The sequence below is a fragment of the Lithobates pipiens genome, unplaced genomic scaffold (assembly GCF_037356315.1).
Source record: "Lithobates pipiens isolate NorthernLeopardFrog02 unplaced genomic scaffold, aLitPip1_a1.2 Scaffold_19, whole genome shotgun sequence".
Lineage (NCBI taxonomy): Eukaryota > Metazoa > Chordata > Amphibia > Anura > Ranidae > Lithobates > Lithobates pipiens.
Genome location: NW_027507764.1, coordinates 479294872 through 479439050, shown reverse-complemented (window position 1 = coordinate 479439050; position 144179 = coordinate 479294872).

Below are 144179 nucleotides of genomic sequence, written 5' to 3'. Positions count from 1 at the left end.
ATAGATGTGAGGTTAATAATGTTGAGCGTAGCTATATCGGTAAGTGCTTCACTATTCTTTACGATGTGCTGGGCGCAGGGGTTTTTTGCATGTACGCATCTAGACTCCCTCTTCTGATGACTTCTGAGGTGGTCGAGGTTAAAAGATTCATGGGAAAAAGGGATTGGATTTGGGGCTGTAAAAGTTTAGGAATAGCATTATGAAGTGTAGAGGCCGAAGCCTCTGGTTTAGTGAGTTGTGTCCCTATATGTGTGGTTTGTTGTGTTTTTACAGTTTTACCCTGTTTCTGGCCTTTTTTCGGTTCCTTAGTAGGATGACGGTTACCAGTAAGGGATCTCTTTCGGGGAAGGCTCGAACCGCGGGAATTTACAGATTGGGACATAGCCTGTGAAGATAATGAAGATAATGACGAATCTGATTCAAACAGATCTATTCGCATCCTACCTGCTGACTTCCGATTATATGTTGGGTTTCTTCTGGATTGTGTTCTACCAGCCCATTTATAGGCATAACCTTCTGTAAAGGCAAGTTTGTCTTGTGCAAACTTCCCTTGTTTTTTAATAATTATTTCTCTATTCCCTAAGGGTTCCCTGACTTTCTTCCATTTCTCAGGAAAGGACGCCAAATCTGTAATGTCAGGATATTGTTGGTTGAGCCTGTCTATCTCTTCATCAAGTAGAGTCATATCTAACGTTGAGTCGTTAGTTGTTTCATAAGTTCTAAACTACAGGTGGTCAGGGTATCTTCCCAAGATTTTTTGAAATCAACACTTGGATCCTTAAGGCCGCGTACACACGCGGGGACTGTTCGCCCAACTTTGTCCGTCAAACAGTTTCGGCAAACAGTCCGCTCAAAATTAGCATGGACGGACATGGCCACACACGACGAACGAACAGTTTGCTGAAACCGTGCGCGATGACGTGAACGGCACGTACGACGGGACGAAAAATACGACGTCCTATACACTGCATTATAACTTTCGGCGTGTAAATCCTTTCTGAGCATGCGCGGAACTTAGTTTGACGAACAAGCCTACACACGAGCGGACTGTTCGCTGAAACAAGGTTTCAGCGGACAGTTTTTCGGAAATTCCGAAAAACCTTGTTCGTCAAACTGTCCGCTGAAACTGTCCGCTGAAAGCCCACACACGAGCGGACTGTCCGCCCAAACACTGTTCAGCGGACAAAGTTGGGCGAACAGTCCGCCCGTGTGTACGCGGCCTTAGTCACGGTAAGCCCAACACTTACCTAGGGACGACCACCTTAAGAAGGCACATGAGCTGCCATCACCGAGCCCAGTGGGAGCAACGGAACCCACAAAGACACACTCTAGACTCTCACCGTCCAGCCTCGTCTTCTACTTCTCCTTCTCCTCTCTCCTCACAATTGTCCTTCACTCCACCTTCCATCATGCCATCCTCACGTTTTTCTGCAAAAAGGCAGGCTTCCGTGGGTCAAATGTTCGAGTGTAAAAAAAAAATGATGACCACGGATAACCCTCTTGCCCAAAGGTTGATGGCTGGCTAGTCAGAACTGATAGCCCGCCAACTACTGCCATATAAACTGGTGGACTCAGAGGCCTTTCTAAAAATGTGTGGCCATTGGAACACCACAATGGAAGGTCCCAGGAAGGAAGTATTTCTCACAGAAGGGCATCCCAGAGCTATATGGCCATGTTCAGTGTCGGTGCCAAGATACATCTGACTACAGACACGTGGTCTAGCAAACACGGGCAGGGAAGGTATATAAAACTTTTACTGCCCACTGGGTGAACCTTCTGATGGCCGTCAAGCATGTAACCCGTGGCACCCATGTAGATTTGGTTTTACCGCCACGGATTGCATGCAGGCCTGCCTCTTCTTCTCCTCCTCCTACTCCATCCTCTTCCCTCTCCTCCTCGGCTGACTCCTCCTTTGCGCTGCTAGCGTCTCTTCCGCTGCGCCACCCAAGATCCCCAGAACCTATTCGACATGCCAGGTGAGACGTTGCCATGCTGTGCTGCATCTGTTGTGCCTGGAAGCCAAGAGCCACACTGGCCCTGCACTCCTTTCAGCTTTGCGTTCACAGGCAGATCAGTGGCTAACAACGCTCAATTTGACAGTTGGTAAAGTGGTGTGTGACAACGGTGCCAATCTGCTTAGCGCATTGAAACAGGGCAAAATGATACACGTGCCATGCATGGCACATGTCTTAAACTTGGTCGTGCAGCGATTCGTTGTCCAATACCCTGGGTGGTCAGACGTCTAATTTGCGATTGCCCGATGCGATGGAACTCAACCTTCTATATGCTTGATAGGCTGTTCCAGCAGAAACGTGCAGTTAACGACTACCTTTACGAACTCTGCGGCAGAACAGGTTCTGGGGAGCTTGTTTTTTTTTCACTGCGCCAGTGGCTGCTCATGCGCGACGCATGCAGACTTATGCGGCCATTTGATGAGATCACCAAACTGGTCAGTCGCAGCCATGGCGCCATCAGTGACAAGGTACCTTATGCCTTCTTTATGGAACGTGCATTGCATCATGTCATTGATCAAGCCATGGAGGAGCAGGAAGATGAGGAAGTCGCAATGCTGGATGAATTCCCGGGGGGGGGCTACTCTATCTGAGACAAGTCAACAACAGGAGTCTGAAGAGGAGTCAGAGGAGGATGGTGTTGGGGAGCAGATGAGGAGGAGCAAGAAGAGCATGCTTTAAACCTTTCTGGTTTCCCTGTTGTTGTGCGTGGATGGGGAGAGGAGAATGAAGAGGACAACATTATCCTGGATGATGAGCAGGAGCCAGGCCACCACACCGCTTCCAGTTTAGTGCAAATGGGGGCCTTCATGCTCCAGTGTTTTAATACGGACCCCCGTATAAAAAGCATAAGGGTCAAGGACCAGTACTGGGTGGCAACGTACTTAGACCCCTGGTACAAACACAAAATGGCAGAAATGTTACCACCGTCACAGAGGGCTGTCAGAATGGAGCACTTCCAGGCCTTGCTTCGAGAAATGTGCATTCTGCTTTTGCGTGTGCTGGCAGAGGAGGAATTCCCACTCCCAGAGAAAGAGTTGTGGGTACCAATCCAACAGCGCCTGCAAGAAGAGGGCAGTTTGAAGATGTGTTGGTGACTTCTGATATGAGGTCATTCTTTCAGCCGACCCATCGACAGGTCTCATCTGGATCCAGCATCAGGGAACGTCTAGACCGACAGGTGTCTGACTACATCGGGTTAACAGCCGATGTGGACGCTCTGAGGAGAGATGAACCCCTGGACTACTGGGTGGGCAGACTTGACCTCTGGCCAGAGCTTGCCCAATTTGCAATGGAACTGTTGTCTTGCCCCTCGTTCCAGTGTCCTGTCCGAAAGGACGTTCAGGGCAGAAGGGGGATTGTGACAGATGAGCGCACTCACCTAGCTCATGACAGTGTTGACTACCTCACATTTATAAAAATGAATGAGGCATGGATCTTGGAGCAATTCAACACATGTGACCAGTAGACCATGTATATGCATAACTCTATAAACAATTTATTTAATCAAGCATACAGACTTTTTTTCTACCTTTGGCTCACTTCCTTGTACAAAAAAAGCACACTTTACTATATGCCTGTACCCTCCTGTTTGAAGAGGTTGATCGGTGTCATATTTTTGGGTCCCGCAGCGAGTTGCTGATATCAGTGCTGCTGTCAGTGCTCTCTATCTCGGTGCTGGTGTCAATGCTCTCTCTCTATCTCGGTGCTGGTGTGGTGTCAGTGCTCTCTCTCTATCTCGGTGCTGATGTGGTGTCAGTGCTCTCTATCTCGGTGCTGGTGTCAGTGCTCTCTATCACGGTGCTGGTGTCAGTGCTCTCTATCACGGTGCTGGTGTCAGTGCTCTCTATCTCGGTGCTGGTGTCAGTGCTTTCTATCACGGTGCTGGTGTCAGTGCTCTCTATCACGGTGCTGGTGTCAGTGCTCTCTATCTTGGTGCTGGTGTCAGTGCTCTCTATCTCGGTGCTGGTGTCAGTGCTCTCTATCACGGTGCTGGTGTCAGTGCTCAGTCTCTATCGCAGTGCTGGTTTCAGACAGTGAGGGAGATAGCAGCGGAGAAGCCAATCAGCAGGCAGTTCCAGCACCATGGCTGAGGATCAGCACTGGACTGGCACCTCCGGACCACCGCAGTGGAGCCCTGCATAGGTGGGGGTAAGGGCCGGGCAGAGGGAGGGGCTCAAGCACAGGTTGGCACACTGGGACACTGGCACAGGACTGCGCTGCCCTGACTGTGGCACTGATCATCTCCTGCACCCTCTTCCTAGCCTGCCCTGGCCTTGCCTCTCCTCCATGGCCTTCATGCGCTCCTGAATTGTCAACATTTCACAGATAAAAAAAGAATGCTTGTCTTTGTCGATCCCAGATTCACTTAATACTTTTGTTATGTCAGTGTCCATGTGGTGGGACTATGTGTTCACAGCTAGGAAGTATTTTGTGGCTGAAAATATGACTGTGACAGAACCGATCCCACACTCCGATTGAGTGCTTCTGTCTATATAGCGCTTCCTAAGTCCTGGAACACAAGTCCAATGGATCTGGTTATAGGAACCCCCAAGAACTAGACGACACCAGTCTTAGGAGGACATCAGGAATTACCTTTATTTGAGATCTCACACAAAATATATATACAGCGGGGTGACTAAAACCTAACCTAATTAGCATGAGCTAATTATCTAATTAACACTCAGACTGTTTGACTGAAGGGATAAGACTCTTCGGGTCCTAGCTCACAATTCAATAAACATTACTATAAACATAAACAAAGGGTTAATTAGCAAAAACAACATTTGGAATGTCCTTACAAGCCAGACTAGGCTCATTTACACAACAGACAGGTGGCTAGAGTTCATGACATTAGCATCTGACAGTGTGTGTCCCAACAGCATGAGACAACACACATCATATATACATATATACAGCATTGAATCTGACTAGCACAGATTATAGTGGGGTTCTCATTCCCCCTGTGCCCCTTAAAATCCAGGGCCCATAATCGATCGGCAAGAGGCTCGCACTCAGTCCTCTCAAAAAGCCTGTGTCCCTTATAGGTCTGTCACAATGACCTGTAGGTTTTTAAGGTTCACCTGTCATTAAAGTCAATGGGGTCCGCTGCAAACTTTGCGGTTCGTGAACTTTTGGCCGCGTTCGCGGTCTGCGAAACGTCCCGTCTGAAGTTCGTCCATCACTACCCTCAACCCAATCCTAACTGACTAAAACAAGGAGCAATTAAAAACAAACTTGGGCATCTAAACTACATTGGAATATTGTATACCCTGAAACACACTATGGGCCCAGACCCACACTATGTTACGGTTATTACAGAAGTGACTGTATTTCATTTGCAAATATACCTTGTAGTTATAAAAAAATATTATTACTGTATAACTCATGCTCAAGCCTTCTGTATGTTATTCTTATACACAAACAAATAAAAATCTTTTGGGGAAAAAAAAGAAAAGGTTCACTTTAATAGCCACTCCAGTGGATGTTATGATTAACAGTATTTTTCTCATGTACTTTTGTGTTTATATTTCAACATTTTCTTATGAGCATAAAATATTAAAATAGCTTCCAATTCGTTTTATTTTAAAATAAACATTGCTTGGGAATTTATCTTTATAATGCAGCAAACGATTTTAGTAAATATGAAGAAGACTTCACGAAGCAAACATGAAAAATCTTTAAAGAAAAAAATGGATGTTATTTATTAAATATGTTGCCTTTTCTACCATTCTTTAAGCTTCCTTTTACAGTTTTAGTTAGCTTTCTCAGGGCACAGCCTTGAGCACTTTCTGCAGCTTCACAATAAAACCCTTCACATAAAGAAAACTTTTTATAATATATGGTACAATTCCCAGTCAAGTTACTTAGCGGTTTCCAAATGTCAGGATGGTATCCTAAGGCTCTTTTCTGCTCATGAATAATGTCTGATTTTACCTTTTAACCTGGCAGTATTGTTAGCGTTCTGTCTCCACAGTGCCCCCTATAGCTCCTGCTGCAGTCACATGTTCTGTTTATCTTCTGGATTTAAGGCCACATTCAAATTACTTGATTGGCATATTTATTTTTGTATTCTTTCATGAACAAAAAAAAATAAAAAAATACACAAGTATCTATCTTTACTGGAGGCGGTTTGTCTACAGTCATTTGCCAGGTGTGGAATAGTCAATAGACACCTATTTTTTTATTAATTATTAAACGTCACCAATAAAGTAACCTTAAAAAGTTGCTATATATATATATATATATATATATATATATATATATATATATATATATATATATATATATATATATATATATTTGCCACATGGACTCATAAGGAGTATCGATGAGAAATCATTTTTTTTTAGGCCACTGGTGTTTTGGTGGGACACAGCCTTTCTCAAACCACTGATACGTCTGCTGTCTGTTAAAAAGGTTTTTTTTCTCATCAATACTGCTTGTGCCAAATCCCATGAGTGCTTGCATTTCTTCTAATTTAGTCTTTTATATATACATATATATATATGAATAAAATTTCAAAAGTTGCTGCACTTAAAAAAAAATGTTGCTTTATTCCTTCGAATCTTTAGATAAAGATACAAAGCAAGTAGAGCCATTCAAGACAAAATAGTTACAATACAATAGTTACATATCTTATGTTCTGACTAATCTAAGGAAGGGCACGAACAAACAAGCCCGAAACTTAATCCTTTTCTGAACAGATGATTTTAACTATTTTGTCTTGAATGACTACTTGCTTTTTTAATCTTTATCTAAAGATTTGAAGAAATAAAGCAACAAATTTTTAAGTGCAGCAACTTTTGGAACTTTTCTACTATTCTTATATATGGAAGGTCGGTGGGAGGACCTTCCCGTGTATTGTACAGGACTCCAAGGTTGGGTCCTGGAGTCGTAATAGTGTTCAGGGCGTCACCCAGAATGGGTGAAGAATTCTCTGCAATAGAATTAATCCAGAGAGGACTGGCTCACAGTCCTCTCTGTCTTAATAGAGAGTTATTTGGGGCCCGGAATTTCAGAGGCTCTAAAGTGATATTCTGGTGGGAAAGAGCCTCCACCCCTGACCACAGGGATTCAGTACACAGGGGGTTAACGACTTCCAGGAAACAGCTCATAAAAGACAGGAAGTAGTGAAGAGGTGGTGGTGAGGAGTAGGTGATTGCAACTGTCGTGATGATGAGCTGTGTTTCTGTTTGGAGCTGCTAAAGATTCAACAAGGACTCTTAAAACTCAGGGGTGAAGACCCAGCCACAAACTGTATGTGACTTTTCTTTCATTTTCTTTGTGCTAAAGATAAGATGACTTTATTTTATGCTGAAGATAAGCGGACTTTGTTTTATATTTTTATGCTGTGTGCTGAATGAAGCGTTATTTTTGATTTGCTTACAAATAAAGCCTTTTTGTTTAAACAGCTTATGCACTTGGTCCCGTGGAGCTATTATCCCCAAAGTTTACTATATATATATATATATATATATATATATATATATATATATAGATATAGCTATAGATTTCTTGAAACAAGCAGAAGTCATGTTTTACTGATAACCTAAAGCCCTACTCCTAACACTTTTTTCTCTTATTTTTAAATAAAGGGGGGAACATTTAGCACCTCTGTTGGATATTACATGTTCTCTTCATTTCATGTTGATGCCTGTATGATATCTGCACCTGGCCAGGAAGTGAAAAGAAATCTCCTCATTGTGGACAGTGAAAGAAAAAAAAGAAAAAAAAAACACAAATTAGATTCTATTCCATCCCCAAAAATGTTTATATTGTTGTTTTTGTTACTGTCGGACAGATTTGCCCTGGTCACCAGTTCCACCTGGTACCCATCAAACAGACAAGAGGTGATAAATCTTTTTAAAATGGAAAAAAAAAATTAATATCTGTATACTGTAAAAATATGTGGCCATTACTAACTTGTGAAGATGTTAGTTACTAGTCTGATTCAGTGTCTACAGTTAAATCTATATCACTGTTCCTAAACAAGCATAGAGATCTTAAATTCTGACTTTAATTTGCTCACTGCATGCTTCTTCTGCGTAATAGACAAGAAAGCAGTTTCAGTGGCAGTTTCAGAAGGAGGCTACGAATTTCCGAAAATGCGTACATTCGGAAGCATCCGAAATACGAATTTCTATGCTTCCGAATTCTATATACGAAATACGAAATTTAGTTGATGAATTTCGGATCCAAATTCTGTTACAACGGAAACATGACTGGTGTTTGCTGACCGATCTGAGGTTTTCTTCTGCTGCTGAGTGAGGGTTGGGAAAATTGCCTTTTTTAATATGGGAGTGGGAGACTGGTACTGGTAGTCAATGTGCAAATCATAATCGGACAAAATAAGAATGTTTGTTAATATTATTGTCATAATAATTATGATTATTTGTTATGATGAAGTTAAAAACCCAGGAAGTCAGCACAGCAGAGGGATGGTGGAAGCCCCTCATAATGAGCACAGCACAGAGATGGTGGGAGCCCCTCATAATGAGCACAGCACAGGGATGGTGGGAGCCCCTCATAATGAGCACAGCAGGGGTACAGCCCCAGGAGTAAGTCAGCACAGCACAGGGAGGGTGGGAGTCCCTCATAATGAGCACAGCAGGGGTACAAACCCAGGAAGTCAGCACAGCACAGGGATGGTGGGAGCACCTCATAATGAGCATAATGAGTCGACAACTGCCATATTGAGAAAGGTATTTTTTGCCTTTTAAATTCATTATAATGAATGTTCGTAATTGTTATGAAACAAATCCAAATTGAATTTCGGACAAGAATGACGAAATATGAATTAACGGCTAATACGGAACAGAACGAAACAAAACAAATTTATTGATGGCATACATGTCTAACAGGCATATGCACCTTAAAACTTGTTAATGTTAGGATTATTTCACTAGTGGGTGATATTCGTTTTCTCAAAGAGTGAAGTGACAGCATTGTCTTCATCGGTGCAAACTGCTTGGAGTGATGTGCCGATGACTCTAGTATCTAGTAGTCTGTCCAGGCAAAAGTTGAGGCAAAAAATTGATCAGTGTCAGGCAGGGGTTAAGTAAGGAAGCAAGTAGGAGAATAATTGGGATCTAGGCAGGTGATGAAGAAAAGGATAAAGAGGATAAACAAGAATAAGCCAAATCATGAACAAGGGTTGAAGATGGGTGCAGACTCAGGTGATTTGGGTCAGCAATAATAAGGACTACAAAAATCTTGTGCACAGGGTAGTTGATAAGAATAAACAGTATGGCTAAGTTCACACTGGCACTGAAAGCAGAAGTTTGGGGGGCATTTTTAATGCCCCTCAAATGTCTATGCAAATAGGCAGCGCATAGTGCTGTTCACATGATGTAAATTGAAGCCTTATGTCAAGTCTGGAGGCATCTGAAGCCTTTGAACACCTCCCATTCAAGTCTATGGTAATGCTATGGAAAAAGAGAGTAAAAGGAGAGGGTATTTTTAATTTTAGTGGTCAACTATTGACACGAGAAGAAATGAGTTCTGGATCGGGTTGAAATATGCACCGATAAAGAATCTTGCCAAATTTCAAACCTACATAGGTATTCAAAAATATATCAGGAAATTGAATATCAAAAAATACATTGCCAGTAATCCATGTAAATTAAATAGGCCAATGCAAAGTGAGGAGATCATACACAGCACGTTAAGAAACAAATCCACTTTTAACCCCCCCCCCCCCCCCAAAGGACAACAAACATATTGACGTGTTTAAGAGATTGGTCCTACAAGACTTAAAAGGACCTCAAAGTGAATAAAAAGAAAGAACCCAAGTACATAAAAAGGGCATTCGCAAATTGACTAAAAGGAAAGATCTGGTCATCTGACCAGCGGACAAAGGTGGTGGTATTGTGGTTCTCGCTAAAGCACAATACCATGAGAGCATGAGTCTATTATTACAGGATGAAAGTACATATAGTCGATTACCAAGTAACCCCATGTTTAAATGTAGGAAGGCATTGGAACAAATAGTACATTTGGGCCTCAAATGGGATATAGTCTGTAAAAAGGAAGCAAAATTTCTAACACCAGAATCATGTCGCACACCAATTTTGTATTCTGTACCGAAGACGCATAAAGGTAAAACTAACCCACTCCCAAGACCAATAGTCAATGGGATTGATTCCCTTACAGCCAGAATGGATCAATACATTGACAATTTCTTACAACCAGCAGTACAAAAAACATGTGCATACTTGAACGATACCAAACACATGTCACAGATCATAGAAGAGATCCCAAAAATGGAAGGAAAACTGTATAAATGATGAATGGAGATACTCTGGACAGCCGCACTCCGGATTGAATAAAAAGTAAATCGTGCCTTTATTTTCTCAAATAAAAAACTTCACATCACACAAATCACAGCAGCAAAGGAGAAAAAATAGAACAAAATCTCTGACGCATTTCACGCTAAAGCTAGCGCTTACTCAGCCTGCACCTGGGACCCCTATTTGCCTGGAGAACAAGCAGTTTTTCTGTGGACTGGCCTGGAGCGGTGGATTCCCTTTTTTCCTTGTCTTTAATCACCGTATACTGTAATTTTTTACCACCAACAATGTGAAGCTGTAAAATGGGATTTAAGGAAATATATTATTTTGCCTTGTGTCCAAAGGAAATATTTGGTCAAAAGTTTTGATTTTTGTCATAAAAATAGTTACTTCTGGTGGAACCGAAATTATTATTAACAAAAAACAGTAGTTGCTCCCAGCATGACAGGTCTATTTATGGCACAGTGGGAAGAAGCAGTTTTTTTCAGATACACCAAAAGAATTGATTATTTTCAAAAGATATATTGATGATATCTTTATCCTGTGGAAGGGACAAGAGAAAAATCAAGTCCTATTCCTAAAGAATTAAAATAAAAACAATAGAAACATCAAATTGACTTGGAATATTTGTGAGAAAATTATTATGCTTCTGGATTTAGAAATTACATAAGAAAATCACATTCTCACTTCAAAAACACATTTTAAAAACGTTGATAGAAACAGCTATCTACCGTTAGGAAGCTGCCATCATAGGAACTGGCTCTATAATACTATAATATCCCAAAGGGACAATTGATGTGCCAAAGGCGGAACTGCACCCACAAGGATATCTTCATGGCACAAGCGGAGAACATGGGACAGAGATTCATTGAAAAAGGTTATGATAACAAATATATTAAAGACATTTTTTTAGAAGTATCAGAAATGATTCATAACGAATTGATCAAGGACAAGAAGAAACAGGAACTAGTCTTTGATAATAGGGTACTGATCATTTTAGGCAATAAAGCGCCCACATCATGGGATTGTGGTTGCCACAAAATAAAAAAAAAATGTCTTAAAGTTTTAACATTTAAAAAAAAATGTATTAAAAAATAAAATAAAAGAGAAAGAGGACTAGTCACGAGGCAAGGAGCGGGAAAAACGTTTTCCCTCAGAGTCAAGAGGCTATATACGCCTCCTGCGTGACAGACGCTTTCACATTTTGAACTGGAGCTCCGCTTCCCTCCCACCCTTGTCGCTGGCACCATTTTGTGGTTATGTCACCTTTGGATCAAGGGGGGACTTGGTTACATGAATTGATTTATTTATAGCTCGAGTTCTATAACTGAGCGAGTTTAGAATTTTTTTTTAAGTTTGAAATTAAATTAATTTATTCTTTCATTGATTATTTTGAATAAAGTTATTTAATTTATTGTAATACCAATAAAGGTACGGCGGCCATTTAAACACCAATCTACTTTACTGTGTTTATTTAATAAGTATATAGTGCGACCTACAATCCCATGCATGCTCAAGTTAAACAACCACAAAAACATTTACTGTATAATTTTGTTTTAAATGAACTACCTTTCCTTAGTTTATTGATAAATTGTTGCCGCATATGCAAACTTGCATCTGGGGTGGTGGGAGTGTCTTTTTTTCCTAATGATGCATGGAGGAAATAATTACTACATACTATCCTAATATTTTGTAAACATGATGCATTATTTGTATTCACTGGGTTTGAAAAAGAACTCAAAGATTGTATAAGATTTTATTCTCATTTATGAAAGAGATTATGTTTTATTGAATTTATGCCTACAGTCATGTCTGGGACAAAGTCACCTTTCTAGACATTTTGATAGATGTGAAGCACAGGTTAGTGACCATGTTTTAAGCTGACCTCGCTATAGAATTTTGACTAAAGGAGTTTTGCTTGCGTTTCAGGCACTGTTACATGTGGATCATGTCAAAAATGTCACTTTTCAAAGGGAGGTATTACAGTGCAATTAGTAATAGGATATGCAATATAAATGAGTGATTTACTTGCTACTATTCAAAATTATTTGATCAGCAGTTTATGTTGTCCAACAGAAGGCGAGTCTTTTCACAGTTATGATATAATTTATGTATGGTTTTGAGTTTTTCATAGACAAAGCCCTTGTACACAGGGTCGGAAATTCCAACGAAAAATGTCCGATCGGACCGCGTTGTCATATAATCCGACCGTGTGTGGGCTCCATCAGACATTTTCCGTCCGAATGTCCGACCAACAAAGTTTGAGAGCTGAATATTAAATTTTCCGACAACATGATCCGATCTGACTTTTTCCCATCGTTTGTAGAGGATTCCGATCGGACAAAGTGGCACGCATGCTCAGATCAAATTACGAGACCAAAGCTATTGGCTACTAGCCTGATCATAGCCCCGTCGTAACGAATGCACGTCATCACGTTTCCGAATGATCGGATTTTCCGACAACTTTGTCCGACCGAGTGTATGCAACTCCAGTTTCGAACAAAATCCTTCGGAAAAAATGCGGATTTTGTTGTCAGAATGTCCGACCGCGTGTATAAGGCCTTAAACATATCTTTATCCTTTTTTCCCGACTGTTTCATATATTATATTGTGTACTAATTTTTTTATAACCAAGATTAACTGCCATTTTGAACTTTGCTATAAAGGATGAGTAAGGTAATTGTATAAAGGATATTTTTTTTAAAAAAATCTAATACTGCCATTTGTATCTCTCTTTTAGTGGGATGTATCCTTTTTAGATGACTCATATAAGCAATCGTTTTTGAACTTGTATGTATCACACAAAAAATTGTAGGTTCTAACAGTAGACTAATAATTACCAGTCCCATTGTTAATAAATCAAATTTTCTCTTTCTTGAAAAGCTACACCCATTGCTAGGATCTTCAGCATCCAACACTTCCATGTGTATCAAACACCTTTGTTTTCCAGATGTAATATGTGCTACCAAAAGTATTGTGATGCCTGCCTTTACATGAACGTTAATGGCGTCCCTGTAATTCATCCCAAAGGTGTTCTATTTGTTTGAGTTTAGGACTCTAAACTCAAACAAATAGAACATTCAAGTTTCTCTACCTCAAATTCGCTCACCCGTGTCTTTATGGACCTTGTTTTGTGCACTGCTCCAAATCAATTGGTAGAGGGAGGATTATGGTGTGGGGTTGTTTTTCAGGAGTTTGGTTTGGCCCCTTAGTTCCAGTGAAGAGAACTTTTAAGGTGTCAGCATACCAAGACATTTTGGACAATTTCATGCTCCCAATTTTGTGGGAGCAGTTTTGTGTTGGCCCTTCCTGTTCCAACATGACTGTGCACCAGTGCACAAAGCAAGGTCCATTAAAACATGCGAGTCCTGACCCCAACCTGATAGAACACCTTTGGGATACAGTGCCTTGAAAAAGTATTCATAACCCTTGACATTTTTCACATTTTGTCATGTTACAACTAAAAACGTAAATGTATTTTATTGGGATTTTATGTGATAGTCACAAAATGGCACATGATTGTGAAGTGGAAGGAAAATGATAAATGGTTTTCAAAGTTTTTTTACAAATAAATATGTGAAAAGTGTGGCATGCATTTGTAATCAGCCCCCCTGAGCCTGAATACTTTGCTGCAATTACAGCTGAAAGTCTTCTTGGGTATGTCTCCACCAGCTTTGCACATCAAGAGAGTGAACTTTTTGCCCATTCTTGTTTGCAAATAGCTCAAGCTCTGTCAGATTGGATGGAGAGCATCTGTGAAAAACAATTTTCAAGTCTTGCCACAGATTCTCAAATGGAATTAGGTCTGGACTTTGACTGGGCCATTTTAACACATGAATAAGCTTTGATCCAAACCATTGCATTGTAGTTCTGGCTGTATGTTTAGGGCTGTTGTCCTGCTGGAAGGTGAACCTCTGCCCCAGTCTCAAGTATTTTGCAGATTCTAACAGGTCTTATTCTAAGATTGCCCTGTATTTAGATCCATCCATCTTCCCATCAACTCTGACCAGCTTCCCCGTCCCTTTGGAACAGAGTTGTAAGAAACGCAACAAAAATGAAAGTCAAGAACATGTGAGCAACATTAACCTCCTTGCGGTATTCCCGACTATGGCTCGGGGTGAGATTTCAGTACCATTAGCAGCAACCGCAAGCCACACTCGGGATTGCTTCACTGGATCCTGGAAGAGGTTATTTACCTTGTCCTGGGATCCTGCAATGTACTCCCGCTGTGTACAGAGGTTGGATCCTCTGCTCGATCCTCTGTGTTCTGGCTTCTCTTCACTGTGAGCGTCGCAACTCGGGGGGTGGAACCAGCAGCACATTTAAAAAGTATAAACCACAACACACTATACATTGTAATCTTATTGGATTACATTACTATATCTAATAAATTGACCTCATTTTGCCCCCCAGTGCTTTATCCAGTGCAGTACTGGAGCACCTGGTATCAAAGTGGATGTTGAAGATGACAATCCCTTGGCATACCTCCAACTGTTCAGGGAGTGGTGGGGAAACCCCTGCAGAAGTGGTATTGGACAACCAATAAATTACTAGCCACTCCATTCTTTGACACGGTCATGTCGGAGTACAGATTTTCCCTGATAATGAAATATTTGCACTTTGAAAATAATTGAAGCATTTGACGAAACTACTTACCCATCCCCCAAACTCAAGAAGATTTGGGAGGTATATCAGATTATTATGAAACATTTCCAACAGAGCTATGTGCCAGATAGAGACATCAGCATAGAAGAAAGTCTAATGGCCTACAAGGGAAGGCTCAGCTGTATACAATATATAGCATCAAAGAGGGCACGATTTGGAGTAAAATCTTAATGCTATGTGAATCTAGCACTGGTTATATTTGGAAATTCTGTCCTATACACCGGTAAAGGAACCATATTCAACCAAAAATACAGTCATTATGGAATGGCAACCTCTTCAGTTTTTTCACTGATTGAGCCATTGCTGAATCGGGACTATTGTGTAACTACAGACAATTTTTACACATCTCCTTAACTCTATGAGTTCCTTCTACAGAACAAAACGGATGCCTATGGAACCTTTAGGGCTAACTGGTGTGACATGCCGCCAACCTTTGGCAATAAGAAGCTCAAGATGGAAGAAATGGTTGTCTGTCAGAAAGGCAAAATTATAGTACTGCGATGGCGTGACAAAAAAGATGTGTGCCTAATGAGTACAATCCATAACACCTCCGCTGTCAAAGTACACACAAAAGGTGGGAAAGACATCCTAAAACCACAAGTGGTTATAGACTACAACAACACCATGGGAGGTGTTGACAGAACCGAACAAGCAATGACATTTTATCTAGCTATGAGAAAACAACAAAAAAAAATATCATAAGAAGATCTTCAGGCATCATCGTTAAACAACGCCTATGGAATGCCTTCATTCTACTAAAAAAAAAGAGTGACAAGCCTATGGTTCATGCTGACTTTGTTTGGAAAGTTGCAGTACGTATCTTTCTGGACTACCAAACACCAACGGCTGCAAACAGAGCTGGACGTCTTGCTGCTGGTGTTGCCAATCCGGAACGCCTGACTGGTTGTAACTTTATGGACCACATCCCACCAACTGAAATAAAGGCAACACCCACAAGGATGTGCGTAGTTTGTTGCTCAAAGCATGATGACACTGGAAGGAAAATCTGAAAAGAAACCAGGTTCTATTGTCCTGATTGTGATGTTGGACTTTGTGCAGTCCCATTACGTTGCACAGTCCACTGCAAACCACTCACATGGCTCACTGTCGCAGAAAAAGATTCGTCACCACTCTCTTTATGTTGTACCTATTCCTTACCATTTGGTGTCCCCAATGTCATTAATTAATAAATAAATATATATATATATAAAATATATATAAACCCCCCCTTGCCACCACACAGTCTCTGCCCAGCAATCTGACACTCGTACGAGACCCTTGCAAATGCAATACCATCTCAGCAGCCTGACACTCATAGAGACCCTTGCAACCACGCAATATTGTCTCAAAACAAACATTATACTCATTGAGACCCTTGCAATCGTGCAATATCATCCTAGCAGCAGGATACTCACCGGGACCAGCTCAAAAACTAACATCACACACATCGAGATCCTTGCAACCATGCAATATTGCCTCAGCAAACCAGACTGAGGCCCTTGCAACCATGCTATATCATCGCAGCACAATAGACTGAGACCCTTGCAATCACGCAATTTTGTCACAGCAGCCTAAAACACTCATAGTGACCTCATTGAGACCCTTGCAATCATGCTATATCATCCCAGCAGCAGGATACTCACCGGGACCCTTGCGACCACGCAATACCAGCTTAAAAACTAACATCACACACATCGAGATCCTTGCACCATGCAATATCGCCTCAGCAAACCACACTGAGGCCCTTGCGACCATGCAATATCATCGCAGCACACCAGACTGAGACCCTTGCAATCACGCAATTTTTTTGCAGCAGCCTAAAACACTCATAGTGACCTCTGCAACCATGCAAAAGTCAGCGAATCTACATGTTACTCTTATGTCACCCTCATCATGGGTTTCCGGTCACCCCAGTCTTGATCTGTGCCAGGACCTCGCTGCTAGGGCCTCACTCAGGTGTGTAGTTCACAGATCGTTCTCCAAAAACCCAGTCCCTTTGCCCCACTTGCATTCTGTCCAATATTACATCTCTTCATAACACTTGCATCCCCTTATTTTTACAGTCATGTCACAGACTGGCATTGATGACCTCACGCCCACCCCTCTGTCACCCTCTATGGGCTCAGAGAGTGGCAGCGTGCAGTCCCTTCGCACTTGGACCTTGGACACTTGGACCATTCCCAAGATCATAGCTGAGCTTAGACGCAATGCCATCCCCTACCCTGCTACAGCCAGGAAGGCAGAGCTATTCAGGCTATTCTTTCCACCGACAGCTACTGCAGGACCCTCAGGCATTCTTGCAGTCCATAGCCGGGGCCATCTCCCAGCTGCACTCCATGGTCTCCTCACTGTCCACAACAGATACTGACGTGCAGAGCAGAGTCACAGTCCTGGAGGCCTGCCCTTCCACAACGCCCCCTGACCTAGTCATGGTCACAGTGCTGGCATCCCCTCCTACAGGTACTCTAGAGTCCTCTTTTACTGTCCTCCCTGATCACCTTGTCCCTGCCAGCCTCAGGAAGGCCATCTTGTAGGGAAAGAATGTAAATTTAGCATCTCTGCTGATTTCGGTGCACAATGTGGCTGACAACAGAGCATATGTCTGGGGGGACATCATTAAGTCGAAAGACCCCAGGCTCACCTGCCAACTTACAGTCACCAAATTAGTTTTGGCTTTTGAGGTGTTCAGGGATGTCTGCTCAGCCACCCCCAACAGGACGGAAGAGCTGGACCTATATCTCTAGTCAGTCACAGACCTAGGGTACAAGTATGGAGGGCACATCTTTTATGACTACCACACTAATTTTTGGCCAAGGCAGCCGCCAAGCTCAGCCAGTTCCAGGTCAAGACAGACTGGAGCATTTCTGACATAGAGCTATTCTGCCGTCATTTTGCAGGCCTCCGCTCACCGCTGTGCACCATTTGCCAGTCCACTATCCACATGGTGAATTGGTGCTCTGAAGTGACTACAAGCCAGCCCTTCTACCCTCCTTTCTCCTCTGGCACCAGTCAGGGCCTCACGACCAGCGGATAAACTAGGACGGCCTATCTTTTCTCTAGGAGGAGCCCCCATATGCAACAATTTAATCACGAGGGATGCTGCTATAGCCAGTGCAGGCTACTCCATATTTGCACAGGATGCCATAAAGCTCATCCGAGCACCACCTGTCAAGTCAAACAGGAGGGTAAGTTCTAACTAGGCTGCATAGATGTCAGCTAGTTGGGTTTCTACCTCTCTACATATTCCACTCCCTCACTGGCCATATTCCTGGTGCACAGTTTCACAGAAGGGTTCCACACCGGCCTCATCACTTTACTCCTCACTACACACGAATGTGGGAACCTCCAGTCAGCAGTCATTGACACACATGCAATTGACTCCTTACTGCAGTCAGAAGTGGATAAAGGCTTTATTATCGGCCCCTTCCCACAGTCATCTTTCTTAGTCTGGAGAGTCAGCCCTATTGGGCTCTTCAAAGGCAAGTTCAGTAATACACTCTGCTTAGTGTATGACTTGTCTGCGCCTCATTCTTTTCACATCCCCAGCCTGAACTCCCTGATTCCCCCTGAGGAGTTTCCCTCAAGTATACTTCAGTTGACTTGGCCATCCAAGCCATCATTGGGATATGTCCTGGAGCCTGGCTATCCAAAGCAGATAGATCTGATGCGTTCAAGCTCCTCCCTATCAAACTTTCCCTCTGGCAGTGGCACGGTATTAAGTGGAGGGAGTCCTACTACTTCACCACCAAGTTGACCTTCGGGTCCAAGAGCAGGGTCCCGTGGCTGTTCAACATTTTCTCCCACATGGATTCTGTCTCACCAGGCCCGCTGTCACTCAGTTATCCACTACCTTGATGACTTCCTGCTTATCGAGCAACCAGGCATACCCCGGCAGATCTATTCAAGTTAAGAATAGTTTTCAACAACCTCAACATGCCCATAGCCGAGCACAAAAGTAGAAGGACCGCCACATTCCAAAACCTTTTTAGGTGTCACTCTCCTCACGCAAACTATGCAAGCTAGCCTGCCTTTTGAAAAACTAGCTCATTTTAGGGCAACTATCCACAACTTCACCCAGTCACAAAGGTGCACCAGGAGGCAGTTGCAGTCCTTGCAAGGGAGGATTAAATTTGCGAAGAGGATTATTCCCTAAGAGCAGTTCTTCATATCACGGCTTTTGGCCTTTCTCACACCAGTACAAGACCCAGACCGAATTCTCGAACTAGATCAAGCAGCAGTAGCAGACTTGGCTATGTGAGATGAATTCCTCACCAGCTGGAATGACATTTCAATGTTCATTCAGGCAGTGTCAGATGAATCAACACAGGTGGTCACCGATGCCACAGCCTCCACCGGCTTTGCGGCCATATTTGGCCACCACTGGTTCGCTGAATCTTGGCCCCTAGAAATTCTCCTAATCCCTGGTTTTATCCAGTCATCATCTCTCTTCGAACTATATGCCATTGTCGCAGCTGCCCAGGTCTGGGGCCACACTTGGACAAAACAGACAAACGGACAATCAGGCCATGACCGACATCATTAATAAAGCTAGATCCAAGTCCATCCCCATCATGTCCTTCCTGCGCAGGCTCGTGCAGCTGTCACTCCGTCACCACTTAATTTTTTTCTGTAGACATATTCCAGGCAAATACAATATTGCTGCTAATGCGCTGTCCCGTTTCAACCTTACCTCGTTTTTCCAGCAGGAGACTGGAGCTGACCCAATGTCTACTCCTGTCCAACCCTGGTCATTGCTGACGATGGATTAAAATTGCACCTCACCAACGCAACCCAGCTCATCGACCAATCCTTGGCACGCAACACACTGAAGGCCTATCGCACTGCTTTGAACATTTACCGCAAGTTTTTGGCCTCTTGCCCTGGAGCATCGATAGGCGTCGTTAGACACGTCCTAGCCTTTGTATCATATTGGCATACCCAGCTAGCCCTTGCTCACAACACCATCGGGCTATACCTAGCCAGCGTCCAGCACACTTTAGGTCTATTTATGTTGTAAGTCTTGTTGCGTGTTTATGTGATTCACATCTCTCTCAGTCATAGGGCCATGACTATATATATGTATTTATTACATATATATAGTCATGGCCCTATGACTGAGAGAGATGTGAATCACATAAACACGCAACATTAATATCATTGCAGTAAATAATATTTATAAATAAAGTATAAATCATGCATAATTATATAAATACAATTCTATTTGTTATGATTATTATTATTATTGTTGCAAAATAATTTGATATACAATGCTATAATGCTATAACGCTAGACATCATAGAGCAAACATTATGAAAAACATAAGTTTATGGTGGAAAATGATCAGATTTCAGATTTCATAGATGGAATCAGGTAATTCTCATCAAACTGACAGTTCCATATCAAGAAAAGAAAATGTGTCCCCCAAAGTTTATTGCTCTGTGTAATCTGTGTAGAGAGAGAGATTTAAGATGCTAAGCACTGAATTTTGTTGTTAGAGAGGAAAGAATGTGAAATATTGTGAAATGGCATTATAAAACCTTTCAAATTAGATTACCCAAAATAAGTAAATTTTTCTTTATCAAAGTCACTGACATACAGTGATTACAAAAATGCATACATTAAATTTAGAAAAATGAATATGCAACAACTGCAATATTATATCTGGTCTTCTATTTTTAATATTCTATTCAGTATGTATTTTTGTTATATGTCGTGTAGTCTTATTTATATATCATGCAACCACTAGATGTCTCCAAATCTCCTTACCATTTTGTTCTAATACATATATGTATTTCTTTTTAAAACATAATACATTATATATATATATACATATATATATATATATATATATATATATATATATATATATATATATATATATATAGATATACACACATATCTATCTATCTATCTATCTATCTATCTATCTATCTATCTATCTATCTATCTATCTATTTACACAGTCTGTTCGTGTGAGTGTGTGTGTGTGTGTGTGTGTGTGTGTATGTGTGTGTGTATATGTGTATATATATATATATATATATATATATATATACAATTTATTTTGTTGCCTTTTGAACAATGATCATTACTGCTTTTTTTTTTTTTTTATTAAACGAATGTGGCAAACAAATTAGGGTTTTAATGTCAAAGCGTAGTTGAACAAACTGAAGTCAGAAGGTGATTGTCTGCCAGGCACAGCTGCACCAGATTGTGCACTCTCCTCTATATAAACTAACCTACGAGGCTAGAGGATGTCCAAAATTTTTTTATAAAATTTGGGGTGTCTGGTTAGGGTTGTCGTCACCCAGTGTGGAAATACATGGTGTCACTGCCCCCTCCACCAATTCAGTGCAGACTTCCCTATTCAGTGCAGACTCTGCCTTCAGTGCAGATCCCCTATTCATTACAGACAATCCCCTTCATTACAGACACTCCCCTTCAGTAAAGATGCCTCTTCAGTACAGACTGCCCTTTCCTTACAGACCACCCCCCTTCAGTACAGACCCATAATACACATACCACAGATCAGCATGGGTCATGCACAGCAGTGCCCCTCCTCATATATAGATGTAAACCGAGAGGGGGGGGGGGGGGCGGATTTGCTCTGCTTGGCTGTGTGTGAGACAGCGGGGACAGCTCAGACAGCCCATGGCTGCGAGAGATGCAGATTTACAGGTAGGGAGCACACACCTTCCAACCCAGCTGTGCTGTGATTTGTCGCAGCACATGATGATCAGCGAATCCCAGCCAGTGATTGACTGCCGGCACCCAGTGATTGGCTCTGAGCTTTGCCAAACACAGCTCTGTGAATGTAAACAACACTTTCCTTCTAAGTAGGGAATGAAAACAAATAGATCCCCAGTAAAAGCATCACACAGTACACACATAAACACTTGTTAGGCACCCATTTATCACCTTGATCGCCCTAGATGTTAACCCCCTTCCTGCCCAGTGTCATTAGCACAGCAACAGTGTATATTATTAGCACTTATTACAGTAATAATGTCACCGGTGGTGTCAGTGGCAGTTAGTCTGCCCCAGCGTCAGTTAGTGTCAGATTTACTGCCACACTATTGCAGTCCTGTTATAAGTCACTGATCCCTGCCATTACTAGTATAAGAAAAAAATAATAATAACTCCAGTATATGTATACCATAGTTTTTAGGCTCTCTAACTTTCACACAAACCAATCAATATACACTTATTGAGATTTTTTTTTTTACCAAAGACATGTAGCAGAATACATTTTGGCCAAAATGTATAAAGAGATTTATTTTTTATTTTTTTTCAAAATTTTTGATCTTCTTTTCATTTATATAATAGAAAAAAAAAACTCAGAGGTGATCAAATACCACCAAAAGAAAGGTCAATTTGTGTGACAAAAGTGATCTAAATTTTGTTTGGCTACAGCATTGCATGACCATGCAGTTGTCAGTTAAAATATTCCAGTGCCGCATAGCAAAAAAAATGGCCTGGTCATGAAGGGGGTAAAACCTTCCGGAACTGATGTGGTTAAGTAAAGATAGCATTCAAACAAGATCAAACTTACAAGCTCAAAAGTAAGGAAGATCCAAACTCCCACTACAGAATTCCTGCTATGAAAACACTCTAATGACCAACCAGATGATAGAGTCTGACCCTTTAAGCCCTTGTACACACGGTCGGAGAATCTGTCGGAATGAGTCTTATCGGACCGTGTCGTCAGATAATCTGACTGTGTGTGGTATGCATCAGACTGATTCCGTCCGAATCTCCGTCCGACCCAATTTTCCAACATGTTGGAAATATTTCCCGACCAACTGGGCCGGACGGACCTAATCCGATCATGTGTAGAGCATTTTCATCGGACCAAGTGCCACGCATGCTCAGATCAAATTCCTACATCAAAGCTATTGGCTACTAGCCTGAATGTAGTCCCATCATAACGAAATTACGTCATCACCTTCTGAAAGATCGGATTTTTCGCCAACTTGGCCCGACCGTGTGTATGCAACAGTTTCGGACACAATCCGTCGGACTAAATCCGACGGGCAAAATCCGACGGATTTGGTTGGCAAAATCTCCGACTGTGTGTACGTGGGCTAAGGTAAATTCGCCAATCAGGTTACATACTTTAGCACATGACTTGCATGTGGGCAGATCCACTGGGATCTGGAAGTAGCGGTATCTAGGCGAGAGTACCATAACAAGGAAAGTGGAGCTGGAGAAGAAATCTCAGGAGACTCAAAGGAAAGCATACATTCCTAACAGTAATGTAATATTATTTATCCTGTTTATTTTTGTTTTGACTGAATATTAGGCAAGTTAAATGTACAGATGTCATCTGAAATCACTTCTTGGTCACTGATCTACCCCAATAGGTGACCAAAAATGAGAGTGTTAGATTGGAAAGAAAAGGCAGTAGATATAACACGTATCATACAAATGCACATGTAAGATATATCAAGGCTGCCCATATAGTTAGACGTAAATTGACAAACAGAATAAAAAAGCCCCAGATCAGCAAGCCAAGAAAAAGTACTTGAAACAACAATACACAGGGGACAAGAACATAAGGAATATGTACAAGTATGTCTGAGGTAGACAAAGTGCTTTGATCTTGGAGAATAAGGAAAATCAGCAACAATTTGGCTTCAATGGAAATCAATTATTTCACCATGTTGTGAATTTATTTAAAATGTATCTAAAGCCAAAACATTTTTTTTAGTGGTTAGAACCCCTAGGTTTTAATGGTTATCTGTGTCCTGACCATTAAGATTCACTATGCGGTGTTCTCGGCAAATTCAATAGCCGCAGAACACCGTTAAAGTCTATGGGACATTGACATAAAAAAAACAAAAATGCTCATTCTAAAGACATATGCAATTAATTACCATAAAAAGTGTTTGGGGACCTGGGTCCTGCCCCAGGGGACCTGTATCAATGCAAAAAAAAGTTTTAAAAACTGACTCTTTTTTTCGGCAGCAGTGATTTTAATAATGCTTAAAGTGAAACAATAAAAATTAAATATTCCTTTAAATATCGTGCCCTTGGGGTTGCCTGTAAAGTGGCCCAGTTTTTCCGTGTTTAGAACAGTACCACGGCAAAATTAAATTTCTAAAGGAAAAAAAGTAATTCAAAACTGATTGCGGCTGTGATGAATTGTCAGGTCTCGGCAATATATATGAAACTCATTAAAAAAAATGGCATGGATCCCCCCCCCCAGTCCATTACCAGGCCCCTTGGGTCTGGTATGAATATTAAGGGGAACTCTGAACCAAAAAAAACTGTGTGGGGGTCTCGCCAAAATCCATACCAGGCCCTTCAGGTCTTATACGGATATTAAGGGGGGCCCTGCGCCAATTTTTTTTAAAAAAATGGCGTAGGGTCCCCCCAAAATCCATACCAGACCCTTCAGGTCTGCTATTGATTTTAAGGGGTACCCTGCACCAAAATATAAAACAAAATGGAGTAGGGTTCCCCCTAAAATCCATACCAGACCCTTACCCAAACACACAACCTGGCAGGGCGCAGGAAAAGAGGAGATGAGAGAGCACCTGCCCCCTCCTGAACTGTACAGGGCCACATGCCGTCAACATGGAGAGGGTGCTTTGGAGTCACCCCCAAAGCACCTTGTTCTCATGTTGATGGGGATAAGGGCCTCATCTCTGCAACCCTTGCCTGGTGGTTGTGGGGGTCTGCAGACGGTGGGCTTATCGGAATCAGGAAGCCCCCTTTAACAAGGGGACTGCCAGATCCCACCCCCCCTATGTGAATTGGTAATGAGTAAATTGTACCCCTACCATTTCACTAAAAAGTGTCAAAAATAATAAAAAAGACAGGAGACACTTTGGGACAAGTCCTTTATTAAAAGATAAAAAAATAAAAATGTCCTGCGATGTAGATCCATCTCACACTGCCAACGAGCCGAAAAAACAAACAAAAAAAACCCAGCTCCGGCTTCATGGGAGGCACCCGCCAAGTGACGCTTCTTCTTGGTGACAGCTGTTATATAGCTGAGGGCGAGGCCACTAGGTGACATAAACGGGCGACTTTGCCTTTCTTTGATGTCACGTGACATCAGAGGGTGTGGGGTCACCTGTTTACGTCACTGGGTGGCCCCGCCCTCAGCTATATAACAGCTGTCACTGAGAAGAAGCTTCACTCGGCGAGAGCCTCCAATGGAAGAGGAGCTGTTGCAGCATTTTTTTTTTCGTTCCGCCGAGTGGCGTGAGATGGAGTTACATTGCAATACATTTTTATTTTTTATTTTTTAATAAAGGACTTGTTCCAAAGTGTCTCCTGTCTTTTTTACTATTTTTGACACTTTTTGGGGAAATGGTAGCGCTCTCATCCCCTCCCCTTTACTCCTTCAGCATTGGTTGAATGCTGGCATTTTCTTCAAAAGGTTTTTTAGTGCTGTCTGCGTTCTCACTGAGGAGATGCATTTTCTCTACTGGTCTTGATGATTACTGGAACAAATAGCAATGGAAAATGCATACTTTTACTAGCCATGGTCTGGTTACAGGTGTATAAGAGGTCCCTTCCCCTTACTTTGAAGAGACTACTAATCCCTTCCTATTGATTCTGTAAAACTGCAAGTAAGGGGAAATCTTTGTAATGGGTCACAGAGAACAAAAAAAAAAACAATGTCTGGGTTCACACTATCTTCGCATGCGGCTCACAGCAGGTGCATCCCGTTCACCATTTCACGTCTGGTTTCAGCCCAAATTTTTGGCTGAATTCGGACTTGAAACAGACCAAGAGACGCACAGTCTCCATTGACCCGAAGCCGCAGTGGAGATATGTGAACCATAGTGAGTCGGTCAAAATCTCCTGCTATTGTGAATTGGATGCAGGAAACCGTCCAATTTGCAATAGTGTGAACCCAGCCTTAGCCCTTGTACACACGGTCGGAGATTCCGTCGGAATGTGTCCTATCGGACCGTTTTGTCGGATATTCCGACTGTGTGTGGTATGCATCGGACTGTTTCCGTTGGAATATCAATCGGACCAAATTTTCCAACTTGCCGGAAATATTTTCCGACAAAATGCTCCGATAGGACATACTCCGATCATGTGTAGAGAATTCCAATCGGACAAAGTGCCACGCATGCTCAGATCAAATTCCTACATCAAAGCTATTGGCTACTAGCCTGAACGTAGTCCCATCGTAACTAAATTACGTCATCACATTCTGAAAGATCGGATTTTCCGACAACTTTGTCTGACCATGTGTATGCAACAGTTTCGGACAGGATCCGTCGGACAAAATCCGACGGATTTGGTTGTCGGAATCTCCGACCATGTGTACAAGGGCTAACTCTATCCAAAATGGGAAAAAAAAAGTATTTTGTCCATAGATACACTTTAATCAGCTGTTAATAAACAAACCATTGCAGTACACAGAAATAAAATGCCAAGAAGTGATTAAATCAAGGGTTAATCAAAACATAGATCCAAAAAAAAAACTATTAAATCATGAGATAATCGAAACATGGATCCACAAAAAACAATGTATAAAGTACATACTTTCTATAATATAGACTTTATTACATTTCAATAAAAAAAGAAATCTAGAAAAGAGACTAGTGCAGCCTCATTACAGTATGTAATATGTAGCACTGTGATACTTTAAAGTATGAAATAGTATTAAATATAACTGCTAAAGGGTTCCAATAATGATATACATATAAAGTTTTTGATCCTTAACCCCAGTCATCTCAGTCATTTATAATCCAATCTATGCATTTCTACAGCCAGTCGGAAAACCATTACAGTGATTCTAAAGGTTTCTTTTTTTCTATAATAACAAACATGTCATACCTACCTGCTCTGTGCCACGATCCTCCTCATCTGGGCTCCCCCGCTGGCACTTCTGGCTCCTTCTGACTTTGAGTACTCACCCGAGCAGGGGGGGTTTAGGGTTGCTACACCTAAAAAGTTTTTTACATTAATGCAGAGAATTTATAAAGTTAAAGAACTTTAATCTTTACAACTACTTTAACCACTTGCAGACCGGACCATTTTGCTGGTCAAAGACCAGACCACTTTTTGCGATTCGGCACTGCGTCGCTTTAACTGACAATTGCGCGGTCGTGCGACGTGGCTCTCAAACAAAATTGACGTCCTTTTTTTCCCACAAATAGAGCTTTCTTTTGGTGGTATTTGATCACCTCTGCAATTTTTATTTTTTGCGCTATAAACAAAAATAGAGCGACAATTTTGAAAAAAAACGCATTATTTTTTACTTTTTGTTATAATAAATATCCCCCAAAAATATATAAAAAAAACATTTTTTTCCCTCAGTTTAGGCCGATACGTATTCTTTTACATATTTTTGGTAAAAAAAATCGCAATAAGCGATTATTGATTGGTTTGCGCAAAAGTTATAGCGTTTACAAAATAGGGATAGTTTTATAGCATTTTTATTAATAATTTTTTATTATTTTTTTTTTTACTAGTAATGGTGGCGATCTGCGATTTTTATTGTGACTGCGACATTGTGGGGGACCCATCGGACATTTTTGACACATTTTTGGGACCATTGTCATTTATACAGTAATCACTGCTATATAAATGCAGTGATTCCTGTGTAAATGACACTGGCAGTGAAAGGGTTAACCAGTGGGTGGCAGTGTAGGGGTTAAGTGTTCCTAGGGGTGTGTTACTAACTGTGGGGGGGTTGGGCTTTCATTTAGTGTACACTGATCTCTGCTCCAATCACATGGAGCAGAGATCAGCGTCACTAGTTGCTAGGCAGAATGGAGAAATGTTGTTTATACAGCATTTCCTCCATTCGGCCGCTCCGTGAGACGATCGCGGGGATGCCCGCGGCGATCGAGTCCGCGGGTCCCGCGACCGGACTCACGGGGGTCCCGACCAGCGCGGGAGCGCGCCGCCGGCGGCGCGCACCCGATGGCAGGGCGGCATCGAATATTGGACGTACCTGTACGCCAATATGCCTGCCCGTGCCATTCTGTCGACGTACATCGTCGTGCGCTGGTTGGGAAGTGGTTAATATCAGCCAAAAGTAAATAACATAACATACTGTAGATGCAATTGTGGACTCTCCAGCCTATATGTATATGCATCAACAAGAATGATTTGTTGCAACAAAGTTTTTAATTTTTGAATCCCTCGGAATACTATTTCATATCATTAAACAGCTTTGTGGCCATGGTGCCTTGTCAAATATGTTTACTGTGTTAAGCAAAATACTGTGTGTTTATTTTATGTTCACTGAGGAGCCTTTACGCAGGAAGTTAAAGCAGCTTACTTTTGTTTCATGATCTGCATCAACTTTAAAAATAAATGTGTTCTTTGCACATATAAACTAGCACTGTTCATACTGTATGCGTGTGATCCTTTAACAGCTTCAGCTCCGGAAGATTTTACCCCCTTCCTGACCAGAGCACTGACAATTGCTGTCCTTTTTTCCCTACAAAATAGAGCTTTCTTCTGGTGGTATTTGATCACCTCTGCATTTTTTTATTTTTTGCGCTATAAACAAAAAAAAGCGACAATTTAAAAAAAAGTAATATTTTTTACTTTTTGCTATAATAAATATCCCCCAAAAATATATATAAAAAAAGATTTATTTCCTCAGTTTAGGCCGATACGTATTCTTCTACATATTTTTGGTAAAAAAATTGCAATAAGCGTATATTGATTGGTTTGCACAAAAGTTATAGCATCTACAAAACAGAGGATAGTTTTATGGCATTTTTATTATAATTTTTTTTTTTACTAGTAATGGCGGCGATCTGAGATTTTCATTGAAACTGCAACATTATGGCGGACACGTCGGACAATTTTGACACATTTTTGGGACCACTGGCATTTATACAGTGATCAGTGCTATAAAAATGCATTGATTACTGTAAAAATGTCACTGGCAGGGAAGAGGTTAACACTTGGGGGAGATCAAGGGGTTAATTGTGTTCCCTAGTGTGTGTTCTAACTGAAGGGGGAGAGGACTGTGTAGGGGAGATGACAGATCGCTGTTCATACTCTGTATGAACAGACGCTCTGTCTGTTCTCCCCTCAAATGTTTACACACACAGATCCCGATTCTTGGTGTGCCCCGATCGATCGCGGGAGCTCAGTGGTGATCGTGACCGCCGGGCACTCGCATCGGCTCCATGGGCGAGCAGGGGGCACGCTTGCACACTCCCTAGTGGCCGGATCTGAAAGTAACGTAACATGATGGCGATTCGCATAGCCGAGCCATTTTGCCACTGTATAACTTCGGCGGCTGGTAAGCAAGCGGGTATTTCATTATATTACTGAGAGAGTGTACCGTATATATTTATTCACTTGTTCAGTAGTTGTTGTATGAGGATATAAAATGAAAACATTCTACTTGAATACTACAGTAGATGCAGGAGAGTCCACATATGCATCTATGTTATTCACCTTCGGTCTTTACCCAATGTTAATACTTGTCTGATCATACACAGGAAAATCTTGATTCCTTTAGGAACCAAGATTTTCAAAATAGGTTTTTCCTCCGCCACACTTTTTCGGATCGGAGTGGGTCAGATATCAGTGAACATGTCACCGCTGACATCCATCGCGCCATAGAGGTCTATGGAGCGTCCGTTCAGGTCTGCCTAAAAAACTGACAGGCGGACCTGAACGGACAGTCGGTGTGAAAGAGGCCTTATACAGTGCTGAGTATCAGTCCTTATGAACAGAAATTTTTTCAAACACCTATATATACTTTTCCAGCACTTTGGCAATTATAATGTTGTTTAATGGTATTTATTACCTAATAGTATTACAATGTTACTAATTATGTGCTGTATTGGGGCCCCACCAGTCTTCTTGGTCTTACAAATGTGTGAATTATAATAAAACGCATGCTTTATAGAAGCTAGATACTTTTTTGCATCGTTTTGTAAATTCCTCTTCTGCTTATGTCCACATACCCTTAATCTTGTATCAAAGAAGATTCACTATTATCTACTATATATTCTTATATATAGTCCTCTAACTGCATATTAGATGGTAAAATCACTGCGTAACATTTACTTTACATGATTTATTTCAGGTACTTATATAGCAATGTCAATTTATGCAGCGCTTTACATGTACATTGTCAAGGAGCTTACAATCTAGGGACCTTAACTAACATTTCTACATACTATGGCCAGTTTAGACAGGATCCAATTAACCTACCAGCATGTCTTTGGCATGTGGGAGGAAACCGGAGTACCTGGAGGAAACCCACATAGGCAGAACATGCAAACTCCCGACGGGTTGTGGCTGGGATTCAAACCAGTGACCCTTTTGCTACTAGGTGAAAGTGCTAACCACTACTTCACTATGCTGCCCATGAAGTTAAAACTGTTCAGGTAGTTAATCCTTAAGTATACATCAGCTTACAGTATTTTTAAAGGTTCAGATATTCTTTTATTATTCTATTCCATTCTCACGTTTTAGTAACTGCTTTAAATTCTATTTCCATTGGCCTTCAAAAATACAACCAATTATTGTGCTTGCTTCAGCCTAGTATAATAAGACATTTTAAGTTAGTGACTATGCACAACCCTCCAGCTACTATGCTGTCAATTTAATGCAGGCACAATTCCTAATAGCTTATAAAATTCTAAGGTAATCAGTAATGATAAAAGACAGGGTCAATTCTGATCAACATGGATGTCACTAATAACAATTAAAGGGTTAGAAATGTATACCTTGCAAGGAGATAAAAATACATGATTCTCGTATTGTCCCTGTATACAGTAAATGGCCTGTAAGCACATATCTAGAATATGTGATTCTGTTTTGGGCTTAATTTTTTTTTATTTTTCAATAGTAGATTGGAAAGGAGCTTAAAGTGGAAAACTAAATTAATGAGGAGAAAAAAACTTAAAATGAAAAATTAGAAAAAATGTTTCGTCTGGGAAAAAAATTCTAAGCCTAATTCTAATTCTAATACACACGCTCGGACATTCCAACAACAAAATCCGTCGGATTTTGTCTGACGAATTTTGTCCAAAACTGGTGTTGCATACACACGGTCGGACAAAGTTGTCGGTAAATCCGATCGTTCAGAACGTGATGATGTTATTTCGTTACGACGGAACTACGTTCAGGCTAGTAGCCAATAGCTTTGGTCTAGGAGTTTGATCTGAGCATGCATGGCACTTTGTCCGATCGTAATTCTCTACAACAACGATCGGACTTTGTCATCATGTTGTCGGAAAATTTTATAGCCCAGCTCTAAAACTTTGTCGGTCGGATATTCCGACGGAAACAGTCCGATGAAGCCCACACACGGTCGGATTATCCGACAACACAGTCCGATCGGACATTTTCCGTCGGAATGTCAGACTGTGTGTACAAGGGCTAAGAAGTGGCTTTATTATTAAGTTGAAATATATCCAGGGGCAGTAGTAAGACTTAGCAAATGAACATTTTTATCCCAGGGACTATACAAAGATAAGTAATTATCAGTTTCATATGCTGGAGAGAAGATTTTAACATTCGTTTAGAAGGAGGTTTTTCAAAGTAGGACTTGAGGTGTTACCAATAAAAACTATGCAAAGCTTTGCCACACGAGGTAGTAAATCATGGATATTTTGATCCACAGAATTTGTCTGATTGCCTTTAACCACTTCAGCATTTTTTTTTACCTCCTTCCTGACCAGAGCATTTTTGCGATTCGGCACTGCGTCGCTTTAACTGACAATTGCACGGTCGTGCAACGTTGCACCCAATCAAAATTGACATCCTTTTTTTCCCACAAATAGTGCTTTCTTTTGGTGGTATTTGATCACCTCTGCAGGTTTTATTTTTTGCGCTATAAACAAAAAAAGAGAGACAATTTTGAAAAAAAACACAATATTTTTTACTTTTTGCTATAATAAATATCCCCCAAAAATATATAAATTATTATTTTTTCCTCAGTTTAGGCCGATATATATTTTGCTACATATTTTTGGGAAAAAATCGCAAAAATTGTATATTGATTTGTTTGCGCAAAAGTTATAGTGTCAACAAGTAGGGGATACATTTATGGCATTTTTATTATCATTTTTTTTCACTAGCAATGACGTTGATCTGCAATTTTTTTATCGGGACTACGCCATTATGGTGGACACGTCGGACAAGTTTGATACATTTTTGGGATCATAGGCATTTTTACAGTGATCAGTGCAATAAAAATGCATTGATTACTGTAAAAATGTCACTGGCCGTGAAGGGGTTAACCATTAGGGGCGATCAAGGGGTTAATGTGTTCCCTATTGTGTGTTCTAACTGAAGGGGGGGTGGGACAGTACAGGGGAGATGGCATATCACTGTTCATACTCTGTATGAACAGCTGTACTGTCTGTTCTTCCCTCAGAGAACCGGAAACTGTGTGTTTACACACACAGATCCTGGTTCTCGGGGTGCCCTGAGCAATTGCGGAAGCCTGGCGGTGGTCATGACCGCCGGGCACTAGCATCGGCTCCACGGGCAAGCAGGGGGCGTGCGTGTGCATGCCCCTAGTGGGCGAATATGTTACCGATGTAGCATGATGGCGATTCTCGCAGCCAAGCCACGTTGCCGCAGTATAACTGCGGTGGCTGGTCAGCAAGCAGTTAAAGGGCCATACCACATGTGTGAGACTTTTATTACAGCTTAGCTACATGGAGTGACCCAAAATCTAAGGTGCAACTTTGGGCTTTCCAAGGGCATAAATTATTAATCTCATTTCCTTACAATCTATCACAAATTTGGATGCCCTAGAGCACCAAATCAGTAAAAGATACCCCACAAAATTACCACATTTTAGAGAGTAAACACCCTAAGGTATTTTTAAGTGGCATGTTGAGTCTTTTGAAGACTTAATTTCTTGCCACAAGTTTTTGGATATTTTTCACACACAGCATCGGCATACTAAGAATTTTACCCCAAAACTCATTCCTCTCCTCCTCCTTTGTATGGGAATACCACATGTGTGAGACTTTTTCGATGTTTGTACTGATTACGTATTGGACATTGTATCCTGTGTATCATAAAAATCTACCAATTGTTTAAAAAAAATGTACTTTAATGGTTTTCTTTGTACGAGTGGTCAGGGAATATAGTTTTGTATCACCTGTAATACCTGTAATAGCCCCTCTTCCTATAAACCAAACATGCCTAGCTTACTAGTATGTGGCTGCCTCCAGGAATGCCTTGTTCACTAGCCTGAAGGTACAGGAGGCTGAACAAAGGGTTGTTACGAGTGCAGTTGTCCACAGGGAATGGCTGAAACTGCTGTCTTGCCGAAACATAGTCAGTTGACACACAGATAGGTCAGTTTAGGCAGCTGGCAGAGACATGGTCAATAAACAGGTAAATAATTGGACTAGATAGCCGGCATAAATGTGGTCAATAAACAGGTCAGGATTAGTACAGGAGGCAGGCAGAGGCCATACTGAGACTGGTGTGGTGGTGATTAGAAAAACTGTTGCTGGCTGTACTGGTCTTGTATGGCAGCAGTCAGGAACACTCTTTTCTAGCTACACTGGTCTGTTGACACTGTGACTGGCCACACAATTATGGCTAGTTCTCAGGTGGGATTGGAGGGCAGTAAAACCTTGCAGTTGAGCTGCTTCTTTACCTCCCCCATTCACTATCCTATTTAGCTGAAGAGGTGGCAGCTGGGCTGTACATATGCCACAGCTATAATGCTTTGCTTCACAGCCACGGCAGGAATTTTACCCCCATGCATCAACATGAACAATATGTATGCAGGGATCTTTTCCACTGTGCTATTGTATTCTGACAGCAGGGACTTCCCCTTGTCAGAATACACAGATCAGCCTGCAGCCATTGACTGCAAGCACTGGTCGAATGCTTTTCCAGCATAAACATTCAACAGAAGCTGGTTGTTGTTCTTGCTGAACAGGCTGACTTTCAGGTATGTGTATACCAAGTTTTAGACTTAGTATTATACAATCATTCAAAGATCGCAAACAGACATTAACATAGGAGGGAAAACCTGATATTCATTAAATGTACCATTAGGAGCATCCATATTTAAAAATGTTTAACATCAAAAAACAAGGAAACCATGCCTCTAACAAGAAACCTTTCAGTATCTGCTCTCCCCAAATGGGTGAGAGCTTCTGTTTGTGTCTGGGACATAGAAGGTCAAGGGTAATATGGGAAGCCAGACAGTGTAGATTTAAGAAAACTCAGACTACTACCAGTAGAAGAACTTGAGAAATACTAGGGGGAGAGATATTTAAAGTGGGGGTAGAAAGAAAAAGAAAAGAAGGTGTGTATGCATAAAGGAAGGGAAACCTGGGAAGAAAGAGGGCACTAGGAAATGTGTGTGTGTGTGTGTGTGTGTGTGTGTGTGTGTGTGTGTGTATTCTCGAAAGAGAAAGTGAGGTCCACCCAATAAAGCCATGTCTTCCTAAATTCCTTGTGTAGCGGATGACATTTGGGATCAAATGTCACACGCGTGTAAATTTAGTTTTTGGCCTTAGAACAGTAAAGGTTCTGAGGGTTAATTGTGTAGGTAGGCCTTAACACCAGTCTGGCCAGGCTATGTTTGGAAGTTCTGCCTGGTCATGTGAACGGTGAGGTGCACATGACAGGCTAGAACCAAGTCTGGTTGGATGTTTAGGTATTGGCCTTCTCTGAGCCAATCAGTGGGAGTGCCAGGGCCCGCTGAGGAGTCTGGAAAGGTGTACTTAAAGGGGTGCGGGTCACATGTTCGGGGTTTCAGAGTTGTTCGAGAGACCTGTGTGGTCTAGTCTGGTTCCAGGACAGGGGTAGCCCTGTGAGGGGTCCCGGTCACGGGGTGTTTGACACCCCGCAACATGTTCCTCTCAGTGGCCCCTGATAGACCTGCTTTTTCTGGGGTAGGGATCCGTCCATTCCCGAGTCTCGGAACTGGCTGGTCCGAGGCACAGTAACTGAGGGAGGATTCAAAGTGTATGGGTGTGCTCTTGGCTTGGAGGGACACCGCAGCTCACGGAAGTGACCGGGGGAGGACTCCTTGGAGGAGGGCTGGCAAGTGGCATCCTGAGAAGTGCCCGGTTACTGAGTTGAGGAGGACATTGACGAATTCACACTTTTCCAGTACAATTGAGGAGACGGGAAATGTTCCAGGTACGGAGTAAAAATTTTCCTGTTTACCCTTAGTTGATTGTTCAAGTTTGAGTCAACGTGCTGACTGCCATAATCTCTGGCTAGAGATCTGTTCAGCCTTGAAGTGCCCAGCTGTGAGTGGCTACTCTCTGGGTGTAAATAGAGACTTTGCTAGACCTGCAGTTCAAGGTGCCTGAGTTCTTCACCCGTGCCCTCTGTTCCCTAAGAGACTGTGTTAATTGAAAGTTCTACTGCAAAATAAAACCTTTTTAAAAGGACTTCATCTGTGTCAGTGTACAAGTCGTTGGGTATCAACCCTGGGAACCCCTAGAAGTGGAAGAGCAGGCCACGAGAAGGTAACCGGTAAGCCCATTAAGTCAAGGCCGCCCTGCAACGGGTTATAGGCGCTACACTTGTTTTTGTGGTTGTAGGTGACAAAGATTTTCCATGATGTACGGATCCTGGATTTTCCAGAACCACAAAGCCAACGAGGAGGACGCGGTTTGTTTCCATTTCAGCAGAATGCTTGCTCTAGCTACTTTGTTCAAGTTGATCTGCAGAGAGTGTTTATAATGTTTCCTGACCTTATGGTTTAGGTGTAAGAGAAATGCAGCAGAATTGTTCCCAAGATCAACATCTGTGGGCTTCTAAAAATGGACCTGTACTGCTTCCCAGCAGCCTCTAAAACATGTATAGACCCACAAAATATGTAGAAGCATGCCTTGGGAATCCAAATAATTATTGGATTCCCCAAAAAAATATAAATTAGTACTTGGTGGAGCAACCTTTTTTGACAAGCGTAGAGGTAGGACATTTCTTGTAGTTAGTGACTAGGTTTGCCCACATCTCTATATTGGTCCACTCTTCTTTACAGATCTCTAAATTCTTAAGGTTCCTTGGCTGTCTCTTGGCAACTCAAAGTTTCAACTCCCTTCATACATTTTCTATAGGACTAAGGTCTGGAGACTGGCTAGTCCACTCCATGCCCTTAATGTGCTTCTTCTTGAACCACTCCTTTGTAGCCTTTGTGGTATGTTTCGGGTCATTTTCATTCTGAAAGACCCATCTTTCACTTGGATGTTATAAGTTGCACTAGTAAATGCAGCTGGATAAAACAAAAACTGTGTCTGTCTTCATGTCAGGCTGCAAAGCAATAAAATGTGATTATTTTAAAGGAGGGGGCTTGATTTTTTTTTGTTAAGCACCAGGGCCAGATTCCCCACAAGGTCACCAAGGTCAGGCCTCGGGGCAGCAGTGGGGCAGGGACGGCGCCGCTTCTGCTTCTCAGCTTTCCTGGGAAACTCCCGACCGCTAGCCAGCCCGTTTCACCACTGCTTATTTCACGGGGACTGATCAGGCTTGTGTACTCCCACTTTCTGTTGACTGGAACGTACGATAGTGCGGACGTGATGTCACCAGCCGTAAATGATGGCCGTGTTTCCTCCTATGTCTTGCATCAATTCTGACTGATGACATCATGTCCGACCTATTGTGCATTACACCGCTACCAGGAAGTGGGAGTACACAAGCCCGATCGGTCCCCGTGAAATAAGCAGCGGTGCCGGTGAAACAGGCTTGCTAGCGGGCGGGAGTTTGCCACCGCCCTGAATGTGCCCCTGAATGTCCCCTGTCCACAGAGTCCCTTCTTGGTCCAGACATGACAGCCACTGAAGTGAGCATCAGGGCTGCTGTTAGAAATCATGGGGCCCTGTACATCCTACCTGACGGGCCCCCTTCAACCCGGTGGCAGGCGACGTGGCAAGTAACACCCTGCATCTGCTGACAAGTGACGTGGCAAGTGACACCCTGCATCTGCTGACAAGTGACGTGGCAAGTGACACCCTGCATCCGCTGACAAGTGACTTGGCAAGTGACACCCTGCATCTGCTGACAAGTGACGTGGCAAGTGACACCCTGCATCCGCTGACAAGTGACTTGGCAAGTGACACCCTGCATCTGCTGACAAGTGGCACCCTGCATCCGCTGACAAGTGGCCAGTAACACCCTGCATCTGCTGACAAGTGACGTGGCAAGTGACACCCTGCATCTGTTGACAAGTGGCACCCTGCATCCACTGACAAGTGACATGGCAAGTAACACCCTGCATCTGCTGACAAGTGACGTGGAAAATGACACCCTGCATCCGCTGACAAGTGACGTGGCAACTAACCCCCTGCATCTGCTGACAAGTGACATGGAAAGTGAAACCCTGCATCTGCTGACCAGTGACGTGGCAAGTAACACCCTGCATCCGCTGACAAGTGATGTGGCAAGTGACACCCTGCATCTGCTGACAAGTGACATGGAAAGTGACACTCTGCATCTGCTGACAAGTGGCACCCTGCATCCGCTGACAATTGACGTGGCAAGTAACACCCTGCATCTGCTGACAAGTGACATGGAAAGTGACACCCTGCATCCGCTGACAAGTGACGTAGCAAGTGACAATCTGCAATGTGTGGCAGGTGGCGTCGTGGCAAGTGACAATCCGGAACATGGGGCAAGTGACAATCCGAATCTGAATGTAGGTGATGTTGGCAAGTGACATGCTCAGGCTCTGATCCTGATTCTGCTTATGGTGAGTTGAACTATTGTATTTTATATAACAATGTAATAATAGAAATATTGCACTTCAATTGTTTTTTTGCGATACAGCACTGCATCAATTTAACTGACAATTGCGCAGTTGTGTGATGCTGTACCCAAACAAAATTTAGAATAAAGTTAGAACTAAAAAATTGTAGGGAGTTTCTTACTGCTATAATCTTTAAAAGGCATTTTCTGCATTACAGAGTATTTCAGTCTGTACAATTAAAGCCAGTTATTTTAAGTGTTCTCGTATGTGGAGATATGTTTTTAACTGATCTATTGTAGCAGTCATCAATAAAGGATGAGAATGGTGGTGTGTGTGTGTGTGTGTGTGGGGGGGGGGGCATTAAGGGCCCCGGCCTTGAGGAGGCAAAGGGGGTTCCCCTTAATAACCTTACCAGACCTGAAGGGCCTGGTATAGAATTTGGGGGACCCCCCACGCATTTTTTTAAAAATGTATCAATGATCTTTTATGTGTATTGCCGGACCGACAATTCATTATAGCCGCGAGTAGTTTTAAATTACTTTTTTTCCTTTTAGAAATGTCATTTTGCTGTCAGACTGTTCTAAATGCAGGAAATATGTGCCACTATAGGCATACTATAGACGCCCCCCAGGTACAAAATTTAAAGGAATATTACACTTTTATTGTTTCACTTTAAGCATTATTAAAATCACTACAGCTGAAAAAACGTCAGTTTTTAAAACTTGCATCATTTCCGACTGATGACATCACGTCCGACCTATTGTGCGTTCCACTGCTACCAGGAAGTGGGAGTACACAAGCCCGATCTGCCCCGTGAAATAAGCAGCGGTGCCGGTGGTTCCGGTCCAGAATGATGTACTGACTTCATGGTCTTGGTCCTCCTGACCAGCCCCAAGGAAGGCTATGGCCTGGGATGCGGATCCTCCCAATCTTGATGTCTCGGGCCTGGCTAGCCCGAGGCAAGGAAACTAAAGGAGGATTCTGAGGTGGTTAGGTGCTGTCTCCGGTTTGGGAGAGACCCAGTGACTTCAAGCATTCCAGGGGAGGACTCTTCAGAAGAAGACCACATACGGGTTAGTTTCTTAGTAAGAGCCTGGAATGGCTGAAGTGCCCAAGAGAATATGGTCTTGTGGATATCGCCAAGCTGGCTGAAAGATCCAGGTATCCCACGAGTGTTCTTCAAGTTTAGTTTCCCTACGTGTTCTACAACAACGTCTGTGGCAGAGACATTATCTTGTATGTTCTACAAGAACGTCTGTGGCAGAGATTTGACACCTTGTTGGCTGCTAGGCCTGGTGAGAGAAGGACTGTCCAACTTGAGTGAACATCCAGTTGCAAATGGCTATTCTCTGGATGCAGTCAAAGTAAGCTCTTCAACATTTTGACTTTGACATTAAGAGTACCTGAACTTCCTTTCCAACCCTCTGATCCCAATTTAAGAGACTGTTCTTTTTAGCAGGTAAAACAGCCCCATAAACATATTTCAACTGTGTATTTAGATTTTTTTGCCTGGAGTTCAGCTTACTTTTACCAAATAAATATACAGTATACAGTATATCTCCATTAAAAACATTCTATGCATTTACATATTTATTTTACAGTTATTTTATAGTTATTATGTCAGGTATCACACAATATTTCATTAGTGATATTTACCTTGTGTATGTGATGTAATTTGGGCTAATTTGAAAGGGGCCTTACTATATGTATTTGAAAGTACATTTTGCAAAAAAACAAACAAAACAAATAGGACATGTAAGCTTTTTCTTTTCAAGAAAATCTCAATATTCACATATTGTGCATTTTAAAAATATTTTATAGACTATAATTTGTTAGCATTATTTTAGAATCATGATGTGATTGACATTTTTTTTTACAGTACATTTGTTGATAGCATCTATCCTCTACCATTAACATAATTAGAGAATAAACTCCAGTGAATCATTCATTACCTATAATAATCTGTCTATATTCTAGATTTTTTTTTTATCAGCTGTTCATTAAATACACATGATGCCTTTGGGCAGCTTCATCACTGACAACTTGGGTTTATCACCTGCATCCATGGTTAAATGAAACTAGGGTACGCCTGAGGGGGAAAGACTATACATAGAATTAGAAGAGTGAAATTTTGATGTACCTGCACTATTACCCACAGTGTTATAACTATAGTTACACATTGATGAATTATGTTAAGACACAATCCAGATGTTCAGTGATCATGTTGATCAGTGACTTCCTAACAAGGCCTGTGATACCCGACAATGCAGATGTGTTTATATTAATGGAGAACAGTTCATTAAATGAAGCATGGACATACATACACAGTAACCAGCCATAGGACATTTGTTCCAACAATAGATTTTGAAGGATAGGATTTTAATGTAATGGAAAAATATGTTTGATAATAGACGGTGAAAGGTTTTATTTTTTACCTCCAGTAGGTGTGCAGCACAAAACTGCATTTCTGGTAATTTATGACTAATGTCCTTATTTAACCACTCAGCCCCCAAAGATTTTCCCCCTTAATGACCGGGCCATTTTTTTTTTTTGCGATACAGCACTGCGTCGTTTTAACTGACAATTGCATGGTCATTGTACCCAACACTTTTTGCTAAAACTAATTTCTTCATCAGTTTAGGCCAATATGTATTCTTCTACATATTCTACAAAAAATAAAATAAAATCACAATTAGGAGGTTACTTACTAAAGGAAAATCCACTTTAAAGTGCACTTGGAAGTTCCCTCGGATCAGTGTGAGGAGAAGAGCCAGGGAACCATGAGTTACCAGTCTAGAAAGCATTTACAGTGCACAACACCGCACTGCCCACAATAAAGTGTACCTGTCTGCCCATCAGCAGTATACTTGTCCCCCATCATGCCCTCAGCAGTGTACCTGTCGCCCATCAGCAATGTACCTGTTGCCCATCAGTGCACCTGTTGCTCCTTCAGCACTGTACCTGTCACACATCAATGCCCATCAGTGCACCTGTGGCCCATCAGCAGTGCACCTGTTGCCCATCAGCAGTGTATCTGTCGTCCATCAGTGTCCATCAACAGTGTACCTGTTGCTCATCACCAGTGCACCTCTCACCAATCAGAACCTCTCACACATTACCCATCAGTGCTGCCATCAGCAGTATACCCATCACAGAGTCGCCCATCACCAGAGTACCCATCACGAAGCCACCATCAGCAGAGTACCTGTCATACAGTCGCCCATCAGAAGAGTTTGCGTCACACAGATTCCCATCAGCAGAGTACCCCTCCTACAGCCGCCCATAAGCAGAGTACCCATACCACAGTCACCATCAGCAGTCTACCTGTCCCAGTGTCACCAGAGTCAGCCATGTCCAAAAAAGTTAACACTAGTGAGGATGCGTTTCAAATTCTCAGTGTGTCGGATGAGAGCAGCAGGGGAACTCAATGTTTGATTCCGATTCAGTATATGAAGACTTCGTAAGTAGTGGATCGGCAACCAAATCAGAAGAGGAAAGGGTCCCTCCTTAAAGGATAAGGTAGTTTGAAAACCAGGCAGCCAGCAGCAATAGTCAACAATGGGCAAAAGCCAATGGCTCTAGACCCCAGGATGAAAGACCCAATACCAGCACTGGAGTTTCACATTCCCCAAGAATAAGGGCCCATACATACTGTGGCAGACCTAGCCGAGACAGAGGCTTTTGGAGAGGACTGAATGCTAGCCTCTTCCGATTCCGATTCCGATTATGGGCCATGGATTTTAAGGCAACAATACTCTTTGCGAGGTGTATGCCTGGGGACCATGAAGTAATGTTACTTTGGATTCAAGTGCACGTGCCCCCAAAACACAGAGACTCTGGGAACCCTGTATATGCCATATTATAGTAATGGCTTCATAATGTTGAGGCTCATAGAAGGTGCTTATGTCATAAACTCCAGCCACCTGTCTGTCTGTTGTCTGCTAGAATATGTTTATTGTAAATAAGTCTAGTATGGGATCTAAGAGTCCTTGGGAATGGAATGTCCTAAATGACTTTAACCCCTTTCATACTCGGGGTGTCGTTGCACATACCTCCCAGATGCTCTTGCTAACCCATTATGGCAGACTCCCAACTCAGGATCAGCAAGTACTCCCTTCTTTTAAAGAAAGGATTCTGGCGCTCCAGTTTTTGTAATGTCTTATTAGAATGGTGCAATATTAGCTTAAATGACTACTACTGGAGTTGGCACCTCCAAAAAACCCCCTTCCTGTCTTTTTTGCAAGTACTCCCACTTTCACTGCACAGTCAGGTGTGCAGGCCAACACTGAAAAGTTTTCAGAAATGTCTTTATTTCTTTTTTCTTTTTTTTTATTAGCTCATATTTCTAACAGCCTGACATTTCCCCATTTTCCTTAACTGTGCTTATCATTTGCCTACTGCCTGCTGCTTGCTGCCTTGATTAATCACGCCATTGCCTTCCATGTGAACTGACCCTGCCCTGTTTATCGACTATGCCTATGCCTGCCTTCTGCATTGTTTAGCCACTATGTTTCTGCCTTTCACTCGAACTGACCCTGGCCTGTTTATTGACTAAGCCTCTGCTTGCTGTCTGGATTGTTTAACAACCACATTAATTTTGGCCTAAATGTATTAAGAAAAATGATTTATTTGCAAAATATTTATAGAAACGAATACTTATGTCACAAAAAAAAATATATAACTATTTGTGATTAAATGCCACCATAAGATAGCTCTATTTGTGTGAAAAAAAATGATAAAAATTGTGTGTGGGTACAGTGTAGCATGACTGAGTAACTGCCAAAGTGTGAGAGCAATGAATGCTAAAAATTGGTCTGGGCAAGAAGCGAGTAAAAGTGCCCCATAACCGCAACCGTATGTGGTTAAAGAGGTGCATGCATAATGGTGTTTCACAAGAACACAGGTTCTCAGTGGACAAGACAAGTTAGAGAAGATGCAGCACAAATGTCTAACATGTAGTGAAGTTATTCAGAGGAGGCTATATTGCCATTACTGCTGACTAAAGTACTAGTGCCGAGTGCATAAGCAACCAACTGGTTGGGAAGCGGTGTGACTTGGCATAGGTGATGGAAGGCCTTGGTAGTGAAGGAGCGTGTGTGCTTAGGCTCCTTCCCAAGACCCCCAAGACTGGGCCCAACTTGCGGCATCCTAGGGAGCCAGTCTGGAAGTCATGAAAATGGAGTGAGGCTTTGTCAGAGAATAAGTACGGGTTATGTACAAAGCAAGCTTCCTATTATGCAAGTCTTACATATAGATCAATGTCACTGGAAGGGGGGTGACAGGTTACCGGGCTGCTGGAACCTGGTACAGGCTCAGCAGTACCTGCTCAGAAGTGGTGCACCATACAGGGAGAAAATGTATTAAGTTTAATGAGGAACTATTATCCATAGTGTACAGCATGTAATGAACTAAAGAACTGTGTCATGGATTAACCTTAATTTTACCCTTTTGGAGGAGCATCGCTTTTAGGTTGGAGTGCTGTGGTAACGCCAGTCTTTCATTGAATAGCAGTCCCAGAATACCTTTGGGGACACTAGCTAGCCCCACATGGGGCATGTTTCTTGTTGCCGATAACGCTGGCGGGTATCAGCCATTTTAATAGTAGCTAAGGATCATTGTCAGATTGGGACTGAAATACATGTGTTAATGAGAGAAATAACAGGGTCACCAGGTACTTTCTGCACAATCACTTAAGATACGTATGGTGAGCATAACATTAATATGGATATTTTACTGGAAACTTTCTTAAGGATAATTTTCAATTTTGATTTGAAACAGACTTTAAAGTAAAACTGCTGTCAAAACCTTTGACTAGAGTTCGACTTTAACAGAATTCTATATCTTTTTTTGTTGTGACAGTTAACATTTTAATGGATCAGAACTCAGAAGTTTTTTTATCTTGCCCAGCAGCACTTTTTGTTGTGTTCATGTAATATTCTTTGTTAGATATAATTATGGTTCTTAGCATTTTTGTCACACATTCTATAAAGATGTAATCTGTTTTTCCCAACAAGCTTGACTGATCCTTTTATATCTTGTATGCATGAATTCCTACTACAATATACAGTAGACTTTAAAAGCATCTCACATTATAATAAGTAAGATGCCTTTTGTTCAAATGCATTTCAAAATATTCGGGAAATCTCTGTTATTTCTATAATAAATGTCTGTAATCATTACAGGGCGTGTGATTCAGTAGCACGGATATGATGGAACCGTAATGCCAAGAACATTGACATATCAGATGGATTTTATATTGTCACAATGAATGTCTTATGATTTTAAAAACAGGGGCACTGCAGTTTTTTAGTTTACATGGAAACATTCTACTCTGCTTTTGTTTTTTTTTCCATAGTCCCAATGACACTGAATATGATGAAAAAAACCACAATTAAATGAATAATGAGACCCTGAAACTGCATATTTGGCGATCCAGGGTTGTTGGTGGTCTACTTTTTTAGGATGGGTATTATAGAAATAACAGCAATAAAACAATGTCAATAAAACCTATTAATAACCCTGTTTAGTTTGTAGAAATAGAAGCTGAAATGACAATAGAATAATGAATATGTTATGTTGAAACTGTCTCTAATCTGTTTAAAATCCGTAACAGAACTATATTGTAGACACTACAAGGAACCTGCACATACCTGTAGATCACTTTCTGAAAGGCCCAGGAGCCCAAAAATCATGCTGTTCAGCTAAGAATTAAAAAGCTATGGCATACCTCTTTCCACTGCCTATTTATTAGTTTGTGAGCCCATTTAAGCACTTTGAAAAGCTACCTTTAAAGTGGTTGTAAACCTTCACACACCACTTTTACCTACAGGTAAGCCTACAATAAGGTTTGCCTGTAGGTACTGGAAATATTTCCTAAACCTGGACCGATTTAGGAGATATTTACCATATACGCTTGCGCCGATGTCATTGGCACAACCACGCTGTTTCTAAAGGGCCTATGCATGCATGGGAGTGACGTCATGTGACTCTGGCCAGTCACAGAGCTGAAGTCCTTGGCCCCAGAAGGAAGAGGGGTGAATCGGGGACACCAGCGGGGACACCAGCGGGGACACCAGCGGGCTTTGTTTACAGGTAAGTGGCGCATAAGGAGCTAGTATGCAATACATACTAGCCCATTATGCTTTTATTTAGCAGGTAACTAAATAGGAAGTAAAACCCATCAGGTGCTATATAAAATAAAGTTTATTATTAATATTATCACATTGCTGGATGGAGAGTAAAAGGCAGAGAGGGCATACTAAAGAGCCCCTTCATTCTATGCATTAAGATAAAAAAACTTTTGGGTGCTGCTCCCTCTTATACTTACCTGAGCCCCATCTTGATCCAGCGATGTGCATTAGAGCACTGGCTCTCCTAGGTCTCTCTCTCCTCATTGACTAATACAGCAGCAGGAGCTTTTAGCTCCTATTGTTGCCTGTAACAGCTAGGGAGTCAATAAAGAGAGAGCGGAGGGCGAGGTCAAGTTCTGCTCTGTGTGTAAATGGACAATGTTCATTCACACATTCACAGGAGCACGGCTCAGAAGCGAACCAACTCAAATGCCCCCATATCAAGGGGCATGCTATTAGGGCACTCGAGTGAGGAGGAGCCAGGGATGCCACAGGAGACCCAAAAAGAAGTGGATCTGGGCTTCTCTGTGCAAAACCATTGTATGAAGCAGGTAAGTATAACATGTTTTTATTTACAATTAAAATACTATTTAAATTAAATAAAACCTTTAGAACTTTTTTTTATATTAAAACTATTACGTTATGAGACATCTCTTTTAACTTTCCTAAATCTTGCACATCTATATGCTGGTAGAGCAACAAGGGGATTTGTAACTAGGATATTCATCTTTATGAAGAGTAAGACTATAGAGGGAAGCATTGATTCCAAAAAAGATTAAATTGATTTTCTTATAACCCTTTTGTTGCTAGAGATGTTTTTGTGTTTTTTTGCACATGATTTAAAATCACTTGAGGATTGATGAATAATTAAACCCCTCAACTAAAATATATTTTCTGAAAGCAGACACCCTAGAGAATAAAACAATGGTAGTTCCAATTTTTTATGTTACATTATTTTAGCCCAATAATTTAGTAACATTTTTTAGAGTTTTTGATTAGTTTTAGAGCACATAAACTCAATATATCAGTAATTTTTAATATAGTATAAAAGATGAGGTTGTGCTGAGTAAATAGTTACCCAATATGTCAAGGCCTAAAATGGTGTGTGTCTGTGAAACAGCAAAAAACTTTGATACTCTATATTTTCCTTAGGCAATATTTTAAAAGCCCATACAGGTTATCATCTTAGAAGAAACCATGAAAAATGGGCCTATAATTATTGTTCTCATGCCGGCGTGCATGCCATATGTAACATGTGTATCATGATTAGGGATGAGCCGAACACCCCCCGGTTCGGATCGCACCAGAACTTTCGAACGGACCCCAAATTCGTACGAACTTTAGAACCCCATTGAAGTCTATGGGACTCGAACGTTCGAAATTAAAAGTGCTAATTTTAACAGCTAATATGCAAGATACTGTCCTAAAAAGGGTTTGGGACCTGGCTCCTGCCCCAGGGGACATGGGTCAATGCCTAAAATGTTTTTAAAAATGGCCGTTTTGGTGGGAGCACTGATTTTAATGACGATTAAAGTGAAAAAAAAGTGAAATATTCCTTTAAATATGGTGCCTGGGGGGTGTCTGTAGAATGCCTGTTAAGTGCTACGTGTTTCCCGTGTTTAGAACAGTCCCTACACAAAATGACATTAAACGGAAATAACATCATTTAAAACTGCTTGCGGTTTTAATGTTATATCTGGTTCCTGCAATATGGTTGAAAATCATTGAGAAAAATGGCATGGGTAGCCCTCCCTGCCCATTACCAGCTCCTTTGGGTCTTGTACGCATATTAAGGGGAACCCAGTACCCATATTAAAAAAAAGAAATGCGTGTGGCCCCCAGGCCCTATATACTCAGAACAGCAGTATACAGGCGGTGCAAACAAGACAGGGACTGTGTAGGTTTGTTGTGTTAAGTTGAATCTGTTTGTAATTTTCAACTGGTACATTTTTAAAGTGTAGCTCCAGTCAAAAAAACTATTTTTAAGCTTTTTGGAAAACATAGGGAAGGGTTATCACCCCTGTATAATTTGTTTTGTCGTCCATCTTTTTTCATCTCACTTGCTGTTGTCTCCTTCCGTTTGCAAGTAGGAGATGTTTGTAAGTTGGATGTTTGAAAGTAGGGGCCTGCCCTATATGCTCTGCAGAAATGGCGGAACAAGGTGTTGGTTTTGCCACAACATTGTAAGCCCTCAAAGTGACTCTTGGTGGGCGCTGGAGCGCCCTGCTGTGAACGATTATATCAAGAATTGTAATTACATGCCATTGTTGAACAGTGGTAGAAAAATTGACCTTTGGTGGTTGTGGTGCTGGTGCCACAACACTATAAGTCCTCACAGTTACTCTGGGTGGGCACAGGAATGGGCCCTCCTGTGAAATATTATATCAAGAATTGTAATTACATGTCCCTGTTTAACAGGGGCAGAAAAATTGGGCCTTAGGCACTGGTGCTGGTGCCACCACACTGCAACCTCTCCCATATACTCTAGTTTTATTGCAGGAAATAGCCCTGCTGCAAAGCATTGCATCAAAAATTGTAATTAAACGCCCCTGTTAAACAGGGGCAGAAAAATTGGTCCTTAGGCACTGGTGCTGGTGCCACCACACTGCAACCTCTCCCATATACTCTAGTTTTATTGCAGGAATTAGCCCTGCTGCAAAGCATTGCATCAAAAATTGTACTTAAACGCCCCTGTTAAACAGGGGCAGAAAAATTGGGCCTTAGGCACTGGTGCTGGTGCCACCACACTGCAACCTCTCCCATATATTCTATTTTTATTGCAGGAATTAGCCCTGCTGCACAGCATTGCATTAAAAATTGTACTTAAACGCCCCTGTTAAACAGGGGCAGAAAAATTGGGCCTTAGGCACTGGTGCTGGTGCCACCACACTGCAACCTCACCCATATACTCTATTTTTATTGCAGGAATTAGCCCTGCTGTAAAGCATTGCATCAAAAATCGTAATTAAACGCCCCTGGTAAACAGGGGCAGAAAAATTGGGCCTTAGGCACTGGTGCTGGTGCCACCACACTGCAACCTCTCCCATATACTCTATTTTTATTGCAGGAATTAGCCCTGCTGCAAAGCATTGCATCAAAAATTGTAATTAAACGCCCCTGTTAAACAGGGGCAGAAAAATTGGGCTGATGGCATCACCCAGAACCAGAAATGTTCTTCCAACATATCAGCGGAGGAGGAAGAGGATAGACAATCAACATAACAGGACAATCACTCAGCATCAGCATAGGCAGTCCTGAAGGGATGTGATATTTCAAAAAAAATTATTCGGTTACATCAGCTTCAGGTGCTTGGTAGCTGTGGGTGATCCAAGACTGATTCATCTTGATGAAGGTCAGTCAATCAACTGATTCGGTGGACAGGCGCACCCTGTGATCGGTAACAAAGCCACCAGCAGCACTGAAGGTGCGTTCCGAAAGAACGCTGGATGCAGGACAGGCCAGGAGCTCAATTGCATACTGTGCAAGCTCTGGCCAGTGATCCATCCTCAAGACCCAGTAAGCCAGAGGATTTTCGATGGGAAAGGTGTCCAAGTCTGAGCTTTCCCCTAGGTATTCCTGCACCATGTAAATCAGACGCTGGCGATGGTTGCTGGAACCGATCATACCTTGGGGCTGCGGACTAAAAAATTGTCTGAAAGCATCAGTCAGACGGCCACCTTCTCCACCACTCCTTCTGACCGATGCCTCAGCAACACGTTGTCCAGGACCAGGAGTTTGTAACCTCCCAGTCTCTGGGAACGCGTTGCACAGACCTTTCTGCAAGGCCTCCCGGAGATGTCTCATCCTCTGCTCCCTCTGCAATGGCAAGATAAGGTCGGCAACCTTACCCTTGTACCGTGGATCAAGGAGAGTGGCCAGTCAGTAATGGTCCCTCTCCTTGATCCGAAGATTACGAGGATCCTTCCGCAGGCTTTGCAGGATCAGGGAGGCCATGCAGCGTAGGTTAGCTAAAGCATTCGGTCCGGAGTCCTCTGGGTCACTAAAGACAACATGATCCGCAGCTACCTCCTCCCAGCCACGTACAAGTCCACGTGTTTCTTGGGACTGTAAATCATCCCTACAAGACTGCTGCTGCTGCTGATCCTGAGTGCCAGCCTCCACCTCCATGCTGACACAATCATCCTCCTCCTCCTCTTCCTCCTCCTCATCCTCTTCTTGTGTGATGGGTGGCACAGCAGGAACACTGTCTGGATAAAGGGGGCCTTGAGAGGCAAGGAAGTCCTCCTCTTCCTGCCTCTGTTCTGCCTCAAGTGTCTTGTCCATTATTCCACGCAGCGTATGCTCCAAGAGGTGGACAAGAGGTACAGTGTCACTGATGCATGCACTGTCACTGCTCACCATCCTTGTGGCCTCCTCAAACGGTGACAGGACAGTGCATGCATCCCTGATCATGCCCCACTGGCGTGGTGAGAAAAAACCGAGCTCCCCTTGACCCTGTCCTGGTGCCGTAGTCGCACAGGTACTCATTGATGGCCCTCTGCTGCGTGTGCAGCCGCTGCAGCATGGCCAACGTTGAGTTCCACCTGGTGGGCATGTCACAAATAAGGCGGTTCTTGGGCAGGTTCAACTCCTTTTGGAGCTCAGCCAGCCGAGCACAGGCATTAAATGATCGGCGGAAATGCACACAGACTTTCCTGGCCTGCTTCAGGACATCCTGTAAGCCAGGGTACCTGCCCAAGAACCGCTGCACCATCAGGTTAAGGACGTGAGCTACACAGGGCACATGGGTCAGTTGTCCCTGTTGGAGGGCGGAGAGGAGGTTGGTGCCATTGTCACAAACCACCATTCCTGGCTTAAGCTGGCATGGCGTCAACCACCTCTCGGCCTGCCCCTGCAGAGCTGACAAAACATCCGCCCCAGTGTGGCTCCTGTCCCCCAAACAAACCAGCGCAAGCACGGCATGGCATCGTTTTGCCTGCGTACTTGCGTAGCCCCTGGAATGCCTACAGAGCACCGCTGGTTCTGAGGACAGAGCACTGGAAGAGGCCATGGAGGAAGAAGAAGAGGAGGGGGTGGAGGAGAGAGGTGTGTCACAACCAATAGTAGCATTTTGGAGGCGTGGTGGCGGAACAACCTGCAACACTACTGCACCTTGTCCTGCATCCTTCCCAGCTGCCAGAAGAGTGACCCAATGGGCCGTGAAAGACAGGTAACGTCCCTGTACATGCCTGCTGGACCATGAGTCAGCGGTAATATGCACCTTACCACTGACCGCCCTGTCCAGCGAGGCAAGGACATTGCCTTCCACATGCCGGTAGAGAGCCGGAATCACCTTCCGTGAGAAAAAGTGGCGTTTGGGGATCTGCCACTGAGGAACCGCACATTGTACAAACTCACGGAAGGGGGCCGAGTCTACCAACTGAAAAGGCAGCAGTTAAAGTGCTAGCAATTTAGCCAAGCTAGCATTTAACCGCTGGGCATGTGGATGGCTGGGAGTGAACTTCTTTCGCCGGTCCAGCAGCTGGGGCAGGGACATTTGCCTGCTATAATCGGACGTGGGTGTACTGCTAGCAGAGTGCCTGGAAGCACTTGGCTGTGACACACCTAATTCTACACCTTCATTCCTCTCAGAGCAGGTTTCAGAGAGGACTGAAGGTCTAGTGGGGTTGGAGATGCCAGCTGATGAGGAGCAAGGAGAGGTCCGCTTTGTTCTTTGGTGTGGGTCTTTGAGGTACGCTTGCCAACGAGCTGCATGGCAGGTCAACATATGTCTGGTCAAGCATGTGGTGCCCAAGCGGCTGATATTTTGGCCACGCGAGATACGCTTGAGACATATGTTGCAAATAGCAGCGGTGCGATCTGATGCACTCGTCTCAAAAAAGGCCCACACCAAAGAACTTTTAGAATAACGTGCAGAGGCAGCGCCCTGCACAGGCGGAGCTCTGCGGTGTGATTCAGTCGGTGTGCTGCCCCTAAGCTGGCCCCTGGAGGGCATCCTGCCTCGTTGGACATGTGCCTCCTCCTCCTCCTCCTCCTCCTCCTCTCTCCTACCAGGCACCCACGTGGAGTCAGTGCCCTCATCATCCCCTCCCTCTTCATCGCTGTAGCAAACCAGGCAATATGCTGCAGCTTGTGGAACATGACTGCCAGATTGCTGTCCTTCTTGAGCATCCCCTCTCTCTGCATTCACGCTACTGCCTTCCTCTAGCTGAGTGTCATCATCAGAGCCTACAAAACACTGGGCATCCTCCTGGAGCATGTACCCAACACTGTGCTCAAAGAGTTCAGGAGACTCCTCAGGAGGACGTGGTGGGTCTAGGGAAGGAGTCACTGATGATGACATTGAGACGAGGGAAGACGATGCGTTGGCAGCTGCTTTGCTAGTACCCTGAGACTGGATGAGAGAGGATGAAGAGGATGAAGAGGGCTTGGTCATCCACTCTACCAAGTCGTTGGCATGTTGCGGTTCAACATGTCCAGCTGCCGAAAAGAAGGACAAGCGTGTCCCATGGCCACGTGCTGATGACAATGCACCGTGTCCATGACCAGCACTGTTGTCTCTAGACACAGAGCCTGCTTGTCCTCTTTTATCGGCTCGCGCCTGTCTGCCTCTCCTTGCTGGCCTTCCAGACATGGTAATGGCCTGAAGGGAGTTGGGTAAAACAGCAGTTGGGTAGTGTACATTGTGCTGGAGGCACACAACACCCACTAACTCCTGCAGATGCCTTTATTATAGAACACCAGAGATAAAGGGGTATACTGTAATGGAGTCACACAACACCCACTAAGCCCTGCAGATGGCTCTATTAGAGAACAGCAATAAAGGGTAGATACAGGTGTATATTGTGCTGGAGGCACAAAACACCCACTAACTCCTGCAGATGCCTTTATTATAGAACACCAGAGATAAAGGGGTATATACAGATGTATACTGTGCTGTGCTGGAGGCACACACAACTTCCAATAACTCCTGCAGATGGCAAGTGGGCTCAAATAGAGAAGAGCTATGTAGGTGGATATAGCAGTGTGTACTGGGTACAGAGCATGCAGACAGCACGCACAAGCTCCTAACACTACTGACTGCAAGCTCTATTATAAAAGATAGATCACTAGCTATATAGGTGAGGTGAATATAGCGGTGTATACTGCGGTCAGGGCACGCAGACAACAACCACTACAGAAGAGCAAGATCGAAAATCGGCCGATAACGATCGGTGTATACTGTGTTGAAGGTACACAGAACACCCACTAACTGCTTCAGACGCCAACACACTACACAAGGCCACCACGCTGGCGGCCTTATATAGTGTGGGGCGTGTACTACACAGCCTGAGCTATGATTGGCCACAGGCATCCTGCCTGTGGCCAATCATGGCTCTCCTCGCTGCTGGCGCTGTGATTGGCCAAGCATGCGGGGTCACAGTGCATGCTTGGCCCATCATGAGCCAGCAATGCACTGCGATGACGCAGTGCATTGTGGGCCGTGAGCGCCACACGAATTTGGCGCGAACGCCCCATAACGTTCGGAATTCGCCGAACGGGCGAACAGCCGATGTTCGAGTTGAACACGAAGCTCATCCCTACTGGCAAATAACATCTCCTTGCTTGCTTTTTTCTTAAAAGAAAAAAATTGTACACTACCCAAAAAGTCCCACAAAATACATAGCAGCCCTCTAAAGGTCTTTATTGTATTGTGGGAGACCTTTGGAGGGGTCTGTGTGCTGATTTATTTACCCCCTTCCTGCCCGGGCCATTCTTAAAGTGTTTGTAAAGGCAGAAAGTTCTATGCATTAAGATAAAAATCCTTCAGTGTGCAGCAGCACCCCTTAGCCCCCTTAATACTTATCTGAGCCCCATCTCTTTCCAGCGACTCGAACACGAAGATCATCCCTAATCATGATCAATGTTTTTGTGTGTAGGCACCCGCAACGCATGTATTTACATTGTATGTGATTGTGATGTGCGGAAATGTGGGGATGGGGATCAAAATGTTTTTTGAGGGGGGGTTTAAGTGTTAGGGAGGATTTTTTTTTTCACAAAATCTTATTTTCCATCGCATAGTGAACAAAAAGTGTCGATTTATTTAGTGGCAGGTTCTCATTAAAGTGTCATCAGATGTCTAAAAACCCCGGATGTCTCATCTTCCCTCTGAAGAAGTGAATGGAGGGCTGATTGTGCTCCATTTGCTTTTTGGCTGGTGATACTGGCTGGGGAAAATGACACCAGGACACATAAGTGACATTGTACATATTTCTTCTGGGTCATTAGTAGGAAGTGGAGAATAGTGAACATTGATCTCCATTCCCTCTACCCAGCAGTAGGAATGAGCTCGGTGTTCGACTCAAAAGCATGTTCGACTCGAACACAGGCCGTTCGCTGAATTCAGAACTTTGTGGACCGTTCGCACCAAATTTGTGTGGCGTGAATGGCCCACAATGCACTACGCCATCGCAGTGCATTGCTGGCTCATGATTGGCCAAGCATGCACTGTGACCCTGCCGGCAGTGAGGAGAGCCATAATTGGCCACAGGCAGGATGCCAATTATAGCTCAGAGGGGTTTAGTACATGCCCCACACTATATAAGGCTGCCAGCACGGCGGCCTTGTGAAGTATGTTGGAGTGCAGGAAAAGAGCAAGATAGGCAGGGACAGTGTCTTTTTGCTTGGGAACCTAGCGCTGTTACAGTGGTGTGTTGTGTGCCTCCTGCACAGTATACACCTGAAGCTACCACTTATTGCTGGTGTTGTTCTGTTTCTGTAACACAGGCATCTGCAGCAGTTAGAGTGGGTGTTGTGTGCCTCCTGCACAGTATACACCTGAAAATACCCCTTATTGCTGGTGTTGCTCTGTTGCATATCTTGCATATTATCCTTTAAAATTAGCACTTTTGATTTTGAACGTTCGAGTCCCATAGACTTTAATAGGGTTCTAAAGTTTGTATGATTCAGTCCGTTCAAAGGTTCTGGTGCAAACCGAACCGTGGTGTGTTTGGCTCATCCCTACCCAGCAGCATCTGCCATGCTGGCCCCATGGTCTGCTGATGAGGACATAAAGCCTGGGAAACATTGCTGGGGCACAGGTGAGGTAGGGGGCTCAGGCACTTACAGGATGTGTGGAAGGATCACTTCCATTTGACAACTGACAGTCGGCTTGCCAGATTTATACTCAAATATTTACATACACCGTGTGTAAAACCCCACCAATGTAAGGTATACTGTGGTGGTGGTAAAAGGGTTAAATATGTGATCATTTTGATGCAGTGAGTTCCAGTCCAGTAAATTAAGGGATTGATGAACTTGGACAGATTATTTATTTAAGTAGACACATAGAGAAACAAACCATTGTTACTTGTTTTATTTTGCTTGATTTCATATTTTACATTTTCATGTGAGTCTTCATACCCCATGAAATGCCCTACATTTTGTCATGCTACAACCAAAAACGTAATTGTATTTTATTGGGATTTTATGTATAGACCAACACAAAGTGGCACATAATTGTGAGGTGGAAGGAAAATTATAAATGGTTTCAAATTGTTTTTAAAAATAAATATGTGAAAAGTGTGGCGTGCAATTGTTTTCCGCCCCCTTCACTCTGATACCCCTAAGTAAAATCTAGTAGAACCAATTGCCTTCAGAAGTCACCTAACTAGTAAATAGAGTTTACCTGTGTGTAATTTAATCTCAGTATAAATACAGTTGTTCTGTGAAGCCCACAGAGGTTTGTTAGAGAACCTTAATGAACAAACAACACCATGAAGGCAAAGAAACACATCAGACAAGTCAGGGATAAAGTTGTGGAGAATTTTAAGGCAGGGTTAGGTTATAAAAAAAATTCCAAGCTTTGAACATCTCATGGAGCACTGTTGAATCCATCATCTGAAAATGGAAAGAGTATGGCACAACTGCAAAGCTGCCAAGACATGGCCCTCCACTTAAGCTGATAGGCCGGGCAAGATGAGCATTAATCAGTGAAGCAGCCATGTTAACTCTGGAGGAGCTACAGAGAGCCACAGCTCAGGTGGGAGGATCTGTCCACGGGACAACTATTAACCGTGCACTCTGCAAATCTGGCCTTTATGAAAGAGTGGCAAGAAGAAAGCCATTGTTGAAAGAAAGCCATAAGAAGTCCCGTTTTCAGTTTTTGAAAAGCCATGTGAGGGACACAGCAAATATGTGAAAGAAGGTGCTCTGGTCAGATGAAACCAAAATTGAACCTTTTGGCCTAAAAGCAAAACGATATGTGGGTTGGAAAACTAAAACTACATATCACCCTGAACACACCATCCACACCATAAAACATGGTGGTGATGGCATCATGTTGTGGGAATGCTTTTCTTCCACAGGAACAGGGAAGCTGATCAGAGTTGATGGGAAGATGGATGGAGCCAAGTACAGGACAATCTTAGAAGAAAACCTGTTATGCCGCGTACACACGACAGGACTTAAGTCCGGCAGACTTTCGACGGAGTTCTAACGGAGTTCTGACGGACTTTCCGAATTAACGGACTTGGCCACACACAATCACACCAAAGTCTGACGGATTTGAACGTGATGACGTATGACTGGACTAGAATAAGGAAGTTCATAGCCAGTAGCCAATAGCTGCCCTAGCGTCGGTTTTAGTCCGTCAGACTAGCACACACACGAGCGGATTTCTGGGTCCGGCAGAGTTCTGTCGGAAAAATTTGAAACATGTTCCATTTCTAAAGTCTGTCAGACTTTTGCAAATCAAAAGTCCGCTGCAGCCCACACACGATCGAATAGTCTGCCGGAATCATTCCGTCAGACTTTTGATGTTGAAAAGTCTGGTCGTGTGTACGGGGCATTAGAGCCTGCAAAAGACTTGAGACGGGGCAGAGGTTCAAATTTCAGCAGGACAACGACCCTAAACGTACAGCCAGAGCTACAATGGAATGGTTTATATCAAAGCATATTCATGTGTTAGAATGGCCCAGTCAAAGTCCAGACCTAAATACAATTGAGAATCTGTGGCAAGACTTTAAATTAGTTGTTCACAGATGCTCTCCATCCAATCTGACAGAGCTTGAGCTATTTTGCAAAGAAGAATTGGCATAAATGTCACTCTCTAGATGTTCAAAGCTGGTAGAGACATCCCCAAAAAGACTTGCAGCTGCAATTGCAGTGAAAGGTGGTTCTACAAAGTATAGGGGGGGGGGGGCTGAATACAAATGCACGGCCATACTTTTCACATATTTATTTGTAAAACATTTTGAAAAACATTTATCATTTTCCTTCCACTTCACAATTATGTGCCACTTTGTGTTGGTCTATTACATAAAATCCCAATAAAATAAGTTTATGTTTTTGGTTGTAATATGACAAAATGCGGAAAATTTCAAGGGATGGGAACATTTTTTCAAGGCGCTGTATTTGTATTTTGCCAGAAGATATTATGCTTGTATATTATCCCCATGGCTCTTTGTGCAACACATACTTAGGTGCCCAGGATGGTTATAATTATGTACAAACACCCAGCTTGCCCCTCTAACATCATCCCCGGGAAAAGTTTAGACTCAGCTGTGCCAATGTGTAGACTGGTGTCTGTATGATCACAACAGCTAATAATTTTGCTATTCTTTACTAGTGAGGAGCCAAACTGCCCTGGATTCAGTTCAAACAGAGTTTGGCGAACTTAAAAAAAGTTTGCATGCCGAACCTGAACTTCACTGAAATGGGAGCTGAATTAGGCAAATTAAAAATGCCAATTTTCTGGACGAATAAGGAATGGGTTGTCAAAAAATAGCATGGGGGGTTGGCACTGCCTTGGAGAACATGTACCAATGACAAAAAATTCATGAAAGTAGGAACAGTGATTTTGTTTCTTTTTTTAGCAATGACATTTACAAAGGAAAAAAAAGTTTAAAAATTGCTGGCAAATAACATCTCCTTGCTTGCTTTTTTCTTAAAAGAAAAAATTGTACACTACCCAAAAAGTCCCACAAAATACATAGCAGCCCTCTAAAGGTCTTTATTGTATTGTGGGAGACCTTTGGAGGGGTCTGTGTGCTGATTTATTTACCCCCTTCCTGCCCAGGCCATTCTTAAAGTGTTTGTAAAGGCAGAAAGTTCTATGCATTAAGATAAAAAGCCTTCAGTGTGCAGCAGCACCCCTTAGCCCCCTTAATACTTATCTGAGCCCCATCTCTTTCCAGCGATATCAGTCCCTCGGTCATCCAGGACTCTCCCTCCCGATTGGCTGAGACGTACGCAGCAGCACCATTGGCTCCTGCTGTCAATCAAATTCAGTTAGCCAATCAGGAGAGAGAGGGGCAGGGCCAAACCACAGCTCTGTGTCTGAATGAACACACTGAGCTGCAGCTCGGCTCTGGTGCTCCCATAGCAAGCTGCTGCTGTGGGGTCACTTAACAGGAGGGAAGGGGCAGACGCACCAAAGAGGGACTTGAGAAGAGGAGGATCTGGGCTGCTCTGTGTAAATCCACTGCGCAAATCAAGTAAGTATAACAATTTTTTTTACTTATTTTTTTTTTTTAAAACAGACTTTACAATCACTTTAGTTTTTCACACTTTGAATGGTAATTTTTCAGGCATGCAACACTGTACCCAAATTAAATTATTATCATTTTTCGAGACAGGTAGCATGCTGTTTTGGTGGTATTTAATCACCATTGGGTTTTTATTATGTGTTATATAAATTACAGCCAACTGGGGGAAGTCCAAAGTACTAGACAAGAAAAAGAAATGGAAGGCGCTTGGCATGATGTATATATCCTTTAAAAAAAATATTTAAAACAAAGTAATATATATAAAAATATATTTGCATGTGTTGCTGGAATAAAATCATATTACTTGATTGAAAGATAATGTGCCCATAACATGGGATAAAAAGATGGGTGATCGACTAACGTGTTTCAAGGATTTTTTCTTTTCGTCAGAGCTTTATGGAACCAGGTCAGGTCCGCATATTAGAATGTAGAGGACTGGATAAATGATAAAGCCTTAGGGGAAGATTCTCCATCACTGTTCGAATAATCCTTCTTCATCCCAGCAGTCCAATAAATGATACTGGTAATGCAGCCTCTCTCCCACATCCTGTCCTGTGGCTGGAAATCCAAGTCGGGGCTAAGCTGACGGTTCCCCTTGATGGAGGTGTGTGGGATACTCAGCGATGTTGCAAAGGTGTGTGTAGCCGCATATCTCTGTTCTCTGTGCACTCATATTGCGAGGGTTAGCACGGCCAGGTGCCCCTATTCAACAATCAATGGTTGAATAGTAACTGCTGTGTACTGTATTGCCATAAACTATTCAGTACACAGCAGTTGCTATTCAACCATTGATTGTTCCTTCCCAGCGGTGATGTCAGACGCCGCTGGGATTAGGAGGGTATTCAAGAGCTCAAAAGGCATGTGAGACTGCTGTGGCCACTCACCCTGTTACCTGCAAGGTTCCAAACCCAGTTTAAAAGTAAGTAATTTCTGTGCTTGATTTTGGTATTCAGACTTCAGCTCTCTGTGGGCGACAAGCCACAATTTTAATACTTACCTGTTATCTTTCTTCAGGGGTTAATCCCTTGGGACGATTGTTTTGGTTGACACCTATACTGATCGATTTCAACCATATGATTTTGCAGGTGTGGTTGCAGGGTTATTGCCCCCCCCCTATTGTGTGGCACACAGACACCTCATTGGACCCCTTTGGCAGGCCCTGAAGATTCTTTGGCCATTTTGAAGGGGTGAGAGCGCATCCATCAGCCGATCTATATGTTATGATAATTATGTAAATATATGATTTGTTGTACCCGACAGAGACCTCTTAGAGACCTTTATATGTATTAATGTTCTGTATTTACTGAAATTTTAAATTTATTTTATTGTCTTTTGTTTAGTGGTACTGTATTAAGGTCCTACAAAAGCTTCAGAAGAAGCCACGATTGTGGTGAAACCATTCTTTTGTATTGTGACCATAGGGCTCTATTTGCCCCCTTTTTTATAACTATTTTCTTCCCTTTTTTTAATTATGTTTATGTAATAAAAGTTATATATTTGTAATATCAATTTTCATTGATTTTTTTTCACCTTAAAACTCCAATTCTGCTCTTTTAGTACTTTTTTAAACTAGTTAATAAGTTATTTCACACACACAACTGGGGCATATGAAGAATTACACCCCAAAACACATTCTGCTACTCCTGAAAATGGTAATACCACATGTGCGAGACTTTTTTAAAGACTGATTATATACCGGACATGGTTGATTTGTGTGATACACAAGATACAAATTGTATCAAAACCAAATCAAAATGTACTTGATAGGTTGCCTCTATACAATTCCTCTGTGGACACAGCGGTCACAAGGAGCTTGACTGGGAAGATGTGATATGACGTCCACCTGGGATAGGAAAACACTCACCTGCCTGTCATTTTACAATAGGCTGCTGGGAAGAGGTTAAAGAAACTAGTAATGAAGTTATTGTGTGATTTTTTCTTTCTAATTTTTACCATAGAACATCCTACAGCAAGAATATGTAGCGCCGGTACTCCTGATGAGTACGCGCTATGTCTGTTAATTTTAGTTTTTGCCCTGAACTATAGTTGAGTTTTGGGGTTAATTGTTCTAAATTATGCTTTGGCATCAGTTTGGCTGGGCTGTATTGAGGTTCTGCCTGGTCATAGGTGGGGTTTGCACCTGTGAGAGGCATTAGAACACAGTCTGGTTGGATGCATTGGGTACCAACTCTCTCTCTCTGAGCCAATCAGTGGGCACGTTTGTTCCGCTGTTTATTCCGGGAGAGGCTACTTAAGGTGCGGAAGTCACATGGTTCTGTGTTCCGGTCCAGAAGGCCTCCATGGCCTGGGGTGCTGATCCATCTGTTTCCGAGCCTCGGAACTGGCTAGTTCGAGGCGCAGTAACTGGATGGAGGATTCTAAGGTGTTTTCTGGTGCCGTCTTGGGTTTGGAGAGGCCCAGCAACTCTATATGAAACCAGGGGAGGACTCTTCAGTAAGAGGGCCACACACGAGGCTGGCTGCTCAGTAAGAGCCTGGAAGCTGAGCTACCCTGGACATTGATTGAATCCACATTTCTTACGGTATCACTGGACTGGCTGCAAGATTCTGGTACAGTAAGAAAAGTTCCTACCTCTATCCTTCCGGTTACAACTAAGTTTTCAACCAAGTCTGTGTGAGAGACTTTGCAAGGCTAGAATTACTTGTTGGCTGCTACAGTAGAGCCAAGGTCAAGGATTTATCCAACAGTTAAAGAATCCAGTTGTGAGTGGCTATTCCCTGGATTGTATACAGAGAGACTTTTATTGAAGTTAGCAGTTCCAAGCACCTGAGATAAACTTTATCCTTATACCCTCTATTCCCAACAAAGAGACTGAGTTTGTTCAACTGTTTTATGCAAAATAAAAATCCTAGGAAGGAACTCAAGTGTCGGTCTCTACAGTTACTGGGTGATCAACCCTGGGAACCCCTAGACAAGAATAACAAGTGACGAGCTGGTGGAGGTAATCTGTAAGCCCAGAAAAATTCAGCTGCTCCTTCGGGGGTCAGTGCTACAAATATAAGATTTTTGTAAAAAAAAAGTGTGAGGGTCCCTCAGGAAATTTTAATTGGAAGATTTTAAAGGGTTACTCATCACAATAAAATGCATGAGGTCCCCCTAGATATCCATACAAGACCCTTAATCTGAGCATGCAGCCAGGCTGAACCAGGGAAGAGGGGGATAAGGGGGGATAAGCATGTGGCCACCGCTCCTTAATTATACTATGCCACACATCTTCAACATGAGTGGTGCATACCTCCCCCAGCATAGCATCATTTTCTTATGTTGACAAGGACGAAGGCCTCGTCCCCACAACACTTGCCAGGTGGTTGTCAGGGTCTTTGGACAGGGAATTATTGAAATCTGGAAGCTTCCTTTAATAAGAAGGTGGGCCCCAGATACCACACTTACATACACTATATTACCAAAAGCATTGGGATGCCTTGCCTGCCTTTACACACACATGAACTTTAATGGCATCCCAGTCTAAGTCTTTAGGGCTCAATATTGGGTTGACCCACCCTTTACAGCTATAACAGCTTCAACTCTTCTGGGAAGGATGTCCACAACTTTTAGAAGTACGTCTATGGGAATGTTTGACCATTCTTCCAGAAGCGAATTTGTGAGGTCAGGTGCTGATGTGGACGAGAAGGCCTGGCTTGCAGTATCCACTGTAATAATTTCAAAGGTGTTCTATCGGGTTGAGGTCAGGACTCTGTGCAGGTCAGTCAAGTTCCTCCATCCCAAACTCCCTCATCCATATCTTTATGGACTTTGCTGGCCTGCACAGAGCCGTCACCATCACATCAGTGCATGACCTCACAAATGCGCTTCTGGAATAATGGTCAAACATTCCCATAGACACACTCCTAAACCTTGTGGACAGCCTTCCCAGAAGAGTTGGAGCTGTTGTAGATGCAAAGAGTGGGCCAACTCTTTAATGGCAACCCAACAGACTAAGACTGGGATGCCATTAAAGTTCATGTGCATGTAAAGGCAGGCATCCTAATACTTTTGGTAATATAGTGTATATGAGTATGGAGTACATATTAAAAAATATACTGTCATCACCTAAATAAAAGAAGGGGCAGAGATAGTGGTGATAGGTGTGACATCATTACTCAAATATGGCCATGTAACCCACTCCATGCCTATTTACTTGATGGCATCAGTGGTTAGTAAGGAGCCAGCTGGTGCAAACAGACACTGCTTCCTTAGCAGCCATTGTCAACTGGAAGCTGTCACATTCATCCGTACTGAATGCACTAAACGTTTAGCCTTCAGACGAATATCTGAACAGCCAGTGTTCGGTCTGAACTTACATTCAGGCCAGACACTGAGCTTATTCTCATTTTCTACCATACCAATGTATAAAAATGCACTGTAGGAAAAAAAATCTTGGTACCTATATAAACCAATCAGCTCCCAGATGTCAAACCTGTACTTTAGAAAACCTAAACTGCAGATTTAACACATGGTTGCTATGGGCAGCGAGATATTTTTCTGCTGGCAAACTTTTTATACAACAGCCCCATGTATTTCATACTGCGAGTTTCCCTGCATTACCTCAGGCTTTTTTTATCTACTTTTTTCCATTTTTAATTTGGCTTCATAACTAGAGATGGTGTGGGAGATATATGGCTCAGCTCGCTTGATATTTGACTTATTACTTTAACTTTTTTTTTTTATTCTTGGCTGGATGGTCTTTTAATATTTAATGGGTTTATTGTTTTGCAGCTGATGGAGCTTTCTTTCCTCGCATTGTATTTCATCATTTCATTTTTTTAATCCTCTTCTGTTTTTTCATCTAAACTTTTATGGTTGATCTAAGGTATAATCTACTTCATGTGTCTGTCAGTTCCTATAGATTTTCTGTGCAACTTGTTCAAAAAGTGGCTAACACCAAGGAAACGCTTGAATTCAAAAATGTTGTGGTTAATAGTTCATATTACTTAAAGAAAACCAGTCACAGTTCTGCTTATGCAAAAATATAATTATTTAGTCTTATTTAAACCCCCCCTTTTTTGATATAGTGGTGCGTAGGGGTGAGCTTCAGTTTGGGTTAAACATGTTTCTGACCCAAAATGAAGTTAGTCCTCATACACACGATCAGATTTTCAGCAGGGAATTGTGTGATAACAGACTGGTTGCCTAAAATCTGACTGTTAGTACACTCCTTCAGACAATTTTTGTCCAACTTTTCACCAACAAATGTTGTATGGTAGGCTAGCAAATTTTCGGCTGTCAACAGTCTGTTGTCAGATTTTCGTATCGTCTGTACACAAAAGTACAAACACGCATGCTCAGAATCAATGCTCACCAAACATGACATTAGCAGAAGGGTGGCACTCAAGAACTGAAATTCCACGTAGTACATCACTATGTTTGTGTTTGTTGGCCGACAATTGTGTGCCGTTAGTATGCAAGACAAGTTCCTGGCACATGCCCCTGTCTGATACTCTGTTGGCCAACAATTTGATTGTGTGTATGAGGCTTTAATTTCATTCAGGAAAAATGGCAAACCAATGTAGCTATTAGCTGCAATAGTAAACATGTATTGCACTTCTTGTGATAAGCCAAACTGTCCTGGGTACGGTTAGAGCAGGGTTCAGTGCACTTCAAAGAAGTTCAGATGCCAAACCCAATCTCCACTGAAATCAATTAGTCGCATCTGTCAAATAAAAATTCCCATTTTCTTGGCTAATAGGCAAGGGGTATCAAAAAGTAGCTAAATGACATGCCTGGGGGTGTCCTAATCCTGACTGTGAAGGGCTAAATCTCTGTAATGTACAGCAAGGAGTGCTTCAGTGATTGCTTAGGAGCCAGTGACAGCAGGAAGCTGGTAGAAATACCTCTTATATATGATGCATGGCTCCCACTGACCAGGGGGTCAGGTGGCTTAGAATGGGTAATACTATTTTTATATCTGATTTTCCAGCCCCTACCTATACACGTCAGGGTTTCCAACAGTCTTTTTCAGTGTTCTTTGGAGAATTGTAGCAGATAGGGGGAGCTGAGTGTATAAAGGGAGAGAGAATTGCTGTTATACTATTTAGTGGTGAACAGTACTATATACAGTACTATATACAGTGCTGTATTGTGCTACATTATGTAATTGTGGTGTGCTACATAATATGTACCCCCCTTCCATGTTTACTGTGCTGTATTGTCCTAAATTGCTGTGAATTGCAGTGTAGTGGGCTACATATCAGTGTATACCTACTATGTATTCACAGTGAACAAACCCCACAGTCCTTTCTAGGACTACATTTTTTTGTGTGTCAGCAACAACTTCAGTTCTTGTTTAGCTGCTGGCCTCCCTTTTGCAGTTTCTCTTAAGATTATTTTTTATTCTTTCAGTTATTTCATATTTTCTTATATTTTTTACTAGGGTTGCATACCGGTATCGGTGCTAATGCTAAGCATTTGCATGAGTACATGTACTTGAGCAAATGCACCAATACTAAAATCTCAGATGAGGTTCAGGTGCAATTCTAATTGGAATTGTAGATTATAAATCACACCTGAACTGGACTGAAATCGCACAGGACTCTTTGAAATCTCACTGCAAACAGGGGAAACTGATCTGAAAATTATGTAAAACTGGTGTCTCTGCAAGTGAAATCTGTGCAATTTTCCCATCAGTTTCCATGAATGTATGGTGTGAACAAGACCTAAAAAAAACTGCTGCATGACACTAAAAATAGGTATCAGTAATTGGTATCGGCAAGTACTTGAGACAAAGTATTGGTACTCGCTCTTAAAAATTTGGTATTGGTGTGTAGCGCTACCCATAGGAGCCGTATTTTTCCCAGATCTCCATAGTTTCAGCCCCGCAGCCAAGCACACAGTGTTTTCTGCAGTCAGGTGCACAACTTCAGCTCATTATTCCAATGACCAGACTAAAGCTTCGTACACACGGTACGATTGCTGGCCAACCAATTGTCTGATTTTTGTCAAAAGGGCATGTGCCAGGATCTTGTCTTGCATACTAACGATACACAATTGTCGTGCCACAAACACGAATGTAGTGACGTACTACAAGGAATTTGAGCTCTTGAGCGCCACCCTTTGGGCCCCTTCTGCTAATTCCGTGTTTGGTGAACATTGATTCCAAGCATACGTGTTTGTACTTTCGACTTTTGTGTGACAGATTTGTGTACTGACCATACGAAAATTTGACTTGTCATCCAACATTTGTTGACAGAAAATTGGACACAATTTGTCAAAAGGAGCATACTAACAGTAAGATTTTAGGACAACAGTCTGTTAACAGACAGTGTGTACGTGGCTTAAGACCCCATACACACTAATAGATTTTCTGCAGATTGCTGTCTTCAGATTTACCAAAACCATGTAATATGAGGTCAAGCCTTAGGAGTTTCAAATTGTATGCAATCAGGCAGGCCCTTGTACTACATGGTTTTGGTAAATTTGATGACAAAAATCTGCAGAAAATCTAATAGTGTGTATTGGGCGTTAGTGGACCTGTGTAGCAGACTGTACAGGACTGTGCAAAGTCTCTTGCATAAGAGAAGTATTGAGTGGACCCTGCTCTTCAGGACACCAACCAGTGTCCCCTTTAGCTTACACCCAGCAGCTGACTTCTAGTACCCAGAGGGGGATTCAGCAACACAAGTCCCTAGGATCCCTCAAGGGGGTCTGTATTTACAAGGCCCTGAACGCAGGTCACCTTGCTCTGTGATACCAGACAGGATCCATGGACATCCCTCCTCAGTCATCTGTTAGGGGAACCCTGGGTTTAAGGCAGCTTTCAGGCTCTCAGGTCGCCCAGTCTTCATGGGAGCTTGTGCTGGGGAGAGGCGACAGGTCCCCTCCCCGACTGGACCTCTCCTCCCAGGAAAAGACCAGGAGCTCAGGTGCTCCCTGAACATAAATACAGGAAGCAAGCATGCATAGGGGCACCTCCCCTTCCAATTGGCTGGGGCTGCATCTATATTCATTCTGCTCATCTGAATAGTTTCCAGCTACAATCCACAACTTTGCTAAGTTGCTTGGATACAGCAAACCTTGAGACACCACGAGCAGCACCAGAGCATCCTGAGCAGGCAGAACCAAATGATCAAGGCTTCTGGAAAGCACACAGCTCAACAAAAATTACCTAGCTAGATAAATCAGAGGAGCCAATAACTATTCTTAATAACTCTAGCACCTACCTAGGGGGATGCTACAGGCACATCACTAATCTTTTACTTTTAGTTAGGCTTACAAAAACACACCAAGAAATATAGGGTTGGGCTTTGGGGTTTTAGAGGAGGGATTTGGGGTTTAGTGCTTTAGGTTTTTTTTTTTTTTTTTGGGGAGGTATATTTTATTTCAGTATAATTTTGCTAGTTTTTTTTTATTGTTGTTTTGCAGTCAGCAGTCTGAACATGTTCCATACACAAGAAAAGCTGCCTTGTGTTTGCAGCATATCCCAGCTTTCAAATTCCGTACAGTTTAGTGCACCAAGTCACCACATTGTTAAGTTCACCAAGCACCACATCCTCAATCCTCCTATAGCAGTAGCCAGCTAATTAAGTTAGGAAATCCCCTGTATTCCCTGAGAGAGGAAGACATTATTCACTCTCAGCTAGTAGGGTACAAGCAGACAGTGCATCTGTTGGACGAAGCAGTGGTCAGAGATGATGAGAGGCAAGACATATCTGCCTTTTTTGGAGGATGTGGTTGTGGAGTAGCTAACCAAGCTCTCCTCATTCTCCTCACAGGTACAGAGCAGAGCCTTTTTAAAGCAGCTGCAAATTTGTCTTTTTCTTGTTCATCCTCTACAGCTAATTCTGCCATTGCCCCACAAACTCTCATAGAAGAGTTAGCTGAGTTATTTCAACATAGCATCTGTAATTTCATGGAGGAAGATACACACAAATTCATAGTATTGCATATTGAGAAATACAATTCCAGAAGCCTAGAAGGAGGAGACAATAGCTAGGAGCAATTCACTGTCAAAAGGGTTTGATGGATTAGGAAAATGGTTAGTGATGATGGTAGACTATACTTAGGTGCCAGAGATTGTAGAGGAATAAAGAGAGAGAGAAATCATCCGAATTCTGTGATGATTTCATCCAAGGGCAGTGGCAGCTTGCAGATGAGTGGAGCTGTTCTATTCCACTAGATGACTGTGATCAATGGGTGCAAGCCACTGCTCTTGCAGCCTCTGCTTGCAGTGTATCAAGTGTAGTATATCTCCAAGTCATTTGGGTACCACGTGTATGAGGAGACACATGATTCTTCACCACAAGCTTGGTGGAAGCAGGACATCAATAATGCTGGCTGTCAGCAAAAGGCCAAATTCCTCATCCGTCTATCTCGTGGAGGGCCATCCCTGCTCTTCACTAGTATGTGGAAAATTTTGTCTTTAGGCCCATACACACGATCAGACTTTTTGACAACAAACATGCAAATTAGCTGTTTTGGAGCAACATCTGACCGTGTGTACGCTCCATCAGACAAACTTTTTTGGTTTTCATCTGACTTTTGTTGGCTGTGCGAACAGACAAACTTTCTGGCAACAAAAGTCCAATGGAGCAAAGTCTGACCGTGTGTACAGAAAACCATAGGACTTTTGTACAAAGTACAAACACACATGCTCAGAACCAATGCAAAAGATCAGACAACAATACAGAAGTTGACCAAAGGTGGTGGTAAAGAGCAGAAAAACCACATGATTTGGTGAAAGTTGGCTGAAAAAGTCCTGCTGTGTGTATGCAATACAAGTTCTTGGCCGACGCCCTTTGTACAAAAATCCACAGGAAAGTTTGTACAAAGTCCGATCATGTGTATGAGGCTTTAGTGTCACTGGAACACAGTCAGAGCACCGGCATGTAGTGTAGCAAGCATGGACAGAGATATTACATCAACTTTTTGGCTCACTGTGTAAATTTGCTGGAGGCTGAGAAGAATGGAAGAAGTATAATTGGGATGCAGAAGTATGTTTAAGTGGGTTGAGATACCAACAATGAGGATGAGGACTAAAGGGGGCAGGCTTGCAAGGGGTGTTTGACCCCTCCTGGCTCAGGATTTTTTGCTACAGGCAGTTTGTGGCAAATGAGCTGGCAAAGCATTGACATCACATCCGGTTTGCCGACAGATTGGTGGAACCAGGATGGAATGTATGCCAGCTCCTGTGACAGCTTGGTGGAGCTGTTGCATTCTTTGTATATGACTGAGCTTTTTACTTGTGCCGATACTTGAGAGGCACCACCAAATGTGAGTGCATTTGTTTTATACATATTTTAATAAAAACTGTTTTAATTGTGTTAAGCAATGAGTCCCTTCCTGTCTTTTTTCCCTGCCCCATGAGCGGAATATTATAGATCCGGGAGAGAAGAAGATTACCCCCGAGATATACCTTAGCGTGTCTGACCTTTGTATGCTATCCAAAGGGTGTGCACAGAAAATTGGCATTATCACTACAGATGGAGCACTACTGAAATTACCATTGTGGTGGAACACTTTCTATTTGCAGTTGGTTTTCTTCAAAACTTGGAACTGTATAATTTATATTTTTTATTCACTACTTAGAACTGTAAGCCCTTGTACACACGGTCGGAGATTCCGACGGAATGTTTGCTATCGGACTGTTTTGTCGGATATTCTGACTGTGTGTGGTCTGCATTGGACTGTTTCCGTCGGAATATCCGACGGACCAACTTTTCCAACTTGCCGGTAAAATTTTCTGACAAAATGCTCCGTTTGGACATACTCCGATCATGTGTAGCCTACTCCGATGGACAAAGTGCCACGCATGCTCAGATCAAATTCCTAGACCAAAGCTATTGGCTACTAGCCTGAACGTAGTTCCGTCGTAACGAAATAACGTCATCACGTTATGTACAATCAGATTTTCCCACAACTGAGTCCAACCGTGTGCATGCAACATCACTTCCGGACCTCTTCTGGAATTAATCAGTCGGAATTAATCTGACGGATTTGGTTGCCGGAATCTCCGACCGTGTGTACGGGGGCTAAGATGTACATTGTCCCGGGTAGAGAATTTTTTTTTGTTTGAAGTGGATATTATTATTTTGTTAATTTTGCACTTATTATATATGAGTTATTGATTATTTGTCACGGCATGTCATTTATTGTGTTATTGTTGCGCATTATACCTAGTGCTGCCTTATTCACTTATGTCGTTTTCTTTTTATGCTTTTTGCCCTGTGTTTTCCCCTGGTGATCTGGCCAGTAACACACCCCCATTCTGAGTACACCCATTCTGGATGAATGAGCACAGGGTACACCTTTTGGCAGCAGCAGTGTCGATCTGAGGGAAGAGGGGTGTTAGGTGTGCTGGCAGATTTTAAAAAAGGTAAAAAAATGAATGTAGTCATCACATCTAAGAACTGGTGAACTGCAATTAAATAAAATGTATGCTTTTGGGTTTAATACCACTTTAAGCTAAATTGTCAGCAGGATAATCAAGTATTTTATGGAGGAGTGGTCAGCAATAGCAGGCTCCTTGTTTTCTTTTAATTTATTGAATGTTATTTTTCAATGCATAGTTTGCACTTTACATATATTCATATATTCATACATAATGGTTTTACCTTGCTGAACCTATTATCTCATTCAGGGCCGATCCCAGGGTTACAGATGCCTGAGTGCAGAAATATTTTTGGCACCACTACATGGGCGTGGCCATCTTACTAACGCCTCCCTTTTACAAATATTTCTATGGCAATGACTCAAACACAGAGATGCTCCCCTAAGGAGTCTTTGTTACCCTGGGATCCTCCCATGATCTCCTAATAATAAACAAAATACAGGAAGAGAATACACTATGTGACCTGGAGGGGGTCTCTCTAATCAATACAGAAAGGGCTTCTGTTAGAGAGTCTATTAGAAAGAGCCCCCAAACATTCTGCAGGCATACTACTGGAGATGGGTAGAGACTGCAGACATGATACAAGAGATGGTCAGAGACTGCAGACATGATACAAGAGATGGTAAGAGACTATGGAAATGATACAAGAGATCAGTGCATCAAATGCAGCCTACCAGTGCCCACCAATTGCAGCCTACCAGTGTCCACCAATTGCTGTTTACCAGTGCCCACCAATTGCAGCCTGTCAGTGCCCACCAATTGCAGCCTGTCAGTGCTCACCAATTGCAACCTGTCAGTGATTCGCGTCACACTGATTCACTTTCACTGCATTGGATTAGTGTTCCATCTATCTCATTGGATTTTGTTACAGCCCCGCCAGGCATTTCAGACCAAAGCTTGTTCGGTGTGTGAGACACACACAAGCAGTGGCATCACTAGGGTTGGTGTCACATGGCATGGTAAAACATGGTATCGCACCCCTCCTCAGCCCATCATTGGAGCTCATTGGCGCGTGTTGCAGCGGTCAATAAGGTCTAGAGGATAGCAGGTTAGGCACATTCCAACTGCTCAGTCCCTATGAGAAGTAATGGATTATGGCCAACAGGCTCTCTTACCAGACCCAGTGAAACTGCAACTGTGATCCCTCCAGCTGGATGTTTGCTCAGTCTGGGTTGCCCAGGGCGACTCTAGTCAGTAATGTTGCATGTCTGTACCCTGCCAGTGGCTCAGTCTTTCTCTCTCTGGTGGTGCTGGTAGCAGTGTGGCTCTCTCTCTGGCGGTACTGGGCAGCACGGTGGCCCTCTCTCTGGTGGTGCTAGGCAGCAGCGTGGCCCTCTCCCTGGTAGTTCTGGCAGCAGCATGGCTTTCTCTCTGGTGGAACTGGGCAACCCTGTGGCCTTCTCTCTGGTAGTGCTGGCAGCAGTGTGGCTTTCTCTCTGGTGGAACAGGGTAGCAGCGTGGCCCCCTCTCTCTCTGTTGGTGCTAGGCAGCAGCGTGGCCCTCTCCCGGGTAGTGTTGGCAGCAGTCTGGCTTTCACTCTGGTGGAATTGGGCAGCAGCGTAGCCCTCTCTCCGGAGGTGCTGGCAGCAGTGTGGCTCTCTCTCTGGTGGTACTGGGCAGCAGTGTGGCTCTCTGATGGTGATGGGCAGTGTGGCTCCCTTTCTGGTGGTGCTGTCAGCAGTGTGGCTCGCTCTCTGGTGGTGCCGGTACAGCGTAGTGCTCTCTCTCTGGCTTCCCCCAGAACAGTCCTCTCTTTTCCCGTAGTACTCACTCACACAGCTTCTTTCTGTGTTTCAGGCTCAAAATCTGTCCGCTAGCAGATTGCCTCTTTCTTGTCACAGCGCGGCAGCTTGTGTTCACGGGCGGGCTGCACCCCCGCCCCCCAGGGCTGCTGTTAGAAATCACAGGGCCCCGTACAGCCTACCTGACAGGGCCCCCCACCCCCAAAATAAAACAAACAATCAAAACAATATTTTCACTAAAAATACATGACAATCATTATTATCAGACACAAACACAACAAAACTTGGAACGGGAGGGTACAGTACAGGATAGGGGGAGGGTGCGGTGTGCAGGAGGGCACAGTACAGCAGTTAGAAGGGTACAACACAGGGGGAACAATATGGGGGCAGGAAGGTACAGTATGGGGCAGCAGGATGGCACAGTACAGAGGGGGGCAGGAAGGTATGGTATGGGGGACAGGAGGATACAGTACTGTGGTTAGGAGGGTATACTACAGGAGGAGCAAGTGCGCAAAGTACAGGGGTAGGGGAACAGTAAGAGGGGACAGGAGGGTACAGTACAGGGGTGGGGGCACATTATGGGGACAGGAGGGTACAGTACAGGGGGAGCACTGTGCACAGTAGGGGGGTACAGTATGGGGGGCAGAAGGACACAGTACAGTATAGTGGTTAGGAGGGTACAGTTCAGGGGTGGGAGGTACATTATAGGGGGGAGCAGAAGGGCACAGCACAAGGGGAGGGTAATTAGACAGAGGGCAGGAGAGTACAGTATAGGGGCAGTAATGTATACTACAGATATGGTCTCCTCAAGCAGAGCTACTCAGGGAAGCTGCTGTCACTGATCCTACCTATTCTGGCATGCTGTCACTGTGCTAAATAAAACTGGAATGACATCTCCCCATCTACTTTTCCCTGCAGAGTTTCTGGCTCTCTTCTGGCACTTTGCAGGTGTTAAGGAAGAACCCCTGAGAGGGAGCATCTTATTACTGCTGCTGCTTGTGTGGGTGGGATGTGTACTGTGCCAATCACATGGGATAGGAGAGGAGGATCAGCAGGGATTGGCATAGTACACATCCCGCCCACACAAACAGCAGCAGTAATAAGATCCCCCACCTTGGCCCCTGAAAAAATGGGGGGGGTGGAATTGGGAACAATGGGGTAGGGGAGAATGAAGAGGGGGTAAAAAGGGCTAAGTGGGTAAGAGATAGGGGTGAGTATAGGAGAACTGGAGTGAAACTGGGGGATCCTGGTCTGTATGGGGATATAGCAGGAGGAGGATTTGGGCTGGCATTAGGGAAGAGGGGAGGAGAGGTAAATAAATGGAGGTCAAGGGGCTTGAGAGGGATGGATTCTGGCCATTTGCAATGTTTGTGTATGGGGGTGGGTGCTACACACCTGTGTGAAGGTGAAGTGCTCCCAGAGAAGAAGACTGGGAGAGGGAGGGGAGTGAGGGAACTAGTGAGGGACTATTGTTGGGAAGGTGCCAGGAAGAGAATTCCAGTCAGCCGGGGAAGAGGCTATAAATTAACATGGCTGCTAAATGTTGGCAAACTGGGTGGCTGGGAGAAGGAAGGAAGGGTTAGCAAGAACCTGAGAGGGAAGCAGTGGGACAGTCAGAGATAGATGGATCCATGTGAGAATGAAAGGAAAGCAGGATGAGATTGTGGCTGAGGTGGGGAGGAAGATGCCGTGGAGGGAGAGAGCACTGAAGACAGCTGGAGTCTGGGGATATGAGAAACAGATAAGGTGACTGACCTGTAGCACACTCAAAAGAGCCGACCAAAGCGAGGGGAACTGTTGGCAGTACAGTGAATGCTGGGAGGAAACCCCAAGGCCCCTTCATGCACCTTGAACCCCTGGGCAGTTCCTAGAGTGGCATGCACATTAAGACAGCCACTCTAACTCCAGACAGGAAATCGCTGGGGTGCCCAGGCACACACAAAGGGATCATATGTGACCCGAACAGGGAAGCAGATCAGTGTGGTGTGACCATGTGACAAGTACAGGTATGATGCCCTGTGTGTCTCTACCTCCTACATTCAGCTGCCAGAGGGAGAGACACAATGACACAGGGCATCGTTCCTGTACTTGTCACGTGGTCACACCCCACTGATCTGCTTTTCTGTCCGGGCCCCCTTGTGTGTTCGGTCCCCACCTATAAGTGACCTTGGAGATGCAACTGCACACAAGAAGAGGAGAAGGGAGGGGAGCACTCTGGCACTTCCGCGCCCCCTCCCCCTGCGGCGCCTGGGTGCGGTGCACCCCGCGTACCCGCCCAAAATCGGCCCTGATCTCACTGCAGGTTTGTCACACAATAACTGTCTGTAAAAAACAAAATATCTGCATTCTTTATTGATATGAAATACCCATAACGTTACTAGCAGCTAGAGCAGCTGGGTTACTTGGGAGCAGCGGTTTCAAGAAAAATATGTGTTTTTTTTTTTTTACTAAAATGTCTGTTCTCAATTGATACAAGTATATTTTCACCAAATAAAACATACAACATTACAGCAGTGTATTCATGCTTTTTTCACAAATCACAATTGCATTACACTTATTAATTATCAGATTCTGTTCTTTCTCTCTCATTCTTAGACTGTTATACCACTCATCACAGGAAGCTACATTTTGCATCTCAAATCTGTCACCTCAGTAAATTCCTGACACATATTTCACATAACAGCATAAGCATCTCCACCAATGAAGGGTATGTCGTTTTAGCCAGAGGTCAGATAAGGTCTGTAATCCTAAATAAAAGATCTCTGCAGGATGAGAAACGCAAATCCCCACAGTCTGCCAGCTAAGGCAACAAAAAAATTGGATATCCAGGACCTTCGAGTTAACACCTCTGCAGTATTAAAAGTTAAATCTTGTTCTGTCTCCAAAGTTAAAAGGAAACAAAATAGCTACAATTATTGGTTGCCTTCAGTGACATCATAGAATAGGGGCCATCTGGTGTCAAATATTTGCAGAGAATGCTATAATTAATACTGACTAAAATATAGTAATGTTATACCTTGTTTTATAGTCATATGGTGATTTTAACATCTGGAAAAAATTGTAACCAATAAAAATTGGAGAACCTGTGATGGTACACAGATATAAGCATATTTTGGGAAATCACTAAAGTGCATTTTGGGCAGGGCTGGACTAGTGCTAATATAAATGTGTATATACACTATATTACCAAAAATATTGGGGTGCCTGACTTTACATGCACATGAACTTTAATGGCACCCCAGTCTTAGTCTGTAGGGTTCAATATTGAGTTAAAAAAGGAAGATTTTTGTGCTAAAATAAGAACAAAGAAAGGAACAATATAAATAGCTGCTACCACAATATTGTTGGATACAATAATACAAACAGGGGGTAAAAAGTGTAGAGCTAAAACCACCACCATTTCAATATTGAGTTGGCCCACCCTTCTGCAACTATAACAGCTTCAACTCTTCTGAAAAGGCTGCCCACAAGATTAGAAGTGTGTCTATTGGAATGTTTGACTTACTGGAACTAAGAGCCCAACCCCTGAAAAATATCTCCACATCATAATCCCCTCTCCACCAAATGATTTGGAACAGTGCATAAACAGCTGACCCAGTGTGGAGGTGTAGATCGAGAATAGGAGAGGTCCAAAGACAGAACCATGGGGGACCACAATGGTAAGAGGAAAAGGAGAGGTGGAAGTAGAGTTGTAAGTGACACTGAAGGTGCGGTGATATAGGTACGATTTGAACCAATGGAGAGTACAGTCACGAAGACCAAGGGAATAGAGTTTGGATGCATTAACATATGGACAGCATGTGATGCATACAATTCTTCAAATAACTTTATGCATGTGTGCATGCATATATTTACATGCACTTAGACTTGTTTATATGTGTTTACTTGCATTCATGTGCAACATCTGCAAATATGTATGTCCCCAGATGCAGTTGTCTCCTACATTTTTTGTACCCCTGCAGAATGTAGTGCACAATTTTGTATGCAGAAGCAACTGTGCGTATGACCCAATTGATTCCCATAGTCCTGCATTTAGATGTATATAAAACTATACGTTTTAGATGTCCTTGTTTTGGACAGCATGGGGAAGGGATAAAACCTTTGTCAGGTCTGTATTTGTCAGCTGAAACAATGCCAGAGCTGTTGGCGGAAAAAAGCAGCCTAAAAAATGTTCCTATGAAGCACATTGTACATGCTTTTGGGTGCGTCTATGCACAATTAAATTTATAATAATTTTTCACCAAAACACAAGAAAATTGTACACTTGAAAATGCCTGACATGACTAAACACCACATTAAGATGTGTTTATGCGTGTTTAGGTGTGTCGAGCATTTTTTTAGCTCCTCTCAAAACCCCCCTCTATAAATATGTCTTTAAACAACCAAATGTTCACGGACACATAGGCTAGCATTGTTTTATGCCCAGTGTGCATGAGGTCATTAAAAAAAAACAAAAAGAAAAAAACAAGCTTCATCAGAACACCAGGAAAAAATGTATTCTTGTCATAAAAAAATAAAAACTCAGTGTTTTAAGGCCTGAAAGAGTCACTCTGATGTTTTATTGTAGCTTGTAAGCTCTCACAGGCAGTGCCCCTAACCTTTGTATCTTGTATTGTATTGTCTTGGATTATAAATTTTGTAAAGTGCTGCACAAACTTTTGGCACTATATAAATTCTGTAAAATAATACTGTAGTTGTCTTTGAATAATTTTAGTTTGCTGAAAAAGGCTGCCCCTGCCACGATCCAATAAAGGTTTAACGCCTTGATCACCCCTGTCACCAGTGGTCACCGTATTAGTGTTATGGGTGACTCTGGTTAGTTAGTTATTTTTTATAGGGTCAGAGTCCCCGCTATATATTACCTAAATAAAGGTTTAACCTCCTGACAGGGGTGGACTGACAACTCATGGGGCCCCGGGCAATAGCAGATTATGGGGCTCCCAGGCAATCAGAGATTATGGGACCACACAGTATACACAAACGTGCACACTCAGTATACAATCACACAATATACACAGACTTGTTTCTATTGGCTGAGAAGGTAATGGAGAGGCGGGGCAGCTATAATCTCTGGATTTTTATACCAAAAGGATGTCGGTAAGGGACATTTCAGAGACAGATGTAAAAAAAAAAAACACAGATTTTTACATACTGTCCCTGGTTTTACTGAGGCTGGCAACCCTGATGGGGCACCCTAGTGGCCCGGGGCCCACGGGCAGTGCCCGAGTGGCTGACTGGCGAGTCTGCCCCTGCCTCCTGATCAACGGGTGATATCAGATAGGTTTTATCATCAGTTAGGGTCTGCAGGTAGTGTGAGATTAGTGCCATTAGCGCTAACACCCACACACGCAACATACACCTCCCTTAGTAGTATAGTGTCTAAACAGTAGAGCTGCACAATTATGGCTAAAATGAGAATCACTATTTTTTTGCTTAGAAGATAGATCACGATTCTTGTGGCGTAACATCATCTTTCACATTAAAACAAAAAAAATTGTGCTAACTTTACTGTTTTTTTTATTGAAGTGTATTTATTCACAAAAAATTGCATTTGAAAGACCGCTGGGCAAATACAGTGTGACATAAAATATTGCAGCAATTGCCATTTTGTTCCCTAGGGTTTCTCCTAAAATTATATATATATATATATATATACACACACACACACATATGTATATATATATATATATATATATATATATATATATATATATATATATATATAAAATGTTTGGGGGTTCCAAGTCATTTTCTAGCAAAAAATATTGATTTTAACTTAAAGTGGAATTCCCCTAAAAAAAATAAAATAAAAGTCAGCAGCTACAAATACTGGAGATTTCTCAATAAAATAAAGCATGGAGACATGGATGATTGAGGGAGTTTGCTTTGATTATTAAAAATTTATTAAATAGTGTCTTTGGTTTGTGGTGCTCAGATGCAGTGAATATCCACTTTATTGTACTAAAAGCTACCGAAGTGTAAAGTGCTATCCTGTATGTGGTTGGTAAACCTAGTTAGTCACTTTTTTAGAGACTTCAGTGGATAAATCAATCGAAGATCCGTGTGTAACCTCAGCGCATTAAACAATCACAAATAGCTGTGTATTGCACCTAATCATCCGGTGATAACCATAATCTTAAAGCTATGTTTGTTCAAAAATAATGAAAGAAATGTACATGAACCCAATGTTTCTATTAATTATTAAAATTAGCATGCATGTAATTAAAGTGATCCTAGTGCATACATAATAATAATTTCTTGTGTCTCAAGACTGGACACCTAACACACAAATACCAAAGACAAAATAATAGTGGTGCATATCCATCAATAAATTTCCTTATATAAAAAGTCCTTTCTGTGAAATCACCTTTAGTAGTGGCTATTCATAATATAGGTGACAATCTTGCTCCCACATCACCTCCGTGCTCTCTAGTCTCTCACCTCAGGTATGTTAAAAACCAGCATAGCCTTGGACAGTGTAGTGGCATATGATTCCATTGGAAACGATCTATGTATGTTATATTTTTATAATCTTTATGTATTTTTAACAAGTGTAATGCTTTTTTGTTTTTACTGCACCGTATCTATTCTTGTCTAATAATATTGTTCATTCCATTATTCCTATACTCAAGTACCCAATTGTTCCCCTTTTCATTTTAATTTATATTTATATATTAATATTTTTAATAAAAATTTTGTTGATATCCATTGTAATAAACCAAGCCTTTTCCCTCCAACAAAATGGAGAACAGAAGGATTAGGTCACAGAGAGGCTGATATCTACACAGACCATTAGGCATCTATTGGAAAATGGCCGCCACGATGTATAATACACGACTACAAGAAAATGGCTGCAAACAATGATTGTAACATACTATGAAAACACGCTTCCCTTGTCCTCCTTTAAACCCCTGATGTAGTCACATGACTGTGACATAACGCGTAAGGCGTGAGTGGAGGCATACCGAAAGTGACGCGGTTTGGGAACAAGCTCGGCGCTCATGAATTTTCAGCGCTATTTGTTACTTTTTTAATAAATATATACAACGGTATTACACTACGAGAGGGCTCTTCTTCCTTTATATATCCATACTGAGAGGACAATAGAGTGAACCCTTGGGAAAAACAGATACATAACATATGTGAGAGCAGATCATTGGAAATTACCATAGAGGACCCCAAGAGGTGATCATATGCCAGTACACTGCCCAAGGAACCATGGGCTATGCTAGTTTTCAGTGGGGGCTGGTGCTCAAAATTTTTTGGGGGGTGCAAACAAACTGAAAAATACTGAAATCAATTGCCAATTGCAGCCTCACCGTGCCCATCAAATGCAGCCTTTGTGCCCAACAAATGCAGCCACTGTGCCCATCAATTTCAGCCAAAAAACAAGATGAAGAGATCAAACTAAAGATACCACATCCCAAATATACAAAATAGAGCAAAAAGGGGGACTGAAAGGTAACAAACCTTGGGACTTTAGCGGTATCAGGTGCATAAATCAAAATGCCAGAGGTAGAAGTATAAAAGACATTGGTTTTTATTAAATTACAAAATGATAAAAACAAAAGGAAGACAGTAATAGATCCATACAACAGGATATAGAAGTTATTCAAACATAGTCATTTATAGTGCTACCACTCTCGACATGTTTCACTCATTAGAGTTTTTTCAGGAGATTGATGGTAAAGCTCTTTTGTATGCTGCAATAACAAAACATAAATAAGAAACATCCTTTTGAAGTGTGTATTAGCATAGATACAGCACATATATATGTATTAAACTTAAAGTGGTTGTAAACCCTTACAACCAACTTTGACCTACCACTAAGCCTATATTAAGGCTTACCTGTAGGTCCAAGAAATATCTCCTAAACCTACACGATGCATAGTAGTCCATTATGCTTTACCTTTGCAGGGAATGAAAGAGGAAGTAAACTCATCCTCTTTAGTAAGTAGTCAAAAAAAGTCAAACAAAAATACAGAAGGCAGTAGCAAAATAACAAGATTACAAGTGCATAGAAAACATATGATCAAAAAGTTGGAAAACAGGTCTCACCATACATGCTTGAAATCCAAATATGAAGGAAAATATATTAAAATATTGAGAATTGAAGACAGCCCAACAGGCTCAGGAAAGCCGAGTTGATAGTGCTTGCAGAGAGGGACACTCAAATTGTCTAAGGTATGTAGAAAAATATAAATTAAATATCTTAAACATCCACCGGGAAACAAAGAATGTTGCCTTCAATAACGGTGATATTACCTCTGGGTAGCTATATAGTTGGTGTAGAATCAATGCAGAGAACAAATAGCTAACTTGCTAATAGCCCGAAACCAAACAGACTCAAAAGCGTCTGCAGCTGACAGCGAACCAAGTGTGAGCTGAATCAAGTATCTAAATAAAGAAAGTAAAGAGAATTTATAGAGCCATCCATTCATAGGTCAAAAATAAATATTGGCCCAGAATAAAAGTAATAAGTATCAAAAGTGTCTTACCCAAGCATTAAAGAGAACCCGAGAGGAGGGAACACACACAAACGTGTCCCTCAATGGCCATCTCAACAGAGGGTAAGGCTGCCTTATAAAGCCCTCACTGACTCGGAGGCGTCTGACGTCACCGACGAGTCGCAGGCGGAAATCAGGCAACACTGCTATGCCGGAAATCCGGGAAGATCTATTGCGCATGCGCGGGGTGATGTAAATCACATCACTGGCACGTCACGGCCATCTTTGAATACCCGTGCCCTCAGTGGAAGAAGAGCCCATCAAATGCAGCCACTTGTGCCTGTCTAAAACAGACACTTTTGCCCACCATATGCTGCCACTTGTGCCCATCATATGCAGCCATTCTGCCCATCAAACGCAGCCACTTGTACCCATCATATGCAGCCACATGTGCCCACCATATGCAGCCACTGTGCCCATAATATGCAGCCACTTGTACCCATCATATGCAGCCATGTGTGCCCATTGTATGCAGCCATGTGTGCCCATCATATGCAGCCACTTGTACCCATCATATGCAGCCACCTGTGCCCATCAAATGCAGCTCTAGCATTCCATGAACTGCGTTTCCTGTATTCATAGCACCATGTTTTTATGCCTGATTTTATCTTGCTTCTTATAAGCATCAATTTCTATGCGCAAGAAATCCTTTTCATAGTGGTACTTCACTATTAGTCCATTCCTTTTCATTCTGAGTACCTGTTTTTGTGGCTGAGTATCTTTAACAAGGAAGTTTTGTTTGATGATCTGATGCCAAAGCCGCTATTCCTGGCCATCACTATTAAGCCTGAAGTGACCCCTAGACTGAAAGACTGGGGGTCCATTTGATCCGGTGAGTGGGGACACAGGAGGGGGATGTTGTGGCACGCCTGGAAAATTTTGGAGCACTTTGCACTTTTGGATTCAAGCACATAAGTCACTTTATTTGGACTTTCACGTTTGTTATCAATGTATTGTTTGAAATTTCACCTATACTGTGTTGGCTAGCGCTGTATGTATTTATTTGTATCTGTTCAAGTGATTAGCACCTTGTGTACAGCAGCTGCAATTGTCATTTTATGTTATTGTGCACACCATTGGCGTGAGCATATATATTTAGAATATATTTTAAACTCCCTGGCGGTATGATTATTTCAGATTTTTGGTGCTGAAAACGGTACCATTATTTTGCATGGAAATTTGGCATTTTATATTGTAGGCCTGTAATTCTTAGGAATAACTCACTTAAATCTGTCCAAACCAGAGTCTAGTAGACATCCCGGGTATGATAAAGTTGAAAAAGGAAATCATAAATTATACTATAATAAATAACTATAAATAATTATACCAAATAATAATATAATAATAATAAAAAATATTCAATAATGTAATCAAATTAAAAACACTGACATTTGCTCAGTTGCAGAATTGTCACTGTCATTACTTTTCAGTGTTTCATGACGGATCTCCCCACAAATCACTATCGCTCAATTCTGCGAGTGATTATAATTTATTATTTCTGTTTTCTAGCTGGTCTAAAACCACTTTTGATCTAAAGGGATAGTTTTGGTTGCTATGGATAATCTCCAGTTTCCAGGAAGAAAGAACAGTTTTTATAATATGCATGCAGGACACTGGAGAAACCACTAGGGACAAAAGGGATGTGAAATAATTACATACAGCAATGTAATCTGTAGGATTACAGTACACTGTATGTATAGTGTGTGTTTCACTTTTTGAATTTGGCACCGTTCTCCATCCCTGTGCGCCGCGAGGGAATGGAGCTTGGCTCCGTGATGAATCGAGCGGAGGAGGAGCTGCTCACACTGTGGGGAGGACATCGCAGGATCCTGGGGACAAGGTAAGTAAGCTCTTCCTGGATCCTGCGATGCGTTCCCAAGTCTGGCTCAGGGGTTACAGGTTTTGGTCCTGAAATTCCCCCCTGAGCCAGACTTGGGAATACTGCCAGAGAGGTTAATATGCATATTTTTTCACCCTACATAGTGTTAACGCAAGGGTAACACCTAATACTCCCACTTTATTGTATTGCTGCCTAACAGAAGCTTAATTTTTGAATGTTTTTGCTCCAGAATATACATAAAAAAAACATGATAAGGTTATGTCATACTCTTCAGTCCTGCAAAATGTTGCTATGGCCTACATGGCCTTTCTCAAATCTAGGTCTGGTTTTACTGTTATATCATGCATACAAGGCCGCTGTTAGAAATCACGGGGCCCCATACAGCGTACCTGACAGGGCCCCTTGGCCCCGCCCACAACCCCACCCCTGGCTCCGTCCCTGACCCCATGCTGTCACGAAATCTGGGGGAAAGGTGGCAGGAGCTGAAACATGTAAGATGTTCCAAAAGGTGAACCTTTAAAGTGGTGTTACGCCACCCCAAAAAAAACATTAAAAGCCAGAAGCTACACATACTACAGCTGCTGGCTTTTAATAAATGGACACTTACCTGTCCTGGAGTCCAACGATGTCGACACACGCAGCGGATGTTTCCATCAGCTGTTGGGTGCTCCACCACCATTGTGGGTAAGGGAAACCGGCAGTGTAGCCTTTCAGCTTCACGCCGGAAACCCTACTGCACATGCGCGAGGCCCCGCTTCTCTCCCCTTTTGGCCTGTGGACCAGGGGAGGAGGAGGGACCCCCACGGTGACATCACAGCTCTGTGGCAGGGAATCCTGGAAGTGGAAAAGGATAGCTGATACCTTATCCCCCCCCATTTCCCCCTCAAAAGGTGCCAATTGTGGCACCGGAGGGGGGGGCATAAGATGAGCAGAAGTTCCACTTTTGGGTGGAACTCCGCTTTAATAACCATTATTATTCTATATATATATATATTTTTTTTTTTTTTTTACCTGAATGGACACAAGTCAATTCATATCTGGACTCCTGTAGACCTACATGGGGCTTTCAATCGGTCCACATCAGTGGCAGGCGGTGCTCAAAATTTATGAGGGGGGCGCAAACAAACTGAAAAGCATATGAACATCATATGCAGCTGTACCCATCAATTGCCGCCACTGTTCCATCATACGCAGCTACTGTACCCATCAATTTCCGCTACTGTGCCATCAAACATAGCTAATGTGCCATCAATTGCCACCACTGTGCCATCAAACATAGCTACTGTGCCATCAATTGCCGCTACTGTGCCCATCAATTGCCGCTACTGTACCCATTAATTGCCGCTACTGTGCCCATCAAACTTAGCTACTGTGCCCATCAAACTTAGCTACTGTGCCCATCAAACTTAGCTACTATGCCCATCAAACTTAGCTACTGTGCCATCAAACTTAGCTACTGTGCCCATCAAACTTAGCTACTATGCCCATCAAACTTAGCTACTGTGCCATCAAACGCAGCCCCTGTGCCCATCATGCACAGCTACTGTACCCACTGGTCCACAGGAAAAACTGACAGGCGGACCTGATTGGCTTGGGTGAAAAATTCTTAAAGGGGAGTGATTTGGGGGTAGTAAAAATGCATCTTGGCTGTGTGTTTTTACTGTCCCTTCCCCCATCACATGTGTAAAGTAGCATCTCACTATGTGCTCGTGGTCATTATGATGATCAGAGCACAGCAGGTTCTCTATGGCTCTGTCAGTGTAACATGTTGTGTGGTGCTGACTTTCTTATGGCTGTGCTCTGTTACATAGTGTGTAACACACAGCACAGCCATAAGAAAGTCACCACCACACAGCATGTTACACTGACAGAGCCATAGAGAACCTGCTGTGCTCTGATCATCATAATGACCATGAGCACACAATGGGGAGTCAGGGGACTAAGCCTCAGACTGTGTGATGTGTGATGTGTGTCAGTGTGTGTGATGTGATGTGTGTAGGGGAATTGCTTGCCTGTGGGACCAGCTTCCGGATTACTCTCTCTTTCAGTCTCTCCTTTGGGCTGCAGCAGCCCGGCACTTATTGAGGGAAGGGAGCCGCATTACAATTGAATCCATCCGCCCAGGAAAGCATACAGTGAGCACAAGGTACACAGATGCAGAGCAGGGATTGTATGCCTCCACCAGAAAATGGAGAAAAAGTCCCTCTTCTTCTCTCACCTCCTGGGCCCCTCTATTAACCTGATGGGCCCCAGAAAGGTACTATATACCTTGCCAATCAAGTAGGAGCAGGTTAATAAAGTTATTTAGCAAATTCGTTTTTTTAGATAGAAATCTGCTAGGGCCCCCCCTGATGGCTGGGCCTGGTACAACAGGGCTGGTTGTACTGCCCTATCAGCGGCCCTGCATGCATATACAGATCCTGTAATTTATAGATGGGCAGCATGCAGTGACTTCAAAATACATAGTACTGTAGATGCACCCATCTTAGACCAGTCAGAAAGTTTAATTAATGACTGTAAAGACAGTTTTCTAAAGGGGCATTTGTTTAAGTGCATGTATCTATGTTTGTTTGAAACCATATAATGAAATACAGCAAAAGTTTTTATTTTGTGAATTTCCACTGAACCATTTGGGTTTTGAAATGAGCAAGAGTTCACTGGCTTGAAGTTAAGCTCCAGGCACGTACAAAAAGAAAAACAATGAATGCAGTTATGAATTTATAAATAAATGCATTATTTAAAGCTACCATTGTAAATACCCAACTGATATCAGCCTTTTGTAGCAACATCTGCTGACCAACATATTTGAACATATTGAAACAGTGCCTACAGATAAAGGTGACACATATATTGAAGAAATTATACCAAAAACTGACGGTATATTTCATTCTCATAACCTAAGTGAAAAAAATACACAAATTTGTAATATGATAAAAATATGGCCATCCCTCCAACACTTCATATTTATGAAATTAAAATCAGGTGTTGCAGATTAGGTGCCAATGATAAAAACCTCCTTGGGTAGCATGTTGAGGAACTTGTCTTATTAAAGCCTCAGATATCCAGGGTGTGGGGATCTCTTTGCTATTGATGCATTTTGTTACCAAGCCAAGATCAAAGGAGCTCTTTTAAGGTCCTATGAATAAAGTCTAACAAAGGATTTACCGTAAGTTGTCCCAGTAGTGTAAATTTTAACTAATTTGTCCAGGACTGGCCAGACCAGCAAATTTAGCCAAAGAGATGGCAATTTCATTCTAAGGCTCCAACAACCTAAAAAATTCAGGTGCATTAAGGAGCAGAAATGAATACTAAGCCTGAAGCATGGTGGTGGAAATGTTATGGTTTGACGTTGCTTTCCTGCTTCTGGGCAAGAACAGTCATGGAGTCAGCTAACGATTCTGCATCATATCTTAGTGTGCTTGATAAGAATGGGATGCCATCTATCTGAAAAGTAAAGTTGATCTGGAAATGGATTAAAGCACAGTATTAAATATACCAAGTAATGGCTCAAATAAAAAATTGAGGGTTATATACTGGCCTAGTCATAGCTCTGGTTTTTTAGGGTTCGTAGATAGGTTTTCATAGCTTGCCTCTTGGCAACTATGAGTGGCGAGAGGTCTTGAAAAAGCTGGTATGAATGGCCATGAAAAATTAGTAATTCCTTGTTGCGAGCCACGGAAAGTAATTGTTCTGTGGAGCGGTAAAAATACATTTTAGCAACTATGTCATGCGGGGGACCACTAGATTGGCGTAGCGCAAGAGCCCTATGGACTCTGTCCATTTCCAGGCGCTCAATAGTAATAGAAGGCACCAATTCCTGAAATAGAGCCAGGATAGTATAATGTACATATGTAATGCCTCAGGAATACTGCGGCTGCAGAGATTGGAGCATCAAGCTCTATTCTCAAAATGGGATGTACTTACGCTTTCACATGAGTGTACATGCTGATAAAAGAAGAACACAGAAAGTTAACCTCACCAGTCTGTTGCTGCTCGTAGTATACTGTTCAGTCACAGGTGGAAGGTAATGAAGTGCAATTCGTTTACTGTAATTGAATAAGGTCAGGTCAATAAAGTACCTGTGCTATCTGGCAGGATTGTTTCAATTTCAGGTCTGGATAGACATATTAAGAAATATTTGCTAGAAAGAGTATCTATCATGGGGGATACAGTAAGTACTTATTCTTTGTATTCATCCTTTTGCTTGGAATTCAACTTAAAGTGCAAAAAAACTTGTCTAACAATTCACCCTCTGCATGATTGCTTCATCTTTGCAGTCCCTCCCTACTCCCATTGTCCTTGGATTGTTGGATCAACTTTTTCTGCCCTGATTCAGAAATGGAATTTAGACTGGGTTCACATACAGTATGTGTGAATTCAATGTGGGTTTCTCCGCTTCCAATTTGCATGACATGCGAATGTGCCCGTCACGCAACGGAGCCACTTCACACATGTCCGGGGAGGCCACAGTCTGCATTTCAAAAGGGTCCTGTGCATTTTGGGTCCAGTTCAGGTGCAAATTTAGGCATTCAGGTACTGGACCCCATGCTGGGAACCGTGCCTGCTTATATGTGAACCTGGCCTGAGTCAAAAACCTCTACAACAGCAGCAGTAATTCCCCACTCACCATGTATGCTTAATTTCTAAATACAGAAAAAAAAGTACTAGAGAAAACTGTGTACAATAACCATATAGAAAAATTAATTTTAAAGGATTTATTAATACTTGCTTTAGGGTTTCAGTTTTCACTGACTTTATTGTGAACCCTCTAAAGTGGTGAAAGCAAATGTTTACTTTTTAAAAAAGGAAACTAAAAACCATAGATTTCAAGGAAAACAATGCTAATACATTGCATTTATGACACACAAGCTTGCTAACTGCTGTGCAGTGAGCACAGAGTAATGGCTGTAATATGCACTCTAAGCCCAATACTCTCTGTTCACAACATGCCCTAATTTCATATTACAAATCTTTTAATGGCTGTTATATTTTAATTAATGTGATTATGTTCAGCCATTAGCAAGCCCTCCCAACGCATATTTCTCCTGCCAGACCCAGGAAATGCCAGTAAACTGCAAACATAAAAAAGCTGTTTGCTTATTAAATTTAAAGACACAAAGAGGCATTGGTTCAATGCATTCATCAGGCGTACACAACATGCACAAAAGCTGGTTGCTGCAATTATCTCCTGTAATTAACTCTAATTTATACGTCCTCCTCCAATGAGAAAACACCATCTTTTTTGGTTATTAACAAGAGCATTTGTAAAGCTCGTTAGATCCATTATTTACAATCTACGGCTATAGAAACCAAGGCAATTATTATGGCCATATTGTAAATCTAAGCGTGGCGTTGGCGTTTTTTTTCCCCTGCACTCTGTCTTGCTCCATCAATTTGTTTTGGGATGTCTAATCATTGCAATGATGCTGGGGATGGAAATGGATGTGATGTTTTAGACCAGAGAAGATCTACAGTTTTTTTTTTAATTCATCTTAGCGGCAATACAAGTGCTTTGTCATTATCTTGTGCATATGGTTTCATTATTTCGATATTCTGTTACATCGCCTCTTGCTATTATGCCTCGGAAGCCTGCAGGCTACAAGAGCACTTATCTTTCATGATGACTGTTGAATCATTTAAAACAAGTTTTAAGTGAAACAATTAAAATGATATTGGTTCACAATTATATTTATGGCTGGCAGGCATAATGAAACATTTGCTGGAGCAGTTGGAAATTCTCAGGAAAAAGGATATGAGACATGTTTAAACAGAGGGGAGAGGAAACTTTAATGAAAAACCAAAGTGTAAGAAGGCATTAATTGTAGTGAAACATTTAATTTAATTGAGAACAAAGGGAAGGTAGAAATCATATTAGCAATGTTTTATGAATGCTGAGCGATATGAAAATTACAATGTCATCTGTCGCAAGCTGTATTCTCTTGTCAAAAATTTAAATTAAAACAGCAGTTTTTTAAAACTTTAACAAGAGCGAGAGTTGATTTAGGTAGATTATTTTAATTTTGTTATGAATGTCACCACAATCAATTAAATGTAAGAAATGTTATTATTTTAGTTAATGCTGTGTTTTTGCCCATAAAGACAATCACGGAGTATTAAATAGTATAAAGGAATTTGGTATGTATGTACTTTGTGGAATGTTTTTGTTGTAGAAATAGATCTATAAATCGGAATCATGATCCCTTTATTGATCCATATACAGTAAATAGGTTGTTGGTTGGTAGCCTTTACTAGTGATGTTATTGTCCACCAAGCATTTTTTTTTTCATTGGATAGATATGAATAGATTGGTTTGTCTGGTATGTTTTTGCAATTTGAAGGGCAATTATTTGTTTATGTGAGCCATGCAGTTACCAAAGAGCACATTAACATGCTGTAGCAGTGCTATGACTGAAAATAAGAGCATCTTAGTATGATTCATAACTAGCATTGCTTGAACATGTCCATGTTTGATTAGTTGGTAGTTCAAATGAACAGGTCAAAACTTGTCAAAATCCCGAACACAAATGTGCACACAAATGGAGTCTGGAAGACTGCCACAGCCCAGTATGGGGGTGTGCAGCAATCCCCCCTGTCCAGCTACCATTATTGTTCCAGCCATAATGGCACTTTCAGTGTCTTTAGGATGTTTCTAACCCTAGGAGTAGGCATTCAAATGACAACAAAGTATTTGATTGGTTGCCTGATTGACAGCTAAGCCACTGATTAACCAGAAGAGTATAAAAAAAGCCTAATGACTCCATTATGGCCATAGCCAAAATGGCTGTAGGAGAAGGGGTCTGTCACTGATCTTCTGATCACAGCAGTCTCCATAGCAACAGCATCATACATTTATCAAGAAGTGCTCTCTAGTGATGTATATTGACAGTGAAAAAATAAATTATAAAAAAATATAAAGTATTTAAAAGAGATGTATTTTTTTAGAATCATACTTACCTAGGTGGATGCAGTATTGGTTCGATGTTGCATCTGTCCATCAGCACCTCTAACACTGAGAACTGAGCGGTAGAACACCACAGATCACTCAGTTCTCACATCTCCCTGAGCAGAGAGCTGCTAACTGTTAGTCAGCAAATCTCTGCTCTGTCCACCCCTTGCTCACCAGATTGCTGGGCTGTGGAGTGGGCAGGAGCAGCCAGCTCAGGCTCTCAGTGGCTCACTGAGAGGCTGAGCCAGGTACCCGTCCAGGCATGTGGATCCTGACTCCATTGTTGTGATCTTGCCGAGCTTGGACAGGTTTTGGATTTACAGTATCTCACAAAAAGTAAGTACACCTCTCACATTTTTGTAAATATTTTATTCTATCTTTTCATGTGACAACACTGAAGAAATGACACTACAATATAAAGCAGTGAGTGTACAGCTTGTATAACAGTGTAAATGTGCCGTCCCCTAAAAATTCTGTCGCATTTACCCTGCACGATAGCCTAGTAGACGTAGAGAGAAGATACCTCGCACTTGATTGCACCCTAAATAACACCAGATATACCATAGTGAAAATCTATGCACCCAATTCTAACCAAATCAGATTCCTAAAGAAGCTGATGAAAAAGACAAATGCTTTCCTTCATGGCCACCTCATTCTATGTGGAGATTTCAACACAGTACCAGACAACACCATTGATATTTCCTCACGCAACAGCCGACTCTCATTCCCCATGGGGGCCTTCATAAGGGCAAATGACATATATGATGTTTGGAGATGTCATCATCCCACCGAGCGGGATTACTCCTTTTTCTCACATCGCCACAACTCGTACACATGGATTGACTTTTTTTTGGTTGACAAATGGCTCTTACCCAAAATAACTGATTTACATATATCCACTATAACATTGTCGAATCACTCACCAATCAAAATAACATCCGAATGCATTTTCACCTGAATTTCGGGTATTTTCATTATCGTTTTAACAAACGATAACGAATGTGCAGAATCCGAAAACCGACATAAACAAATGCTTTATTTTTGTTTTCGTTGCGTCAACAGTTCGATATAGATTGGAGATTCGACATGATGCTGACAATAGAAATCTGTGTCCATCGAACCTGTGGTCAAATGTGCCTGACCTTAGCTCTATTAGTCCAAGATTAATTGACATGAAGATTCGACGAAGCGAGCGGACATTTATGGTCAAATGCTCCGCCCATAGGCTATAGACGAATTCTAATGTTGGTTGATTAGTAATAATAATTAATAAATATAATTATTACTAGTGTCATACAACATTAGAATTCTACTATAGCTTGTAGGTGGAACATTCGACCGGAAATGTACAATGTATGGCGTCGTACAGTTTTGCTGCTCCGTCAAATCTTCTTAGAACATTTGACAGACACCATAAGCCTTCAATGACAGATTCGACCTTAACCACTTTCAGACCGGACCATTTTGCTTTCTTAAGACCAGACCACTTTTTGCGATTGGGCACTGCGTCACTTTAACTGACAATTGCGCGGTCGTGCGACGTGGCTCGCAAACAAAATTTACCTCCTTTTTTTCACAAATAGAGCTTTGTTTTGGTGGTATTTGATCACCTCTGCGTTTTTTATTTTTTGCGCTATAAACAAAAATAGAGCGCATTATTTTTTACTTTTTGTTATAATAAATATCCCCCAAAAATATATAAAAAACATTTTTTCCCTCAGTTTAGGCCGATATGTATTCTTCTACATATTTTTGGTAAAAAAAAATCACAATAAGCGATTATTGATTGGTTTGCGCAAAAGTTATAGCGTTTACAAAATAGGGGCTGGTTTTATGGCATTTTTATTAATAATTTTTTTTTTTTACTAGTAATGGCAGCAATCAACCATTTTTATTGTGACTGCGACATTATGACGGACACATCGGACATTTTTGACACATTTTTGGGGCCATTGTCATTTATACAGCAATCACTGCTATACAAATGCAGTGATTCCTGTGTAAATGACACTGGCAGTGAAGTGGTTAACCGGTGGGTGGCAGTGTAGGGGTAAAGTGTTCCTAGGGGCGTGTTACTAACTATGAGGGGCTGGGCTTTGTTTTAGTGAACTCTGATCTTTGCTCCAATCACATGGGCAGAGGCAGAATAGAGGCAGAGGCTAGGCAGAACGGAGAGATGCTGTTTACAACGGCATTTCCTCGTTCAGCCGCCCCATGAGATGGTCACGGGTATGCCCGCATGATCGAGTCCGCGGGACCCACGACCGGACTCATGGGGGTCCCGACCAGCACACGCTGGCGGCGTGCTTACGATGGCAGGGCGACATTTAAACTGGATGTACCTGTACGCCAATATGCCTGCCCATGCCATTCTGCCAACGTACATCGGCGTGCGCCAGTCGGGAAGTGGTTAATTATTTCGGATTTTCGAACAAATGCATTTTTTAATGAAATTAAATAAATGAAAATGAATTTCGGGAGTAACTAAAAAAATTAATTTGTTGGTAGAAAACGAAATTCCGAAACAAAATATTTCGGTGTGCACATGTCTAATCCATAATAAGTCACTATATGTAGCAAAGGAAGAAACCCAGGAACAATCACGACAAACTCATCAAACATAGATCTGTAGGGGGAATAGGGTACATAGACCTGAAAGACTATTATCTAGCTACTATACTCTCCCATTTAAAAGACTGGTTGTCCACCAAACCTACCACACTCTGGGGGTGACATAGAAAACACCCTGACTCCAGGAAATAATCTTAAAGATTGGTTATTTAGCACTCTCTCTGGACAATCATATTTAAAACACTACTCCCTAACCATTTGAGCTTCCATCAAAGCATGAAAAACTCTACACAACATCAAATTGGCACACTTGCTAACCAAGACAGTCCAAATACCCTTGACTGTGCTTTCATTTCTATCTCCAGACCTCACCATACCCACCTGGCTATCTGATCAGGCAACCCACATAGCAGCACTCCCCAAAGTACTGTATCAGGCAAATCCTTCTCCCAAATGGAGATAGAATATAATGCACCCACCACAGGCTTAAGAAATGGCTAGCAGCACCTCCCACTTTGGAAAAAGCACTTCCTATTACCATTTGGAATTTCCTTTTCCAAAGGGACTTCTTTATTTTACTCTACACTACAAGAAAAGGCTGTATTTCAAAAATCTAAACCCATTAATGATTGGGAACTTGATCTACAGACCCAGTTTACTGACCATCAATGGCAAACAGTCATAAAAACATTATACAAAGCTACTAAATGTACCTCCCTCTGGGAATTAACACAAAAAACAATGATGAGATGTTACCTAATGCCTCAACGGCTAGCAAAATTCCAACCACTTTCAACTCCCTTTTGTTGGAGAGAGTGCACTCACACAGGTACCCTCTTACCCATTATATGGGAATGCCCATCTATAAGGAAACTATGGTTCCATTCCATTCCCACTATCCCCCTACTACCATCTCCTACCTTTCCTCCCTTCACCTACTCAACATTAATGGTAGTGTATATCCTTCCTAGGTTTATGACGTTACTTATGATTGAAGTTATATAGTTCTAAACCTGTAACCACACACCCTGTTTCAGGTGTACCTGTGTTACCACAAGTTGTGTTATGCAATTTATTGATAATGATTACTGCCATTTATGTACATCATTTCATATTTGTACCATCAAAGATTTTCAATAAAAATAGTTTGAAAAAAATAATTCAACACACGGCCATTAATGTCTAAACTGCCGGCAACAAAAGTGAGTACACCCCTAAGTGAAAATGCCCAAATTGGACCCAATTAGCCATTTTCCCTCCCCGGTGTCATGTGACTCATTAGTGTTACAAGATCTCAGGTGTGAATGGGGAGCAGGTGTGTTAAATTTGGTGTTATCGCTCTCACTCTCTCATGCTGGTCACTGAAAGTTCAACATGGCACCTCATGGCAAATAACTCTCTGAGGATCTGAAAAAAATAATTTTTAAGAATATGCCACGCACTGCTTCAAATTGATCTGCATGGCTATCATCCCAGAAGGAAGCCTCTTCTAAAGATGATGAACAAGAAAGCCCGCAAACAGTTTGCTTAAGACAAGCAGACAAAGGACATGGATTACTGGAACCATGTCCTGTGGTCTCATGAGACCAAGATAAACTTATTTGGTTCAGATGGTGTCAAGCATGTGTGGTGGCAGCCAGGTGAAAAGTACAAAGACAAATGTGTCTTGCCTACAGTCAAGCATGGTGGTGGGTTTGTCATGGTCTGGGGCTGCATGAGTGTTGCCAGCACTGGAGAGCTACAGTTCATTGAGGGAACCATGAATGCCAACATGTACTGTGACATACTGAAGCAGAGCATGGTCCCCTCCCTTCGGAGACTGGACTGCAGGGCTGTATTCCAACATGATAACGACCCAAAACACACCTCCAAGACAACAACTGCCTTGCTAAAGAAGCTGAGGGTAAAGGTGATGGACTGGCCAAGCATGTCTTCAGACCTAAACCCTACTGAGTATCTGTGGGGCATCCTGGAACAGAAAGTGGAGGAGCGCAAGGTCTCTAACATCCACCAGATCTGTGATGTCGTCATGAAGGAGTGGAAGAGGGCTCCAGTGGCAACCTGTAAAGCTCTGGTGAACTCCAGCCCAAGAGGTTTAAGGCAGTGCTGGAAAATAATTGTGGCCACACAAAATATTGACACTTTGGGCCCAATTTGGACATTTTCACTTAGGGGTGTACTCACTTTTGTTGCTAGCAGTTTAGACATTAATGGCTGTGTTGAGTTATTTTGAGGGGACAGCAAATTTACACTGTTATACAAGCTGTACACTCATTACTTTACATTGTAGCAAAGTGTAATTTCTTCAGTGTTGTCACATGAAAAGATAGAATAGAATATTTACAAAAATGTGAGGGGTGTAATCACTTTTGTGATATACTGTACATAGTTGTGTACAGATCAGTGGGTGACAAGTTATCGTGATTGACACTGGATTTACATTGCGAGACAACCTATTTGTCAAATACATATTTGGATGAAATGACTAATACTGAATTTACAGGACATTAATAACAATAATTACTATTATAATGCATTGTTATATTATAAAAACAGGTAGGTGGGTATTTGTGTTTTATTTATTAAAATATTTTTTAACAGTGTTTGGGCTTGTTTTCGCTTTTTGTGGGAATGGGTAGGGAGTACTGGGAACAGTGACTAACTCGTCACTTCTAATAAGGGAGGCCTGTAAATTACACCATGTCATCCCCATTTTGCTATTAGCCTTCTCATTTTTAAGGGCAGCTAGAGATGGAAATGATGCTCTTGTCGTTCAACATTGAACATTGGGACAACGTCAGAGTACAAACAACCCTGGTCTCCAAAGTACTAGATACCATCTATGGCAACTACTATAGAGAATTATGAAATGCACAAAATGGGAGGTGCCAAGTAACCTGCTCCTTAAATGAAAGAGTGTGCAATCCCTCTGAGGTGAAACCACCATGGAAGGATACAGAGGGAGAGCTGTCTACCTTATAATTACCTGTTAATAAGGCCCAAAAAGAAGACAGAGGAAACTATGCAACCATCAGTGACCATGAACATCATGTAAAGAACGAAAGGGTCTTCAAAGGGCATGCTTAAATAATCCCCAAAAGGTGGGAAACCGGAGGGATGGAGAACTGGTGCGGTGACGCACTGTATACCCTGAGGGAATTTATAAATAATCTTGGTGACAATCCATTGATAAATTATAAACCTCTGTACTACTGTATAATTTAATAATGTAAATAGACTCCCTGAGATCTGTGTCAAATGCCTTTGCAAAATCAAGATACACCACGTCTACAGGCCTTCCTTTATCTAGATGACAACTCACTTCCTCATAAAGGGTTAATAGATTGGTTTGGCAAGAACGATTCTTCATGAATCCATGCTGATTACTGCTAATGATACCATTCTCATTACTAAAATCTTGTATATAGTCCCTTATCAACCTCTCCAAGAGTTTACATACTATTGATGTTAGGCTAACTGGTCTGTAATTCCCAGGGATGTATTTTGGGCCCTTTTTAAATATTGGTGCTACATTGGCTTTTCCCCAATCAGCTGGTACCATTCAATTCAGTAGACTGTCAGTAAAAATTAGGAACAATGGTCTGGCAATTACTTGACTGAGTTCCCTAAGACCCCTCGGGTGCAAGCCATCTGATACCGGTGATTTATTAATGTTAAGCTTCCTGTGATGTGTCATGAGGATAAACACTGCAGTTTTGGTTACTGAAGCCCCCCCCCCCCCATTCCATCATGAAGACTGAGGAGAAGAATAAATTCAACACCTTCGCCATCTTCCCATCCTTTGTAACCAGATATCCTTCCTCATTCTTTATGGGGCCAATATGGTCTGTCCTCTCTTTTTTACTGTTTACATACTTAAAGAATTTCTTGTGATTTTTTATTTGCTCTTCTCCGCTATGTGTCTTTCCTGTTCTATCTTAGTCATCCTTATTGTACCCTTACATTTTTTGTTGCATTCTTTATAAAGTCTGAATGCTGATGATGATCCCTCAACCTTGTATTTTTTGAAGACCTTCTCCTTTGCTTTTATATGCATTTTTACATTGGAGTTAAGCCATCCAGGACTTTTGCTCGCTTATTTAAATGTATTACCCAATGGTATGCATTGGCTAATGCCCTTATCTAATTAATTGTCTTTGTATTCCCCTTATGTTTTCTATTTGTGTGCTTTATACTGAAACAAATTGACCTGTGGTCGCTGTTACCTAAGTTGCCCTGTATTTCTACATCCTTGATCAGGTCTGTATTGTTGGTAATCAGTAGATCCAGTAACGCTTTATTTCAAGTTGGTGCATCTACCATCTGACCCATAAAATTGTCCTTTAGGACATTTAGGAACTGGCGAGCCTTCTTCCTCCCACTGACACCAATTTAAGATGCAGATTTGCTCCCATTGTCTCTAATGTAAGGGTCAGTAATCCTCCAACTGACACCAATGAAAGGTGCAGTCTTCCTCTCATTTAAGTATTCCTACTCCCTCTGACCAATCTAAGTGCAGTCCTCTTCCTGACACTGAAGTAAGGGGTAATACTCCCCTCATTACACAATTACAAAGACCAGTCAGCCTCCTACTGGCACCAATGCTGCAACATTCCTACTCCCTCTGACCTCCAATTTAAAGCACATCCATCTAAAGTCTTCTTCCCACGGACTGAAAAGGGCCTTTTTCTTCCTACTGACACCAGTGTAAGGAGTAGTCTTTGTCCAGATGATTACCAATGTGACCCCTGCAGTCATTATACTATGTTTTATGAAACACATTCACAATCATTGCTCTCTATTAGATGTAGTATATGGTTCACACTCCTGACTAGTGGTGGCCCATCCATTAAGGGCACACGGGCGCCTCCCCCCCCCTCCATTGCCAGAGGCTCTAATAGGCTTCAATATAGGATGGGCTTGGGTCGCAGACAGTGTGCTCTGAATGAATATTTGTTGTTGTAACACTGATCCTCCTCCCGCCCGATCATGAAGCCAGTTTTGACACTGGTCACCCGATTGGCTGAAAGGACAGGGGACCCTATCGGATGCCAAGGAGGAGGAGGGGAGGAGCTGCACCATGGTGCCTGCTGCCTGCCACCCACCGCCGACGATGGGGTAAGTGCCAGACCGACCGTTAAACAGCTCGGGGTGTGGTTGTTTGCCACTCCCCCAAAAAAAACACCAGCCCCCACTGCTCCTGACCACTTCTCTCTATAACATTTGCTGTAAGTTAAATACTTCTGACCACTGCTCTCTATACATTACGTAAGCTCTAACGAGCAGAGCACTCTGATCCCTCCTGTATTGAATTGTATTGAAACTGTACTGTGTGCCCCCATGTTGTAAAGCGCTGCACAGACTGTTGGCGCTACATAAATCCAGTATAATAATAATAATAATAATAGTCTTTACCCTTGTTGTAAAAATATTACAGTATATAGTTATATTGCTTTGTTAAAGCAACAATAAACAATATCCTTATTCTCCAAAATTAATCCATACACATTCACTACTTAATGGTCCAGTAATATACTCTTTATATCATTTTGTAATGCCAGATGCAAGCTTCTGATTTTCTGCTTATCACCTCGCTTCCATTTGAAGACATCCCAAGTCTCCCACGACTTGCGGGAGCCTCTAGCATTTGGCTGCTGGCTCCAGGACAGCCGCGAGCACTGGGCAATCTCCCACCTGGGCTTGTCACTCAACCACAGACAGAAGGCAGAGCAGCCTGAGTGGCCAAATGGAGTACAGCCACTCGGACTGCTTTGTCTTCTGTCTGTGGCTAGTGACAGGCGGATGCAGGGCTTTTTTTCAGATGTAACGGCATTACGACATCTCCATCGCTGATCCCTTGCTTCTCTGTTCATTGCTGTCACTTATAAGCAGAAAAACCCAGCTTCTCTGTTTCCAGGTGACAGCACTCCTCTCCCGGCATCACAAAACCCTCCCTGCTCTGTTAAGCCTTTAGAGTGGTTGCCATTCTGATCGAGAACACCTACTCCTGTCTCCTATGAGCAAACATACCCTTTTTAATCTCCTATTTCAGCCAGCCCTACCCAGCAATCCACTGCCACTAGTCATGCTCTGCCATGTGAATGTCCCCTCTGTGCCCATAAACAGTACACACAGCCCTCTGACTTCCTATTGGCTGTCGGTCCCGGTACACTGTGCCGCCTCCAGTTCATGCAGCATGCTGCTTAGAGCTGTGTTCCTCTACTGTTCCATGGATGGGTATGCTGCTCTCCCCCACCTGTACTGGACATGTTCGGAAATCAGTACTCCAGGTAAACCAAGTTCACGGTGGTATATGACACTCAACATGCACAGAACAGTCACACAGCGTATACTGCATGCATACACTGAACATCATTCCCCTCCCCACTTAGCACCAATGTCCCTTCTCTCCACACTGATCCCTAATGTCCCCTCTGTCCACACTGATCCCTAATATCACCTCTCTCTTTACTGATCCCTAATGTCCCCTGCTGAACCTTTCACTCTGTACTTAGCGCACTCCTAAACCCTGAACTCTGACCAGTGCATGTCTGTGCTCTAGTTCATGGGCACAGGTATAGATGCATTCAATTGGGGGGGGGGGGGAGGATTGTTGGCGCCGGCATGAAGTGTCACCTCCCTGAAATGAGTTTGCACCCTCCCTAAAATTATTTTTTGCGGGGTGGGATGTTTGCATTTGTTTAGAATGAGCAGTGCACATTAGCTGTTATATGCACACTACACATCTCATTATTATTATTATTATTATACAAGATTCATGTAGCACCAACAGTTTGCAAAGAGCTTTACAACATGAGGGCAGACAGTACAGTTACAATATAATTAAGTACAGGAAGAATCAGAGGGCCCTGCTCGTTAGAGTTTACAATCAAGGAGGGAGGGTCAAGTTATACAAAGGGTAATAGCTGTAGCATAGTCCATGGTTCATAAGCTTGGATCACACTAATACACACAACCCACTGGGTTGAATGAAAAAAAAATACTGTCAGCTCCGGTCGCAACCGCTGTGCTAATGATCCAACATTATTACAGGAATCTCCCAAGCTGAGCTGTTGTGTTCTGACAGGGGGGAAGCCCCCCACCAGAACACTCCAGTCAGCACTCTCAGCCATTGGCAGCTGGGGAAGTTTTAGGATGGCGGGGTGCCACACCCCATCCTTCCTTTTTGACCCCTCCCACTTCTAATAAGCCACACACCTTATAGAATCCATCCACTCCGTCCCCTGTATTCAACCCATAGTGTTAGGAGTATTCAGCGCAGCCTCACAGGACATAGTGTACAGCGCAGCCTCTCAGGACAGAGTATACAGCTCAGCCTCACATGACATAGTATACAGCTCAACCTCACAGGGCATATAGCATACAGAGCAGCCTCACAGGACATAGTATAAAGCGCAGCCTAATGCCGCGTACACATGATCGTACTATCTGGTGGACTCACATGTGTGAGTGTATGTGTGTGTAGTTAATGTATGTATGTGTGAATGTGTATATGTGTGTGTGAATGTGTATTTGTGTGTGTGAATGTGTGTATGTATGTGTGTGTGTGTATATGTGTGAATGTGTGCATGTATCTGTGTATGTATGTGTGTATGTACGTGTGTGTGTGTGTCTGAGGTCCTGAGAAATTCCCTCCATACCTGGAAAAGCCTGCAAGGGGTCGGAGATGTGTGATCCCATTGGGGTGGAAACAAACTATGGGCAGCCAGCGGCTTCTCACCGGCTAAAGTATCCATGCAAGGGTGTGGGATCTCGCTAGCGTCATATGTCAACACAAAGCGGCGGGGAGGATTTATTTATTTATTATACTGTTTATTTTATAGCATCCTACTCCTGACGATTGGCTTTAAATGCCATGAAACGCATTGAGTCTACACTCGAGGGTGCCAGTTATAGCCTGTATTATTATGAATTTATTCCATTCTCATCTTATATGTTTCACAATCCTATATTATGTATTGTTCATTATGACAATCATGTATAATATTCTTTCTATTATTGTTCTTTGTACCAATCATGTCCTTTAATGTATGAATATTAAATATGTGACTATTTTGCATTGAATATGGTTATATCATGCATTATTTTGTACACAAGAAATATTTATTTATTTTACTCATTATAGGGACTACCTATTAGGGATTGGTTACACTCAGTAGTTTTTATACAATTAATTTACAATATCCTTTACTAACAGAGACACGTCTCAGCTAAAGTCCCGTACTTATTCCTTTGTTCTTCTCCTTTTATATATCCTCTAGGGATGGAGGCATGTTTCTGCTATGTTTGGGTTGTCATCATTGGGCTTTTTTTGACTAGACCATTCAATATGTGGAGGATCAGCCCCATTGGTGTGGTAAAGTGTAAATTTTCCAATACATTTCGGTTAATCTTTGACTTGTCTGCTCTGTCCTCATTCATCACACATTCCTTGTCTAAATTCTCTCATTCCATCAGAGGAATTTTCATGGCAATATTTATCAGTAGACTTGGCCATTCAGCATATTTTACAGACTGAAAGGGGCATATGGTTGTCCAAAGCAGATATTTTAAATGCCTTCAAACTTCTCCCCATCAAACCTTCTCTCTTGCAATGCATGTGTTCAAATGGCGGGAGCAGTATTATTTCGCCACCAAATTGACTTTGACTCCAAGAGCAGTCCCTGTCTCTTTAACATTTTTGTCTCAGCTCTTAATTGGGTATTGTCCAATCGCTAAGGGTGTTGTAAGGTCATTCCTTACTTGGATGACTTTCTGTTATTAGAAAGCCTGGCAAAGCCTCCCAAGGACCTCATAGCACTCACGGAACTGTTCATGGATCTGAACGTCTCCTTAGCTGCCCACAAGGTAGAAGGGCCTTCTACTGTGATTACCTTTTTAGGTATCACCTTAGACACCAACCGCATAATCGCCAGTTTGCCTCAGGAAAAGCTGGATTGGATTTTGATTTCATACACAATCTGGTCAGGTGGTCCTTGTGTGCTCTAAGAAGGATTTGCAGTCACTGTTAGGCATGCTCAATTTTGCCATGAGGATTATTCCTTGGGACAGGTCATTTCTTTCCAGGGTTTTGGCTCTTCTTCCTCTCTACCAGGACACCGAATTGGTGGTGAAATTACAGGCCGATGCGCAGGTTGATCTGCTCATGTGAGATCAGTTCTTGTGCAATTGGAATGGATCTCAATGTTTATCCATCTACCTTTGACCATGTCCCCCAGAATTTTTTTGGACGCCGTTGCCTCAGTGGGTTTTTCAGCTATTTGTGAGTGTCAGTGTTTGGCTGGTCCATGGCCCCCGAGGTTTCTGACATTTCCATGTTTGCTCAGACTTCCGCACTATTTGAAATGTACACAATAGTGGTGGCTGCTGTCACTTGGGGACCCTCTTAGTCTGGACACACAGTTGTTTTCTTTACCAATAACTCGGCCACTGCTGAGATTATCAATAAAGGTGGATCCCGGTCTCTCTTGATAATTTCCTTTATGCAGAGGTTGATGTGGTTGGGCCTCCTGCATAATTTTAATTTCCAGGGTAAATTTATAAGTGGGGTCAATAATGTGGCTGCTGATGCCTTATCTCATTTTGATTTGCAGCGTTTCTTCCAACAGCATCCAGAAGCAGATACCGTGGGCAAGCCGGTTCCACTTTTCTCCCTGCTGACGTTGATTTAAATGCACTCAGGGCACAGGTGTCCAACCTGGTGAATGCGTCACTGTCAAGGAACACTCTTAGGGCATACAAGACAGCGTGGAGGTGTTTCTGTAGATGCATGTGCCTTTATCCCTGCAACTGGGTGGGGGATGTCAAGTACATGATGGTTTTTGTTTCCTATTGTCATGGCAAGTTATTACTTTCATTAAACACCATCAAGCTATAGCTTTCAGGTATTTAACACTTTTCACTTCACAATCCTGGCAGACCGTCCATTTTTGCAGCTCACCCCATCAAAGCCATGCTCAAAGGTATCCAGAAAAGTCAGGGAAAGCCAAGGTTGACACACATGCCTATCTTCGGTCAGATGTCCCATGGACTAGAAGATTTGTTGTCCCTTTCATTCTTTGGGTTAGGTCCCAATGTAGTCCTCAAGGCGGCTGTTTTCCTTAGTTACTTTGGTTTCCTCAGACCCGGGGAGGTGTCCCAAGCTGGTCTTTACTCTCCTGTACTCCTCAAAGGTAGTCTTATCAGGTTACCTGATCATTTTTCACTTCAACTCCCCAATAACAAAAACTGGCAGACAGATCAGGGTTTCATTACCAATTATTACAAAACTAACACTTTCTGGTGTCCAGTTGAGGTTTTGGATCAGCTCTCTTCCATGTTCGCAGCAGCCCTTTTTGATAGCCCATTATGTCCCTTCCCCACACAGCCTCTTGCTTCCAGACAGTTTATCTCACATGTCAGAATTCTGATTGCTAACTTGGGGTTGAACCCAAAACAGTTTTTGAGTCATTCCTTTAGGATTGGGGCGGCGTCAACAGCATCCAAGCAGAGGGTCCCGTTTCCTGTCATCAAATACATGGGATGCTGGCCATTGTCCTGTTACAGTCGGTACATTCCTGATCCCCATGTAGAAGTCAAACAAGCTTTTTCAATTTTGCTGGATTAGTCGTTTGTTATGTTATTTTGTTATTTCCATTAAACTTCACATTACTGTACCTAGTTTGTGTCTCTTTTGCTCTCTTTTAAGCATACACTCTCATACGACCATGGCACACCTCAGGTCGCCATGGTTGGCGTATACGTCTCCCCCAGTATCCAGACTCTAACTACAAATATATATATATATATATATATATATATATATATATATATATATATATATATATATACAGTATCTCACAAAAGTGAGTACATCCCTCACATTTTTGTAAATATTTTATTACATCTTTTCATGTGACAACATTAAAGAAATGACACTTTGCTACAATGTAAAGTAGTGAGTGTACAGCTTGTAAAACAGTGTAAATTTGCTGTCCCCTCAAAATAACTCAATACACAGCCATTAATGTTTAAACAGCTGGCAACAAAAGTGAGTAGACCCCTAAGTGAAAATGTCCAAATTGGGCCTAAAGTGTAAATATTTTGTGTGGCCACCATTATTTGTAAAAGCACTGCCTTAACCCTCTTGGGCATGGATTTCACCAGAGCTTCACAGGTTTCCACTGGAGTCCTCTTCCACTCCTCCATGATGACATCCCATGCAGCAATCCCACCAAGCGATGGGATTGCTGCACATAAAAATATTTATTGAAAATATAAAATTATATCAAAGGTGCATGGTATATATGGTGACGTTTCATGCTAACATGGATAATGCCCTTCTTCAAAACCACATACCTACAAATGGCTACATACATAGGAGAATATATATAGCTCATTATCATCATCATATGATTAGGAAATAATTCATTAAACGATTAAACAAGCTGGAATCAATTAGTACTAGATTATACAAAATTCCTTATCAGTATATAAAGTTTTTTTAAGAAATTGGAACAACTTTAATCAACAGGTGTATTAAATCCCACACATCACAAAGATATACTCGGTTGGAAAATACATCTAAAGGACAAAATAAATAAAATAAATGGAATGAAAAAAAAAACATATTATGATAATAATAATAATAATAATAATAATAATTATAAGTAAATATAAATGCAGACATAATCACATGTGTTCATATCAATACATAAACATTTTTTACAAAAAAAAAATTGGAATCATGTGTAGCCGTCACTACCTAATGGTAGGTGATCTAGAAGTGTTTTAGTGACAGGAATGCAGCTTCAGGCAAATTTAGCCAGGTCTGTGACTTCAGGCAGACCTGGTTGTTTTGATCTGAGGAATGGGAGTGTCAGTTTAGTGGGTGTATGGCCACCTGTGCTCTGGCTCAAAGCCTCCTCATGCTTCCAGAGGAATTGTTCTGGAAGAAGGGCTGGCCTTAAGACCTGAGGGGGTGTCACGGATGGGGACTGTGGAGAAGTTGGTCCCTTACAGTTGGAACATCACAAGGGGACATTTTTACTGTGAAATTAGTGACTGCTGCCAGTTTAGCCTGCAATTCTACAGTGCCTGCCGCCAGGTGTTTCTAGGGAGCACAGGGAAAATGTAGTGTTACAGTTCCTTGTACGCTGAGCCAATAAGTTGGGGATGGAGTCACGCCCCGGAAGAGAAGTTAAAACGCTAAAAACCATGAGTCGGAGGAAGATGGCTGACTGTATTCAGAGTGCATCAGTCATGCAGCGGCCCACTGAAATGCAGGATCAGGTGTTGGTAGATAGATACCGGCATCTTTTTGGAGGTTACTGGAGGACTGGCTCTGGGAGTGATCGCTGTGGTGGAGAAGCTGTGCATGTTGTGTCCAGAATGTTACCGGCCAACTGTTGGAATTCATGCCTGGGCCCAGTGTGACCATTGCGGAAGTCCCCTGACCCAACTGGGACAAGTGCAGCGGGAGACACAGTACTACACTATCCAAGCATCTATCGGACTTTGCACTCCACAGACACAGGTGACCTGGAAAGGAGAGAGTCATGTGTCGCCCACCCCTGTGGTGAAGGAGATGTCCCCTGGATCATCCATCTTGCAGCTTTCAGGGTCAAAGTCCCAAGGCAATGCTGGGGAAGCCTGTGGCCTGGCTGGGGACAGGGAGGGTGTCACTGTGTGTGGCCGGACCCTGGAAAATGTCCCGGAAGAGCCGGCTGACACTAAGACTTTTGCTGTGCCTGTCCGGAAGGAGCCGCAGTCATGGGAGTGGGATCCCTCAGGTGAGCTGGACCGAGTGAGCAAGGGCTGGGCTGTGAACTGAGGGTCACTGCAAGTGCTGGAGAAGTATGGGTCTCTGGAGAATTTATTTGAATGGTCATCCCCTAAAGAGGCTGAATCTCGTGATGAGGAAGAATGGTTTCTGGAGAGTTCTACCTCAGTGGAGGCTTCCACTGGAGCATCGGAGAGGCCACTCAGTTCATCTAAACCCCAGGTACCCCCCTTCAACCTTTCATCTCCTGCCCTTCCTACCAGAGCAGCCACCTATCAACAATGGGTCAGCAAGGCTCCTGATTCCTGCGTTCTGCCTGACTGAGGGAAGCCTAAAGAACTACCTAGACTTTCCAGATTTCAGCGAGAAGTGCAGAGGAAGGTCACTCAGGAATGGGGTCTGGACTACCCTTATGGTCCGGATCAGGTTATGGAAGTTGTTGAGAACTCCTGGGAAGAGTGGGAGAATAACCTGGTCTGGGATTATCTGTATGTCCCAAAACCCAACCGGACACCAGAGAGTGAAGTCTGGATCTGGTTTAAGGACATCCACCGTGAATGGAAGCTCAGGAGGGCAATTTACAAAGATAGAGTGCTGGTGGTGAAAGCAGGACAGAACACCCGCAGCTACTCCACTTCGGTGAGAGGTGAGGGGAACAGTCGCAAGAGATTACCTGACCTGAGGTACTATCTGTAAGCAGGACTACTGGTGAGGTAGCCACAGATGTGCTCAAGTTACCCATGTTGACTGCAGGAAGGCAGATGGGTTAGGGTGGGTTTTCCCAAAAATGACTGTTCATCAGGAGACTGCCATTCAGGGTACCTGACGTGGACAAGGTCATGGACACTAGGATGTGCTGTCTCTGCCCAAATTCCCTTTGCCACAAATGCTTTTAAAAGGACTCCTTTGCCTCTGGAGCCTTTACTTTGTTCAAAAGGACTTCTGTTTGGGAGCTGAACAGAAAGTTTCTTTGCCTACGGGCATATGTGTTCATTTGCCTGGCATGTCTGCTCAGGTTGCACTCTGCAGGAGGTCTTTTAGACTCCATTTGAGGGAGTGACAATCCTGGCAGAAACATACATGCCATACAAAATCTGTGTGATTGTTAGGTTACCCAACAGAGGATGATAACCCCCTCTGTGTGGTAAAGTGTAATGTTTAATTAGTTTGTAGTTAGATATGATTTATGCATGTTTATCCCTGTCACTCTTATATCACAGTTTATTCTCTAAATGTTTGAGTTTATTTACATACATATAAACATTCAATACTGTTTTACTTTGAATTGTATAACATTTATTTACACTCTCTTTATCTATGCATTAAAAGGTTACTTTTGCACTAGTGTACAATTATAAGTATTACCATCACATTTATACCAATATATTTATATATACACATTTATACACGCATATATACATATATACATTTTTCTTTCTATTTTTACACTTTGTTATTTTCACCCCTATATGTATATTTTTTACATATTTATACTTTTCATCAAATCACGTTTCAACACACAGATATGTTCAACTTTTTCCTTTTTTCCTTCCCAGTTATTTTTACCAATCAACAACTGGGTGTGGAATGCATGTGTGGAGAATCTACGATGATAGCTTTACCAGCTGTCATGGTTTTACCTTTGATTTTACTGTGGTATATATTTGTTTGTTATTCAGAACACAAGCTAGCTATGAGTAAGCGCTGTTTGTAGCGTGAAACGCATTAGTAATTTTGTTCAAAAATCATTTTTTTGTTCCCCTTTTGCTGTGATGTTTTGTTCAACAGAGTTTTGCACTTGCATTTTGAAGAAATAAAGGCATCTAATTTTTACACAATCCGGAGTGCGGCTATCCAGAGTTTCGTTCTATTTCTACACATTAGATATGATTTATGTTTTCTCTTAGGTGGATCGGAGATGTGACGGCTGTCTATCTTACAGATGAATACCTGCAGTAAGCAGAGTATTCCTCTTGAGGGAGCAATGCTCTGGTTCTGCTTGTACGGAATGTTAGCTGCAGGGACCTGCAGTTAGGTTGTGTCAAGTGTGCAGAATATGTGTAATGTGTCATGTTTGTAATTTACTTACTAATGTTATCCCTTTACAAGTGTGTTTCCTTTTCCCCATTCCAACTGAGATGCTCTTTCCTCCTTCACCAAGGAGGTACTCCAAATTTGTTCCCCACAACTGGGGACAGTTGTGATTTAAGTGGGGGTGAGTGTAGTGGTCACTACCTGAAGGTAGGTGATCTAGAAGTGTTTTAGTGACAGAAATGCAGCTTCAGGCAAATTTAGCCAGGTCTGTGACTTCAGGCAGACCTGGTTGTTTTGATCTGGGGAATGGGAGTGTCAGTATAGTGGGGGGTATGGCCACCTGTGCTCTGGCTCAAAGATGCCTCCTCATGCTTCCAGAGGGATTGTTCTGGAAGAAGAGATGGCCTTAAGACCTGAGTGGCAGGCAGCTCATGTGGAGATCTCTGACCAATCATTAATTTGATTTGGCAGGGGCAGGCCTCCCATATAAGCTGGGGTCACATGCTCTCAGGGAGGAGTTGGAGAGGAGAGGAAGAAAGAGAAGAAGAAAGAAGTATTAATACAAAAACAACCCTGTTTCTCTGAAAATAAGACCTAGCGTGATTGTCGGTGATGGCTGCAATATAAGCTCTGCCCCCAAAATAAGCCCTACCCCGTTTCCCCAAAAATAAGCTCTACCCTGAAAATAATACCTACAAGGACTTTAAATAGGGCTTATTTGGGGGGTGGGGCTTATATTGCAGCCATTACCGACAATCACGCTAGGTCTTATTTTCAGGGAAACAGGGTATGTATGTAGCTATTTGTAGGTATGTGGTTTTAAAGAAGGGTGTTATCCATGTTAGCCCGAAACATCACCATATATACCATGCATCTTTGATGTCATTTTATATTTTTAATAAATATTTTTACATGCAGCAATCCCATCGCTTTTTTCTATATCTTGGCCCTTGGGAAAGCCAGATTGCTTGCACATTCTATTATGACCGATGTGCACTTTACCCTTTTAACTTAATATATATATATATATATATATATATATATATATATATATATATATATATATATATATATATATATCACAAGACTGTTATCTGTTATGCCTAGTTATATTCCTTCCTTCAACATGCCTTAAATGGGTTGTGTTTTTTCACCTTAATGTATCCTATGCATTAAGGTAAAAAATACTTCTGACACTTACCGGCCCCCAAGCCCCCCTGGTTTACTCACCTGAACCCGTTCGATTCCAACAGCGGAGACGCGCTCACCTCCTCCGCCCAGGGTTCTCGGCTCTTGATTGGATAGATTGATAGCAGCGCAGCCATTGACTCCCGCTGCTGTCAATCAAATCCAATGATGCAGGCGCCGGGGGCAGGTCTGAGTTGGCATTCTGTATCTATGCTTGCAAATGCTGGACTCGGGTGTGGGCCCACAAGATAACCCCCAGCGAGAGCGCTTCTCCTAGGGGGTTTACCGATGCAAGGAGGAGCTGCGAGCGCCACTGAAGGTCCCCAGAAGACGATGATCGGGGCCACACTGTGCAAAGCGAACTGCACAGTGGAGGTAAGTATGATATGTTTGTTATTTAAAAAAAAAAAAATGAAGGTTTACAATCACTTTAAACACTCCTACCTTCACCTTTTCATTGAGTACATATGAAAGGACCAGAGAAACACCAAACCACTCCTCAGAATAAACTCTGTCACTGGAAGTGAAGTAAAAGAAAAATCAAACTACATAGTTATCAAATCCCACATTCTTCTCCAATTTCAGGCAAAACTTACACAGTTTACTAAGGAAGCACCTCCTCGTTTCCAGTAACACACATTTCACAATGCAGCAATTTTCATTTGTAACGTTTTTGTAACACTCTGAAGGCTACTGGAATATTTTGGTACAGGCTGTGTGGTATGTAAAGAGTGGAACCTCGGGACAAGTGGGAAAATAAAGGTGTGTTTGAACTCAGAAGAGATCGGGGGCTGAAAAAATAATGGCAGCAGGACAGTAAAGTAATGTTGTCAGGTCAAAGTAATGAAGAAGTGGTGACAGCAGGAGAGCTGACAAAAGAGCAATTGAAAAGAAGTCATGGGGGGGGGGGGGGGGTGGATAGCAGTGTAAAAGTGAATATTTTGAAGCAGCAATAAAGAAGTAGTGACTACAGGGTGGTGCAGAAGAAGTGGTAATGGCAAGCAAATGTAGGAGAAATGAGGAGTGGTAAACAAGAGGAAACAGAACAGGAAAGTACTGGAGAACAGTGAAGAGTTCTCAAGATAAATGAAGGATTACAGCAGAGGTTCGTTTAGCTGAGCTGAAATCAAACATACACACGGTCGGACATTCCGACAGAAAATGTCCGATCGGACCGTGTTGACGGATGATCCGACTGTGTGTGTGCTCCATTGGACTGTTTCCGTCGGAATATCCGACAAAGTTTAAGAGCTGGGCTATAAAACGTTCCGACAACATGATCCGATCGGACTATGTCCGATTGTTTGTGGAGAATTCCGATCGGACAAAGTGCCACGCATGCTCAGATCAAATTCCTAGACCAAAGCTATTGGCTATTAGTCTGAACGTAGTCCCATCCTAACGAAGTAACGTCATCACGTTACGTACGACCGGATTTTCCGGCAACTTTGTCCGACCGTGTGTATGCAACACAAGTTTCGGACAAAATCCAACGGATTTTGTTGTTGGAATGTCCGACCGTGTTTACAAGGGCTATAACCTGTAGCTGAGCTTGGAAAACTTTGTTCTTGCTTATGGGATGTTAGGGTTTTATTGCACATTTAAACAGTACTGTCATGGTCTGCTCCATTGTTATAGAAAAAAATGGATTTCAGCTCTTATTAAAACAAATAGATAGAAAGATAGACAGACAGACAGAAATACACAGATAGATAGCAATGTGCATCAGTTAACTAAGTCTCCCAAAAAAAAGCTTTCTAACAAATAGTCTAACCTAATGAAGAGAAGTCCTGCCTGCAATGGTTAATCTATAAATCATCTAATGTTCATAGAAAAACAACATAGTTATGTACTTAACGAAGTGGTAGATTCTGCTGATAAAGAAAATATAATATCCCAGTGCTCGTTATTTCAGAATTGCATCCATTTCTATCCCTACTGAGGTAATTAAACTATCTAATTGACAGACCAAATAAAGTACTGGAGTATAGAATATTGACAACTACAAACCAAACTCTGGAGATTAGGAAACTCATCTGCCAAGTGATCATTTTCAGCAGGCTGATACAAGTATTACAGAATAATAGATTAATAAGAAAACATGACTGAACTGCACAAACTGTATATCAGAACAGACATCTCTGTGTCCTGATTGACAGATATATATAGATATTTTGTGCAGAGCATTTCATACTAATTAATTGAACTACAACTACAGTATGTAGCCATTAGGGACAAGATTCAGTTTCTTGCTACTATGGGTTTGAGGCGAATCGTGAGTGTTTGAGATTCATGGTCTAGGCGAATTTATAGTAAATTTCACCTGGCTGAATTATTTATAACCATAATACTCTGCATGACCTGTAGCAGCCATTTGACATTGTGTGTTGGAGTAGTTTCGGGAGAACTGACAATCTGTGTAGGGAGACTTAGTTGTTATACAGTGCAACTCTATGTTATATTACGCTAAATTACTGTAAATTGCAGTGTTGTGGGCTACACATTTGTGCGTTCCCCCATAATCACAGTTCAGAGACCCAGCAGTCCATTTCAGGACAACCGTTTTATGTGCATCAGCAGCAACTGTAATTGTAGTTTAGCTCCTGTCCCTACTTTTTATTGTTTTATTTTATTTTATAGTTAACCATTTTTATGCTAAATAACATTAAAAAAATGGGTTGGGTTTTTAGTGTTTCATAGTTTATTTTCTTTTGTGAGGGTATAGCTTATTTTGTATATCTGTATTCTGTATTTATATCGTATATCTGTATTTATAGTTCTTTTAATAGCGATTTTATTTTGCTAGGGGCTTTTTTTATTACAGAGTGCACATTTGTTGCCCACGCAGGCAAAGCTGCTCTTTGCAGCAAGCAGCTGCATACTTGTGTGGTAAAGTAGTGTAAAGGAGTGTGTACCACATATTTATTCCCCCTACTGGATTATCTTCCATTAAATTTAGGCAATATCTTTTATAAAAACTGTCAGTCACACATAAACTGACAGGCATAGACTCTGCATGCCAAGGTAGTAGGGGACAAGCATCTATAATCAGGGCCATCTTTAAGGCAGGGCAAAAGGGGCAGCTGCCCTGGGCCCTGTCATTGCTGTGGGGCCCAAAGCAGCTGCCTCATACTTGCCAACTATCCCAGTTTAAATTCCCTTGTTCCTTTAAGTTTTTGTCCCATGCTGTGTTCCGATATCTCAGTGTGATGTGCTGGTACTATTACTGCCCTGCTCTGCCCTATTGTTGTTTACAGATGACTCACCTGCAGACCCTGTGTTTACATGTAAATAACCAGAATTCATATCTAAATAGCCGCAGCATTCATAAGTAAACAGCTGTGGCTGGTGGCATTGATATGTAAATAAAGGCGGCAATTATACAGATGATGTGCTATAACTTCTAGCAACCAGTCACTGAGCAGTATTACTGTACAGTAATCTCTACAACCAATTAACATGCAGAAATTATTTTCTGTAACTTCTAGCAACTAATCAGTGAGCCGTAATGTGTCCTGTAACCTCTAGCAACCAGTCAGTAAGCAGAAATGATATGCTGTAACAGCTGGCAACCAATCGCAATTGCTACCTGATCTGATACAGTAAATTGATTTTAAGTCTAGCTTCTATTTATTGTATGTCTCAGAACAGTTGGAGGGTGGAATCGCATTGGGGGGGCCAAGAATTTTTTTTGCCCAGGGTCCAATCAATATTAAAGACGGCCCTGTCTATAGGCTAGGCACAGCTTCCTTTTGTATCTCAGTGTCTATGCTATACAGCCATAGCATGCTCAGGAGGTAGCTGAGTAGATGACAAAGCCTTCATTTTTTTTCCTCTTTTCAGGCACAGGGCAGCCAGTTGTCTGCAACTGCTAGTAATGTGCCTGATTCTTCTCCCTCCTCCTTCTCCGCTTCTGCTATTGCCACTTATGCTATTCCCACTGCCCTGCAAACTGGCAATGAGGTGACAGCAGATTTTTTGACCATGCACAAACCTGCTGCAGGGAGATGATCCTGGTCATGTGCAAGCATTCCTTGTTTCATATAATGATGATAATAGTACCAGGGCCATCAAGGGAGAAGATATAAGGCAAGGAATAGCAAGAGGCACCAATATTAGAGTCTGGAAGTCACTGCAGTGATAAGGAAGGTGATGATAAAGAGGTGACAGATTGTCTATGGGTGTCACTAATTGGAGAGGAGGAATATTATGAGGGAAATGAAAAAAGAGCAGCAAGGGAGGGGAAGTGGCAGCTTGCACAGGTCTGAGGAAAGAAGCCATCCTAATATAAATGCTGCTATATGGCAGCATTGCTGCACAGGTAGAAGCTCAGCAATATGGGACTTTTTTTTACTTCTGAAAGCACCATTGTGGTCTGCAGTGTGTCAGCCATTGTAAAAGTACCATTTATTTGGGAATCATATGCACGAGGAAACAAATAACTGCACTGCAGAGCTTGGTAGCAGCAGCACCTCAATGGGACATGTCAGCAGCAAAAAGCCTGCACTCGTCTTTATCCCTCATTTACCCCTCCTCAAAAGTACAAATTCCAGGACCAGGGTTCTGGGGAAGGAGCTCTTGTCCTCATCAACAAGGAACCATGTTGAGGGTATGTGGCATAGTATGGTTTCGGGGGAAGGGGTGTACACTCACCCCCCCCCCTTTCCTATCCTGCCAGGCTGCGTGCTCGAATAAGGGCTCAGTATGGAATTTTGGAGGTGAACTAATGCCTTTTTCTTTAAGTTTGCATAAACATACCATTTTTTTTTCTTTAGTGGAGGTCCTTTAAGGAGGCTGAGATAGTTTAAAAATACATCCACCATAATTCTTTCTTGGACCTTTGGGTCTGTTATGAATTTTAAGAGGGAATTTTCAGAAAAAAATCAAGAAAAAAGTTTGAGAGCCACCCCAAAAATCTATACCAGGCCTTTTTCTGAGCATGTATCGTGTTAGGCCATGAAAAGCCAAGAAAGGGAGAGCATGCATGCTCTACAAACTCCTAAACCCTACCATGTCACATGCCTGCAATATGTGTGGGTACCATATGAGAGGTGTCCCTGGCAAAACATCTTGTCCCTATGTTGATGAGGACATGGGCTTCTTCCCAAAAACTTTGGCCCAGTGGTTGTTGGGGCCCGTGGGTAGGGGGCTTATCGGAATCTGGAAGCCCCATTTAACATAAAGGGTGGCAACCAGATACCGCCCCCTCATGTGAATAAGTAAGGGGGGCATAGTACCCCTACTCAATAAAAAAAAAAAAGAACACAGTACTTTATTTAAAAAAAAAAGAAGTCCCACAGAGTACATTAATTGTCAATCACATCATCCAGTAATGTAGATCCACGCCAAACATAATACCAAATGCTTACTGATCTGCCGAAAATAAACTCCACTCCCCTCTGACACACAATTACATCCACTGACTGCTCGCCCGCTATTGGCAGCTCCAGTGGATGGCAACTGATATATAGAAAGAGGCAGATTCACCTAGGTGATGTAATTGACTATATGGTCAATGATTCACAGGATCCCAGTGACACCAGTTACCAAATATGGTCATTGTCAGCACCCAGGAGACCACTGCTTTTTGTATATATCAGCTGTCATCCACCGGAGCTGTCAGTAGTGTGTGGGCAGTCATCGAAAGCAGATCGGTGTGTCGGTGAGGGACACATTGCCTCAGCCAGCTGGCAGGCGTGGATCTACAGTATATCACTAAATAATGTGATTGATGATGGGTATAGAATACATCCTCAGATTTTTTTAATGGCTTTTTCTTTTTACATTTTTTTTGTGAATGAGTAGGGGTACTATGTACCCTTTACACATTCACCATGGGGGGGGGGGGGCGGCGGAGCCAGTATCTGGTACCCTTTATTGCTGTAGGGGTTTCCAGATTCTGATGAGCCCCCAATCATACCTCCCCACAACCACCTCTGGAAGCCAGTATCTGGGTACCCTCTGATTGTTAGAGAAGCTTCCAGATTCCGACAAACCCCCCACCCACAGACCCCACAACAACCAAGCTAAGGTTGTGGTGAAGAGGCCTGTGTCCTCATCAAAATGAGTATAAGGTGCTTTGCCATGGGGTCCTATGAGGGAGCATCCTGAGGGCATGAATCCTGGTATGGTTTAGGAAGCTGTCGCCCATCTATATGAGAACCTAGGATAAAGGTATGGTATAGATGAAGAGAGCACACAGCTGATTTGCTTAGACATAGAGTGAAGCAGCTGGGACCTGTGATTTTTCTTGCAATTTAAACACACTTTCTTCTTTGTAAATGTCAGCGCTGCTGTAGTAGGTTGTACACATCACACAGATACGCCACTTGTAAGTCAGGGTCAGGGAATCTCCCAAGCATTTTATTAGTAGAGTTTTGTATTTTTATTGTTTTACTTTAACCACTTGCCAAGCAGCCACAGTACATATACTGCGGTCGGTTGGCTCTATTACACAAGGCGACGTACCTGTACGTTGTTTTATTCAATGGATACTGCGTGTAGGTGCATGCACCACCAGCGCGTATAACTAGCCTGTGCGCTTGCCTGGCGGACATCGGGTCACTTCATAGAGAGGCAAAACGGGGATCTGCCTATGTAAACAAGGCGGGTCCCTGTTCTGACAGGGGACATAATGGAGATTTGCTGTTCCTAGTGATCAGGAACAGCAATCTCTGTGTTGTCCCTGTGAGCCCACCTCCACCCACACAGTTTAAACACACCCAGGGAACACAGTTAACCCCTTGATCACCCCCTAGTGTTAACCCCTTCCCTGTCAGTGTAATTTATACATTGATTATTGCTTTTTTTTTTTAGCACTGATCATTTTAATAATGTCACTGGTCCCCAAAAAGTGTCTCTTAGGGTAAGATTTGTCCTCCGCAATGTTCAAATCCCACTGAAAATCACAGATCGCTGCCGATACCAGTAAAAACAATAAAAAAAAAGTTCATAAATTTATCCCCTATTTTATAGATGCTATAATTGTTGTGGAAACCAATCAATATACGCTTATTGCAATTTTTTTCCCCAAAAATATGTATAACAATAAATATTGTCCTGAATTGATGGAGAAATTCATATATATATATATATTTTTTGGGATATGTATTATAGCAGAAAGTAAAAAAAATGTTTGTTTTTTCTAATTTGTCAGTCTTTTTTTGTTTATAGTGCAAAAAATAAAAACTACAGAGGTGATCAAATGGCATAAAAAAAAGCTCTAATTGTGGGGAAAAAAAGGGACAAAGTAATTGACAGTTAGGGTGACGCAACCAAACCCAGGTACATTTAGCTCAGCACTACTTGTGAGTAAAATTGACAAACAAACTGATGGCCACTCTTCCTCAAACACAATTCACACATGTACCATGCCTGGCACATGTCCTTAACCCGGTGGCACAGCGGTTCATCATGAAGTATCTTGGACAGTTTTTGCCTGGCAGAAATATAGTACCAACATTAGTTGCCTGCCACCTGCCTCATCTGTGACACCCCCACATGGTGAAACCTAACCTTGGCCAACATGTCATAAATGTTTACTTGTGGAATTATGGAACAAGGACAGGCTCTGGAGATCCAGGGTTCTTTTCATTAAATAATTCAAGGTATCTTGTATCTGACCAAAATGGTGAGCTACAAAGAGGTTGGCATTAGTGTTGCAATCCCTCTCATGTTCTCCTAGAGAGCACACTTCATTCAATAGACTCAGCACTGGAAGTACAGAATCAGGAGAATAAGAAGGAGTTACAGCTGTCTCAGGACCAGCAAGATTCTTTACCTACTGCCTTTGTCCCTGTGACGCAGGGGCAGGGGGAGGCCAAGAAGAATACGAGGACAAGGAGGATGGTTAAGGTGCAAGCAATGAAGAGGAAGAAGAAATGGTCAGCCTTCAAGGGGGACATTTCACTCATCCCTAAATCTAGGAGTATGTGTATGGTATGAGATAATGCATGGTAACCCTATTAAATTCCCTCTACAAGGGTAAAGTGGCTGATCTCCTTCCACCATCTTATAAAGAGCCCAAAATGCAACATTTTGAGGAGGTGCTGGGTAAGAACCTCTTTGCCACATTTCCTGATGATGCAGGGTCTCCTTATTACTGCATACAGCTCTCACAGGCAGTGCCTGAATAACATGATTGCTGACTACATCAGGTCCAGAGCTCATGTGGACACTCTCAGCAGTTAAGAACCAGTGAACTATTGGGTGTCCAGGCTGAACTACTAGCTGGAGCTTGCATCATATGTGCTTGAGCTTCTGGCTTGCCTTTCAGCCACGCTGCTGTCTGAGAGGGCCTTTGGAGTAGGGGGAACTTTTGTTATGAAGAATTTATTCTGCTGGTGCTATGACAGTTTACTTCTATCCCAGTTTTGCGACTGAACCATTCTAAACCTCAAGCACTGAACGTATCCTTAGAAACACATATAGTCCGAGCTTTACAAAGCTCAATTTCCTTAAATGGCAATCTGAAGCCCTCTTGTATTTGGGTATATTTTTGACCACCTCCCTTCCCACATTTTATCAACAAAATTATCTTCCCACGTTTAAAAAATTATTGGAGGATATCAAAAGATGGTCAACTAATCCCCCATCATGGTTTTGGTCGATTGTACTCCATTAAAATAACCATTTTGCCTAAAGTGTTATACTTATTTAGAATTCTTCAATAGTTATGTCTGATTTGAGGAAGTTTAAAGCAAAGTTATTGACATTTATATGGGGAGATAAAAGACCCAGGGTGAACAAGTGGACATTGTACACATCAAAATTGAGGGGAGGTCTGGGAGTACTGGATCTGATAAAATATTATCATGCAGCGCAGTTGGCTCACTTGATTTTTTTCCATACACAACAGTCCAGACTACCCTGGATGTCATTGGAGTCTTCCCTATACCCTAAGAAAGAGATTAGCCACTTAATGTGGATGAGGGGGAAAGATAGACCAGTTATGTTATGTCCAACTCTATCATTTTCTTTAAACCCATGGGACAGAATGCTGGCCACACACGGATTTAAATCCCTACACACCCCATTAGCTCTGCTGTTTGGTAATCCTTCGTTCACCCTGGGTCTTCATCCCCCATAATTTTGCTTGGTGGACTAACAAAGGTTTGCTGCTAATAGCAGATTTCTGTGAGGTGTTTTGTCAAAACAATTCCTTCAGGAGAAGTATCTTCCCAATTTGGAATTGCTACACTAAGACACTGAATCGCACCTCTGATTTTTTTATTTTTATTCTTTATTTAGTTTTATAATTTTCCATCATACAAAAATATATATCACTATTAAAATTACCCACTTCCTTTATTTAAATATCCAATTTTCCCTCCCCGCCCCTTAACCCCCCCATACACCAATGACTCTGTTAATGTAGGCAATGTATCTTCTCCTGTCCCTTCCACTAGTGGTCTTCTTCCCTATTCCTCCTAGCTCCTCACCTCTCTCCAGACTTGTTTTTTAATTCATTTGATTATATCAATCATGTATCTCCTGGAGTTTTTAAACTTATCCCACTCTCTCCATTTATCCTTTCGGTCAGCCTTCCCTGTCTGATCCTCCTTCCTTTCCTCTTCCTTCTCTAGTTTTTGTATCCTATCCACTCTGAAAATCCAATCCGAATTTTAGGACTTTCAGTTTCCTGCGATTTTTTTGGAATTAGGATCTTTTCTACGTTAAGCAAGATTGGGATTATCGAGGCTTTATATTGCCTTACTGGTCTGTTAGTCCCATGGAATAAACACGTCCATGGGTCCGCTGGGATTATTTCATTAGTGATTAGCTTTATAAAGCCTAATATCTCCAACCAATATTTTTTAATAATGGTACAGTCCCACCAAATGTGGAACATTGTACCCTTATTTTTGCACCCTCTCCAACACTCGGAGGACCTTTCTTGCTGGAAGTGACTAATTCTATCAGGCGTGAGATACCATCTTGATAAACATTTATAGTTTGTTTCTGCCATCTTGGCATCTATTGTAGATCCATGGGTCAATTTCCAAATTTTCCCTAATCCTTGTGAAGTGCATTTGGTCCCTATTTCCCTTTCCCATGTCTTGACTAGGGATGAGCTTCGTGTTCGAGTCGAACGTACGTTCGACTCGAACATTGGCTGTTCGTGCGTTCGGCGAATTCATAACGTTTTGGCCGTTCGCGTCAAAATTCGAGTGACGCGCGTGCGGACCATAATGCACTGCGTTGGCGCAGTGCATTGCTGCCCGATGATTGGCCAAGCATGCACTGTGACCCCGCATGCTTGGCCAATCGCAGCGCCGGCAGCGAGGAGAGCCATGATTGGCCACAGGCATCCTGCCTGTGGCCAATCATAGCTCAGGCTGTGTAGTGCACGCCCCACACTATATAAGGCCGCCTTTGAGGTGGCCTCGTGTAGTGTGTTACTTAGCATCTGAAGCAGTGGGTGTTCTGTGTACCTTCAACACAGTACACACCAATCGTTTTTGGCTGATTTCCTATCTTGCTGCTGTGTAGTGGTTGTTGTCTGTGCCCTGACTGCAGTATACACCACTATATTCACCTCACCTATATAGCTAGTGATCTAGCTTTAACCACTTAACAACTGCCCATTGCCGATTAACGGCTTCAGGGGGGTTGTTTAACTCTGAGAGGCCGTTAATTAACGGCCTCCCAGAATTCTGCTCTCGCGTGCCCCGAGGTGTGCGCACTCGAGAGCATCCGTGACCGCCGGGTCGCATCACGGATCACGGTAAACGGCCGCTCATAGCGGCCGTTTACCACGTGATTGCTCCGTCAAATGACGGAGTGATCACTTGGAAACAAACCGGCGTCATGTTATGACGCCTGTTCCTCCCTCCCCTCTCTGTACCGATCGGTACAGCGGAGGGGAAAGAGATCGGTGTCAGCAGCGATGTGGGCTGCATCTGCAGTGCCCACATCGCTGCTCACCGAATTTAACCCCTCAATTCCCTGCCAATACTCTGCAATACCAGTGCATACTCTGCAGTACCCTGCCATTACTCTGCAGTACCCCCCATTACTCTGCAGTAACCCCCATTACTCTGCAGTACCCCCAATACTCTGCAATACCCTGCCATTACTCTGTAGTACCCCCCAATACTCTGCAGTACCCTGCTATTACTCTGTAGTACCCCGCCAATACCCCGCCAATACTCTGTAATACCCTGCCATAAATTGCCATACCCAGCCATACTCAGAGATACCCAGTCATACTCGGTGATACCCTGAAATACCCAGCCATAGACGCCCCCCACCCCTCACCGCCCTCCGGTGCTTCTACCAACTCGCCAGTACGATCAAAGCCAGAATCTTTTTTTTATTTTTTATTTCAGGCTTCCCAGCCTAGAGGTGAGATGTGGGGTCATATTGACCCCCCAGATTTCACTGTAAAGAGGACCTGTCACCCCATATTCCTATTACAAGGGATGTTTACATTTCTTGTAATAGGAATAAAAGTGATCAAAAATATATTTTTGGGGGAAAAAATGTCAAACTAAAATAAATAAAGTAAAATGAACAATAAAAAAATAAAATAAAAATTAAAGCGCCCATGTCCCCATGTGCTCGCATGTGCCACACATGTGAGGTATCGCCGAGAATGTTAGAGCGAGAGCAATAATTCTAGTCCTAGACCTCCTCTGCAACTCAAAACATGTAACCAGTAAAAAAAAAATTAAAGTGTCGCCTATGGGGATTTTTTAAGTAGCGACGTTTGGCGCCATTCCACGGGCATGTGCAATTTTGAAGAGTAACATGTTTGATATCTATTTACTCAGCATAACTTCATCTTTCACTTTATGCAAACATTGGGCTAACAAGTGGTTAATAATAGAGCTTGCAGTCAGTAGTGTTAGGAGATAGTGCGTGCTGTCTGCGTGCTCTGTACCCAGTACATACCGCTATAATATAGGGCAGGCCCCTACTTTCAAACATCCAACTTACAAACATCTCCTACTTGCAAACGCAAGGAGACAGCAGCAAGTGAGATGAAAAAAGATGGACGACAAAACAAATTATACAGGGGTGATAACCCTTCCCTATGTTTTCCAAAAAGCTTAAAGATAGTTTTTTTGACTGGAGCTACACTTTAAAAATGTACCGGTTGAAAATGACAAACAGATTCAACTTAACACAACAAACCTACACAGTCCCTGTCTTGTTTGCACCGCCTGTATACTGCTGTTCTGAGTATATAGGGCCTGGGGGCCACACGCATTTCCTTTTTTTAATATGGGTACGGGGTTCCCCTTAATATGCGTACAAGACCCAAATAGGCTGGTAATGGGCAGGGAGGGCTACCCATGCCATGTTTCTCAATGATTTTCAACCATATTGCAGGAACCAGATATAACATTAAAACCGCAAGCAGTTTTAAATGGTGTTATTTCCGTTTAATGTCATTTTGTGCAGGGACTGTTCTAAACACGGGAAACACGTGGCACTTCACAGGCATACTACAGACACCCCCCAGGCACCATATTTAAAGGAATATTTCACTTTTTTTTTTTCACTTTAATCGTCATTAAAATCAGTGCTCCCGCCAAAACGGCCGTTTTTAAAACTTTTTTTTGCAGTGACCCATGTCCCCTGAGGCAGGAGGCAGGTCCCCAAACCCTTTTTAGGACACTATCTTGCATATTAGCCGTTAAAATTAGCACTTTCCAATTCGAACGTTCGAGTCCCATAGACTTCAATGGGGTTCTAACGTTCGTACCGAACGCGGGGGTCGTTCGCAAGTTCTGGTGCGAACCGAACCGGGGGGTGTTCGGCTCATCCCTAGTCTTGACATATGGAGGAACCTCTGGCCCCTCTCCCTCGGAGAGAATTTTATGCAAACGTGTTATATTGTTTTTGGAGTTCCACTTCAAGATCCACTTCTCTACCGGGGTGTACTCTTCTCTAGATCTAATTGGGGTTGGTAGTTTCTCCACAAAACATTTCAATTGGATGTACCTCCATATGTCAATTTTCATCACCTCCGTGTCTAATTGAAGTTCTTGTAAAGTGCGTATTTTACAATTTTTTACTATATCTTTCACTTGCACATTTTCTTTTTTAATCCAATTTCCCCCCACTTTCCACTTCCCGGGCTCTAAATATTAGTTTTCCTTTAAATAGATCAGGTAAATTATACTTCCATTTTTGGTGAATGTGTGCCCTGTCCTATACCTTAAATATTGTGTGTGTAATATCATGTGTGTTTTGGCCCAGTGTTCTAAATTGGGGTGGGTTCCATATTATGTGACCTAAATGTAAATTACTCAATGTGTATTCTATATTTATCCATCTTTTATCACTAACCTCTTTTGCCCATTCTATTACTCGTGAAAGTATCATCGCATTATAGTATTTCTTATAATCGGGCGTCGCTGGGCCTCCCTGATTTTTTCCTAAGTTTAAAATTGTGGCTGAAAGTCTAGGTTTTTTGTTGCACCATATAAAGCTAGATACTATACCTTTCAAAATTCTAAAGAAAGATTGCGGAATTTTTAAGGGGAGCATCTGGAATTTGTAGAGGATTTTGGGGGTTATCTTAATTTTTACAGCATTTATTCGCCCGAACCATGACAGAGCGCAAGTTGACATTTTTATAATTTCTCTTCTTATCTCGTCCAGTAAAGGTATGGAATTTATCATATACGTTTTCCTTAACCACTTCCCGACCAGCGCACGACGATGTACGTCGACAGAATGGCACGGGCAGGCATATTGGCGTACATGTACGTCCAATATTCGTTGCCGCCGTGCCATCGGGAGCGCGCCACCGGCGGCGTGCTCCCGCGCTGGTCGGGACCCCCGTGAGTCTGGTCGCGGGACCCGCGGACTTGATCGCCGCGGGCATCCCCGCGATCGTCTCACGGAGCGGCCGAATGGAGGAAATGCGGTATAAACAAAATTTTTCCATTCTGCCTAGCAACTAGTGATGCTGATCTCTGCTCCATGTGATTGGAGCAGAGATCAGTGTACACTAAATGAAAGCCCAACCCCCCCACAGTTAGTAACACACCCCTAGGAACACTTAACCCCTACACTGCCACCCACTGGTTAACCCTTTCACTGCCAGTGTCATTTACACAGGAATCACTGCATTTATATAGCAGTGATTACTGTATAAATGACAATGGTCCCAAAAATGTGTCAAAAATTTCCGATTGGTCCCCCACAATGTCGCAGTCACAATAAAAATCGCAGATCGCCGCCATTACTAGTAAAAAAAAAATAATAAAAAATTATTAATAAAAATGCCATAAAACTATCCCTATTTTGTAAACGCTATAACTTTTGCGCAAACCAATCAATAATCGCTTATTGCAATTTTTTTTACCAAAAATATGTAGAAGAATACGTATCGGCCTAAACTGAGGGAAAAAAATGTTTTTTTATATATTTTTGGGGGATATTTATTATTACAAAAAGTAAAAAATAATGCGTTTTTTTCAAAATTATCGCTCTATTTTTGTTTATAGCGCAAAAAATAAAAACCGCAGGGGTGATCAAATACCACCAAAAGAAAGCTCTATTTGTGGGAAAAAAAGGACGTTAATTTTGTTTGGGAGCCACGTCGCACGACCGCGCAATTGTCAGTTAAAGCGACGCAGTGCCGAATCGCAAAAAGTGGTCTGGTCTTTGACCAGCAAATTGGTCCGGTCTGAAAGTGGTTAAGGTGTCGGTTAATCTTTCTCCTAAATATTTAATATCATTTCTCCATGAGAAATGGAATTCCTTTGAAAGATTGGCTTCCTCTGATTTCTTTAAATTGATGTTTAATATTTCCGAGTTATTTGGGTTTATTTTAAAATTTGAGATTTCTCAAAAAAAAATTTAAGACTTTTAACAGGTTGGGGATCATTATCCTAGGGTTTGTTATGAAGAAGAGAATATCGTCAGCAAATGCTGCTAGCTTGTGCTCCTCCTCTCCCACCCTAATCCCCCCAATGTCCGCACTGGCCCTGATGTATGCAAATAAAGGCTCCAGGGACAGTACGAACAATAGGTTCGTACAGTGGGCACCCCAGTCTAGTACCATTTTTCATTTGAAATGGCTGAGAAGATACGCCATTTACTTTTACCATCGTTTGGGGATCCCTATAAAGCACCTTTATCCAGCTGACCATCCTGGGGCCAATTCCCATGGCCTCCAGCGATTTCAGCATATATCCCCAGTCTACCCTGTCGAAAGCACTTTTGCCATCTATCGACAGGAGTAGGCTGGGGTCACCGCCGGTCTTAGCTGCTTGTAGGAGCAGTAGTGCACGGACACCATTATCCCTTCCTTCTCTACCAGCTATAAAGCAGACCTGGTCTGGATGGACCAACTCAGACATCTTCTCCTTCAATCTGTTGGCCAATACACTTGCAAATAATTTAGTATCGGTATTCAGTAGGGCAATAGATCTGTAACTAGAACTGAGGCTACTGTCCTTACCTTCTTTTAATATCACAGTTATTGATGCCAACAATAGTGGCAGAGTTTTGGGACCAATATTTCTTTGTACTTTTTATAATAAAACCATTTGCCCGAGGGTGACTTTTTTAAGGCTTCATACATTTCTTCCTCTGTTATTGGTCTCTCCATACTGATCCTGTCACTCTCTGATAATGAAGTTAGTGCACCATTATCTAGGAATTCCCTCATTATTCCTTCTTCCTCCTGCACAGACTGGTCACTCTTCTTAACTGCGTAAAGTGCCCCATAGTAGTTCCCAAACTCCTGCACGATCTCGTTTGTGGGGTAAAATCTCCCCTGCTTTATTTTTTATTTTTTCAATGAAATTTACTTCCCTTTTTTTCTTCACCAGCCTAGATAAATGTTTACTTGATTTATCTCCGCAATAGTGTTTATCTCGCATAATTCTATTTATCTCCTTTCTAGATTCATGCTCTATAATGTCATTGAGCTCCCTTCTTTTATTTACTAGTGCATGGTAAACTTCCTGCTGTTGACCCCTAAGATTTTTATGTTCTTGTTCTAGTCTGGAGAGTTCTTCTAGAAGGTTCTTACATTTTTTTTCCTTTTCTCCTTTTTTCCCAGATGAAGATGAGGATCCCTCTAATATAAACCTTGTGGGCCTTCCAAAGCGATGCAACTGAGGCATCCCCCGTGTCGTTCATCATAAAATAAAACTCAATTTCTTTCCAAACTTTTTCCGCCATCGCCTCCTCTTGTAACACACTTTCATTTAACCGCCAGGTAAACGGCACTCTTTGAATCCCCGGGGTCCTCAGCTTCATTGAGACTGGAGCATGGTCTGATATAGACATTGTTTCTATCTTAACATCCCTCACTCGTTCTATAATTCCATGTTCTACAAATATGTAGTCTAGTTTAGAGTAAGTCCCGTGCACAGGGGAGAAGAAGGTACAATCTTTGATTTTAGCGTGTTTCACCTGCCAGATGTCTATAATTTGGGATTGGTGCAATTTAAATTTTATCGCATTTAATTGTACCTTACTCGTTCCCTGCACACAGGACATACTATCCATCAAGGAGTCCAGGCTGATATTTAAGTCACGCGCTAAGATAAGCTCCCCCGCCTTAAACCCCTCCAAGCGATTCAACATCTGCTTCAGGAAATCAATTGGATTTTTATTTGGGCAGTAAAGGTTAGCCAGAGTGTAAGTTCGCTCACCCAATCTGCCTTTTATGAATAGAAAACAACCATCTGGGTCGGTCAGTCTTTCAGTTACCGTAAATTAGATTTTCTTCGAAAACCCAACTGCGACCCCCTTTGCTATAATACCAAGTGTGAAAATCTGTTGAGTAGATTTTAATATTCCTTTCCTGAGTCAGATGTGTCTCTTGTAGGAACACCACATCTGCCTGACGTTGTTTAATATCTCTTGACGTTGTTTAATAGCCCTTGTACACATGGTCGGACATTCCGACCACAAAATCCATCTGATTTTTTCAGACGGATTTTGTCTGAAACTGGTGTTGCATACACATGGTCGGACAAAGTTGTCGGAAAATCCGATTGTTCGGAACGTGATGACGTTCATTTATTACGACGGGACAACGTTCAGGCTAGTAGCCAATAGCTTTGGTCTCGTAATTTTATCTGAGCATGCATGGCACTTTGTCGGATCGGAATTCTCTACAAACGATCGGACAAAGTCTGATCGGATCATGTTGTCGGAAAATTTTATATCCAGCTCTCAAACTTACCTGGTCGGACATTCCGACAGAAAAAGTCTGATGGAGCCCACACACGGCCGGATTATCCGACAACACGTTCTGATCAGACATTTTCCATCAGAATGTCCGACCGTGTGTACAGGGGCTAAGAATCGTATGTCTCTTGATCCAGGAATTAAGTCCCGTCACGTTATATGTCACAAAATTTAATTCCATCTTCTACTTTATTTTTATATAGGGATTTGCGAGAGTAGAAACATTACCTTCGAGTCTTGTAAGTCCCTTCGATCTACTTGGTGTATCCCCTCCCCCCCTCCACTCAAGCTAGTATTTAAGCTATTCCGTGTATTCTTAGGTTCCGTCCCTCTCTGGGAACGACCTTTCATGATTGATCAGCTTTGTCAGTTCTAAGTGACCCTCGCCTCTAAACCTTGTCTCACCCTTTATGAGAGAAAGGAAAAAGAGACCATTTATGCCACTGTGCCATATTCTGATGGTAACGGCATGTATAGTTGCCTCCCCAGAAAAGAAGAAATGGGGAGAGGGGTTTAATAGGTTCAATGACCTGGGCCAGCCGGGAACTCAGTCACTGTTAGCTCTTACATGCCTCCAAGTTAATCCTATCAAGCGCAAATGTCCATCAGAGAATGCTTAATATTATAGGCTCAGGCCCCTTAAACTTAGGGGCTTACTGTATTCAGAGTTTTTTTCCCTTCCCTGCCGGGGGGGGGGGGGGGGGGAAGCTGCTCTTACTGCATGCTGAAGGAAAGCTTGATGCTTTATCCTGCTATTTAAATTTCCTTTTACTTTACTTATACCGCTTTCCAAAGCTTTCCACCCACCCTGAGCTTTCACGAGTGTCTCTGTTTAAGCCAGTGTGCAGTCTTTATCCATTAAAAACTTCTCAATCATACCTGTGGAGTGGCGTTAGTACTCTGAATCAAGCATCCTTTACCTTAGTGAAGTTTCCGTTACCATTCAGGTGGCGTGTATGCTGCATGCCTGTGTGATGTATGGTCTTTATCTGCACAGGTATCACTCGGAATCTCCAGGGGGTTGCTGGATGAAGTGCAGCTTGTCTCACTGCCAAACTGTAGGACTACAGCCCTCTCATGCCCACCGTGCTCTGTAGTCCTCCTCAGTCATCAGCCATTAGCCATCCGTCTTCCACTGCTGGACTTTCCCACTCTGCATGGACTTGTGTGGGATTAGCGAGGACTCGTGGCGAAGGGCTTCTCAGGAGGCTCGCAAATAACTGGAGGATCATGTTCAGGGCTTGTGCGGGCTCTCACTCCGCATGGCTCCCTCCTAATATTCCTCCCGTGCGTTCCCTCCTCTCCACGCTGCACGCTCGCCGGCCGCCATCCCCTGGCCCCTCCCTCGCCTCCAGCGCATCACGTCTGCATGCCTGTGCCCGAACCTCTGATTTAACCACCTCTACATCAATGGAATATTTATGCAGGAATTTTGCCAAGTGCATTGGCCACATATCAAATATTTGCAATATTTTGACCTCTGCCTCTACAAAGTTATTTTATATGCAAAAATAGGAGCAAGTTTGGAAGTTTAAGAGTGGAGTAAGCTAGCACACTGTGCATCCAGATCTTGTATTAATACCTCATTGATTGAGATAAATTATAAGGTCTTCTTGAGGTGATACTTGATGTGCCAGTGAGGTTAGCACCCTATGTCCCAGGTGCTTTCCCGCAGTGCTTCAGAGGGTGTGGCATGGATGACACCGTGTTCCACATATGATGGTCATGCCCAAAAGTACGGAGGTTCTGGATACACACATACAACTTTATATACTCTCTTACTGAAGTGAACCTCATTAAATCACCTCTACAGGCACTGCTGGGGAGACCAGTGGAGGGGACATTGAGACATACAAAGAGACTTATAGCCTTTATATTTGTAGCAGCGAGAATTTTCATAGCCAGGTTTTGGAAATCCCCTAGGGTTCCCTTTCACCTGCTGAAGTCTAAGATATCATGAATAATGGTGAGTGAATGCCTGTTGCCAATTTTGAATGATAAAGTTGTTTTGTTTGACAAAAATTGGGACCCCTGGATTAAATACCTTTCTGAGTTTTTTTGAGATGGGATTGGCTTTGGAGTGCTTTTATTCTGGAATTGGGTGCAACTCACTCTTCCCTGTTTTCTATTTCTTCCCTCTATCATCTCTTTTCTCTTTCTCTCTACCATATTTCTGTATTTGCTTCTCCATGGGCCCTTGGGGCAATTGTGGTCTTTGTGAATACATGGGAGTTAAGATTGATTGTTGCATCAAGGAGACATAGTAGGGGAGGGGGGTTCACCTTTCAGTGTTTCCCCTGTTAAATATTGAACTACATGTGTGGATTACTGAGAGAGAGAGAGAGAAGGGTTATTCCAGAATTAAGACTAAATTATGCATGCATATTCCTCCATGTTCTGAATATCTACAGTGAGACGTACCCAGGCTTATAACAAGCAACACTTCTTTGTTGCAATGGTAAATGCTAAATTTGAATATTTTCTAAAAAAAAATCTGAATAAAAATATTGGTAATGGAGAACTTATTCTGCCTGTTCTCTGACAACGTGGACCTGCTCACGTTCTTGAAATTAACCAGTCTTGTATTACCAATGAATACAAAACCCAGGCTGATAATGCTACGAACTAAACTTTAAATTGCAATCCCAACCCAAATAAAGATTTCTGCCACCATTACCAGCTTTCCTCACGTCTCCTGGACCTGGTACTCCAGTACTGCAAAGTCAATTGATACACAATGTTTTTGCAGCTGTACCTCCGCTGCCAAATTTCTAATGTTTTGCTGCAGGTTAAAGCCTGTATTGTGCTTCAAAGTTTGCAGCCTGTTCCAGTGCTCTGTCACTCCAAAACATTTATATGGCTATTGTCTCTGTGAACATATTTTGCCTGTTCTCTGACAATGTGGACCTGCTCAATTTCTTAAAATGAACCAGGCTAATAATGCTACAAACTAGTCTTTAAATTGTCATTCCAACCCAAATAAAGATTTTTGCCACCATTACTATTGTCACCTCTCCTGAACCCTGTCCTGATGCTCGAACACTGCAAAGGTGATACACAATGTTTTTTCAGCTAAACCTCCACTGCTAAATTTCTAATGCTTTGCTGCAGGTTAAATCCTGTATTGTGCTTTGATGTTTGCAGCCTGTTCCAGTGCTCTGTCACTCCAAAACATTTATGTGGCTATTGTCCCTTAGAGCAGTGGTCATCAATCCTGTCCTCAGGGCCCACTAACAGGCCAGGTTTGCAAGATATCTGAAATACATCACATGTGATATCATTTGCTGCTCAGTGATTGCAGTATTCTAATCTGCATCTCCCCAAGGTAATACAGAAAACCTGGCCTGTTAGTGGGCCCTGAGGACAGGGTTGATGACCACTGCCTTAGATAATTCACTCTAATGTTTATTTCAAGATAAAAGCTCCCTTGTCTCTTCATCTTAGATTGCCACTTTACGGATTTGCTTACATTCTGTCCAGCCACTGAATAATTTTTGTAGCTATTATCTATCAGATATTACACTCTAATCTTTATTTTCCTTTTACATTGTGGCCCTACCAAGCTGCTAACATACTGTCCAGTCAGTGAACAATATTTGTGGCAATTTTATCTCAAACAATATACTGTAATGTTTATTGCAAGATAAAAACCACCTCACCTCATGGAAACAGCCTTATGTGTCCTTTCACATGGTGTAAAAAAAATCTCTTGGATCATGGCCCAAGAGAAAATGTTTAGCACCCTTCAAGACACAACACGGAAATTTGATGCCACTTGGGAACCTTGGGCAAGATATATAGTATGCAGAAACTGCTAGTTCTGTGACACAAATTTCTCCTGGGTACCCTGGGTCATGTCCAGATAGTCACTATCATTCTCTTTATTTCTTCTTCTCTTCCTTCTCTTACTACTTCTTCCCCTTTCTTCCATTTGGTTTCCCTCTATCTCTCTCCCTTGTTCCCAGTCAGGAGTACAGAACTCTGGGCTTCTCCATCCCTGGTTTACTGGGGTCCTTTTAGGGTTGAATGTTTCTTGCCCCTTTAAGGGGTTTAGTTGTGGCCCTATCCAAGAATCACCTGATGTTGTTCGTATAATTTCAGTTCGCTGTTAGGGTGCACTCAATGTTTCCTCATGATCCCCTTTGGCTCGGTTTTTCTTTCAGTTTACGTTGGTGATATTTCAACTTTATTATAGGTTGCTTAATACCCTTCTGTGTGGACACTTAGGAGGCCCGCAGGTTCGACCCACCGCACCTGGGAACGACAGTAGTCCTCCTGACTATAGGCCATCCATGGGAACAGTGGTGTGCAATATTTGTGACAATCCTTAAGGGTCTCACTTCCAGGCCTAGTATTCCTCATGTGGTTAGGTTGATCTTTATGGTCATTGTTGATGTTTGGGTGCCACTAATTCGCTACTGTTGTCTGTGTTATCGTATTTTTTGTCTTACTCAAAGACTTTCTGTTTACAGTGTAGCTCAACATTTTGCTATGCGTCTACTTCTGTCTTGTATTCCTTTTTATGTCATTACTAATAAAAATCGATTGAATGGAAAAACTGCCTTACCAAGGCCTTACCAAGCTGCTTACTTACTGTCCAGCCACTGTTAAATATTTGTGACTATTGTTAGGTGTTATGAGATAAAACCTGTCTTGTTTTTGCTACTCACACACACAATCCTGCCACTAGTCAATTTCTACAAAAATATAGCTGAAGTCTTTCGTTTGAATTTATTTGTGAATAAATAAGCAGTGATGGGAAGGGTACAGGGACATTTCATCAAACTTTTAAGACAGTGCAGTGTGCTACTGAGAAAAAAAAGAAGCTCACAAACTATTAAACTGTCGTGCCACTAGCCAATTTGTACAAAGTTGGGACTTTAGCCTTATTTTATGAAGAATAAATGTATCCATAGCTTTTTAGATATCTCATTGCTGTTACATTCACCAGTCAATTCAGGCCTATTACTGCCTAATAAAAAATGAAAAAAATAAAAATAATCTGGTGTTGCAGCCAAAACTACATAAAAAGCTTTGCAATGTAAGAGGGTGAGAGGGCAGGTTTTATCTTTGTCCACTTGCAATGAATCTGATTTGGGGTGCTGCTGCTGTATTTATGCCAAGCTAAATGTAAAGGTTAAAAAAATCCAAAATATATAATGCCAGAAGACACTTGTCAGTGACGCTTTTGGGTTTTGTTGATTTCAAGCAGGATTCATCAAACCCTCTGTAAATCAAACCTGGGCAGATTCACTCAGCCAAAACACTTGTAGGTTTAAATATTAACAGTATACGTGTTAAACAATCCATTCTTTTGTGTGCTTTATAGTGATAATATACAATAATTAGTAAAAGTAGGAAAGAAAGCAATGAATGAAGCAAAGAGACACTTAGGTTACATAACTCTTTGTTATACAGTTAGTTACAATAATGCATTTGCTAATTTTTTTCTACATGTTGTACAGGATACATAGGATAGGCAGGGCAGGACTTTGGCTGGTGGGGGCCCCTGGGCTTGAGTCACTTTCGGGTCCTACCTTCTATACATTATTGTATTTATCGGCGTATAACACGCACCAGTGTATAACACGCACCCGACGTTTAGGAGGGGATTTTAAGGAAAAAAAACTTTTAGGAGGGAAGTTTAAGGAAAAAAACGTACATTTAAATGCCCATTAATGCACCCTTATTAGTGTCCATCTGTAGCCTTGCCCATCCATCTGCAGCCTTGTCCAGTGTCATTGCAGCCTTGTCAGTTTACCCTTGTCATTTTCAGCCTTGCCCCAGTGTCATTTGCAGCCTTGTCATTTGTAGCCTTGTCATTGCAGTCTTGAATTTTAAAAATGGCGCCACCGAGATGTGCTTTCGGGTCCTCTTGGCGGCTCATGGGTCCTGTCGCAATCCCGAGCGGAGCAGAGAGTATCCGAGTGTACTCGGCTTGGCTCACGTTCGCGCCCAGTCGCTGTGTTATGTCCATCGTAGGGCGGGGCTGGGCGTGACTGTGAGCGGAGCCAAGCCGAGTAAACTCGGCTATGTATCTCGGTGGGCCCCCCTATTTGGTGGGGCCCATGGGCTTGAGCCCAGTCAAGCCCAATGGTAAGTCCTGCCCTGAGGATAGGGCTATATGTTTTTCCCATATTTGGGTTGTGGTCCCTTTAAAAGGGCTAATTTGTGTGCTGTTGGTGTACTCAGGGATTTTCACCCTTGCAGGGTGTGGGGTTCCTGGACAGTCTAATCCAAAAGGAGAGAACTGATTTCCAGTCCTCTCTTCAATGATCATTTCTTAATTGGGACTTTTGGATGTTCAAAAAGAATCTCTACCCCTGATTACAGGAACTCTGGTCTCAAAGAGAATAAGGCTACCTCATGGAAGCAGCACCAAAAGACAGGAAGCACCTAGAGCAGTGGTGGAGTAGTAAGACGTTTGAAGAAGAGACAATAATCTGAAGTGCTGCATGCCTGCTGGAAGTTGTCAAAAAAGGCTCAGACTTGACTTTTCTTTCTTTAGGTAAAAGCTTAATGTGGCTGTACCACGTTTTTTTTTTACTTTGTGATAGGTTCAGCCGAGGATCATGCATTCCAGAAGTGACACAAAATGCATCACCTGCCCACCAAATGTGTTCCAGCCTGGACTGCATAAAGAGAAATGGGCAGCACAGCTGGAACCAAGGCTAGAAATTATGCAAAAAGAGTCACCTGTACTTCATCTGGAAGGCAAACAGAAGGGCATCATCCAAGACCAGCAGTGGATGCTAACAACAAGAATAAACCTCAAAGCACAGTGGGGACACAGACTGGGAGGACCCGGGTGGCCATCACGCATAAACAGAAAAAGCAAATCAATAGATGCAACCCCAAAAACAAAATCCCACATCCATGTGGGATCATTTGGTTTGTGTTTTTTTCTTTATAATATATTTTGGTTGTGACTATATTTTGGGATGATATTTTGAGTACTAACATACCACACATGTAAACAAACAAATAATATTTATACTATAAGTATAAATGTATAATCTGACCAGTTAAGACATTTTTCTATGTTGTACTGAAGACATCTTATTATGTAAGTCAATAAGGACCTACAGCAGTGGTCTCCAAACTGCAGCTTGGAGGCCAGATGTGGCCCCTTGCTTTCCTTTATCCGGCCCTTGGGGCACTATTCCTCTCACTGATATGAGACACTATTCTGCCAGCTGACATCATCATTGGGGCACTATTCCTCCCAATGATGCCAATGAGGGGGTACTATTCTCCCCCCTAATACCAAATGTGGCAATGTTTTACTCCCACTGATGCCAGAAAAATTTCCACTCCTGCTGCCCACAGTCCAGCCCCCCTAAAGTCTGAAGGACAATAAACTGTCCCTTTGTTTAAAAAGTTTGGAGACCCCTGACCTAGAGCAACAAACCACACATAGGCCAGAACAGGTTACTAGTTGACTCATTTGTTTGGTCTTTTTTTATCCTGCTTTTAACCTTTCTCCCCTTTTTTTTGGCATCCCTTGCGTGTGACAGCAGGAGCATATACTCAAGGAAGACATGGAGGTAAAATACTACGTTGGGAAAAATAAATAAAACACCAAATGTATTTCTTAGATAATATATTTTTACCAGTATTACCATCATTCTTAAAAATAATTCACACACAAAGACACCTGAAATTTTACATGTTTAAACCAGGGCACAAACTCCATTTGGTTTCCTTTTCTTTTCCCTGTTCATCTCTTATAGCAGTTAGGCTGACCTGTTTGATTCTTAAGGCTCACAAATGTTACCTAACAAAAAACAAGCTCAAAGAGTATAAATGTTTCTTTGTAGGCATGCTGGTTTGTTCGATTTTCAGATTTTTCCGATCAAATAGGTTGACTTTTGATAAAGAGGTTTTCAAAAATATGTTACACAAGTTATCTCCTAGGGTGAGGTGCTTTTTTTCTTTAAAGTATAAAACAAGAGCTTACAGTCTGCTCTAGGTCTTCACAGTAACATAGTAAATTGTTATTATTTCAGAAAATGGAGGCTCATTTTATTTTTGAGAATACGGGACTTGGTTGTAAATGGGGTCAAAATAGCTTAATTTGTAGCTGCTATCAGGAATACTTTAAATACTGCTGTCATTATGTCATTATTAAGGCATTCGTATGATCTGTTTATGTTGAGTGACTTATTGCTTTGTGTTCAATACATCTGATGGCTTTTTTAAAACTGCATAATTTAATATTATATTTTTCTGTTTTCATTTTTTAATTTGTGTTCTGTTGCTGTGCTTTGTCTTGATATGCATAATATATATTGTATATTCCTAAATCCTGCCTTTGATATTTACTGATATTACCAGCTCTAGACTCACTGCCAAAAGAAAAATTCTTTTTTGACAGATTTGCAGTGTTTTCTTGACATTCTAAGGTTTATGGTCCATAAATGCAAAGGAAAAAAAGGAACTCACAAGCCAAAAGTTAATCAACAATATGCTCCTTTAAGATAAAATGTAGTTTTACTTTCAAATGGTTCCTTTTCTCAATCGAGGCTACATTCGGATATGACATTAGTAAGGCCCCTTTCACATGTGGTGGATAAGGATGAGCTCGGTGTTCGAGTTGAATGCATGTTTGACTCGAACACCGGGTGTTCGCCCGTTTGGCGAAGCCAGAACTTTGTGGGTCGTTTGCGCCATATTCATGTGGTGCTCACAGTCCACAATGCACTGCAGCATTGCAGTGCATTGCTGCCTGATGATTGGCCAAGCATGCACTGTGACCCGCATGCTTGGCCAATCACAGCGCCAGCAGCGAGGAGAGCCATAATTGGCCACAGACAGGATGCCTGTGGCCAATTATAGCTCAGGGAGTTTAGTACACACCCCACACTATATAAGGCCGCCTGTGTGGCGGCTATGTGTAGTGTGTTGCAGCATTCATAGAGAGAAGGATAGGCTGGGACAGTGACTAAATTTCTTGTGATTGAACCTAGGGCAGCTACAGTCAGTGTATTGTGCCCCCTGCACAGTATACACCTGAAGCTATCACAATTGCTGGTGTTGTTCTGGTCCTATACCACAGGCATCTGCAGCTGTTACAGTCTGTGTATTGTGCCCCCTGCACAGTATACACCTGAAGCTACCCCCAATTGCTGGTGTTGTTCTGGTCCTATACCACAGGCAGCTTCAGCAGTTAGAGGTGGTGCATTGTGCCCCTTGCACAGTATACACCTGAAGATACCCTCAATTACTGGTGTTGTTCTGTTCCTATACCACAGGTAGCTGCAGCAGTTACAGTCAGTGTATTGTGCCGCCTGCACAGTATACACCTGAAGCTAACCCCAATTGCTGGTGTTGTTCTGTTCCTATACCACAGGCAGCTGCAGGAGTTACAGTCGGTGTATTGTGCCCCCTGCACAGTGTACACCTGAATCTACCCCAATTGCTCATGTTGTTCTGGTCCTATACCACAGGCAGCTGCAGCAGTTTCAGTTGGTGTATTGTGTCCCCTGCACAGTATACACCTGAAGCTACCCCCAATTGCTTGTGTTGTTCTGGTCCTATACTACAGGCAGCTGCAGCAGTTACAGTCAGTGTATTGTGCCCCCTGCACAGTATACACCTGAAGCTACCCCCAATTGCTGGTGTTGTTCTGTTCCTATACCACAGGCAGCTTCAGGAGTTACAGTCGGTGTATTGTGCCCCCTGCACAGTATACACCTGAAGCTACCCCAGTTGCTCATGTTGTTCTGGTCCTATACCACAGGCAGCTGCAGCAGTTACAGTCGGTGTATTGTGCCCCCTGCACAGTATACACCTGTAACTACCCCCAATTGCTCGTGTTGTTCTGGTCCTATACCACAGGCAGATTCAGCAGTTACAGTTGGTGTATTGTGCCCCCTGCACAGTATACACCTGAAGCTATCCTCAATTGCTGGTGTTATTCTGTTTCTATACCAGAGGCAGCTGCAGCAGTTACAGTTGGTGTATTGCGCCCCCTGCACAGTGTACACCTGAAGCTACCCCCAATTGCTTGTGTTTTTCTGGTCCTATACCACAGGCAGCTGCAGCAGTTACAGTTTGTGTATTTTCCCCCCTGCACAGTATACACCTAAAGCTACCCCCAATTGCTCGTGTTGTTCTGGTCCTATACCATAGGCAGGTGCAGAAGTTACAGTCGGTGTATTGGGCCCCCTGCACAGTATACATCTGGAGCTACCCCCAATTGCTGGTGTTGTTCTGTTCCTATACCACAGGCAGCTGCAGCAGTTACAGTCAGTGTATTGTGCCCCCTGCACAGTATACACCTGAAGCTACCCCCAATTGCTGGTGTTATTCTGTTCCTATTCCGCAGGCAGCTGCAACAGTTACAGTCAGTGTATTGTGCCCCCTGCACAGTATACACCTGAAGCTACCCCCAATTGCTGGTGTTGTTCTGTTCCTCTACCACAGGCAGCTACAGCAGTAACAGTTGGTGTATTGTGCCCCCTGCACAGTATACACCTGAAGCTACCCCCAATTGCTCGTGTTTTTCTGGTCCTATACCACAGGCAGCTGCAGCAGTTACAGTCGGTGTATTGTGCCCCCTGCACAGTATACACCTGAAGCTACCCCAGTTGCTCATGTTGTTCTGGTCCTATACCACAGGCAGCTGCAGCAGTTACAGTCAGTGTATTGTGCCCCCTGCACAGTATACACCCGAAGCTACCCCCAATTGCTCGTGTTGTTCTGTTCCTATTCCACAGGCAGCTGCAACAGTTACAGTCAGTGTATTGTGCCCCCTGCACAGTATACACCTGAAGCTACCCCCAATTGCTGGTGTTGTTCTGTTCCTATACCACAGGCAGCTGCAGCAGTTACAGTCAGTGTATTGTGCCCCCTGCACAGTATACACCTGAAGCTACTCCCAATTGCTTGCGTTGTTCTGGTCCTATACCACAGGCAGCTGCAGCAGTTACAGTCGGTGTATTGTGCCACCTGCACAGTGTACACCTAAAGCTACCCCAATTGCTGGTTTTGTTCTAGTCCTATACCACAGGCAGCTGCAGCAGTTACAGTCGGTGTATTATGCCACCTGCACAGTGTCTGGGAGGAGGTGGCTGCGGATCATCATCCTTAGTGACCCAGAGGATTCCGGACTGAATGCCTCAGCTAACCTATGCTGCATGGCCTCCCTGATCCTGCAAAGCCTGCGGAAGGATCCTCATATTCTTTGGATCAAGGAGAGGCATCATTACTGTCTGGCAACTCTCCTTGATCCACGGTACAAGGGTAAGGTTGCGGACCTTATCTTGCCGTCGCAGAGGAAGCAGAGGATGAGACATCTCCAGGAGGCCTTGCAGAAAGGTCTGTGCAAAGCGTTCCCAGAGACTGGGAGGTTACAAACTCCTGGTCCTGGACAAGGTGTTGCTGAGGCTTCGGTCAGTCACAGAAGGAGCGGCGGAGAAGGTGGCCGCCTGACCGATGCGTTCAGACAATTTTTTAGTCCGCAGCCCCAAGATATGATCAGTTCCAGCAACCATTGCCAGCATCTGATTTACATGGTGCAGGAATACCTAGGGGCAAGGTCAGACTTGGACACCTTTCCCACTGAAAATCCTCTGGCTTACTGGGTCTTGAGGATGGATCACTGGCCAAAGCTTGAACAGTATGCAATTGAGTTTCTGGCCTGTCCTGCATCCAGCGTTATTTCGGAACGCACATTCAGTGCTGCTGGAGGCTTTGTAACCGATCACAGGGTGCACCTGTCCACCAACTCGGTTGATCGACTGACCTTCATAAAGATGAATCAGTTTTGGATCACCACCAGCTACCAAGCACCTGAAGCTGATGTAACCGAATAATTATTTTTGAAATGTCACATCTCTTCCAGACTGCCTATGCTGATGCTGAGTGACTATTCTGTTATGTTGACTGACTATCCTCTTCCTCCTCAATGATCCTGCTGATGGCTTGGAAGAACATTTTTGGTTCTGGGCGCCCGCCACCAGTGGCTAAGGCCCAATTTTTCAGCCCCTGTTTAACAGGGGCATGTAATTACAGTTTTTAATGCAATACTTTGCAGCAAGGCTCATTCCTGCACTCCAACTAGAGTATCTGTGAGAGGTTACAGTGTCATGGCACCAGCACCAGTGCCTAAGGCCCAATTTTTCAGCCCCTGTTTAACATGGGCGTGTAATTAAAATTTTTGATGCAATACTTTGCAGCAGGGCTCATTCCTGCTCTCCAACTAGAGTTTCTGTGAGGTGTTGCAGTGTTGTGGCACCAGTGCCTAAGGCCCAATTTTTCAGTCCCTGTTTTACAGGTGCATATAATTACAATTCTTGATATAATATTTCACAGCAGGGCCTGTTCCAGCATCCACCGAGAGTAGCTGTGAGGACTTACAGTGTTGTGGCACAAGCACCACCACCACCAAAGGCCCAATTTTTCTACGACTGTTCAACAATGGCATGTAATTACAATTCTTGATATAATAGTTCACAGCAGGGCGTTCTAGCGCCCACCAAGAGTCACTTTGAGGGCTTACAGTGTTGTGGCAACACCAACACCTTAGGCCGCGTACACACGAGAGGATTGTCCATCCAACTAAGTCCATCAGACAATCCGACAGACAGTCCGTCCTACTTTTGAATGAACGGACTTGACCACACACGACGAACAGACAGTCCGCTGAAAGCTTGCGCGATGACGTGTACGGCACGTACGACGGGACTAGAAATTCGACGTCCAATACACTGCAATGCAACCTTCGGCCGTGTAAATCCTTTCTGAGCATGCGCCATACTTAGTCCGTCGAACTAGCCTACTCACGAGCGGACTGTCCGCTGAAACCAAGTTTGGACGGACAATATTACGGAAATTCCGAAAGACTTAGTCCGCCAGACTGTCCGCTGAAAAAGTCCGTCTTCCGTCTTCGGGGGTCTTCTCGCCAGACTCCTCCGCTATCTTCTTGTAGCTCTTTTGCTAGCGGAGGAGTCCAGGTTTCTTCCTCGCCGCCGGCCTCTTCTCCCGACTTCGGGGGTCTTGTCCCCCTCTTCGGTTCTTCTGCCGGGCCACCGCGCCTTCTTATAGCTCTTTTACAGGCGGTGGCCCGGTCTTCTGTCGCCATCGCCGCCACCTTTCGTTCTTCTTCTTCTTCTCCTTCTTCTCCAGGAGATGTTGCCTCGACAATCTCTCCGGCCACAATGCCAGGGACGCACTGCGCGGCCACTTATATAGGGACAATGGGGCGGTGTCACATGGCTTTATGGCACATGGGTTGGTCACATGGGTTGATGTCACATGGGGACTATGACATCGTAAGGGGGCGGGGTCACCATGTGACACCAACCCATGTGACATAAAGCCATGTGACACCGCCCCATTGTCCCTATATAAGTGGCCACGCAGTGCGTCCCTGGCATTCCGGCCGGAGAGATCGTCGAGGCAACATCTCCTGGAGAAGAAGAAGAAGACAGAAGACCGGGCCACCGCCTGTAAAAGAGCTATAAGAAGGCGCGGTGGCCCGGCAGAAGAACCGAAGAGGGGGACAAGACCCCCGAAGTCGGGAGAAGAGGCTGGCGGCGAGGAAGAAAGCCGGACTCCTCCGCTAGCAAAAGAGCTACAAGAAGATAGCGGAGGAGTCCGGCGAGAAGACCCCCGAAGACGGAAGACCCCCGGAGCTGTGCAATAAAGTATTTTATCTCGTGTGTTGTGTTTTTTTTTGTACTTTTATTTTACAGGTGAATGGGTAGGGGTACATTGTACCCCATACTCATTCACATAGGGTGGGGGGCCGGTATCCGGGGGCCCCCTTATTAAATGGGGCTCCCGGATTCTGATAAGCCCCCCGCCCGCAGACCCCGACAACCAACGGCCAGGGTTGTCAGGAAGAGGCCCTTGTCCTCATCAACATGGGGACAAGGTGCTTTGGGGTGGGGGGGCCGCGCGCCCCCCCTTCCCCAAGGCACCCCCCATGTTGAGGGCACGCGGCCTGGTACGGCTCAGGAGGGGGGGGCACTCGCTCTCCCCCCTTTCCTGGCCGGCCGGGTAGGGTCTGTTGTGGACTTGGGGGGGACCCAGCGACGTCACCTTCGCGGGCCCCGCCTACCTGGAGACGCGCTCGAAATGAGCGGACTTTCCTCCGCGTGTGTGGGCGAGTCCGTTCATTTCAAAAGTAGGGCGGATAGTATGGCGGACTTAGTACGCCGTATTAGTCCGCTCAAAAAGTGGTGTGTGTGGTCAAGTCCGTTCATTCGAAAGTATGACGGACTGTCCGTCGGATTGTCTGACGGACTAAGTTGGCCAGACAGTCCGCCCCGTGTGTACGCGGCTTAAGTCACCATCTTACTTTGGACAGGATCTTCAGTGCACTATGAAGAGTGTTCAGCCATGTAAAGCCTTGTGGGCTTTGGTTGTGGTTACAACACCATACCATAATTAAAGCACATTTAAACCCTGAAGGAGCACTGACCCCTGAAGGAGCTACTGGTTTTATTTGGGCTTACCGTTACCTCACTTGTTTGCTCCCATGGTAGATGGCCCAAAGAATGTGGAAACTGACACTGAATCCTCTTTTGGGTTATTTATTTAGAACAAAACACAGCCTCTCAATAAAGGGTAGAGGGTTAGGAGTGAGTTCAGGCACTTAGATTGCAAAATTGAAGTCTTTAGAGAAAATCCAGAGAATAGAGACCATTTCACAACTGGATTTACAATCCCCGGATAGACCTCTCTCACTAGGCCTAGCAGCCGGTGGGATGCTCGTCCAAGTCTCTGCCACAGACTTGTGAGATACACTTGAGCGTTACTGAGGGATGTAGATAAATTTAAAGAACTGACATACGGTATGAGTTTCTCTCAGCTGATCCGGCGATACTGTAAGAATGTTGATCCAGGTTGCATCCTTCAACTAAGCCTCCAGGCCCCTTCAGAGAACACAGCCTTGTATCTTCTCCTGAAAGAGTCCTCCCCTGGGGTTCTTCAGTTGCTGGGCCTCTCCCTTCAGATGAGATGGCACCAGACCACCCTTGGATCAGGAGGACCACCAGAACCAAACAGACAGAAGATAATGGAAAAAGACCCCCAGCAGAACGTGGCGTCGGTACCTTAAATACCACCCCTTTAGAATGCACAGCAGATGGATGCTGGGACTGTGACATCATAATGGGCGGAGACATCACCCGGCGATGTCCCTATATAACTCGCTGCACGCCGCGTCTCTGTCATTGTGGCCAGAGACAGCGACGAGTCAACAGCTCAAGAAGAGAAGAACAGAAGAACAGACGGCGGCGAAGACAGCGGCGAAGACAACGGCGAAGACAGCGGCGATAGAAGACCGGGCCACTGCTTGTAAAATAGCTAGAAGAAGGCACGGGGGCCCAGCAAGAAGAACCGAAGAGGGAGACAAGATCCCTGAAGAGGGGAACAAGACCCCCGAAGTCGGAAGAAGACTCCCGGACGGCAAAGAAGAAGAAAGCCGGGCTCCTCCGCTAGTAAAAGAGCTAGCAAAAGAGCAGAAGATAGCAGAGGAGTCCAGCGAGAAGACCCCCAAGACGGAAGAAGACCCCTGGAGCTGTGCAATAAACTATTTTTAACCCTTGTGTGTTGTGTTTTATTTACATTTTTTTCACAGGTGAATGGGTAGGGGTACATTGTACCCCATACTCATTCACATAGGGTGGGGGGCCGGTATCCGGGGGCCTCTTACTAAAGGGGACTCCCGGATTCCGATAAGCCCCCCACCGCAGACCCCAACAACCAACGGCCAGGGTTGTCAGGAAGAGGCTCTTGTCCTCATCAACATGGGGACAAGGTGCTTTGGGGTGGGGGGGCGCGCGACCCCCCCTTCCCCAAAGCACCCCCCATGTTGAGGGCATGCAGCCTGGTATGGCTCAGGAGGGGGGACGCTCACTCATCCCCACCCCCTTTCCTGACCAGCCGGGTAGCGTGCTCGGATAAGGGTCTGATATGGACTTGGGGGGGACCCCCACACCATTTTTGGTGTAGGGCTTCCCCTTTAAGTCCACACCAGGTGACAGGGCCAGCGACGCTTCCTTCACTAGTTCCGGCTACCTGGAGCCACGCTCAAAATGAACTGACTTTTCTCCATGCGCGGGAAAGTCCCTTCATTTCAAAAGTACGGCGGACTAGCACAGACCACACACACGGCTGTATTGTCCGCCGGACAGATTTTGGTGCAAAAATACTTTCTAAATCCAGCAGGCATTTAGATAAAAAAAGTCAGCCGGAGCCCACACACGGGTGGATTGTCCGGTGGACTCGAGTCCACTGGACTTTTCCACCGGTTTGTTTGATCGTGTGTATGCGGCATTATCCCTAAAATGTTTTGCTTGGAATGTGGCAAAATACACAAGCAGGTCTTGATTCAATCAGATTGCATCTATAGAAAGTGTCATCCAGCCTTAAGGATTAAATGCTTGTTTATGTCTTGGAGACCAAAGGTGGAAGGGGGGTTGACCCAAGACTTCAGGCTCTACCTATAGGTGACGTATCACTTTTGGGTAGATTGGGTAATTTTTATGAATGTAAAAGATTAGTTTTACATAATGTAAATAATAATGTTGAATTCCGTAAAGCTTGTACTTATGTATTGTAAATGACCACAGGGATATTTCAAGGATGGAAGATATTTATCAACTTATTATATAGTCTGTGGGCTCTTTACGGGTCACAGCAGGGTTCATTAAAACAGGAAGAGTAATAATAGGAGATTCTGTTATTTTAGAGGTGGCACTGGGTTTGAACGGGTGAGAGCTGCCTGGAATCCTGAACCCCTGGGAATCTCTGAACTGTGTTGTGCTTTGGAGACATTTCTGGGTCTCTGGACTCCCTTCTTGCTTATGAATTTAGTGCCTTTAAAGACTTCTCCACTGAGTGTTTATCTTTACTGATGGACTCTCATTTAACTGAAGAAAGTAAGTTACAGTATTTAAAAGTTTTGCTTTTGCTGAAGATAAGTCTTGCATGTTGAGAAATAAACAGCACTTTAAATAAAAACCAGAGGTCTTCTTTATTTTCCAAAAATGTGATTATGTTTTTACAGTAAATAGAGACCATATTAACCAGAGGTGTTCTATTTTCCTGAGCTGATCTTGAATCCCCTAAATATCACAATATGTACAAGAGGGCAGCCATATTCATTTGATACCTACTTAAACACATCTTATTTTTCCAGCACTACACAATGATTGTGCATGCCGCTCCTTCTCCAGTATATGAAACTACAAATAAAACATTGAAATGTATAAGATGGCAGCACAAAAAAATGCCTTTTTAACATTTTCTTTTAATCTAAGAATAGACCTACTGTATATTTGTTTAAATTTCATTGACTCGCTATTGCATCTAGAAGTCTGTTTCAAGCATTGACTACTATTGTAAAATACGTTTTTTTTTTTTACTTTGAGCTTTTGTTAGTTTTACTTCATGTTCTTTACCCTTAATCTCAGCATCATATTATAAATTATATTTATAATGATAATGAATCTTTTTCACACTCTTAATGTACTTAAAGACATCAATCATGTCTTCCTTTGCCCTTGTTCCTGAAGCTGTACATAATACATTCCTGCATTCTTTCCTGATATGTTTTATCCCTCAAATTATATATCATTTTCACTACCCATCTCTGGATTCACTAGCTTAGTATTGTCACTTAGTAAGGGAGGTCTCCAAAACTAGACACCAAGGGGCTTAATTAATAAAACTGGAAAGTGCAAAATCTGGTGCAGCTCTGCATAGAAACCAATCACCTTCAAGTTTTCTTTTGTCAAAACTTAATTGAACAAGCTGAAGTTAGAAGCTGTTTGGCTACCATGCACAGCTGCACCAAATCTTACACTCTTTAGTTTTAGTAAATCAATCCCCAAATTCTAAATGAGGTCTAACAAAATCTCTATAAACTGGAATCAGGACCTCCTTCCTCCTGCTTGTGATCCTTCTATTGATGTACTTCTGTTTTGCAACCCACAGACCCACTTGGATATGTCTTTCCCTATCATATTCAAAATAAGGACAGATATGAATTTCAGGTCCATTTGATTTATATTGTTCACAGATCTCTTTTAGAGAAAGCATACAGTATTACCCCCCTCCCATCTTCCATGCTGTCTCCCCATCTAAGAATGAACAAACAAAAAATTCCAGGTAGTTAGAATGATCAATAGGTTATAATTATCTGATATTTGAACATATACAAATACAAAATCGGATCCTTGTTTCTGAATCATCAATTTCAAATGATTATTCCTTCCAGTTTATAGGTCATACATTTCACTTGCTACATAAAGTGTATTTACTGCCCAAATGGTTATTTATAGTGTTGGACATAGTAGGGAATTGTTTTTGTTTTTTTTTGTTTACAAAAGTTTTTATTGGAAAGTCTATCATATAAAAAATGGGACACAATGAATGGTTATAATCAATAATACAATGTTGTACAATAAATCACATCAAAAGAATGTTGTGTGTAATATTTGTGATATAGCACATAAGGTTGTTTATATGGACCGAGAAATAAACATTACAATAGCATATTAGTGGTTGGAGAGACCAGAGGGATTAAGTCAGGTCCCAATATGACCATTTCTTGTTGACGATATACATATTGTCATGGAGTGTGTGGTGAATTCTCTCAGTAAGTTTCATCATTTCCATCCCAGATAGAACCTGCGACCATATAAGATTGTTTGATCTCCAATTATAAGCAATCATCCATTGAATGGAACTAAACAGTGAGTGCATTAATCTGTTGCATGATGTTGGAATATTTGGCACAGAAGCAAACAAAAGACATATTCTGGGTGTAAGTTAATTTTTTTTACCTGATGCTTCTTTAATTATGTTAGCCTCCGCATGCCATATTGGTTTTAGAAATGTGCAGCTCCAGAATATGTGTACAAACGTCCCTTGCTCTGAGCATCCTCTAAAGCAATTAGGGGAAGCTGTAGGGTAGAAGTCATGGATCTTTTTAGGGGTCAAATACCATCTAGTAAATAGTTTTAATGGTGTCTCTATAAATGAGATGGAGCGGTTGCTTTTACGGAGGTTATCCATCATTTTTTCTCATGTCTGTGTTGTGATTGAGCAATCTAGTTCTGCTTCCCAATGTAGCATTGGTCCAGATTTCTCTGATAAGGAAAGTCTGTTAAGATTACTATATAATTAAACCTCTATCCCTCGAGGAGGTTATACAAATGTGCTCAAATATTGTGTTTGGAGATTGTATTGATAATGCATAATGATTTGCAAAGAAATTTTTAATTTGAATATATTGGGGATGTTCCGAGCTTGGGAATCCATATTTAGATTGGAGAAATTCAAAGGTGGGAAACTTCATGTCACAAACTATCGATCTAAGAGAGGTTAGGTTGTTGTTTAACCATAGTGTGAAAGGACTGTGATCTTTATATGCCTGTGTAAATCTAGGATCTCCTAGGGATGAGGCCAATGGTGGGACTGCTGAGGATAGTTTAAAAGTATTTTTATCTTTGAGCCACAATTGAAAGGAATGTGCGACTATAATATACTTTTTGAGGATATTGTGGTGAGAATTTATATCAGACCATAGAAGACCTGGAAGAAATAGAGGGGAAATCCAGATAGATTCAAAGGAGATCCATGGTATATTATTCATGTGGGCGGACCATTTTTCCAGCTGTGAGAATTTGGCAGCTAGAAAGTATTGCCAAATATTCGTAAGTCCAAGACCACCTTTGGATTGTGGTCTATGCTTTAGGGAATAGCTAAATCTGTGTTTTTTATCTCACCAAATAAATGTATTGATTTCCCTTTGAAGTGTTTGCAATCTAGTTTTGGGGATGTTGATTGGAAGAGTTCGGAAAGTAGTAGTGAAGTTTTGGGAGGATTGTCATTTTGAAAGTGCAGATTCTACCCAGAAAAGAAATATGGTAAGAGGACTATAGTTTCAGTAATGTGCTTATATGGGAAAAGAGTGGAGGGTAGTTTGATTTGTATAGTGAGTTATAGGAAGAAGTGATATGTACGCCTATGTATCTAAATGAATGGGAGCACCACATGAATGAGAATTTTTCTTGCAATATGAAAATCATGACTGGGTGAATGTTAATAGGGAGTGCCAAGCATTTGTTTAAATTTATACTCAGACCAGAGAGCTTATGGAATTTATGAAGTTCTGCCAACAGGTTAGGTAAAGAGATAAGTGGGTCTGTTAAAAATATGAGTGCGTTGTCTGTATATAAGTTCAGTTTGAATTCTCTATGGCCTTTTGTGTAACCTTTAATATTAATATTGTTCCTTATTAACTGTGCAAGAGGGGGTAACGAGCAACCCTGTCTGGTGCCTCTACTCAGTGGGAAGAAATCAGAGTTGTTGCCTGGGACTTTGATTCTTGTTTGGGGGAAATGGTATAGGGTGTTGAATCCATGTATAAATTTGTCAGAAATTCCAAATTTACGGAGTAGGTGGTTTAGATAAAACCAATTTACGCTATCAAAGGCCTTGTGTATGTCGAGGCTTAGTAAACAAACTGAGCATGAAGAAAGGTTGGCATCTTTAATGATATGTGAGACTAGCCTGATATTGTCTACTATTTGTCTATCAGAAAACGGCAGTTTGGTCTGTATGAATCAGAGATGTGACAACCCCAGCTAGTCTGTCTGCCAGTATTCTACCAAAGATTTTTAAAACATTATTAAGGACTAAAATAGGCCAAAACATTTGTGGAAGGGAATGGTCATTATGTTGTTTTGGGATTAGGGTTAAAATTAGCTAATAGAAGATCATTGGGGAAGTGATTACCTTGTAAAATATTATTGAATGATTTGGTTAGTTTGGGTGTTAATACGGGTGTACATTTCTTGTAATAGGAGG